This window comes from Raphanus sativus, chromosome 4 (genome assembly GCF_000801105.2).
Source record: "Raphanus sativus cultivar WK10039 chromosome 4, ASM80110v3, whole genome shotgun sequence".
Taxonomy (NCBI): Eukaryota; Viridiplantae; Streptophyta; class Magnoliopsida; order Brassicales; family Brassicaceae; genus Raphanus; species Raphanus sativus.
Window position 1 is genome coordinate 32418756 of NC_079514.1, and position 107461 is coordinate 32526216.

A 107461-nucleotide genomic window follows, 5' to 3' on the forward strand; every position below is an offset into this window, starting at 1 on the left:
TTTTCACTTTTGAATCATACTTAAGATACCATATGTTTCTAACTTGCTTGATTTTTAGTTTTAGTTTTTCAAAAACCACTTTATCATCCAATCAAAATTTTGAAGAAATGGACTTCCTAAATTTTAGGAAAACTAGTTTTTTGTAATAATTATCCAATTGTAAACAAAAATAAAATCTATGTTTTTCAGTTTTTCAGCAACATTTAATGTTGCTTATTTTTCTGATTTTTTTTCTTTTTGGTTATTTTAATATTTAATAGTCATTTTCTCCTCTGTGCTTACTGTTTTCCTTACATAATCATATATTCATGAAATTGTACATTAAAATTCAAATAATTTGTATTAAGAACATTTTGTCTTAAACATATCAATAAAATTAACAATGTATGGCAAAAGTCTACATATTTTGTTAATAATACTTTGGTATATTTATTAAATTTGTGATATATTCTTTTATTAGTTATCATTTTTAAAAAATCTTATAAGTCAAATTTTTTAAAATAATAGACAAATTATAATTAAATAAATCATTGATTAAATGTTAGAAAAAGTAAATCAAAAACAAAAAACTACTTTAAATATATATATAACTGTATTTCAAACACATTATTAATACAGATATACCGACGTACAGATATGCATCTTTGATAAACAAATATTTCTTTTTATTTATAAGAGCAACATTTATTTAACAAAAAGACATGAAAAATCTTATAAATACTAGTCTTCTTAAAAAATAATTTATTTAATTAATAAATTAATAATTATAACTAACAAATTTGGTTAAATTTATATATAAAAATATTAATTAATAAATTATTTTGTATAGCAAAGGTTATGATAAGTATTTATTTATCTACTAAATAAGTATTTATATTTGACTGATTATATATTTTAGTTGAATAATTAATGTATGCTATTAATATTAAAGAGAAAAATACAATAGAATGAAAGTAGTATCATATATTTCTTGAAATATACTAAAATGAAATGCAAAAGTTAAATTGGCGTATTGGTTCTTTGAAAAATTAGAGTAAAAAGGAATTAGAAACGAGATTATAAATACATTTATTTATTTTTAAAAAACTTAAAATATTGTGCGTATTTCCCTGTAAATATAAACTTAAATATTTTTTAAATACAGCCATTAATTATTATAATATCTTGTTATGTTGTATTTATTTTTATTTTAAAATAATTTTGTATTAGATTACTTTTACTGATACTTATGATATTCTTATTTATTTTCCTAAAAAATATTTTATCACTAATTTTTTATTTTAATTTAAAAATAAAAACAAAATCTAATCACCAATCAAGTTTTCCAAAAAATTAAAATCTACCGCAAAATCTAAAACTAAAAACTATAAAAACTAAATCTAAAAACTAAAAGCAAAAATTTTAAAACCAAAAACTAAAATCTAAAAAACCAAATAAAAACCATCATCTTAAATTTTTTTCTTTGAGAATGTTAATGAAGATCGAATGTCGGTATGCCTCAAAGAATCTGAAGAATGGTCCATTCATACTCTGTTCGATACAACCTATCACCTAGAAATAGAATGTTCACAAATACATCATGAAAACTTTGAGCTAAGTGTTGGCTAAACCGCTATTTCTCCTGGATATATTGGACACTTGCTAAGGAGACCACTGCAAAAGCCCTCAACCATAGAGAAGATGAGTACAATAACATATATTGGTAAATCTATAACACTACTAAAAGGAAAATATGAAGCTCCCTTAGAGTGTCCACCTCATTTAATTAAATCAACCAATTAGGACATTCCTTTCTACCATGTCAGATTTAATTAGCCCATTCTAAAATTGTAACTTCTTGCATGTGGGCTGGGAAGTATATCGATGGCCCAGTTTAACACATCTACAGAAACCTAAACATCCCCCCAATATTCATCGATCTCTCTAACACTGTCGTCTCCCTTTCCTCTTAATTTCTGTTACCAAACCTCCTCTGCTATCAATCAATCATGCTCTTCAATCCATCATTAATGAATTCGTTTCAACTCTTCTCTTTCTCCTTCTTTATAAACAGCTTCGTATAAACTAGCTTCAAATCAACCCCTAATTCCTCCTCTCAAGAAGCTGAAGCGATGGTGATGAACCCAACGGCAAATCCCTGACTCAACCGGCAATTCCCCATTCGCTTTGTATTTCTACTTCTCCCCGTCGACACAGTCCCGAAAATCAAATTCTCAGATCTATTAATAGCAACTCAAACAGCGAAATCAACCGGAAAAGCCCCACGGCTCTCTTCTTCAATGACGTCGTTCCTGGTTTTGGACAGTTTGAGATATGGTGACTGTTAATTCATTCTGAGAAGCGAGAAACACAGTTAAAGGTGCCTTTTTAATTGGCCTGGAGCTCCTTCTTTATAACTAAACGACAGGGTTGTGTTGTCTATACTGAAATATGTTCATTTATGTTGATTTAGTTTCCTGTTCTTTTCCACATCAGGAGTTGTGTAAGGGATTGAGTTTGGGATCACTTTTCTTCCAGCGTAGCTTCTTGGCTCCTGTTGAGGTAATGCAAAGTCTTTGCCTGAAAAGAAGGATCAACAAAAGAGCCATATGAATTTGCTAGGTAAGAGCAAGTCTCCAAACCCTAATTATTTGATGGTCTAACTCCTCTAGAAGCGTGTTAATTAGTTTTGTAGAGACTTCAAGCATTTACTATAAGATCTGTTCGTCTAGAGACTAATTAATTGTTTTTTTTTTCTTCCTCTTCTGATTATAGGAACATTGTGGGAGTTTATGCGACATAGCTTCGGATGAGCTTATTATCTCTTCCACGGATGCCTTTTGTCTCAAGGTATTAAATTGGGTTTTCTAAATCTCTTGATTGGTTTCAGATTTCAAGTTTAGTTCTAAATTTGTTGTTTTGGGTTATACTGTTTTTTCAGACAAGAAAGCCTTACACCATCACTAAACAAAGAGAGAAGCGGACAGAAGCAGAGCATGAGAAGTTTGTAGAAGCTTTAAAACTCTGGCAGAGCTTGGAGACGAATCGAATGTGTGTGTGTGATTTAGCTGAATTTAGAGAGTCTTCTGATGCACATTCTAAAATACTACGTTTGAAGAACATATTGGGTTTTATGTTTTAACATTGGTTATCTTCAAGATTGTGGGTCAGAGAGATGTTCCAAAGCTTAAGAAAATAAGGTTGTAAAATGTATTTTACTTAGTTTGCAAATAAGGTTTGCATCAAGTTATCAAAGTTATGGAATCAATTAGAGTTTATTTCTATTTGTTGATCAAGTGATTTTGACGGGAACCTGGTGAGAGAAGTATCTCTTGGTGTGGCCTCTCAAGAGATTTGTTTTTTATTTTGTATTGCTATCCACTTTTATGGTACTTTGTGAACAGGTTCCTCGGTATTGAAGCTTTATCAAGGATGTCTGTGGACTCACGTGATCTACCATTGCGTTTACAACACTGTATTAAGTTCCCTTGAGACTTTTTTTAGTGAAAAAAGTTCCCTTGAGATATGTGAGCTTCATTATAAGATTGGTGTGAGTATGCTGCTCGGTCCTCATATTCATGTCCTTAGTGACTTAGAATTCAGTGATACAACAATTGAGTTAGTGTTAGAGAGGTTTCTGGTTGCAATTCGTTTTCATTTGTTTAGTTGCTGATTAATCTTATTCCAGTTTGTGTTTCATCATCTCCACGCCTTACCAAGCGATCTAAGGTCAAGACCGATGCCGCTATTGAATATGTACGTTAGTTCTTATCTAAACCTAAGCTTCTTTTTTTGGTTTCAAATCTGATTTTTGATTTTTTATAACCTAGGCGGCGGCGGCAGAATCAGCGGGGTCTTTGTCGGCAAGCGAGGTTCCGGTTGAGAATCAAGGACCGGTTTCGGATCGTGGATCGGAATCTGGAGAAGCCTGTTTTAAGTGATGTAGTGATGTGCCTATGATGGAGATCTCTCCTGAAACCAACACAAACCCTAAAGCCGATGTCTTTGCGACACCTATAATAGCAGGTTTGGTGGTCTGTCTCACGATTTTGTCTGATTAATTATCATTTCTAATGTTTTGTGGATTTAGGTTAAGTGGTGTGAGAAGTCGAAGGCGGGGAAGAAGCAAGCTAAGGCTCCATGGGGAAGCTACTTTCTCAGTATTATCAGGTAGGTTAAGTTTCATCACTGATTGTTTTTTTATTGGTTTGATCTAATAGTCTGTGAATTGCGCATTTAGAGTTTAGCAGTGTGCAGTTCGTGTAATATTTTTAGTAAAAGTTTGGCCTTTCAGTTCATGAGGAACTGAGTTTAGTTGTATGCATGTCTGGTTCTTTTATATTTTTTCCCACATAACTCATAAGTATGTTGTTATGTATGTGTCTCTGTGATTTTTTGTGGTCTGTAAGTTGCGCATTGAGGGTTTAGCATTGTGCAGTTTGTGTAATATTTTTTTTGTAAAGGTTTGGTCTTTCAGTTCATGCCCAACCAGTTTAGTTGGCTTCATGTTTGGTTCTTTTATATTTTTCGACAGAACTATGTTATTATGTCTGAGAATTTTCTACTTCTTGACTACGATACTTCTGTTTCTAACTGTCCCAATGCATGTTTCTATGTAATTTCAGAACTCACACCGTATCATGAGGGGCAATGTATTCACTATTGGACGCCGAGGATGTGATTTATCTATCAAAGACCAATCTATGCCCAACACCCTGTGTGAAATCAAGCAGTCTGATGTAAGGACATTTATTTTACCCCTTTTTGATCTCAGTCTCACAAAAGTCTTTTTCTTACGTAATTATTGTGCAGCAAAGAGGTCCGTCGGTTGCAACTCCGGAGATGTTAGTATGTCTCACCACTTTCTCTTCTCTGTTAAACAAATTATATATGATAAGCATTGTCCGAATCATTTAGCCACCCAATTGACTTTACTTAATGCAGGTTTAGAAGGAAGCGATGAGATTCATGAAGAAATCCTTACCTCTGTCACAACCAACCACCAAGGTCAGGTGAGCAATTATAACAATAAAATTAGCATCATCCTCATCGTTTACTTCAACCACCACATTCACATGGTAGCTATCAGCAGGAGCTTAAGAAGCCTTATGAGATGTAAGAAAACCCAAGTGTGCAACAGAAACAGGTCTCATGAAACCCAATGGCCTCCACTTCCAACATCTCAGGAGGAGGGCGAGTTAAAATTAAGCATTTATTAAATTTGTTGATATGGACAAAATCTTAAAATGACAATTAAGGAAGATAACTATATGAAATTAGTTTTATAATTCTTAAAATATAATAATTTCGTTTAAATTTGATTAGATTTGTTTGTCTTAGAAATTTTATTTTTATCTACTAATAGCTTTAATCTAACTTAAATATATGTCTCTGTATGCAAATTCATAATTTAAAAAAAAATATTATAATGAACAATCTATATTTGTTTTATTTGTTTTCCAACGTATATTTATAACCTACTTCACATTAAGAAATTTTCAATTATGTTCTCTACATGAAATGAGGATCCCACAAATTGGTGAGATATATAATAATATGTCGATAGGATGATTATTAATTAGTTAGATACCATCCACAAATATTTGTAAAATAAATAATGTTGTTTAATTAACGATAAATATAATTCACTGAAGCAAACTAAAGTTGTTAATTGGCAACTTTTTTAAAATAATAGATGTTAATTAGCACCTTATCAAGTATGCTATGTACTATTGAAGGTAACTAAAGTTGTTCATGCACGTATAAAATATTTACAAAATAATTAGATCATTTATGTTTCGATTTCATTTGTGTATAAACTCTAAAGCGTTTGGTAATTTGTAAGTAATAGAAGTTTGTAACAAATAGTGGAAATAGTATAAGTTTGTATTAAGTTTGTACACTTTCGGATTGATACATTTATTCATGTTTGGATATATTATATTACATCAATCTTTTCTGAAATAAAACACGTCCATAAACGAAGACCCCCATACATGCAAGCACAAAAATTGAATATAAATAAATACATCACCAACTCAAATATCATTAGAATAAATTATTTTCATATTTTCAGAATATTTAATATATAGTTTTTATCATAGAAAAATTATCTTTATCACGTAAAATACAATTTAAAAATACTCATGCATTTGAAATATTTAGTAAGAAATTAAATATTAATTTTTTACATATCAGTTTTTTAATTATAATAAAAATATCCTTTATCCTGTAAAAATATTTAAAACACCTATGTATAGAATTGTATAGAATATGTATATGGAGAGATGTATCTCTTTTATTTTTTTAAATGTAAAATATTATTTTTGGATAGCACAATATAAACTATTTTTATATAATGATAATTACCAAATAAAAAATAATTTTAATTTATAATATATATATATATATATATATAAACAAATCTAATTATTTATTAAAGATAATAAAGATTTTATAACACAATATAAATTAATTTTAGACAATGATTCATCAAATCAATGAAATTTCTTTTTAATTAATTGTTAATTATATACTAGCAAATCTATTTATTTATTAATGATAATAAATCTTTTACGCTTTAACTTTAAATATGAGAATTCAAAGACGAAAAATCACTTTACAATTATTAATATAAATTATTAAATTAATTAATTAAATAAAAGTTTAACTATACCGAACATTCCGCGCGTAGCGCGGATAAAAACTCTAGTATAATTAAACACACGATATAATCGAGTGAAAGGGAGTTAAAGTTGTGTCAAAAATAATATGATATGTTCACTCAGCATCTGAATTATGTTTTTCAATTGAATTTAGAGTTTTCATTCCTTTTAAAGCTTTCTGATTTATGATTTTTTCTAGCAATTTGATTATATTTATAATTCTTAATCTGATATGAAAACTTTGTAAACAAATTCAATATTTGGCCAAACAAAAAATCCGACTTTGTGGGTATTTTTTGACCTTAGTTTCTTTAATTAACTAATCACAATTATTTATTGCTTTCATGTACATAAGCCTTAACCATTGTCAAGTTCGACACGGTATGAAATAATGAAAACTTCAATTTCTAAAAACGGTTTCATTCTAGTATTTTAGGTGATGTGAATCTTAATAATATTGCAATTTCTTTCTTTCAACAATGATATCATTCAGTAGTTGCATAGAGACAACTTCAATTCACTTATACAAAAGTTAAATTACAGGAATTAAAAATGAACTGACTAAAAGAAAATTAGTGTTCGAACATATTAAATTGTCTTTGTTGGGGTTCAAAAATTAGTGCATGAACATATTAAGTATTAAATGATTGTGAAGCTGCCACAATATTAGCGTTCTAAATTTTAAACGATTATGAGTCTGACATGCCATGTGTCAATTAGTATATGAACATATTTATTACAAATAATTTTCTTTTAATATATAACGAATTTTGATGTAACAATATATGGACCTACTAAATTGAGATCTTGTAACATACATGAGAATATCAAAAATTTTAATTATAAGTTTTTTCTTAATGTTGTATAAGTTTCAAATATTCTGGTATCTATTCGAATTTAGATTAGTTTTTTCAGATTTTCAACCAAATTCTTAAGATATTTTTAAATTCTAGATTCGCTTGGTTCAACTTCCTTTAGAATTACTATCCTAAAGAATTTCTCCTTATAAATATTTTTTTAATTATATATGTTCAAATTATATATTTTCAAATTTAATCATTTTATAATTATGTTTTTCAAAAATTATTTTTTCCAAACTAAATTTTTAGTTTTTTCTGAAATTTGAAAATAAATTTGAAATAATTTATATTTATATTTATATTTTTATTTTTTAATTTTTAGTATTTATTTTTATTTTAAAAACATTTAAACCTCACTTCCAAATCGTCACCAGTTAACTCTAAATTATAAGCCTAGTTAATCGCAATGTATAAATATATATTTATAATTCAATAAAAAAATTTGGTAATTTTATTCCTTAAAAATTAATTTTGTGAATATAAACTAAAACGGTTAAAATTTCTATATAAATTAATAGAGGCATGTTGCACAAAAAGATAAAAATTTAATAGAGGCATATTGAGTTACTGAAAATTTCAAACAGTATGAAAACTAATATTGGTTTTCTGCAGGGCCTAAATTGTCATTAACAATTTCCCCATAAATAAATAAACCCTAAAGAAAACGATCCTCTAAGCAATTTTGTTACCTTGGTCGGTTGTTCTTGGGGAAGCTCAAGACGAAACAATGGATATGCAGGAAGATATCGAGAGATTTATGTTCTTCGAACATGCTCGTAAAGCAGCAGAAGCTACTTACATCAAAAACCCTTTAGATGCCGATGTTCGTAATTCTCTCAACTCTTTTTAGATTCGTTTTTGATTGGTTCTAAACCAAATCGATAAATGTTTCCACCTTTCTTTTCTTTTTTCTTTTTTGAATTTCTGCAGAACTTGTTGAGATGGGGAGGGGCTTTATTAGAACTGTCCCAGTTCCAGAACCCCGCAGCCTCAAAGCAAATGCTTCTAGGTGAGAGATTCATTATTAGCTGTTGATAATTAATTAGTGCTGTTTTTTTTTAATGATAAAATTCGATTGGTTTGGTTTGTGTAGATGCCATATCGAAGCTGGAAGAGGCCTTGTTAATCGATCCAAAGAAGCCCAGTGCGCTTTGGTTCATCGGGAATGCTCACACTTCATACGGCTTTATGATTCCTGATGAAATCGTCGCTACGGATCACTTTCAGAAAGCTTCTCACTACTTTGAACAAGCTCTCGACGAGGTAATAATAATAATAATACAACTATATATTTATCATCGTCTTTATTTCGTGTGGTGTTCTGTAATGTGAGAATATGTATTGTTTTATTTGTTTGCAGGAACCGGAGAACGAACTCTACCGCAAATCTTTGGAGATGACTTCTAAGGTGAGCCGACTACTTTATACAAATATAATATAAGTTGATGTTCCTCTAGTAATAGGGAGTTTGCTAGTGGTTTGGACTCTCATTAGTTTTTGTTCTTTTGACCAACGCGCTTGCAGGCTCCAGAGCTGCATAAAGCGGCACATAGCCATGGTTCAGGCCCACAAGCGCTAGGCGGTGTCGCTGGACCATCATCCACTGCCTCAACTTCCAAGGTCCTTTCTTTTTTACTCAAAAATGCAAATTGGGGGGGAGGGGGTTTTGATGAAATCTAACTAACGTTTTTTTTTTGTGTTTTTTCTTCTCGCTGCAGACTGCGAAGAAAAAGAACAGTGATCTCAAGTATGATTTGCTGGGATGGGTCATCTTAGCCGCTGGAATTGCTACATGGATCAGTTTTGCTAAATCTCAGATGCCTCCTCCACCTAGGCAGTAACATCCACACACACACCAAGAGTCTAAAGATCAGACACTTTTTTTTCCTTCTAATAATCATATTTTCAAACGAGAGAGGGAGAGAGAGAAAGAGAGATTTTTACTGTATAACAACTCTGAAAACAGTTACATGCTTTAGAATGAATCAGTGAAAGACCATAGTTAAGTCACCTAACTCGGAATACTTTTCATGATCATCTGAGATTGGTTCTCCACCGTTAAAGCTTGAATCGCTTGTGGTGCCGAAGTTAAAACTCTATTTGATTTAGGTTTCGATTTTATGTCCTTGCTTTGTTCTTTTAAAGCTTTACTATGTTCTGTTTTGCTTTCGTGTTCTCGGACCTTTATTTCATGCCATTAAAAATAGATGACAAAACTTTTCTCAAGGTTACTATAAAACTTAATTAAAAAAAGATCTGTTCAATCTTCGCAAGAATGGTCCGAGAACTGTCTGGTTTATACCGTTCAGTCGAGCTTTTCGGGTTGGGTGATGTTGGAAAGAGCTGGCCAAAGTCGGATTGTAAATGGAAAAAGAAGAAGAGTCAGGTGGATGTCTGATAGGATCGCACTGGATGAATCCAGGAGGAGATTGGCAGAACAGCAATGGTATGCTTTTTGCATAATGTCTGAAAAATTATTCACAAGCTAAGGGATTGATTGGTGGCCTACAAGTCATGGGACTGACACATGAATGAGAAAGTAGAGGAGTCAGAATCGATCTATCAGCGCATGGCTTACACTAACGGGATGCGTGAACACATAACAAACATTTTGCAGGAGGTGCTGAATTATAAAGATGAGAATCTGCAAGAAGTGATGAAAGAGAGATGGTGAAGAAGTGTGTGACAATATTATAAGTAACGTTTAGTAGATGTGTCGTGCTGTGTAATCACTGTCCTGTCCTCGTTGACAGCTCACTTTATTTGTGAATATATGATCATGGACTTTAAACTAATGTAATACTACTAGGTAGATACCGGCAATTTTGCTGGTTTGAATGTTTTGTAACAATATATTTATTATAAATTTTTAAATTAAAATATGTTTTTATTATAAAAAAATGAATATGTGTTTTCTGTTAATATTTTTCTAAGAAAAAATGTTTTAGAAAAATCATATATGACTATTTTAAATATCATATTTTATATTTAAAATTTGTAAAATGTTATATATAATATTCATAATTCAGTTTTTAATAAAATTACTTAAGTTTTGGAGGTATATAGTTTAAATTTTTTATTTTAAATAATTTGTAGCTAAAGTTATGTCTTTGATAAGACTAAAAATATATTTAGATCTTTTGGATATTGATAGTTATTATAATAATTTATATACAAATATAATAGTTTTAAATAAGAATATAAAATCATTATATTGATTTATATAAATTGTTTGTCATTTATTATTTTATGTATTTTATAAATATAAAAATTGATCAGCATTAATACTTTTTCTATATATAATTTCAAAATTAGTTATCATAAATCATTATTTATAATATTATGTAGATTATTTGGCTAGTGATATTAATTGGTTATAGATTTTTTTTTTCTTTTAGATATAATTAAAATAAATAAAAACTAAAAATCATCGACCAATTAAATCATAACAATTTTTTTAGAATTCACATATTAACATGTAAGCAAATATCAACAATTCGACGTCAAGCACCACAAATCTACTGGAAAATCTGTCTGAGCAATTGCAGAAACATTCTGAAGTGATCTCCGCTGGAGATTCTCAACCTAAGCTGCAAAGTTCTGGGGAGGGGGAAAGGAAGTAATGGAGAAGGAGATTCTAAGGTCAACGGAGATCTCAGAGACATTGTTGTACCCTGAAAAAACCGCAAGGGATGATGTTCCTCACTGGAAGGATCAGATCACGACCCGAGGCTTAGTCGCTAGCGCCTTGTTAGGGATCTTGTTCTGCATCATTACCCATAAGCTTAATCTCACTGTCGGAATCGTTCCTTCGCTAAATGTCGCTGCTGGTCTTCTCGGTTTCTTCTCTGTCAAGTCATGGACTGGTTTCTTGTCCAAACTAGGGTTTTCAGTTAAACCCTTCACCAAGCAAGAGAACACCGTTATTCAGACTTGCGTTGTCGCTTGCTACGGCCTTGCTTATAGCGGTAAATGAAAGTTTAATATCTCCTTTCACACCTAGCCTTGTTCTAAGATATATCCTTATCTTGTTGTCTAATGTTTGTTAGCTTCTTATGATTTTACATGTTAATTATATCTAGCTTGCTCTGTGCTGATGAACAAGGTCTTCTGTACTCATTATGACTATTAGCTATTCAAATGCTGATCTTGTGGATACCTTTTGATTATTTGTATGTGATTTTTATAATAAGCTTCCAAATTTGATATACTATGCGATATAAGGATTATATTGATTGGTCCTCTGATAGAGTTGCTAACTCTTAACTGTGTTTCAAGGAGGATTTGGTTCGTATTTGATTGCTATGGATGAGAGGACATACAAGCTCATTGGTGCTGATCGTCCGGGAAACAATCCTGAAGATGTTATAAATCCTGGATTATGGTGGATGATTGTTTTCTTATTTGCCGTCAGCTTCCTCGGTCTCTTTAGTCTCGTTCCACTTCGCAAGGTCTCGTCTCACTAATCAAGAGAAGAGCTTTCTTGTGGTTTCTTGATCCTTATTCATAAGTGTTATCTCAGGTGATGATTTGGGACTACAAGCTTACGTATCCCAGTGGAACCGCTACAGCCATGCTCATTAACAGTTTTCACGACTACTCCGGAGCCAAGCTTGCTGAGTAATTTTCAGATACATCATCTTCAATATCACTACCTGTTTTTTTTCTTTTTTTTTTCTCTTGAGTATCACTAATGTTTATTGTTTTACTTCAGAAACCAAGTTAAATGTCTTGGGAAGTATCTCAGCCTTAGCTTTGTTTGGAGTTGCTTCAAGTGGTTCTTTAGTGGTATTGGAGATGCATGTGGGTTTGATAACTTTCCCACACTTGGTTTAACGCTATTCAAGAACACGTAAGTTTTCTATTAACACTACACAAGGTTAGCATGTGTGGGACCAAATTTTTTTGTCAAAAAAAATGTGTTGGACCAAATTGTAACTGAGTTATCATGACTGCAGGTTTTACTTTGATTTCAATCCTACTTTTATTGGATGTGGTCTGATATGTCCCCATATAGTGAACTGCTCAGTTCTTCTGGGCGCTATCATTTCCTGGGGTTTTCTCTGGCCGTTCATATCACACCATGCTGGAGACTGGTATCCATCTGACCTTGAGGCCAACGATTTCAAAGGTCTCTACGGATATAAGGTAGGATAATAATAAGTTTCATATGTGTACTTTCATTAATTACCCATGCTTTTTTTCCATGTCATTTACCACATTTATAGGTATTTATCGCCATTGCTATCATCCTTGGTGACGGTCTCTACAACCTTATCAAGATCACTATTGTCACTACCAAGGGACTCTGCAACAAACAACATCTACCTGTCTCTACCGACATTTTAGGTGTGAAAGGACATATGATTCTGACTCATCTATCGCATTTTTTAAAGTAATAGTCTTTCTCAAACAGAGTTTCTTGATTCAGATGAGAGTAGTGAGCCCTCAGAATCACTGCTGGAGAAGAAGAAAAGAGATGAAGTGTTTCTCAAGGACCATATACCACTCGGTTTCGCGGTTGCTGGTTATGTGTGTCTAGCAGCCATTTCGACCGCGACCATCCCACTGATATTCCCACCATTGAAATGGTACTTTGTCCTCTGTTCATACTTGGTTGCACCTGGTCTCGCCTTTTGCAACTCTTATGGAGCAGGCCTCACGGATATGAGCCTGCCTTCGACCTACGGGAAGATTGGTCTTTTCACCATAGCTTCGATCGTAGGAAACAACAGTGGTGGTGTCATTGCCGGTTTATCAGCATGTGGTGTTATGATGGCGATCGTGTCAACCGCAGCAGATCTCATGCAAGACTTTAAAACAGGTTACCTCACGTTATCATCTGCAAAATCCATGTTTGTAACTCAGCTTCTGGGTACAGCCATGGGCTGCGTGATCGCTCCTCTCACGTTTTGGATGTTTTGGACTGCTTTTGAGGTCGGAGATCCTGATGGTCTTTACAAAGCTCCTTACGCTGTTATCTACCGGGAAATGGCTATTCTCGGGATAGAAGGATTTGCCAAACTGCCTAAACACTGTTTGGCTCTTTGTTGTGGATTCTTCGTTGCTGCTCTCGTTGTGAATCTTGCCAGAGACATCACACCACCTAGTATCTCTAAGTTTATACCACTTCCTATGGCTATGGCTGTTCCATTCTATATAGGAGCGTACTTTGCCATAGACATGTTTGTTGGGACCTTGGTTTTGTTCATATGGGAATGGGTAGATAAGAAAGACGCAGATGATTACTCGGGTGCAGTAGCTTCCGGACTGATATGTGGTGATGGAATATGGACAATACCGTCTGCAATTCTTTCCATCTTAAGAATCAATCCACCCATATGTATGTACTTTAGACCGTCCTAGACATTGATGTCTTTGTGCATTATGTTAAAAAAGGGTGTCAAGGCAAAACTTATGAAGTTAATCTTAAGGAGATTTTTATAAATTGGATCATTCTTTTTTACTTGGAGTTTCTTTTCATGAGGAAGGCTTTGCAAAACTGCCTAACAGTAGATTATGGCAACAGTCCAAATGCAAAATCTTAGAATAGTATTCTTAGCAACATTAAATAGAACATAAATGAAACAAAATAAACTCTTTCTAGACTTACTTTAACAATATTCATGATCAGATGATCTGTTGTCAAAATCTTCTCTATCTTTAGCTATATGGCTGAACAATATCTTTTTGAGACAAAACCTCATGTTATTATGTAGCTCCAATTAATTTTTGTGTTTTACCAAGTTAACTCCAATGTAAACTCAGCCAATTAGCTAGGTTCTCGATTGGGAAAAGGGTCATTTTCGACACCTCCTATTCGTACCGTACCTTTTTATACCCAAATAAAAGATAAGTGCTAAATAGACTTAAACTAAAAATTAATTAAAATTATAGATCTGAACGCTGAAGCGTGAATAATTGATGTCAAAAAGCCATTTTCTCGTTCTCGATTATATTCACCAAGTATGAACTGTTTGTTTCAATGCAGCCCGAAGAAATATACATATCTCAAATACTTGACAAGACCAAAAGATGATTTAATATATAAATTTTATTTTCTTAAATATACTGTATAACAAAAAAAATTATCCATAATCTTAAGAATATACATGTATTTATAAATATTTATATTTTTTGAAATCACAGACAGGTACTTAGTACCTATAATATATATTTACTATAGAAAAAAATATTTTCTTACTATAGAAAAATTGATTAAATACTGAATTATTGGTTCCAAATGGTAACTTTCTGAACCGAACTACATTGCAATTAATAGTATATATATATATATATACATTTTTTGAATATTAAAATTGCACTGCATTTGTTTCGTATGTTACTATTCGAAATCATCAAGTGTTTGTTTGTCATATTATCTTTATTTCATATAAGATTTCGTTTTAACTTTTGTTTTATTATAAGTATTATTTCGCATTTCAAATGCATATATTAAAAAAATTCTCCAAACTTTACCTATATTTTTAATTCATTAATTAATAAATCCAAACAAAATTGTATAGAGGCAAAACAGAAAATTTAACAATTTTTAATTCATATGCAAAAAACTTAAAATACTTATTATGACAATTTTCTCAAATAGTCTATTTTAAGTTTTTTGTCACCAAAAGAGCCCAAAAAAAGAAAATACCCAAAATATATTTATTAAAGAGTCAAAAGACAATTTTACTCTTTGTTATAAATATAAACATATATATTTTTTTATAGTTTTGAGTTATATATTTTCAATGCAGATTTAAAAAAAAAAGAATTGAAGTTTGTTTTCAAATTTTGTGTTTGAAATTCAAAAAATATTTTTGAAACTATTTGCAAAATTTTAAATATATATTTTTTTTTTTGTCATCAAACATACAGACTCATATAGACTCTGTACACCAAACTGGTAGCTCTGCATCAATGTGAACAACAAAAGACGATTGTTGTCTGGCACTGCGTGCTAGACGATCCGCCCTTGAATTTGCCGTCCTTGGTACATGAATGAGCTGTGAGCTATGGAAACTACTTTGTAAACTCTTGATATCCTCCAGATAACTTGCGAACGCTGGCCACTCCTCTGGTTCCGAAATATATATTTATTTATTAAAACTTTTAAACTTTACCTTCAAAAACTCTACCCTTAACACTAAATCTCAGATATTTTCTCTCTAATGAAAAAATTTTAATCATTTTTTTCATTGAAGTGAATGGATTTCAACACTTAAAGCGATGAAGTAACGAGAGAGAAGTGACTAGCACTAGAGAGAGAAGAGAGAAGAGAGAGAAGTTTAGATCTAGATCGATTCCGGTGCGCGGCCGGCGCGTGAACGTCCGTATCGGCTCCGGAACCTGATTTGATTGTCTGTTCTTGTGCCTTCAAGCTCCCTTTCCATCGTCCTGCCAACGACCGCCTTGTCGATGCTCTGCCTACGCCTCTATCCCAAGCGGTGGCTCGGTGTTGTGGAGTGAAGACGCGGTCGTATGGAGGCACGGATGTGGGAGTGGTTTGTTTGTGAAGTCTGTTTTTTCCGGGAGGTGGAGGCTACCGTAGATCCGCCGTCGCCGACCCTAGCTTTCGGGATGGGAGTCTCCGTCAGACTTGCCGTTGCCGACTTTTGGTCACGGAGTACGGAGGCTACCAAAGCTCCGGACTGCCGTTTAGTAACCCGGTTATCCTTTTGGGTTTAGGTTTCTAGCTTTGTTTTTTTGTTTTAAGTTTGAAGCGATGGTGTTTAAGGTGGTTTGGTCTCGATGGATGAGGTCTCGTGAGCTTCCAGCTGAGATTAAAAGATCCGAGTGGTTCTCTATGCGCGTGTCAAGGGTGTGAAGTGATTCAAAGGCCAAGGAGATCTCGAGTGTAGATCGTTTTCCAATGGCGTGATGACTAGTTGATGAAGAACGGGGATGAGTTCGGAAGGAGGTTTCGACGGTCTTGAATCTCCGACGAACGAGATTAGGTTGGTGAATCTCCGGCGTTGTTAAGTCGGAAGGGTCGGTTTCAGGTGTCGTGGAAGCTCCGGTTTGAAAGCTCCGGAGGTGTCGATAGAGTCGAGACAGAAGAGGCACGTGTCCAGCTAACGGCCCCGATCACTACACGTGTCCGGACTACACGTGTCCGGTCTCCTCTGTCTCTTTTCTCGCGGATGTCGCCGGTTCGTAGTGGGTCTAGTATTGGGCCTCTAGGGGTAGTATGGCCCGTTTGTGTTTGTTGGGTTCATGTTGTTGGGCTTTGGATGTTTTAGTCCTGAATATGTAACTGGGCTTGGCCCATCTTCTCTTTTATATAAAACTCATTGACGGCAAAAAAAAAAAAGCGATGAAGTATTGTTTGTTAAAAAAAAAAAAAAAAAGCGATGAAGTATTGCAATATTTCTTGGTTTTCCCTCCCATATTATCTTCCAGTCACTGCCCTAATTTCATTTTTTATTTTCTTTTTTAAAAATTAGGAGGGAAGGGAAAGAGGGGAGAGAGAGAGGCGGAGAAGAAGCGTCTGGGACACTGAAATGGCGAGCGACAACAATCTCTCGAGCTTGGTTCACGAACTCCGCGAACGAGTCGCAGCATCGTCGACTAATAACCTTGGTCACGCTTACGGAGAAGACGATGCTCTAGAGATTCGATTTCGGGCTGTCATCCCTAATCTCCTGAACGCATACGTCGTCCCTTCTCTGGGTAAACCAACCAGTCATCCCTAATTCCCTCTTGATGATTTCTCAATTAGGTTTAGCCTCAGATGTGGATGATTGATGTTTTGGTAGGGAACAGGAGGGAAGTGACAGCTGTGCTGAAGCTTGTTAGTCATACAGCGAGGAATCTTCCAGGAGTTTTCTATCACGGAGATCCTGCTGCTGTCTTCCCTGTGATTGCTCATATTATTCCTTTTTTTGCTGAACCTGAATTTGTGTAAGTTTTGATTGGCCTCCCCGTTGGTTCCCTCCCTCCCTGTTTTAATTCTCTTCTTGTTAACCAATTTGCAGGCCTGGGCATGTAGTGATACTTGACACTGTTGGATCTCTCTTAATGTTGCTGCGTTCCAACTCAAGGAAGGCCTACCGTATCTTCTTCCAGGACGCCTTGCAAGCCATTCAAGGTACAAAGACTCATTCTGTGAATGTTAATAATAATACGTCTGTGTGTCAGGGATTAACATGCCTTTTTCTATGTGTCCTCCAGATATGCAACCACTTCTTCATTCCGATGAATCTCATATTCCGTTTAGGTGTTTCTCTATGTCCTTTTCTGGAGGTTGGGGTGATTCCTGTCGTCTCTGTGATCTGCCAGATGCTAATAAGCCAACGGAGGGGGATGGTCTTGTGTTGAGCTTATCGGGAGACAAACGGTGGCAGCCGTTTGCTACTTGTGTTATTAAACTCATCTGTAAATGCCTATCTGAGGGGACACTCTACGTTGAGGGTCTCATCCATACTTCATTTTTAAAGGCTGCTTGTTCTTTAGTATGCTCTGGTGGTGCTGATGTGCAGATGGTGAGTTGATATTTGCTCATTAGCTTTGGTGATTTGGTTACTGGTCCATTTGTTTTCTTTCAAGATCTGACGATTTTTGGGGATACTAATCTGACATCTGTTTTGATATGGAAGGCATGCTTTGAACTTGCTTCTCTCGTTGGATCTATCCTTAGTTTCAACATCCTTCCTCATGTGGGTTTGATACAGTCAATCATCCTCCTTTTAAGTCCAGATGAAGAAGGACTTCCTGTGTACAGGTGTGTTCCCCAACATGTCAATACTCTGCCATGATTGTGAATTAATTTTGAAAAATCCTGTAATATATTACTTTTTCCACTGTTTTGGTTACTCTTTTCCTATGAAGTTTCAGATAAATGACCTACCTACCTTCATTTTAAGACTTCAAATTATGGGTTTGTGATACAGGAATGAGGTTTATGATTCTACCCTTGGACGTTGCCTTGCGACAGTGTATTCCAGTTGTTCTGATGTTACTGTCAAACTAACTGCAGAAAGTATGGTATTGGTCTTCCCTCATGCATTACAGAGAACAAAGAGTGAGGAGCTTAAGGTACATTTGGATCTCATACACACGTCTCAATCTTCATGAATTCTTTTTATTTTCTTTTTGCTGCTGCATTTTCAACAACTTTTTGGGAAATCATGCTGGGTATCTATGTATGTAGGCTTCCCTGTGCAGTGCATATGTTCGGATTGTGAAATCTTCTCCTCCTCATGTTTGGAGGCTACATTGCCTTCTAGAGTTGCTTCATCTTTCAGAACCTTGTTTTCAATTGGTAGAATGTTTTCAAGCAGTTCTTGTAGTTCTTGGGCCTGATTTTGTTACAGCAAAATGTGGTAGTCATACAACAGCAGCAAGTGATAGACCTGTCCAGGGTATTAATGCTGGGCAAAAAAGGCATATGAAGGATGGAAGTATCCACAAAAGGAAGCGCCAGAAAGTTGGTGTTGATACTCAACAAGGGGTTTTCTTTGCTTCTGAAATTATCGATGAGACTGATGGAAAGGATGCTGCCAATCTGCATAGGATACTTATTTCAGCTGTAGAATCTTTAAAGCCTCCACCTGCTGGACCTAGTCTATTACGGCCTGAAATTTCGATAATGGCACTTAGCATTCTCACCAGTGCATTTTGTTTATGTCCCTGGACTAGAATGACTTATCGCTTGTTTCGCCAGATGTATGCATGGATACCCTGGATAGCTGAGCAGGTAACCAGAAACTCCCCAGTCCCTTTTCTTATATTAAAGTTCTCAATTCAGTTTTTGTTTTTTGAAAAAAGATTCGTATGTAGGTTGAGAACAACAATCCTATCATCTTCGATATCTCTCTTTACTTGGAAGGAATATACAATATGCTACTCGTGCTTGGTAACGTTCCTTGTCCATGAAGTCTGATATTTCCTTTGCTTTATACAAGTTCTGGATCCAGCATTTCTTCATGTTTTCTCCTTTCATCAGATTTGGATTTACAACATGAGTATACAAGTAAAGAGAATGATTTGGATGCGATACAAGTCTTGCTGAAGCTTCCTTGGACGCACATTTTACTATTTAAGAGGCCTAGTTCTCTACTAAAGGCTAAGTGCTTATCTGTGGGGATATGGACGAAGCTTGGCATACAATCCGGGAGTGGTTTTGAGATATTCAGTATGGCTCTTTCAGATGATTCTGAACAAGTGCGAGCTGTCGCTGTTATGTCCATGCCACTTAAAGTTCTTTTCACTGGTCTTGATGCCCTTCCTCATATATTCCAAAGGCTAGAGTAAGTTGATGACTTTACTAATCAGAACCATTTTTATTGACGAGCCACAGAAATTTAGCAAGGCAACTAAAAGAATTATTGAAATGAGTTGGAAAAAATGACACTATAATCTAAGTTCATATTGCTCTTTTTGCTCAGGGTTCTTTTAAAACGTAACTTAACTGTTCTTTTGTCTTACATTCGTAGGCATTTGTTGAAAGAAGAGCATTTGATGGTTAAGAAAACCATTCCTCAGTCTCTTGGCTTCTTATCGTGCCTATATGGATCAAGTACTACTGGCCCAGAAAAAACTGCATGCCATTTATTCCTACATGAAGATATGAAGAAAGATGAGACTCTGAACTGTCTACTTCAAGGGTTCCAGTGTTCAAGGTGTGATAAACTTATCGAAAGCAAAGATGAGAAGCATTTCAGAATCATAGAGACTCCGGAGATGGGGAATTTAGAAATGGGTCATCATTGTGATTACTCTAATCTTCAATCCTTATATTTTAACCTTCTATATGATGAGTCTTCTGGAGAGACTCAACTAGCCTGTGTAGAAGTAATACAAAGAGTTCTTGGTCACACAACCCCAGATATTCTGGTCAGAACAAGGTCTCAGTGGATAAGATGCCTTCAATATCTGTTACTTCATGTAAATACAGATATAAGGGAAGCATTCTGTGCGCAGATTGGTATCTTTGTACATCAACCTATTGTGAGCTGTTTGTTTCTTTATGAAGATGCTACGGAAAAAAGTTGCGAAAGGAATTTTTTTGATTTGATTGAGCATTCTCTAGCAACAGCTAAGGATCTGCTTGTCATTCAGACCCTCTTGGAAACGGCAGCTGAAGTTATGGTAGCTGTTGATATTACCAGTGAGCTTTTCTTGTTTTCTTTTTTCCTGCTGATTGATCAGCTTGATCATCCAAACTTAATCGTCCGAATAAATGCGTCAAGGTTAATAAATCGGTCATGCTACATCCATGTGAAAGGGGGATTTGCGATGCTACTTTCCAGAGCTGCACATATTCAAACGAAATTGTTTGATAATCTATCTGCCAGGCTGGCCATCCGTCCAAATGTAGTAAGAGAATTTGCAGAGGCTGTTTTGGGTGTTGAAACTGAAGAACTAGTGAGGAAAATGGTCCCTGTTGTTCTTCCTAAGCTCTTGGTATATTGGCAGGACAATGCTCATGCATCAAAGACCTTGAACGAACTGGCCAAGTTATTAGACACAGATGTGGTACCTCTAATAGTAAATTTGCTACCCAGAGTTCTTGCTTTTGCTCTGAATCAAAAAGAAGAGAAGAATCTCCTCTCAGTTTTGCAGTTGTATCATTCACACATTGGTTCTGACAACAAAGAAATATTTTCTGCTGCATTACCTGCACTCTTAGATGAGCTCGTGTGCTTTGTGGACATTGCTGATACACCCGAGACAGATAGACGGTATGTACTTGTGTAGCTTTTGACTTTTTGAGCAGAAATTGGTAGTTGGAAGTAGCATGAATAAATTTCTAAATCTTTTCTTTTGTTAGAATTCTTCGGTTCATTCATATTTATTGGGGAAGCGTGCCACATGTTTGCTTTTAAAAGTAGAACATCGTGAAGGAAATGTGCTCATTAACGTTGACATGTTAACTGAACTAGGTAGAGGTTGTTTAGAGTCGTGAGAGGAAACTAAATCATTATTTTTACTGGTGTTTGTTTGTTCTTATGACATACTGTTTAATTTCAAAAAAATTCCTTATGCAGGCTACAGAGACTGCCTGAGGCAATAAAGAAAATCTCAAAAGTCTTAACAAATGCTGAAGATCTTCCAGGATTCTTACAAAACCATTTTGTTGGACTCCTTAACAGTATTGACAGAAAAATGCTTCATGCAGATGATATTATCCTTCAAAAACAAGCATTGAAGCGTATTAAGCTGCTCATTGAGATGATGGGTCACTATCTCAGCACATATGTGCCGAAGCTTATGGTTCTCCTTATGCATGCCATTGGTAAAGATGCACTTCAGAGCGAGGGTCTCTTAGTCTTGCATTTTTTCACTAAAAAATTGGCTGCCGTATCGCCATCTAGCATAAAACATGTGATTTCTCAGGTTTTTGCGGCACTTATACCCTTCTTGGAAAGAGAGAAGGAAGTTCCCCATGTATGTCTAGACGAAGTGGTGAAAATTCTAGAAGAACTTGTTTTGAAGAATAGAGATATACTAAAGCAGCACATCTGTGAGTTCCCCCTTTTACCTAGCATACCTTCTTTAGCAGGACTGAACAATGCTATTCAAGAAGCACGCGGATCAATGAGCCTGAAGGATCAGTTACGGGAGATTGTAAATGGTATGAAACATGAGAACCTGAATGTTAGATACATGGTGGCATGTGAGCTAAGCAAATTGTTATATCATAGAAATGAAGATGTTGCTGCACTGATTTCCGGTGAACTTATGTCAGACATGGAGATCTTGAGCTCTTTGATCACATCGTTACTACAGGGATGTTCAGAAGAATCAAGAACTACAGTGGGTCAGAGGTTGAAGTTAGTCTGTGCAGATTGTCTTGGAGCTGTTGGTGCTGTTGATCCCGCCAAAGTGAGAGTTGCTTCGTGCAACCGTTTTAAAATCCAATGCTCAGATGATGATCTTATCTTTGAGCTCATCGACAAACATTTGGCAAGAGCTTTTAGAGCTGCACAGGATACAATCATACAAGACTCAGCTGCTCTTGCTATACAGGAATTACTAAAGATTGCTGGTTGTGAGCCATCGTTAGCTGGGAATGTTGTTGTTCTTACGCCTCAGGAACCTGTGCAAATCAATTTATCTGGTTCTATAAAGTCTGGACGTAGCAGCGAAGTGAATGAAAGGGGACAAAAACTATGGGGCCGGTTCTCAAACTATGTTAAAGAACTAATAGCTCCCTGCTTGACTTCAAGGTTTCAGCTTCCAAATGTGTCTGACCCTGGATCAGCTGGACCAGTTTATCGGCCTTCTATGTCATTCAGAAGATGGCTATCCTACTGGATAAAGAAATTGACAGCACATGCAAATGGATCCCGTGTAAGCATATTTGCTGCTTGCCGGGGCATAGTGCGTCACGATATGCAGACAGCTACTTATCTCTTACCATATTTAGTTTTGGATGTTGTTTGCCATGGGACCGAGGCAGCACGGCTTAGCATTTCAGAAGAGATCCTTTCTGTTCTTGATGCTGCTGCATCAGAAAATAGTGGGGTAAACAGTTTTAGTGTTGGTCAGAGTGAAGTTTGTGTTCAATCTGTTTTCACGCTTCTCGACAACCTTGGGCAATGGGTTGATGATGTGAATCAGGAAGTAGCACTCTCATTGTCTATACAGTCATCAGGCGGTAGACAAGTAGCATCCAAATCGAAAGACCAGGTTTCAGCTTCAACAACAGAACAGGATCAACTTCTTGTACAGTGTAAATACGTGTTGGAGCTTTTGCTTGCTATTCCCAAGGTGACCCTTGCTAGGGCATCATTCAGGTGTCAAGCATATGCTAGGTCGTTAATGTACCTTGAATCCCACGTACGTGAAAAGTCGGGTTCCTTGAATCCGGCAGCTGAGAAGACAGGCTTCTTTGAAAATGCGGATGTTTCTTCTCTGATGGGAATATACAGCTGCCTTGACGAGCCTGATGGTCTTTCTGGCTTTGCAAGTTTAAGCAAATCACTAAGTTTGCAAGACCAATTGTTGATAGATAAGAAATCTGGTAACTGGGCAGAAGTTTTTACTGCATGTGAACAAGCCCTTCAGATGGAACCAACATCAGTTCAAAGACACTCAGATGTTCTTAATTGCTTACTTAACATGTGCCACCACCAGACAATGGTCACTCATGTTGACGGACTAATTTCCAGAGTACCTGAGTACAAGAAAACGTGGTGTACGCAAGGTGTGCAAGCTGCATGGAGACTTGGAAAATGGGACTTGATGGATGAGTATCTTGGTGGAGCAGATGAAGAAGGTCTACTCTTCAGTAGTTCAGACAGTAATGCCTCTTTTGACAGAGATGTTGCAAAGATTCTCGAAGCAATGATGAAGAAGGATCAATACTCTGTAGCTGAGAGAATAGCAATTTCCAAACAAGCTCTCATTGCTCCTCTAGCTGCTGCAGGCATGGACTCCTATACACGAGCTTATCCTTTTGTTGTCAAACTTCACTTGCTAAGAGAGCTAGAGGACTTTCAGGCGCTTCTTAATGGGGAATCATATTTGGAGAAATCATTCAGTACAAGTGATCCAGTGTTTTCAAAAGTAGTAGATAACTGGGAGAACCGGCTCAGGTTTACTCAATCATCATTGTGGACAAGGGAACCCCTTTTAGCTTTCCGAAGGCTTGTCTTTGGTGCCTCTGGGCTTGGCGCTCAAGTTGGGAACTGTTGGCTTCAATATGCAAAGCTTTGCCGTTTGGCTGGACACTATGAGACAGCTCACAGGGCAATTTTGGAAGCTCAGGCTTCTGGTGCACCTAATGTTCACATGGAAAAGGCAAAACTTCTTTGGATCACTAGGCGTTCGGACAGTGCCATTATAGAACTACAACAATCTCTCCTGAATATGCCTGAGGGAGTTGTTGACTCCACTGTAATTTCTTCTATCAATAGCTTATTGATGGCTCCCCCAAATCCAGAGCCAACAGTTCGCAACACACAATCTTTTAGTGACAAAAAAGATGTTGCCAAGACGTTTCTTCTGTATTCCAAATGGATCCACTCCAGTGGGCAGAAACAGAAGAAAGATGTTTTAAATCTTTACACCCAAGTGAAGGACTTGCAGCCCTGGGAGAAGGGATATTTCCACCTGGCTAAGTATTATGATGAACTATATGTTGATGCAAGAAAGTGTCAACAAGAGAGCATTGTATTGAGCTCTGCTGGCAGTAAAAAATGTTCAGTCTCGTCGAACTCAAGCACTGAGAAAGCAGGGTGGGATTATCTATTTAAGGGAATGTATTTCTATGCTAAGGGACTTCACAGTGGGCACAAGAATCTCTTTCAAGCACTTCCGAGATTGTTAACACTATGGTTTGACTTTGGTACTGTCTATCAGATGAGTGGTCCAGCAGGAATTAAGGAAATGAAAAATACTAATCTGAAGGTACGGATTATGTATTCTATTTCTTATAGCTCTTCGGTATCTATTTATTAATACTCTCCTATGTCATAAGTTAACAATATATTTTGTTATTCTCACAGATAATGAGTTTAATGAGGGGCTGCTTAAAGGATCTGCCAACCTATCAATGGTTAACTGTGTTGCCTCAGTTGGTATCTAGAATCTGTCACCAGAATGGGGAAACAGTGCAAATGGTTAAAAATATAATCATCTCTGTTCTACACCGATTTCCTCAGCAAGGGCTCTGGATTATGGCCGCTGTTTCAAAATCAACTGTTCCGGCTAGGAGGGAAGCAGCTGCAGAAATTCTACAAGGTGCGCGGAAAGGTTTTAACCAAAGTGACAGAGGGCACAATATGTTCATTCAGTTTGCTAGCTTGACTGATCATTTCATTAAACTGTGCTTCCATGGGGGACAACCAAAATCCAAGATTATTAATATAGCAACCGAGTTCAGTGCCTTGAAAAGAATGATGCCGCTGGATATCATCATGCCAATTCAACAATCTCTTACAGTCACCCTACCAGCATTCGATATGAAGAATAATGAACGACACCCTGCCAGTGTCTTTTCTGGTTCGGATCTGCCAACTATATCTGGTATAGCTGATGAAGCCGAGATACTTTCATCCCTTCAGCGCCCAAAGAAGGTAAGCTTTTCCCTTTGTTTCCTAATATAAATACATTTCTATCTTCGAGAATCAGTCCCAATAGATTTTATATTTTGTGTATTTAGATTATCCTACTGGGAAATGATGGTATTGAGTATCCATTCCTCTGCAAGCCCAAGGATGATCTCAGGAAAGATGCCCGGATGATGGAATTTAATGCGATGATAAACCGCTTACTATCCAAATATCCCGAAAGCAGGCGAAGGAAGCTATACATCCGCACATTTGCAGTAGTTCCGCTGACTGAGGACTGTGGTATGGTGGAGTGGGTTGCACATACACGTGGACTCCGCCATATTCTACAAGATATATACATTTCTTGTGGGAGGTTTGATCGGCAGAAAACAAATCCTCAGATTAAAAGAATATATGATCAGTGTGCTGTTAAAAAGGAGTGTGAGATGCTCAAGACCAAGATCCTCCCTATGTTCCCTCCACTTTTCCATAAATGGTTCTTGACAACGTTTTCTGAGCCAGCTGCTTGGTTTAGGTCACGTGTAGCTTATGCTCACACCACAGCAGTTTGGTCCATGGTTGGGCACATTGTTGGACTTGGTGACCGTCATGGAGAAAATATACTCTTTGATTCTACGTCAGGTGACTGTGTTCATGTAGACTTCAGTTGCTTATTTGACAAAGGTCTGCAACTGGAGAAGCCTGAGTTGGTGCCATTCAGATTGACTCAGGCAAGCTCTTCAAAATCGTTTTGTGTGTGTTGTTATATTGGTACTTTTTCCCTCTTTGTTATAATAATAATAATGACCATGTACAGAACATGATCGATGGTTTGGGCATCACTGGATATGAGGGAATCTTCATGAGGGTATGTGAAATCACTCTCACAGTGTTGAGGACACATAGGGAGACACTGATGAGCATCCTGGAGACCTTCATCCACGATCCTCTTGTGGAGTGGACAAAATCACACAAATCAAGCGGTGTAGAAGTTCAGAACCCACATGCACAGGTTTGCATAATAAATAGTCTCTGATGCTTCTCGTACATGTCAGTTACTTCTCTTCATACCTTTTGTCTTGTAACTGAACGTGATAACCATATGATCTGGCAAAAACAGCGGGCCATAAGCAGCATTGAAGCCAGGCTTCGGGGGGTGGTTGTTGGTGGTGTTCCCCTACCAGTAGAAGGGCAAGCTCGCCGGTTAATTTCCGATGCAGTCTCACATGAGAATCTTGCGAAGATGTATATCTGGTGGATGCCCTGGTTCTAATTTAAACCTATCAAATATTGCATGGTGCCACTTAATTTAAACATGGAATCAATGATAAATATCCTATGAAATGCCTTATTTGTGCCTCTTAATCACAGCACAAAACAATAGATTTAAGTTGATTGTTCATGGCAATATGGGTGGCTACAAATCTTGCCAAAAGTAATTTGTCTTCATACGAATATTACCACCCAGACGCTGCTTCTATAGTCCGAAGCCAACCATCGATGAACTGGTCAAAGCATTTTTCTTTGCTGAAGGTGGTGCAATCGCCAGAGTATCTTGCATGGTTCACTTGGAACAGTGTCTCCACTATGGAGAGTTTGGGAGGCACATCCTCCGTGTCATCGGATCCTCCAATAAGCGCAATCCCATCTCAAATCATTGCAAATTGCTCATACATGATCAGGTCCTTGCCTAGGAGAGCATTCTCTTCAGACAGATCAAAATCATTCTTCTTACTTCTTTTTTTTTTTTTTTTGAAAAAGGGTTTTCAATAGTCTTCTTACTTCTTATAGATACAAAATTGAAAATACTCGAATAAAAAAATACAACCTTGCGAAATTTTAATATCACCATTCACCAAAGAAGACCACTTGGGCCCTTGGTCTACTTGACGCTTCCAGATCAGTTTTGTGCCACTGTAGTTGGAATTGACATACTTTACTTTTCTATATTGGTTCTTTTGATTAAAAAGGTAACATTTGTCAATTCATGCATCCATACTTTTGATTAACTTTTGTCATTTAGTTAAGTTTCTTGTTGATTTGTAAGTAGTCGGGATTATCACTGGAATTTTATCTACACTGTTGTGTTGTAAAAGTGTGCTGAGTGAGATAAATGACCGAGAATGTAATATTCTCTTCACTGAGCCCATGCTGAGTTCAAAGGGAACAGCTGTACACAAAGGTTCCGTTTGTGTAAACAAATTACTTAGCCGATACTGACAGCAGAAGCCATCAATCAGACAATCACTCATGTCATGTGCCTCCATTGTCTCTAGGAACACTTGATCAAACCAAGAAGCCGTTGACATACTTTACAATCATCCCAATGATGAGAGAATACTCAAACTTCATAGTCTCGCTTTTAGATTATCATAGTACTGTATAAATCTTTAAAAAACTTAGCTCTTTGATTTGGAAGCACAATAGAAACTTCAAGGAATCAAATAACGAAGGTCAAATGTATGGGACACGAGATTCCTGAGTTGTTGTTTAGTTTTAGTTAAGTTTGGGTGTTCTATACAAAATAGATATAAACAGAGAGCGCGTACACATACCAATGTCAAAGAAGTTCTACCCATAAAAGCATAGAGACACCAAGGACTGAGACAAGACTATGAACTCAAAGCAAGAAACGGGACCACATCCATGTAGAGGTGAAATGATTAAATAGAAAAAAGATGAAAAGTAATGATTTACCAAAGCTTGTGGCCAATATAAGGCCTGGGCATAAGAGTCAATGAAGGTCAAGACCATCATTGTACTTATAAACTCTGGCTTGAGTGCTCCTGGATGGGTATATATCCATTGATGGAATGTTGTTGCTCACAACTTTCGGCGTAGGTTAAGGCTCTGCGTCATCAGTAGCTAGCATGTCATATGCAATAGGAGTCATCTGAGAGATGGCGACAAGTACATTTTCATTTGGATCATCTGAAAGAGAATCAAACCAAGAAACAAAAAAAGCTTTGGGAGAGTTCTAACATTTTTAAATCTTTTGATTTCGATATTATTACTGTTGTTTAATGGAGAATGCTCATTTCATAAACTATTTTTTGGGATTTAACAAGCATCAATACATCTCCGAAATTTCTCTTTCAACACACACATCAAACAAAAAAAAAAGAAAAAAGAAACATATGATGAAAATGTTTAATTCAACCGACGATCTTTCTCTGCCTGAGGAATCTAGCTATCGGAGGAGTCAACGCCATCGTGATCGGCACCCTTATCGGAAACAGCGCCTTATTGCACAGAACCGCCAAAGCCAGGGCTCCCCCTGCTGATTTCGCCAGCTGTCGGCTCTTTTCTTCCGCCGAAGCTTTCTCGTCGGACGAGAACCAGGGGATTTGGTACTTGTCCAGGAGCGACTCCACATCCACGTTGTTCTTGATGGCTATGTAGAATCCACTTATCGAGACTCCGGAGACTGAGAAATGCACCCCCAGCGCTACTTTCCCGTACTTCTTCACTATCTCCTTTAGCCGACTCGCCATCGATACCACCAGATCACCGAGAGAAGAAAACGGACAAAGAAGTCTTCAATTTAGGGTTTAATCTCTCAAACCCTCCTCTTGTGGGCCATTTCGGCCTAATCTCTTTGCTTGGTAAGCACTTCTTTTGGCCCATTTAAAAGCCCATTAGTAATAAGTAAATAGTCTGTTTTCTCCCGTTTGTAGTTAATCACAGTTTTAAGATCTATAAATTCTCCACGGTGTCGTGGAACAATTTTCATTTATAAATCATAAAATTATAAAATGTTACTAGATTGTTTACATGAGTCTTGAAGACTTGAACATAATTGATAAATAAGAGTAGTTTATTTACGTTGGTGTAAAATTAGTCTCGTCTTTTATTGGATGACCACTGACACTGCTTGGTACCTCACCATTGCATCCATCCTCCATGGCCAGGTACATTAATTACTGAATGATCTTATTTTGTTTGTTTTCTAATATAATCATATTTGTTAGATATATTCGTTGGTGATGTTGTAGCTTAAAGGGGATTCAAAACACAACAAAACTGTCTTCTTTCTTGTGTTTTTTGGCCTTTCTGTTCTAAAACCCAACGCATTATACATTGGTGTCAGATATGGTTTAAATCAATGCCAAGATTTATACACCATACATTGCTTCTACATAATAATGAATGAGTTTGAGATTTGATAATAATAACAGTGCTGGTATGATAATAATAAAATAACGGTTTTTGGCAAGTAAACAGTTACTAGCCTCCATCTTCAATCAACTTGCGTGCATCTCTTTTCCTCAAAGGCGATCAAACTCTTGGATAATCACTGTACTCTGCTCATGTCTCTTCGTTAATCATCCACTTCTTCAATCACAGTTTATTTGTTCTTGGGTCTTTTTGGGCTATCTAATATTGTTAAAGTTCTTCTAATAGAATGCTTTTTCTCAGAAAAGATAATAATAAAATAAGGAGTGAAGGATTTGAGTTGGGACCAAGCAAGACGGTGTTATACTTCAGTATATGTTACCAGTGCTCCCCGCCAAAGATGGCTTTGACTCCTATGTTCAGTTCAGCCAACCTAACGTTAACCTCACTACGGCCTTTGAATCTTACGCAAGCAACAATCAATCGGTAGAGCAACTAATAACCGTGAAGAGTAGTTTTTTTGGACAAAAACACCGTGAAGAGTCTATCAGCGACAGTTGTCATTACCCACAGAACCACAAAATTTTCAGAGATTTGCGTTCCTTTGTTTAGATGTTCCTTTGTTTAGATCTCAGTAGCAAGGCCACCAGTGTTTTGGGTTCGTATTGCTTGTTATATTTTATCTTACAAGAAAATCTTTACCCAAAAACTTTCATCAAGATCAAACAATCATTAGACAGAATAAAAAAACATTTATCCGTTAGCAGCACACAACTTTTAGACTTCAACTTAATCGTGACCAAACTTTTAACCGGAAAAATTTATGGAACGCTGGGAAATAATTAGCAAGAGCAAGAGTTCGATAAAACATGCAAATATGAAACCAGATTCTTAAACATCACAAGTACCATCATAACCCACAAAGTCCTAACACATCACGACAGAAGATAGATAGATAAATATTATTTTGAGATAGCAGGCGGCGAGATGACTGATTTACCCTTCTACAAGCCGCTTCATAACCTTTTCACTTAGCGACCGCCGCTTGTGCAGTCCCTCGCAAAATGACCAGACTCTCCACAACTGTAGCAGCTCCCTCCGCCTCCTCCTCCGCCACGTCCACCACCACCACCATAACCTCCTCCTCCATATCCTCCACCACCTTGGGAACAGTCTCTCGCCATGTGACCTGGCTCTCCGCACTTGTAACAAGCCCCATCACCACCGCCTCCTCCACGGCCACCACCACCGTAACCTCCTCCTCCGTAACCGCCGCCACCACCATAACCTCCTCCACCTCCGTAACCGTCACCACCGTATCCTCGTCCACCGCCACCACCGCGTCCCCCTCCTCTTCCACCACCACCGAATCCACCACCGCGACCTCCGGACGAACCGCCGCTGTTTCCAAGAACGGGAGCGCCGTCGGGTCCGGAGACTTCGATGGCCTTGGTACGTCCGCTGCTGTCGACCTCGGTCTCGAACTCGACGGATTCCTCGGGAGCGAGGCTGCGGTAACCCTCAGATCTGATGGAGGACTGGTGAACGAAGAGATCCTCACCGTTATCGTCGGGTGTGATGAAGCCGAACCCCTTTTGGGTGTCGAACCACTTCACCGTCCCCTTGCGTCTCCCTCCACCGTTGTTTCCCTCGCCGCCAGACATTCTGATCAAATCTACCAAATAACCGTTCAGATCTCTCTCTCTCTCTTAACACTCTCTACTTTGGCGTGAGGCAGACGCTGTTTATATCTGCAAAGGCCTAAGGGTATCACCGCCACGTATGCATTTTATTATTCCAAAAAAACAAAATATATTCCGCAATTACTTTCTTTTCGTTTTATAATAATCTTTTCGTATTCCCCATTATTTACGTAAGTATTTTTTCATTTTCAATTCATTTTTATATTTACACCATGAATCTCTTCACTTTTTCAAACAGAAATTTTTTTTTTAAATTAGAAAATACGCCAAAATACAAAAGAAGAGAGAGAGAGAGAGAGAGAGAGAGAGAGAGAGAGAGAGAGATGTTGTTCAAAAAAAAAGAGAGAGAGAAGAAATTTACCTTTTCCATATAGAAACAAATTTGTGAATAGTACAAATCAATTGAAATGGATATGGGCCAAGCTAGTGTCCAGATTGTATTATTTTTTCCGTTTTGGGAAACTAAAGGAAGCGCTGGCCCAGCTTCGATCTGGACGGTTGGGGATGCTTTGCAAGATGGCTCTAAGCCGTCAGATTCAGATCTCTTGGTGAATTATTCTGTAGAATATTTTAATTAAGAAAATATATCGGAATCGTTTAAAGCTTATCTTCTTCTCCCGAAACGATCTAACGTAGTGAAAGGTATTGGGGAAGACAAAATATTTAATATTTTTTCAGTTCAGTCAATACTAAAGTTGACGGACGTAACAAGATATTTTGACTAGCCCCACTTTTTGGGAACGTAAACTGCGTGATTTCTTTTATTTTATATTTTTTCTCGTACCAGTAAATTTAAAATTTGCACATTCTCCCAATAGTTTTCTACTATTTTCAGTCAAAGGCAGTGGTCAAAAGTCTAACGTCTTTTTGTACAGTTGACATGACGATGGGACATGTCAGTGCTTCCGTTTAACCGGCGTTTTTAAAACCAGACCGAACCAACTATCCAATCAGGTTGAAGAATGAACCGGACGATAAATTGGGTCCATATCAAAATCCAATCAAAATTGAACCGCTTAAAATTATTAGTACCAAAAGTCAAATGTTCAATAAAAACTTTTCAGTGGAGTTCAGAGTTCTTTTATTTTTTGAAACTAAGTTCAGAGTTCTTTCAAGATGGAAGAATTTTACTCCTATTTGGAAGCAAATCAGTTACATGATCATTACCGATAGTAAACTCCGACGTGAACCCTTTAACAACTGTTGTCTTTGTACCTCTTTTAGATAAAATGTTCCTAGATGATATAAGATATACCCTAACTTTGGTATGATTAAGTCAAAAAAAAAATTGGTATTATTTTGAAATAATTCGAATCTAAGTTGCAAACTGAAGATAATATTTCAAACAAATATATGACCAGAATGACTATGATTTTTTTGGTTAAATGAGAACATTATTAGTCATAGTTTTCATACTACAACAATTCGTTCAGGAAAGAGATTTAGTTTCTATTTAAAATCAGAACGAAAAATGGTTGCAACTAAAGGATGACTAGAACAGATCATCATAGCCCAGTGGTAAAGACCGGACTCCTGTATGTGCCCAGGTAGTAGATTCAAACTCTGCCGGAGGGAACTATCTCACGATGCATCTGTTCACCACACGGATATGAATCCATGCTTTATGACCCATTTGAATATCCGGGAAAGGGTATATCCGTGGGTTGCACCTCCCATCCGGGGGTTAGGTCTGTGTCTTTAATAGATTCGGGTTTAACCATTTTCTTTTTCAAAAAAAAAAACTAAAGGATGACTACAAACTCGACGACCACTGTAGTACAAAAAAACCTCTTGATTGTTTTCTTACTGATTTTACGGTAGGAAATAATACAATTATATGCTTGTGTTTCTGTTTTTGTTTATGTATCGTCGAAATTTAATCTCAGACTGAAGTTTTAGATAGATTATACCATAAGCTCAAGCTTTTCTTTGAAAATAACAGTGGACAACAGCTTTGTTTTATTGCACTTGAATAAATTACAAAATATACACTTTACAAATATATACGAAATTAGCATATATTTCTGATTTGGTATCTAACCTTCAAATACATACATTTCTTAAACATATTTAGGATATAGACATTCAATAACAAAAAAGTAAAAACTAGAAAATGTAATGAAAATATATAGCTACCAAAATCATAATCAAAATCGTAAATTTCAATCCTTATTCAGACCAACGCTCGAATTGAACACAAAAGTTATCAGGTTCCTAATATTGTTATTTGAATCAAACTAAAAATAAAATAACAAAACTCAAATTACACCCAATTTTATAAAATAACCAAACTATTACTATTTTTTAAAACTAAAAACCAAAATCTACGAACTAATCGAAACCAAACCAAAAAAATATAATCTTGACACAAACGAAGTTTATAAATTATCACCAAATGTAATCCTCCTATACATTAAAAGAGAAGTCACTTTAGTGATTTTTGCTTAGGTGGCATTCATAGAGAGCTTCTAAGATTAATTATCTTAATCTTATTGGTTGAATTTTTGATAATTTCTTTTTCATTTATTTTTTATAATCGACCAAATATTACCAAATTTGAATCCATATAATTAATACGGTCTTATTAATATAGTATATTTGATTGACACAAACATTACCAAATTTGAATCCATATAATTAATACGGTCTTAACAATGACATACTTTATGGACAAGGCATTCATATTAGAAATTTGGAAAGCTTCTCAAATATAGAAATTATAGAAAGATTAATAATATTTTATTTCTTACTTTTAATATTTATAAACTATAAAATATAATGAACGAAATTTTATATAAGATAATTATAATAGTTTTATACTCTACTTGATGAATTGTATTCAAATATAATTATATAATAATTATTTTAAATATTAAAAAATCCAAAAATGTTTATTAACATTATTTTTAGATTATTTATCGTTATTTAAAGAATAAATTTATCAGAATTTTAAAATAATTTACAGAATGTTATAAATTATTTATAAAAAATAAATTTACTATATATTGATTGAGAAGTCACATAAGTGATTTTTATTACGTGTCGATCATAAATGAACTCTTAATTATTATAATTTTATTGGCCGATGATTTTTAATTTTATTTATTATAATTCTTCTATATATTAAAAGAAAGTATATTTGCCAGCTGACACTCTCACAGCCTTTCTCATAAGAATTCTATCGATTCTATTGGTTGATTTTTCAGAATTTCTTTTTGATTTATTTTTTCCATCGACACTACTAAAAAGGGAAGCCCTCTAAATACTTACCTTATTTTGTAATTTCGATATATCATTTAATTCATTGATCCCACTATAATAGAAAAGTACCATTGAATACTAATTGCAAGGAAAAAAAATAATTTAATGACCAATTAACATCACTTTTCAAATGACTTACATAATATTATTTATAACTATTTATGGTAACTAATTGTCGAAAGTATGATATAAAGCCATTTTATTAATTCAAATAAATATTTTAGATTCCAAATGGTTTACATAATATTATTAATAACTATTTATGGTAACTAATTGTCGAAAATATGGTATATAAAGTCATTTTATCAATTCAAATAAATATTTTGGTTTATTATTTTATGTAGTCTATAGATATATAAGAATATAAAGTCATTTTATCAAATCAAATAATTTATTTTAATTCATTGATCCTCCTATAAAAGGAAAGTAACATTGAATACTAATTGAAAAGGAAAAAATAATTTAATCCCCCTATTAACATTACTCGCGCAAAAATATTAGTTAGTACATGTAATAATTAGTTTCCTTATTACAAATGGGAAGAATTCTGTTGATCTTATTGATTGATTTTTTAGAATTTACTTTTCGATTTATTTTAATCATCGACATTACTAAAAACGAAATCACTTTAATACTTAACTTTTGTGTTTTCTCGATTCAAAGAACATCTTTTTGCGATCATTTCTCTGTTTAACTCATTAAATACTCACTAAATATTTTAGATCTCAGAGAAACAAAATTAATTGACAAGATATTTTCTCTACTAAAATCATGCATTTCAAACTTAATATTTATGGCGAGACTTGTCAACCAAAATTCTTGTGCAATCTATTCACGAGATATTCTCCTTTAACTTTATCAACAAGATATTCCAAAAATAATATTACGTTATAAATATAAGATTTATTGAGAATTTATTAAAAAATTCTACTTCTTAGCTTATCATGCAAGCTAAATCAATGAGAAACGTCCACCAATTTACTATAAATAAGACATCCACAGTAGAAGAAACGAAATCATCGAACTTTGTATTCTGAACTTTTAATGTTAATAATGTTCTGAATTTTTTTTTCTTCTTATTTTAGAACATTAAGTTTTTATATTTCATGAGAGCTGATTTTTCTTTTGGTTTATATGCAGATACCCTATTATGACGATTTATCCACTGAAGCTATATATCGATTTGATTGTACACCTCTTTGATATATCATTTCGATAACATCTTTGTTCCTCAATCTGGTAAAAAATTACTCAATTTGATAACATCTCTCAGTTATATCATTTCAATAGCATCTTTTTGTGTTGCGAATACTTTTTTTTTTATTAGTAGAATTATATTATTGTTTAGAATTATAAGCTTATATATACACATATTGTTTTTTGGTTTGCTGATTGTGATTTTGTTTTATGTTTTTTCAGAGATGATTTGACGGAAGTGTTCATATTTCAGACCTCTAAGAGTTCACCATTCCGGTCCTGCAAAAGATGTGCACTTAGAATGGTATTTTCTCTATTTTACATCAAAATTGGATAATCACATTATATTTTTAAAATATTAGTAGGATGGTATTTTCTCTACTGAAATAATATCTTATTTCCTAATCTCATGCTTTAATATTTAAACTGTAAGGGTAAAATTTTTTAATTAAATCATTAGTGTAAACTATTCTCGATATATTCTCTTTTTTATTTTTAAAATGTAATTTTAATAGTAGACTAGAGCTTGACCCGTGCGTCCGCACGGATTGTTATTTTCATTTTTATATAAATGAATATTATTTAAATGTTTATTAGTTTATATTTTAAATATTTATCATATTTTAAATATTTTATAAATACAACAAAGAAAATAGTGAGCCGTGCCCGCTACTAAACTTTTGACAAAATATTGACCTATTGATATGTTTGAATAATATTTCTTTTAACATGAAATTATTTTTCAAATGTAATAAAAAATTTAAATATTTTGATCAGATATTACGGTGAGATTTAGATACATTAGAAAAAATATTTGGTTATAAACATTAAACATTGTTATACAAAGATATTTAAATTTTCTTGTTGAAAATAATTTATAGTAACTGAAATGATTAAACGTATATGTTAGAAATTTTTGAAATATATATAATCTTAAGTGAGATTAAATTATATTAAAAATAATATTCACTTACAAATATTTCATATTGTTCTATAAGTTGTTTAAAGATATTTAAATCTTAGCATATATAAATTTTATTGTTCAAAATAATTAATGGTAAGTTAAACATATATTTTAGGAATATTCATAATATTGTTTAATATCTAATTTAAATTTGATTTTTGTTCAAAATAATTAATGGTAACATTATCCAAGTTTTATATAGTTAAAATCGATATTAAATTTGAATATCCCTAAAAATGAGTTAATTGGTTTAAGGAAATATATTAAATACGAAAATTAAGTTAAGTTTGATTTAAAGAAATACTAGGATAGAACCCGCACTTAAAAGTGCAGAATTATTTTTGTTAACAAATTTATTAATATGTCTGTTTGTTCACAGCGTTGTCATTAATTTTTGATTCGGTTTCAAATTTTAAATTTTTGGTTTCCGGTTTGATTTTGATTCGGTTGTGTTTTTTGATTTTCGATTTAAAAATATAGGAAATGTTAGTTATTTATGAATTTTGATAATTGGTTTAGGTTTACTTATATTGGTTTTTGATTGAGTTCAAATAACAGTGTTAAGAACCGGATAAATTTTTTAAGTTTAAATAAATATTAGATAGTTCGCTTATATATTGGTGGTTGTAAAACTAATTAATGATATTCTTAATGTGGTTAGAATATTATGGATAACTATTTTATGTAGATAACTAATAGATATTAAACTAATTGAAATTACAAAATATCTAATCTATTAATAGATATGTGTCCATAATTAGACTTTTTTATCTGTTAGAATGTTTCGTAGTGTCCATAATTTTATCTTTTGTATTGCAGATAGTGATCTAAATAAGAGAAGCAAATACGATCATGTTTACTAACAGTCTAACATGATGTTCAATTAGAATTATTATATTATTTTTAATAGTAAATAACCTGTTGTTTAGTTTCGGTTTAATTTTGGATGATTTTAGTAGATTAAATATTGATTTAGTTTAAGTAATCTGATTCTATTATCTACGTAGGTAGTAACAAATTTGAAATGATCCAAAATTTAAAAACAATTTTCAATAGTAGATGAAAATAGGATTCTAAATTAATAGATTAGATATCTTGATGATAAAAAGAAATTAAGTTGTTAGATGTTATTTTGTTTTATTTTGTTTGCACGGAAAATTAGTTAAGATTAGATTTATCTATTGTTAAAAAGGTTAGAATATTCTATTACATTCGATTATATTTCGATAATTAATAGAAATAAAAATATTTGAAGGTTACAAAATCGATATGAACTGAAGTCTCTCTTTATAATATTTGGCTTACATAAATTTATAAAACACACAAAACATATGTAATGTCAATTATATACAGGATTAAAAATCTATATGATTGAACGTAGTAAAAGGTCAATTTTGTGTTATAATAAAAAATTTAAATTTGTGGTAATGCTTATATGGTTCAAGATGAGCAAAATATTAAACACTTTGATTTCTTTCTACGGGCAGGTGGTGATCTGAGAATATACATGATCGTCAATCAGTGTTATTGTATTACTCTTCTACACTAACATGATGTCAAATTATTAGATTTATTGCAATATTCTTGTATATGGAATTTGGAATATAAAGAAGATCGATCATGTGTGGTGACCCGGAGTCAATTTGAGTTACTATATTGTTATTGTAATATTTAATAACGTACCGGTTTTGTTAGATTTATTTTCGATGGTTATGGTAAATTAGGTTTTTCTTTTTTTTTCAGAAAAGGTAAATTAGGTTTTGGTTACTTTAACTTATCCGAAGACATTATGTAAGAAGCGTGTAAAATTTTATTGTAACAAACTTGTGAATCTCTAAATATATGTAACGTGCTAATAAAAATGAAAGAGTCCAAAATTTAAAAACAACCTTTGAATAGTAGATATAATTTAGGACTCTAAATTAATATAGTAGATATCTGTTTCCGAGGATATAAAAGTTTTATATATACTTTTTAAAAAAGGCAATGCAGAAGAAGATCTAGGGTTTCAATGGTTTCTCGACGATGGGATCCCGGAATTGGCGTGGAGAAATGGATTGGAGCAGACTATCATCAAGGAAAGGGGATGTTTGGGAGTTTAAGGAAATTCAGGGAGATTTTGAATCGGATTTCAATCTCTGTCATTATCAAAACGAAATCAAAGGTTTCCAAAGGCATTATCTCAGATTACTGTGATATTTGGGTTTCTTTATTTTGCAAGGAGATTGAAATAATCAATCATCGTTTTGATCTTACCGAGACATGGAGAGAATGGAATTATTGTGGATTTGGCAATGAAGAGAAAGAAACGGTTGCAGGGGAGATGGCCAAGAAACAGGGGACCCACAAGAGGATGTTCAAGCAAGTCTTCTTATCAGAGAGGCTCAGCAAGCAGGTTTTGTCTTTTGGTCTGGGGTTTTTAATGTTTTTGATAAGCTCTATGAGCATTTGCATTTTATTTGGTTTTAAGAGTATTATGGTTTTGGCTTTCTTTTTGTTCTCATGGTCATCAATCGAGCTTCCTGTTAAAGTTAAGCAATGGAATACTAATAGTGCTTTGTTTTGTTGGTATTGGGTTCTTGTAGAACTGCTCACTATAATTGATTCATTCATCTATTTTGGCTCCCTAATGAATTATGGAAAGTATGGAAGTGAGTTCTGGATTGAAAGTGTCCTCAGGTTTCAGCAATCTCTGAAGCAGGAACAGGACAGAAGTGCAGGGATTACGGATTGGAAAAAATGGTCTTGGACTTATAACATTTTGGTATGGAGCTACGGTTTGGGCGCTACTGTCAATTTCCAGGTTTCAAGTGCAATGTCTAAAGCTCGTGTTTTTACTATGGAGGTTGGACAGAAGAATTTTATGGCTTCTTTAGGCCATAATAGATTCTATTTTGCCACGGAATATCATGGCGATGAAGTCTGGTTTCATTATGCTTATGTATATCATAAAGGTTTATGTGATTGGAGATATAGGGATCAATTTGTACAAGGTTATAGGGTTTTTTGGGTCCCCACGAGATGGTACTTACTATACTTGCTAGGTGAGATGAATAAGACAATTATTGGAGACCTAACAAAAGTTATGGTTACCCCTCTCTTTAAAGTTCGGTGGTGTGAAATTGTGGTTCGCATGGATGGCTTAATTTTTATTTTTTTATACAGATTTGAGAGCATATCTTTATGTCTCCCTGCTGTGGTGCCTAGGCTCTTAGTTGGACTCTTGGTTATTGTAAGACCTTTTGCTTCGATTCAGTTCTGGAAAATAATTGATTCAGTTGGGTGCTATCTTAGTTGCGTAGTGCTTATTTTCAGAATACATATTCAGTGGTTCGTTTGTTTCAATATAAAGATCTCAGTTGGGCCTTTATCTATTAGTTACTATGGGAGTTTTTGGATTCCATTGGTACTACTCCTGCGACTAAAACATTTGAGATTTAATCATGGCGACTGTATTGGTTTGGCAGGACTAATAGATTATTTCGTAGGCGTAGGCCTGATAATAACATATGGTAGAAATGGTTTGGTTCGTGTGGTAACAAGACATGAGGTTCACTGGTTTCTTCGGAAATACTGGAAGAGATGGGTTTTGGTCCCTCAAAGGTCTATTGTGTCATGGTACCAGCGAGTAGGAGGGGGAACTTGTTTGGGATTCTGTGTTTTGGAAAGTGGTTGGCAAGCGATGGATGAAGGGACATGTAAAAGGAATTTTTGGTTTTACTGGAACTATAATTGTGTAATGCATATTTTAATTTTGGAAAGATATTTTAACAATTTAAGATTCGGTTGTGTGTGGTTGATCAGTAGCTCCTCTTGTGAATGCGGGGAATTTTATTTAATACAATTGGAAGGTGCTACGGTGGGTATCAAGGAGAGTACTCTCTGCTCGGATATTGAATTTTTTATTTGGTGGAACTATAAGGTTTTGATATGGCTTACGAGGACTCGGAAGATGGGTTGTTTGGCTTTTATGAGATACCAAGACATCATTGAATCTGTATCTCCCAGCTCAATGGAGCTTCTTTTAAAATTTTATATATGAAAATTTTAAGTTGGAATTGTCGGGGAGTGAGAAGTAAGTGGACTATGAGTTATCTTCGGGAAATATGGCAAAAATATAAACCTGATTTTTTATTTCTCTCGGAAACAAAACAAGATGCAGCTTTTGTACAAGGATTGCAGGTCCATTTTGGTTATGATAATTTGGTTACAGTGGATCCGAATGGGAGGAGTGGTGGTTTAGCACTCTTCTATAATAATGAATTCCAAACTCAGATCCTGTATACGAGTAATAGGATGATAGATGTGGAGGCAGTCATCCTTGGTAAAAAAGTTTTTTTTTAACTTTTGTTTACGGAGATCCGGTACAAAAATTAAGAGACCAAGTATGGGAAAGACTGACACGGTACGGTTTGGCTAGATCTGAACCATGGTTTATAATTGGGGATTTGAACGAAATTACAGGTAATCATGAAAAAGAGGGAGGAGCTTTACGTAGTGCTAATTCTTTTATCCCTTTCAATGATATGATTAGGAACAGTGGACTCCTTGAGTTCCCGGCTAGGGGAAATAAAATGTCTTGGCAAGGTCGACGAGGAAAAGGCATAGGGGCTTTTACAGTCCGATGCCGACTAGATCGGGCACTAGCCAATGAGGAATGGCATACTCTGTTTCCGGCTTCTTATACAGAATATTTGGGAATGGTAGGGTCAGATCATCGACCGGTAGTTGCTATTATTGAGGACAAAGTGCACAGAAGAAAAGGGCAATTTCGGTTTGATAAAAGATGGATTGGACAGGAGGGTCTTTTGGAATCAATTACTTCGGGGTGGAAGGAATCTAATAACGGAATTGGGGAGGACTTTGTCTCGAAAATTAGTAATTGCAGACATGAGATTGCGGCTTGGAGAAAAAACAACCCACCGTACGGGAAGGAAAAAATAGCAGATCTTCAAAAGGCATTGGAAAAGGTTCAAACGGATGATTCTAGGTCTCAAGAGGAGATCATAGAGGTTTCTAAAAAATTACAGGATGCATATAAGGATGAAGAGGAGTACTGGCATCAGAAAAGTCGAAATATGTGGTATTCATCGGGGGATCTAAATACTAATTTCTATCATGCATTGACGAGGCAAAGACGGATACGTAATAGGATCGTGGGTCTTTATGATGAGGCAGAAAATTGGATAACGGATACAAATGGGGTCGAAAAGGTGGCAGTGGACTATTTTGGGAATCTTTTTACTTCTACAGAGCCTTCAGATTTTGATCATTTCCTGGAGGAGGTTACACCATCAATTTCCGTCCAGATGAATCAGCGTCTTTTACGAGTGGCAACGGAGGAGGAGGTGAAACAAGCTTTATTTATGATGCATCCGGAAAAAGCACCAGGACCGGACGGAATGACTGCTTTATTCTTTCAAGTTTCATGGCATATTATTAAGGATGATCTGGTTGAATTGGTGAATCATTTTTTAGCTACAGGAGAGATGGACCCCAGGTTAAATCTTACCAATACTTGTATGATTCCAAAAACGGAAAGACCTACAAGGATGACAGAGTTGAGACCCATTAGTCTCTGTAATGTAGGATATAAGATTATATCAAAAGTGTTATGCGAGAGATTGAAAATATGTCTTCCAAGACTTATTTCGGAAACACAATCGGCATTTGTACCAGGGCGGTTGATTTCAGATAATATTCTGATTGCACAAGAGATGTTTCATGGGTTGAGGACAAATAAATCTTGTCAAAATAAGTATATGGCGATAAAGACGGATATGAATAAAGCATATGATAGGGTGGAATGAGATTTTATACAAGCACTACTCAATAAATTGGGATTTGACCCACATTGGACGAAACTAATGATGGAATGTATATCCTCGGTTCAGTACCGAGTACTACTAAATGGTCAACCAAAGGGTCTTATAACCCCACATCGGGGACTTCGGCAGGGGGATCCACTATCCCCATATCTTTTTATCTTGTGCACTGAGGCTCTGATTGCCAATATTAAGAAAGCGGAGCAAGGAAAACAATTAACGGGAATGAAAGTAGCGAGAGCTTGTCCATCAATATCTCACCTACTGTTCGCGGACGATAGTCTCTTCTTTTGCAAGGCACAAAAAGATGAATGTGAGACTATTCTTAGGGTTTTGAAGGAATACGAGGTGGTGTCAGGTCAGCTAATAAACTTTGAAAAATCGTCCATTCAATTTGGACATAAGATCGAAGAATCTAGGAGACAGGAGATGAGAGATATATTGAGGATACAGAATATAGGAGGAATGGGATCTTATCTGGGGCTCCCGGAAAATTTAGGAGGATCGAAGGTACAAGTATTTAGTTTCGTACAAGATCGACTTGATACTAGGATCAATGGATGGACTTTTAGATTTTTTACTAAAGGAGGAAAAGAGGTGGTTATTAAGTCAGTGGTTACGGCCTTACCAAATCATGTAATGTCGTGTTATAGATTACCGCAAACTACTATAAAGAAGTTTACGAGCACAGTATCAAAGTTTTGGTGGAGTCCTGGGGGAAGCACCAAGGGCATGCACTGGAAATCATGGGACAAAGTGTGTATCCCTAAGGAAGAAGGTGGATTGGGTTTTAAAGATATTAAGAATTTCAATACAGCGATGCTTGGAAAGCAACTCTGGCGGCTAATAAATAAGCCGAATACTCTTTTTTCTAGAGTTTTTAAGGGTCGGTATTTCAGGAATGCTTCACCCCTGGAACCAATCCGTTCTTACTCCCCATCATATGGTTGGAGGAGTATTGTATCTGCTAGATCTCTGGTTAGCAAAGGACTAATCAAAAGGGTGGGAACAGGTTCATCTATCTCAGTATGGAATGATCCCTGGCTCCCAACCACTCGCCCAAGACCAGCAAACAAAAATCAGCACAATCTGTTACCGGAACTTACCGTTGACGCTCTTATTATTCCCGGTTCTAGGACCTGGAATACACAAGTCATTCGGGCTTTGGTGGACCCACTGGATGCGAAGATTATCGAGAGTATACCACTCCGTAGAAATAGCATGGAAGATAAGGATGGTTGGCATTTTACTAACAATGGAAAATATACGGTAAAATCAGGATATGAATTGGAAAGGGTCTATCCAGACAAGGAGAAACAACCAGATTTCCATGGCCCGACAATAGATGCTTTCAAAGCTTTTTGTTGGCAGCTACGGTGTCCACCGAAAATGAAACATTTCCTCTGGCAGATTGTTTCAGGGTGTATGGCGGTTAAGAAGAATTTAAAAGCACGAGGGCTGCAAGGGGAGATTGTTTGTGATAGATGTGGGAATGTAGAGGAATCTCTAAACCATGTCTTTTTTGAATGCCCTCCAGCACGGCAAGTATGGGCTTTATCAAAGATACCAACAAATCCGGATGTCTTTCCTTCGGGATCGTTGTTTGCTAATATAGATCATTTATTCTGGCGAGTTCTACCCAAGATGGATGATCACCATTTTGCATGGATACTATGGTATATTTGGAAAGCAAGGAACAATAAGGTGTTTAGTAATCTGGATATCGATGTCAGTGAAACATTAAAGTTAGCTGAAACGGAGTCTACTATGTGGGCTGCGGCTCAGGAATTGGATCTAAGACATACTATAGCATCTCAGGGGCATCAAACTGTCACAATCCCAGGGCGATGGTGCTTTATCGATAGATCGTGGAAGGATAAAGATTTTTTCTCAGGACAAGTTTGGTATAGTACTTTGGAAGGATTTGAGGGACTAATGGGAGCACGAAATGTGCGGGCAAGTATGTCCCCCCTCCACTCGGAGGTAGAGGCTTTAATTTGGGCAATGGAGTGTATGAGAAATTTACGACAGTTTCAGGTTACGTTTGCAACCGATTGTTCTCAATTGGTGAAGATGGTTTCGGAACCAGAAGAGTGGCCAGCATTCGCAAGTTATCTGGAGGATATTAAGAGTCTACAAAACAGTTTTCATAGTTCACAGCTTATTCATGTACCACGAACGGAGAATTCAAAGGCGGATCGTTTAGCACGCAGTGCCAGGCAGCAATCGTCTTTCGTCGTTCACATGGATGCAGAGCTCCCAGCTTGGTTCGCAGAGTCTATATGAGTCTGTTTGTTTGATGACAAAAAAAAAAGTTAAGTTTGATTTAGGAAATAGTTTAATAAATAGGAAAAAAAATGATTCCTTAAAGATAGATTCATTTAATTATTTCAGTGGCATGTCATTGTAAACAAGTTGGAAAACTTAGGGATATTTTATATTTGTACTTCTGTTTTAATAATATAGATATATTCCATAAATAATCCTAACTTATAGGTAGATAAATTTTAAAGTTAATTTGAGAACATTCTGGTACATAGCTTATTGTGAAAGTTAAATATTTTAGTAAAGTCTAGCATTTTACTTACCTTTTGTGTTTTCTCGATTCAAAGAACATCTTTTTGAGATTCTTTCTGTGTTTAATTCATTAAATACCCACTAAATATTTTAGATGTCAGAGAAACGAAATTAATTGACAAAATATTTTCTCTCCAAAAATCATGCATTTAAAACTTAATATTTATGGTGAGACTTGTCAACCAAAATTCTGGTGCAATCTATTCACGAGATGTTTTCCTTTAGCTTTATCAACAAGATATTCCAAAAATAAAATTACCTTATAAATATAAGATTTATTGAGAATTTATTAAAGAATATTTTAAATAAATCTAACTTGCGCAAGAAGACTAATATTTAATTCAAATCAGCTTATGATATTGTAGATTTAATAACTTTATTTATTCAATTTAAATATTTATTATGAAAAATTAATATTTTCTGCTTTTCCTTCTAAACATGTATTATACTTTATAATTGCTTATTATTTATAGTTACAATAGCATACTAATGAGATGAACATTTTCTTTTGCAGGTCCTGATGTTGCAGTCATTAGGTGATATTTCCTCTGGTTCTTTGATTTTTGAGGAACTCCTTTGTCTAAAAGAAAAAGTCAAGAATATCATGACAATAGTCTTGAAGATCAACACTATGTCATTTAACAATTATATTATTACTTATTTATTATTTAGTTCTCACAATTTGCCTTGAATGAAAAATATGTCCATATTTATCACATTAATGATGATTGCAACATCACGTAACATATATTCATCATATTTAATTCAAAAGATTGATTGATAATAATTAAAAATGATTTATGTTAACACATTAAATTCAAAAAATCTATATAGCAATAAAAAATGTAATAAATTGTACGAATATAATATTTGATACTAACTTATCGTGCAACCATATCTACACTGTTGTATATACATATATATATATATATATCTTACATTTTCTTATGGTCTACATTTTAAGTTGTTATTATTTTCAAAACTTAATCTAATGACGTTTTTTAGGAAAAAATATAACTTCTTCTGTTATCCGGAAGGACGATGATGAAGAAAATATTGAAACTATTAAAGAAGCATGTTATTGGGCATCAGCAAAAAAGATCTACGCAAGTTGTTTTGTGTCCTATTGCTAACACATAGTATCACAAATCCAGAAAACGTTTGCAATTGCTACTTGGGAAAAACTATCACAAGATATATTATGCAACCAAAGAAAAGGTACGGATAAACCAAGTTAGCTCATGTTTTTATCAAAATAAAATGTTAGTAGATCAAATTAATTTTTACATGTTCTTTCAGGCTTGCGTTTATCAGAAGATCAAATTAAGAGTTTATCTTTGGAGGAGATTGAATCAATCATGCGTTTGAACGAAAGCTCATTGACGTTGTTTAAGTTTTGAAACGTGTTATCAATAGTATACTCTTCTATTGGTTAAGCTGTGGCTTTTGTTAGATTTTCTATTAATTAAATTTTTTGTTTTACTTTTGTGGAATTCGCGATATTGTAATGATATAAATCAATAATAAAGATATTTTTCTCACTATTAATAGGTGAGAGAGAGAGAGAGAGAGAGAGGCAGAGAGAGGGAGAGGAGGGAGGGAGGGAGAGAGAGAGGGATGGCGGAGGGAGGAGGGAGGAGGGAGGATGAGAGGGGAGAGAGAGAGGGAGAGAGGGAGAGAAAGGGGGAGAGAGGGGGAGAGAGGGGGAGAGAGGGGGAGAGAGAGGGGGGAGAGAGAGGAGAGGGAGAGAGAGAGAGAGAGAGAGAGAGAGAGAGAGAGAGAGAGAGAGAGAGAGAGAGAGAGAGAGAGAGAGAGAGAGAGAGAGAGAGAGATTAGTGTTTACGGTATATCCAAAAAAATATTGTATAAAAATATTGTATAATATCGAATTATTTTATATTGTACAATTGCTAACAAAATTTGACAATTTTTTGCAGGTTTCTATGGGATTTTTTTAATTTATAATTGTTCTTCTTATTTTATATTACTTATGGATTATATTTAAAATTTTATCACATTTTCTTTTCAGGTTTCTATGGGATTGTGATACCTATGAGATTTTTATCACATTTTTTTAATATATCACTATTTCCTGTATATTTTTCTTACATTTGTTTTTTTTATTAGTTAACTTTTATTAAAAACATACTAATGATGTTGATATCTTTTTTACTTTAGTTAACATTCATTTGTTTTATTCTTATATACTTTTTGTGACTTTTTAAGTTTTTTTCAGTTTTATATTGAATTTAGTTCACATAGTTTATGTGTACATAATTTATGTTTTAAAACATAATTTTTCTTTTAAAAAATTAAGCGACAAAGAGCCTAATTAAACCGATCCAAAAAAAACAAACCGAACCGAATATAAACTAAACTGGACATAAAGCACACCGAACTAGACTAAATATGGTTTACTTCAGTTGAAAAAAATATTAAATCGAACTAAACAAACCAACCGAACCGAAAAAGTAACGAATTTCACCCCTACTGCATCTTGGAGATTTGCGCAAATCATGTCTCAGCATTGAAACTCTCACTTGTTCCACATTCTCTTACATTTGAACTCAATCGATATTATACAATATTTTTATACCCGCACAGGATGCGGATCGGTCACCTAGTTTTAGTTTAAAACATAACTTATTATAAATATAAATATAAATAATTCCGCGCACGCGGATCAGCAGTAATCGAATATAAATTTAGTGATATTTAACTTAGACTAGGCGAAACAAAATATTGGTTAAGAAAGGAAAAGAGCCCACAGTTGTTATACAAAGACCCACTCTAGTCAAACCCAATAGAAGAATAAAAAGCCCATTTGAAGACGAGGGGTGTTGGTTCTTCTCTGCAGTTCCACACACACCTGCTTGATTTTCGTAGCTTGCCGCCTCTGGACTCGATTCTTCTCGTCATCAAATCTGATTCGTACTAAAAAAAAAAAAAAAAAAGCTTTCCAATTCCCTTTGTCGATGAGGCGGAACGGAAGAAGAGAGCAAGGTCCGAGACACCCGGCTCCACCACCAACCCCAGGAACAAATACTCAGACAACCCACCCGATTTCGCCTCCCTCGCCTCCCTCTACCCTTCCTTCAAACCCTTCGTCTCCTTCTCCTCCGCCTCCTCCTCTCGCCCCCGCATCGACTGGACCGACTACAACGCCACACGAGAGCTCACACGCGTCCTCCTCCTCCACGACCACTCCCTCACCTGGTGGATCCCCGACGGACAGCTCTGCCCGACCGTCCCCAACAGATCCAACTACATCCACTGGATCAACGACCTCCTCTCCTCCCCTCACATCCTCCCAACTTCCTCCTCCTCCTCCATAGTAAAGGGCTTTGACATTGGTACTGGCGCCAACTGCATTTACCCTCTCCTCGGCGCTTCCCTTTTCGGTTGGAGTTTTGTCGGATCGGATGTTACTGACGTGGCACTAGAGTGGGCTGAGAAGAATGTTCGTAGCAATCCCCACGTTTCGGACCTCATCGAGATCAGAGACTCTCGTGAAGAAATACTCGTAGGCGTTGTAAAGGAATCGGAAACGTTCGACTTCTGTATGTGCAATCCTCCCTTTTTCGAAACATTCGAGGAAGCTGGACTTAACCCTAAAACCTCGTGCGGTGGAACTCGTGAGGAGATGGTTTGCGACGGTGGGGAGCAAGCTTTCGTCACGCGCATTATACAAGATAGTGCTGTCCTCAAGCAAAGATTCAAGCAAGCTCTTAGATTCTTTTGTTTTGCTTTTATCATCCACTAGGTACTTTACTTACTCTCAATGTGTGATTGATTATTAGGTGGTACACTTCAATGCTTGGAAAGAAGGCTAACCTGAAGCTCTTGATATCAAAGCTTTGGGGAGTTGGCGTTACTGTTGTTAAGACCACTGAGTTTGTTCAAGGACAAACATCCCGTTGGGGCCTCGCTTGGTCTTTCATTCCCCCGGATAGGAAGATTGTAGCAGTACGAACTCCTCATGTATCCTCCAAGAACAGTCTTCTTTCTTTTATGCTTGAGGGCATTAAACGGGAGTACAGTGCTGCGGATGTGCTGCAATCAGTTGAAGGATTCTTCAAGAGCTGTGGCGCGTCGTCCAAATTAAACTCTTCTACCTTTTCTGTTGACGTACGTTTTTGTCTTTTGGAATCTGATATTTGTTTCTGCAGTATCTCAAACTCTTAACGGAGCTTTCGTTTTGTGTTGTTTATGCAGATTGTTGCGTCCAGTGACCAGTGCAACACAATAACCAATAGGGATAGTAGTGTGAGAAGCCAGACACTGGATGATGGCTCCAGTTTGCAACTCCCTCCTCAAGATGACCTATCTTTCCGCATCTTGGTTTGTTTTGGATTTGATTTAGTATTTTACATTAATTAAGGACTGCCTTTGCATTTTTTTATATTGGTGTTTGATGGAGAAATGTCTGGTGCAGGTGTTCCAGCAGATGCCAGGAACGTTGCTTATAAAAGGATCATTGCAGCATAAAGATAGTCCTCTCTCAGGTTAGCCGATTCACTTTGGTTCATGAACCTCTCACCAAAATTATCAAATACCAAAACTTTTGTTGCAAAGCTACTATTGTGAAGTCAACTTAATAGGTCATGTAATTTCGCATTTGCAGGGTTGTTCTCTGTTGTTTTTGGTTCGTTGGAGGAAAGTTTGAAGTCCAAATTTTGTCGGTGACCGGTTACAGAGTACTGTACTCACTTGAAGAATGGCATCTGGTATAAACTATATAAAATTGAATTATAACGCTTCCATCTCAGACACAAGTAACATGTTCTTACTTACAACACAAGCGGTGTTTTGATTCCTTTGTAAAACGTTACATTTCCTCCAAACGGAGACAAGCAGATTTTTTTCAGCGAATCTAGTTGTGGATTAATGGTGTTGCAGAGAAGATGCCAAAAAAAACTATTTCAATATCAATTTTAAAAACTACAAAAAAATTCAAAATCTACTTGTACAAAAAACACGTTAAACTTTTTGTGCTATAAAAAGACATGCCTCTCTCATTATATGAACACACATCCAATACAAACAAAAGACAACATCTCTTACTTTTTTTTTTTTGTGTTTGAAAGTATTTAACATATCCTAGGTTCTACATATTTTGGTTCTCCAGTCCTGTGAAACTGAAGATATATTTTGGTTCGACAAATGGACTATACGCTTCAATTGCTTATATCTTCATTTTACGGCACCTGGAAACCTAAATCTGTCGAATCTAGAATTATGTTACACTCTTAGACACAAAACATAAGTAGGAAATATAGGTTTTTGTTTATATTGGATGTGTGGTCATATAAGATTGCGATTTTTATTCCTTCATAATGATTTACCTACAAACGCCTTGCATCTAACGCTTTTCCTATCTGAACTTACAATCGTTTTATTTTCTGTATTTTACTTGAAGTATATTTTACTTTGTTAAGCTTAATTCAAAGCTAAAATCTATTGAGTGATCTAGAGTCTCTATGAATTCGATTTCAATATGCTACAACTGCATCTCTGAAATTGCAAAGTAGTTCACTAAGGATAATTTGACTATATCAAAGACCATTTATATAAAATGTGTTTGTTGAGGAATAAGCATAAAATTATCAAGAGATCGAAGTTTGTATAACACTCGTAGTTATATATAATTCTTCAGTACATATCTTTCAAGGAGCTATATGCTACATTACATTAAACAGATTAATAAACAGTTTGATGGTCTGGAGTGATCCAATATGGATTCTAACAAAAGCAGAGATGAGACACAAGTAGTCCGAAAAACTAAAAATATTCAGGCTCATAACAATTTACATTCAGTGACAAGGTAAGGATTTTTTTTCAACTGGGTCGCAGCAGACCAATCTATACAGCTCACCGGAGCAACATACTCCAAGATTTTTCGTTTGTATATGCGGGTATTAAGTTGAAAACGGTTGGACGGGTATTTGTTTTTTTTCTTAATTTTTTTGTTTGTATTGAATGATGTTTTTTTGTCATAGTTAGTTGTATTACATTAAATTATTACTTTTTACGGTAGTTAACAGTTTATCGATATTATATAAACAAATCAAACTTCGGAAAAGTGCATCCGCGTGTGTATTTTTTTTACTTTTATAAATAATATTTATTTGTATAAGTGATAATATATATTTTATAATTTACCCTTTAAATAATTGGTTAATATGACATTTCTAAATATAATAATTATATAGTTTATATTGAATAATCTTATTTTATCTTATAAATCATGAACCGTAACATTCATATTTTTAAAATATGACATATATATTTGCACAAATGAATTTTATATTTTTTATGGATTAAAATATTATGATAATGTATGATAAAACTATTGTATATACTATATATTTTATAATTTTCAACATTTGAAAATATATTTATATATTAATCTATCTATTATATAAATGATTCATTTTATATCACTTTTATTTTAGTTATTAATAATAAATAATAAAAATATAATTATATAGAATTCAAAACAATATTGTTCATTAACTATTTAAAGCTAAGTTTATTAATAATTTCCAAACATACATATAATAAAAAAAAAAGACAAAGAATACTAAAATCTAAATTTATTAATTATTGTTGTCGTGATTTTTAGTTAGAATTTGATTCTGGAAATGCATTAGTTAAACATAAAAATACAAAAATTCTAAAAAAATAGGTTAATTGATAACTTTAGTGGCGTAATTTTGTAAATAAATAAAAACAAATTATTTTATTTTTGTATTTTTCTTCTAATAATATAGATAGCTGAGGGACACTATTTATTTCTGGGAAATTTGACACAAAGATGAACCGAAATTCTTATTGTTACCAGAGACAAAGTAAATTTTCAATTTTCTTCTTAAAGTTGTCAATTACATATGGGATTTAACAAGCTAGATTGATAACAATGGAACAAGTGGTGGTTTGGCCTTATATTATAACAATATCAAACTGCCTGCAGAAACGAAAATCTATTCCATTTGCTTCTTTATTAAACAATAAATCTGGAGGAATACAGAAAAAAAAAGAACACTGTAGTTGTTAGCTCTGCTAGACTTACAAAACTTTCGAAGCTAAAAAAATCAAATCATCACAACATGTATAACTCCCCTGCTTTTGCAGGCTTTGACAGTGTACAATTCTCCCTTCTTGTTAGAGAGGATCATGTTCTTGAAGCTTCTCCTTCTTCTTCCATTAGTGCAGCCAAATTCTGCAGAACGGAGTAGATCTCTTCTTTACGAGGATGATGCCACCCGTCTGAGACTGTGAACGTTTCAAATTTCTCCCCGATTCCAATCCAACTACGAGCCTTTTCTTTGTTCACATTTCTCTTCTTCATAATCCCTCTCAGCTCCTCTACTGAATCCCAGTTTCCACGATCTGCGTGAATGCTCGACAGTAATATGTATGGCGCAGACGACTCAGGGTCCAGTCTGATCAGCTCTTCCGCTGCTTTCTTTCCCAATTCCACATTTCCATGGATCCGGGATACCCCTAGGACTGCATTCCAGATATGCTCGTCCGGTTTAAAAGGCATTTTCTCCATCCTACTCATCAACTCTTTAAAACAACCGGCACGACCTAGGAGGTCTATCAGACATGCGTAATGTTCTTGGTCGGGAACGATCCCATAACCAACAGTCATTGAATCAAACCACCTGACTCCTTCCTCCACCAGACCCGAATGACTGCAGGCACTGAGAATCACAACCAGAGTGGTCCGGTTTGGATAAACTCTGATTTTGATCATGTCATCAAGCACGCGCAAGGCCTTGTGGCCAAGCCCGTGATGCGCTAACGCAGATATCATCGTGTTCCACAGAACACAGTCTTGCTTGTCACCGTAACGATTGAAAACCATCTCGCTGGCTTCTAAACTCCCTGATCGGGAGTACATATCGATCAAAGAGCTCACAACAATCACATTGGGTACAACGTTCGTACGGATCATGTATCCGTGAATCTGCTTCCCGTGTCGAAGAGAAGCAGAGGCGCAGAGACAGCTGCTGAAAGTAAACTGCTCAGGTTTAACCCTCAAAGCAATCATTTTTCTAAACAAGTCAAGCGCGTGGTCCCCTGAGCCTTGTCTAACATATCCAGCAATTAATGCGGTCCAAGAGACCGCATTTTTCTCTGGCAATTTAGTGAATAACTCGTTAGCCGATTCCATATCACCTACTTTAGCATATCCAGAGATGAGAGTAGTCCAGATATAATCATCCTTCACCACCATCTCATCGAAACATCTTTTAGCACTCTCCATCTGACCACATTTAGCATAAGCGTCGATGATAGAGCAAGAAAGCACCACATTCGAGAGAAACCCAGCAACAAGAACCTGCCCGTGAGCTTGTCTGCTGAGCTGGATCTCTCTGAACTTCACACAAGCGGTCAAAACCCCCGCGAAGCTGAACTCGTTGCAGTTAATCCCAGATCTCCTCAGCTCTCTATAAAACCACAGAGCCTCGTTCACATCCCCGCTCTTAGCGTAGCCGATGACCATCGTGTTCCACGAGACGACATCCCTCTCAGGCATACCGTCGAACACGTGACGCGCACGAGCCAGCATCCCGGATTTGACGTACCCGGAGATCATATTGTTCCAAGAGTACAAGTTCTTGAAACGCATTTTGTCGAACACTTTGCAGGCGTCGACGTGTTTACCGCATTTCATGTACATTCCGATCAGATGATTGGAGAGAAGCGTGTTGGGGGTTTTGAATCCGGTGATTTTCAAGTGGCGATGGATCCATCTGCCTTGTTTTAAGGAGCCGGTGTCTCCGCAGCGCTGGAGGAGGGACGCGAGGACTTGGAAGGGTAAGCGAATCCCTTGTTTGGTCAGGGACTCGAGACGGGAGACCGCTTGGGAGAGCTCTTCTTTGAGAAACGATTGAGCGATAAAGGTCGGGGGACGTTTCGTAGGGTTACTGATGGGCATTGGAGGGAGAAACCACCATGGGAGGAGGAGATTTGAGTCCTTGAAATCTCCACCGGCGAATACAGGTGTGAAGAAGGGTTTAACGGCGGCGAGATTCGCCGGTACGAAATCATATGACAAAATGTGGATTAGAAAACCGGATCTGGTCGGTTTTCGGTATTGGACCCTTACAAACAAACAAACACTATCCTTTTTTTTTCACTTTGGGCTTCTTTTTAGCCCACGGGCCTCTGCTTTTAAGGTATCTTATTTAGTCAAAATAAAATCAGGTTGAGAAGTGTAAATACTGAAAATGTTGCCTGTTAGTGATTGCTTCCGGGTCTAATGAAATAAAGCCTTTCTAGTGAACAACAGTAACGTTGTAGGCTTGTAGCCATAGCCAGTGATGACATCATCGGTCTTGGGATCGAACAAATTGGTCTAAGTAATCGTATACACCACAGACGATTGTCATTTTGTTGAACTAGAAAAATGAAGATATATATTGGGACAAAAGTCCATATGAGATAAAGAATGTGCGGAATTTCAATTAGACCAAATTTTGTCTGTACAAAGAAGAATACTCACAAAAACAATACAAAACTAACATATCATCATGTCATTCCAGGAGGCACCTTCTTTCTAGTATTCAGGGCTGTACAGGGTTATCAGGTGTTCTTCATTCCTACCCTTTCTTGACTCGTACCATCTTACTGTTTCTGAAGACCCAAATATCAAATCTGCATTGCCCACCACAAGAATCAGATATAATGGATGATATCCAAAAATAAAATCAAGACTTTATTTTTTTTGGTTTTACCTGAAGAAGCTTGCTGTTCCTCTTCCTTGGTCCCATGAAGTATCATTGTGCCTGTGAGCACAGTGATGAATCCACATATCTCAGAGGCTATGCTGGCTGCATCTTGCCCAGACCAGTCCTGTAAAAAAGGCCACGTTTACAAAACACAAAATTTGACACACAATTGCTGATTGAAACCCTGCATAGTTAAACTTAAAACGTACCTTGAACATAATAGCACTAGCAACGATTGTGAGGGTTGTGAACATTACATAGTAAACGGGAGAGACAATTGCTGCATTGAATGTATCCAACGCCTGCCACAAGAAATACATATTAGAACGAATCATAGGCCAAAGAGTTTCAACAAGTCATCGAAAGACGGGGGAGCCTACCTTGTTGAGATAAATTAATTGTGTAACGACACATGTTGCTGCAACCATGAAAAAAACCCATGTCTGCGGATACCAAATCTGGTTTACTCCTTCCATTGTTAACTTTATCGCAATCCCAATGGCCTTTATGCTCATAACCTGTTTCAAAAAGCACATTAAAGACACCAACAGCAAGAAGAAAAAAAAAGACATGAAGATATTCAGATAAAGCAAACTTACAGTGAGAGCACCCATTAATGAACAGATACCAATATAAACCAGAATGTTTGTTTGGCCGCAGAGAGGTTCAAAGTGCAGAATCAAAGCAAGGACAATCGACATTGTTATGGCTACGTAAACTAGAAAAGCTGTTTCATAAACAAACAAACAAAAAAAAGAAAACAATCACACACAAAGGCATCATCATCAATCCATCATCATGTTATGCAAGGCAACCTACCTGGCTGAGTAGCCAGATTCCAAATCTCTTGGACGGAGTCAGGAGTCTGCTCTTTAGGAGCGTGGATGACAATGACAACGGAGCCGACGATGCAAGAAACACATCCAAGAACCCCCATTTTCTTTAGTTTCTCTTTCAACAGGAAATGCGCCAAAACAGCACTGATGATTATACTCAAAGCACCGAGAGGAGTGACAAGTACGGCTGGTGCATAAATGTAGGCAACAAAGTTCGCAGCTTCTCCAACAATCACTAAAACAATTTATTGAGAGAATCTGTGTGTTAGGACTATGTTGTGACATATAGAAAAATCAAATGAGAAGAGAAACACACTCACTAGTGATCATGCCGGCCCACCAAAGAGGCTCGAGTAAGTATGTATAACCTCCATACCCTGCAGCATCAAAAGTGAATCCTAATTACTTAATAACATATGATGAGAGATAGAAGTCGGAATTGAGAAAGAAAAAAAAAGAAATTTAGAAGACCTGCACGGGTGCCATTGGAAGCAGCACGCTTGAGACCTTTCTTCTTCAAGATGAAGCTGGAGCCAATGAAGGCACTTGACGCAACTGCTAGTATCAACCCCTTGCCATTGTCCGACTCCATATATTATTTTTTTCTCCGCCAAATCGGAAGAGAATTCTAGTTCCGTTCAGAATCAATCGCGGATTGGTTATTGGTAATAAAGAGAGAGAGGTAATGGATGACGAAAGATGCTACGCGGCCGTCTCACACGACTTGTGCGATTTGCAGGTGAATTTCAAAATGAGAGAGAAGAGTCGCTTGCTTTGCTTGCTTGGGTCGGGTCACACGTTTTACTCTTTGATTTGTCTACATCTCGCCAACTTCGGTTTATTTGGGTTTAGGATAGTTTTACCAATTTAAACCAAATATATTGATTTGTGCGGTTTGGTCTGATAGTCAACAAATTCGGTTTGATTTATTATTTGTGGTAATTCTTTTTTTTGTTTAATTTCGATTTATTTTAAATAGATCGATCGATTTGATGAGTTTTAGTTATTTCAGTTTATATATTGAAGTTTTAAAACCAATTGGTCTATAAATACCAAACCAAACCGAGTGTCGATTGAAAACAATATGTCACTGATCGGATTTGTGCTATGAACTGATTTGGCTAAACATCGGTTCCATTGGCCGAATCGTTTTGGTTTTGTACCCATGATTTGTCTGCCTTTATTTTTGTTATAAATAAGCACATGCGTATCATGAAGGCTGCAGCATTAGCCGCCGGAACTTCGTGAATTGATTTATTAGTTTTACTAATTTCTAATTAGCCAGCTAATATGATGACTCTGTTGTTCCTAGTGGACTACTGAGAGTATTAAAATACCAAAATAAGACTTTATAAATATTACAGAGCCGACTATACAACATTTGTTACTCTTTCACCACCTATTTCCAAAAAAAAAAAAAATTTGTTGAACTTAGGCAGCGTACCAAATTACAAACGGAAGTATGGAACCAATAACTCAATAAGCCCATCATAACTTCCTTTTTTGTCGGCCTTGATATTAAAAGTTACTAATGAGCCAACAATTACAGATGAAAATCAAGATTAGTGTTGATGAAAGCCCCAGAGAAAAGATGAGGATGGTTGTGCACCAAGCCTGGGCGGGCATCATGTGGCTTGGATTTTCTGTATTTTGGTTTAGGGATTACTACCCCTTAATAATTTTACAAATGGGGTTAAATTTAGATATTTAGACTTTAGGTTATGATTTATTCGAATTAACCGATATAATTAGAGAGCGTATAGTCTTTAGACCGATACAACAAATACAAAATTCATACCAAACTCATTTATCATTAAACACATCACAATTGTTTCTGCTTCCATCAAGCACCCAACTATATAGATTTTGGTTCTGGTTTTTAGTTTTTGGATTATAATTTTTGGTTTACAATTTTTTTATTTTCTGTATCTTTTTTAGTTTTCCATAAATTAATAATAATTTATTTTAAACAAATATAAAATATTATAAAATTATCATTAAAATTTATTAAAATATTGTGATTGTTATTTAAAATAAAAAACTTCTCTTGTTTGTTGATTATATATTGACAAAACATATAGTATACTAAATTTTAAATTATAAAAATCTATAGACTATACAATATAAAAATATGTATACAGTTTTAAAAATAATCATAAAATTTTCTTAATATTCATTGTTTCATTAGATCTTAGAATGTAGAGGATAAATATTTGTTTAAAATATAGGGTTGTAGTAGTTATTTTTTATCAGAATGATTTATTTTTATTTATTTTACTATATTAACGCATAAATAAACTGCGAAAAAATAAAATTGCGAAATGGCAGAATACATTTTATATTAGTTAAAATATTCTCTATGATATTTACTTTCTTATAAGAAACAAACACCAGTAATTAAACTAATTGTTACAAAATGTGAAAAAACTAAAAAAATAAAATACTTTACATCTTATTATAAATATTTAGCTTATTTTCAATACATTATTAATAATAGATTGACATCTTATAATATTTTAAAACAAATTATAATATAATTTTATTTTTTAGCATAACTATTTATCATTATAAAATTACAGCAATTTATTTTAAATTTAAAAATATATTATCATATAATTTAATAATGTGAAAGTGTTGATTTTGTAAATAATCTATTAAAACTCATTTTCCACTTAATGAAAATTTTCATTGTATTTTATCAGCAAAAATACAAACTCACGTTTTTTTCATTCAACTTTTATTGATTGAAAAAGAACTTGTGGAATCACATTTAAAACATCATTTTACCAATCCGCAAGATTACCAATTAAGACCATTCGTCACTATATATTACTAATTCACCATATTTAAAAACCTACATTTTCTTATATTTTAGGGAATACATTTTACAAAATTATGATTTATAAGTCAAATAAATTATAGAAAATTAGAAACAAAAATATAAATCTGTAACAACTAAGAAAGTGTTTTTGAATTCTACAAACAACCAGTCAAGCACCACCAGAATGTCTGTTTTTTTCTTATGAAGTTTTGGTTTTGTTATTTCATATTCAATATCTTTTTAAAAAAGTAAAAAAAAAATATTTCCTAAGTTATATTATGTTTTTAAAATAAAAAATAAATAAAATTTAAAAATAATAGTGGTTGCCAAATTTTTCGTCAACCAAAACACTAAATCCTAAACGCAAAACCCTTGGATAAACCCTAAATCGTAAGCACTAAACACTAATTCTTCAAAATACTAAACCATTAATCCTAAACTTTTGGATAACTCCTAATTAACTTTAAATCCTAAACCCTAAATTCTTGGATAAATCCTAAACTCTAAACCATAAACACTAAACACTAAATATTAAAAACAATAAACTCATTATCCTAAACCTGTAATTTTTAATATTTTTATTTCCGTCAACAAAAGACTAAACCCTAAATCTTAAACACTAAATCTTAGACATTATACTCTAAATCCTTGGGTAAACTATAAACCTTAGGCTTTAGGGTTTATCCAAAGGTTTATGATTTTTTTTGATCAAAGGATTTAGGATTAAGAGTTTAGTATTTTTACGATTTAGTGTTTAGTATTATGATTTAGGGTTCATAATTTATCCAAAGATCTAGGTTTATCCAAGGTTGTAGGGTTTAGTGTTTAAGATTTAAGGTTTAGTATTTTGGATTTAGTGTTTTGGTGATGATGTTAAAAATATTTTTTAAAAGAATTTTGGCAGCTACTACTATTTTTATTTATTTTTAATTTTTTATTTTAAAAACATAATATAAATTGGTAAATATTTTGTTTTTTAAATGATATCGAATATGAAATAAAAAATTTTTATTGGTGAATCTACACAAAAAACTATTGTTATCTCTCTCTCTCTCTTTGTCTTTGTGGAGTAGATACAAGCAATGCTGACTTTGACATAAGGCTGGTAAAAGTCATATTTAGTCGCCCAATTATTGTCTATATTTAGATGGCAATAAATTTCTCAAATTTACAGAGATATAATGGTTGAAGCTAACATTAACTTCTTTGTCTTTGTGGAGTAGATACAAGCAATGCCGACTTTGAGATAAGGCTGGTAAAAGTCATATTTAGGCGCCCAATTATTGTCTATTTAGATGGCAATAAATTTCTCAAATTTACAGAGATATAATGGCTGAAGCTAACATTAACTTCTCACTGGTAAAAGTCATATTTAGGCGCCCAATTATTGTCTATATTTAGATGGCAATAAATTTCTCAAATTTACAGAGATATAATGGCTGAAGCTAACTTCTCACATGGGCATGGTTTCATTATGAAGGTAAGCTTCATGGTTGTTCAATATGGTAAAACCAAACCGTATCGTACCGAACCGAACCGAACCAAAATATAAAATATGGTTTGCTTTTGGTTATATTATATAAACCAAATGGATATAGTTTTATAAAAAATCGTAGGATTTAAATATGGTTTGGTTTATAACCGATTAAACCAAATAAACCGAACAAAACCGATCAAAAGTAAAAACATGTAAATATGTATATATGTTATAACGAAGCATGAAAAATCTATTTGTTATATAATTTAATTTTTTTGTTAATAACTATTATCATATTTTTATAGTAATAAAAATCTCTAATTTGTAAAACACTTAAACTATAATTAAATAACAATACATCAACCGAGACTTCTTATTTTCTTAATACTCTTTTTAATCTTTTTTTTTATTTTAGCATTGACTAAATGGAAATGAAAGTTATAAATTTTATAGACAACAATTAGTGGAAAATTTTCACAACTTTTTTCTTATCTATAAAAGACAAAATTTTGTGTTCAATCGAAGAAACATGACTTTGATGAACACTAAATATGGAAGAATGGAAAAAAAAATTCTTTCATGATTCTGTTTTAAGCTTCTTATTTCTATTTTCTAAATTTGAGCTTTAATTTTAACTCTAGATTTGATTATTTATTTGATGGTAGAAGCGCTTTTACTTTTTTGTTCATTTATTTGAACATATAATATATTTTTAATAAATGACAGCGTTGGCAACATGACTCTAAAATTATATGATCTCAAACTAAATAATTATGTTTTTTTGTATAAAAGCGAATAAACCGAAAAACGACGCTATATAAACTGAACCGAAATACATATAGATTTAGAATGGTAGTTATATTTTACTAACAGAAATACCGAAAACCCAAAAAAATCCGAACCAAAACCGAACTGATATTTGGATTGAACACTCGTAGTAAGCTCTCTAGGCAAAACAAATTTTTATAGTTTTCATATTTTCGAATAATTGGCTCAAAAGTTTCGGGCTTAGAAGCAGAAAGACGACAAACCAAACATAAATATAAGAGTAATTCTTGGATTCACCCCTAGGGTGAACATATAAGTTCACCAACTAATAAGAATTTATTTTTATATTCTTTATCTTTTAAAAACGCAAATAAAATATTCTCAAATTTTATTATGTTTTTAAAATAAAAAACAAAGAAAAAATAATAGTAATCGCAAAAAAAAAAAATCTTTTAAATACCATCAGCAAAACATTAAACCATAAACTTTAGATATTAAACCCTAACCCTTGGTGAACTCTAAACCTTTGGATAAATCATAAATTCTTGGGTTTTAAAAAAAATATTTTTAACACGGTCAGCAAAACACTAAACCTTAAACCCTAAATATTAAACCCTAAACATTGAATAAATCATAAATTCAGGTTTTTAGATTTATCCAAAGGTTTAAATTTACCTAAGAGTTTAGGGTTTAGGATTTAAGATTTAGGATTTGGTGTTTTACTGATGGTACTAAAAATATTTTTTTTTAAGTATTTTTGGTTTGCAACTACTATTCTTTTTATTTATTTTTATTTTTTAGTTTTAAAAATATAATATAATTTGATAATACTTTTTTTTTAAAAAAAAATATTGAATATGAAACAACGAAATCCTATTTGTCAGTGAACTTACGGGTTCACCCAAGAATTTATCTAAATATAACCCAACATATCCAAACCGACAAGATATTCTATACTGAAAATCACAGATATTATTATTGAAGTAATAACATAATATTTAAAGTATGTTTATTTTTCATTTATATAAATTAGAAAAAAGATTAAAAAAATGAAAATATCAATCGTTTGATTTATTTACTTTATAATGCATACTTATGAAGCACAAAAACGTACAAAACAGATATCATTTATAAGTTCGCCTCTGACAACATTTTTTTTTTTTTTTGCAAAGGTCTGACAACAATTTGCTTGGCCAAGTTATGCGTTCAGCACAATTGCACAAAGTATATGATTCAATTGATTTTATTTGGTAGTTTAGAGGTCTATAATTTGCATATATATAAATGGATTATGAGTCTATAACCATTTATGCACATGGAAGAAAAAATTAAGAACTTTTGTATAACCAGAGAAACGTGGTTGCTTTGACGACGTCTAGATCATGAGGGTTTGTGATGATGTTAAAGTCATGAGTCAGTCTTCGTTAACAGTATTAAACGCAACCAGATTAATCTTAGGTTGTCTATAATAATATTCAATTTTTATACATAAAATTATAAAATGACTCAAATCATGTAAATAAATTTAAAATATTTTATTTTATAATATAGTTTTTGTAAAACTTATATATGTGCATGAGCTTTAAATTATTATTTTCATTTATGTAATTTTGAATCAAGTAACATTTTAGCTTATTTTCTAGTTGTTTCTCATAAAAAACAATTAGTATCAAATTATTTTTAAAAAATCAAAATACATGCATACAAATGTATATGTGGATGCATTATGAGTCTATGACCAAATATGCACATGGACGTACAAATAATGATTTTTGTATCAGTATAACTAGATAAATGTGCTGCTTTGATGACGTACATTAGGGGTTGTGATATTGATATTGAAGTCATAAGTCAACTTTCATTACTGTTAATTTAACCACTTATTTTTCTCTCCTAGTTTCCTAATTTATAGAGTATAGAAAATCTACTCCTATAAAGTCCACTAGTAGTTGATATAAAAAATTTAAAATTACTAAAGGGTAGTTTCTAAGGATTACAATAAACCATAATGGTAATGGCCGGTTTCAAGGTAGCACTGATGATGATAGGTTTGATAATGATCTCTCCTTGTGTCCATGGAAAAGATTTCTCCGATCACAAGGAAATCGAAGTAGAAAGACTTTTGAAGCGGCTCAACAAGCATGCTCTTATATCCATTAAGGTTGTATTATACAAATTCCATATTCGTAAACTCTATGCTTTAATTACTTTTCGGGCAAAAACTTTACTGAGCTTGAATGTTTCATATTAATCTTTGTCACAGAGTGAAGATGGAGATATAATAGATTGTATTCCAATACATAGTCAACTAGCTTTTGATCATCCTCTGCTTAAAAACCACAACATCAAGGTTTGACTCCATTAACGATCTATCTTATTGTTTATATATATACATATGCATGATGATAGATGTTGAAACGTCAAGTTTTCAAACGTAGATGAGACCGAGCTTTATTCCGGAAAGTACGTCTTGGTACACCAAGAATTATACAAATGTTACTCAGGCGTGGCACAAGAATGGAATATGCCCAGAAAATGCGGTTTCGATAAGAAGAATAAAGAAAGAAGATATCTTACGATCAAAATCCATTGGGAATTTTGGGAAAAAGATGACGACTCCAGGCATCCTTTTATATGGTTCAAGTAGTGTTCATGAATATATTACGTATGATCCAAGTAAAGGCCACGAGGTACACCTTTTATTTATATAATATGTCCTTGTATTAGACACTAGCTTTATAGTTTCTCTTGTGCTTAATTTACAAATTTTCCCATTCTTTTTGGAGCTGGTTTAGTACGCGGTCATGAATTGCAAGGAAGGAAAGTATTTCGGGACAAAATTTGCAGTGAATATATGGAAACCAAAAGTTCAAGTTCGCGACGAGTTCAGCTTGGCTCAGACTTGGCTTTCTTCTGGAGTTGGCACTCATCTTAACACAATTGAAGCTGGTTTTCAGGTCTTGTACTTCTCTTGTCCTCCATCCTAATTAACTACATCTTTGTTCATATGCAAAACATTTAAATTAGCACCACCTTTGTTTGCCTTAATTTACAGGTTTTTCCAGGACTATATGGTGATAATAATCTAAGATTATTTGTTTACTGGACGGTAAGTTCCCATTTTCTACACATATGTTAAAAAGCTAATCATTTAAAATTTTAAACGGCTCACTAGCTACTGGCTAATAGTAGAATATATAATTTGACTGTTATTTTATAGAGCATAGAACATCTGAAGATTTGATACTATTTATTTAGATAGTTCTTTTTTAGTGGAAAAAAGATCTGTTAGATGAAATTTCTCAAGAAGAAAAAAAAGTATCCATTAGAATCCAAGAACCCTTATTACTACATGTCATTTAATGGATGGTTTTTTTAATCAAAATTTAATTAATTATTTATTCCATACTAAAATAATAAAAATTTATCGTCGAAAAGTTCAGGGTAAAAAACCCTATGGATAAGCCTGTGGGTTATAACCTGGTATTTAGAATTAAATTAAATTTAAAATAGACTATTTTGTCAAAAGGAAAAAAAAATAATAAAAAGTGTTTCTTAGTCATTGTTCTAAAAGCACTTAGAGCATGGTCAATGGTAGATATTATCTAAGTTTCTTAAAAATAAATTATTGGTTTTAAAACATATTAATTAGATTATTATTGTTACTAGAAGGTGTATCCAATAGCCATGTGCCATAGTTTTGATGAGTATGCTAAATTTTATTTTAGAGTATCTTAGTTAGAAACCATTTTCCGCTTTTCATCGGTCTGTCTCTTACTTTTGCTTTTGTTTGGTCTGAAGAAACTCTTAAAAGCATGATTATCGCGGAAAATTAGTGGGTTTCTTAACAAATTTTATGATCTGGATCCCACAAAAAAATTTAAAATCGGTTTCAGAAATCATGAAATAAGGATCGACTTGGTCTATTTTTTGCACTGTTCGCGGACCCCACTGACACGTGACGGTCCACGATTGGTGCATTATTTTAATCAGATAAAAAATATTGAGCCTAAAACCGTGCACTACGGTTATAGCGATAATCATGATCTAAAAACTTCCCGTTAATAGTGTCCTTAGAGCATGATTATTGCAAAGGTTCTTACCAAAAGTCCTTAATACACATATATGTATATGTATATATTATATATGCGTATATACATATACATATACAAACATATATGTGTATTAAGGACTTTTGCTAAAGACTTTTGCAAAATTGCAATAATCATGCTCTTAGTGCTCATATCACACAACAGATGTACTTATAGCGTATAGTGCGTACTTCTGATTAAATGGGACATATACGATATATAATTTTATCTAAAATATAAAATATAATATTAATATACATACATTAATTTTAGAAAACTGAACATAAGCTCTATTTTAGATATTTTTAATGATAGGTATATAGTTTAACATGTATAGATAGTTTTAAATTACAAAAATTAAAAGCATTTTAAATATATATGATAAATTTAGAATGATTTTGCAAACAATTAAACTAACATCTACAATCATATAAATACATAAAATAATTAAGAGTAATATAAATCACAACATTAACAAAATATATAATAATATTAATAATTTAGTTTTTTAAATAATAATGTTTAAAATCCGTTTAAGTGTCCGTGTAGATCGTCTAAATGTCCACCTAAATGCTATTATACGCTCGAATAAAATAAATACACACTATAATATTAAAACGGTACAGCCGTTTACCATATAGCACTTAAAAGCTGTTTAGACGAACGTCTATACCATATTTTAGAACACTGTTATTAGTTTTCATGCGTGCAGATTTAAGAATATGTTGAAAGATGATGATCATAATGGAAAACATATTTATTTTCATGCGTGCAGATTTAAGAATATGTTGAAAGATGATGATCATAATGGAAAACATATTTATTTATTTTGAAAATAGGCCGATAATTATCAAAAGACAGGGTGCTACAACACCAACTGCCCAGGTTTCGTTCAAACGAGCAATCGTATCACTGTAGGTGGAGCCTTCAAAAGCGTCTCAAAGTACGAAGGTATTCAAATCTCGGTCCTTGTAACAATATGGAAGGTACTAACATAGTATATAATTTCTTTTTTTTTATTTTATTGACAATAGGATTTATTTGAGTTCTTATATTTAATACTGCATCTCAACCCAAAATTGATTGTCGATTATATCTAGGATGGTGATTGCTGGTGGCTACAGATTAACCAAGAGCTTGTTGGCTACTGGCCTGCTAAGTTATTCAGTTCTCTAGGAAAGGGAGCTACAGAAGTTGAATGGGGAGGTGAAATAGTTAACGAGAAGACCGGTGGGAAACACACGAGAACGTATATGGGAAGTGGACATTTTGCAAATGAAGGTTATAGAAAAGCGAGCTATTTCAGGAATCTTATGACAGTTGACAAAACCAATACTCTGAGAGAACCACAAGAAGTGTTTCCCATGACTACCAATGATAACTGTTACAGCATTAAGGCAGGACGTAATGGAACTAATTGGGGGCTTAATTTCTACTATGGTGGTCCAGGTCTGAACGCCAAATGCCCTTGATTTGGATATGTGTGCTCAAAGCTTTTGAATAACTTACATACATGTCTGTATTTGAATATGAGCGAGTATGAAAAAAATCCACGTCGTTGAAGTTAATATTATATGTGTCCTTGAATAACATGTGTGTTAAAGCTTTACGAATTCCACATTTCTGTAGTTTGAATAATAATAATAATAACTAGTTTAAGATTTGCGCCTTAAAAAAAAAAAAAAAAAAAAGATTTGCGCCTTACACGAAATCAATATTATATATACAAATTGTTTTTACGTATTTATTAATTATTTAATATTATTTTACATAATATAAAATAACAAAATAATAAATAGATGTTGAATATAAGAAACCATTAATTATTATGTATACAATTAAATTGACGTAAACACATAAATTAAAGTAATCAATCTTGTTTATTTACAATTACTTTATGATAATTAAATCTAAACAATCACTTTTATCTATTTTGTATAGTATATAATTAAATTTAAATGATATTAATATAGACATATAATATATTTTAATATGACTATCTATTAAGTGAAACAACCTAACTATATATTTTTATGATCATTTGTATCTTTTTATAATAAAATTTTTAAATCATTGATAATAAAAAAAAAATTTGTGTGACTTTTAATAGTTTTAAATTATATAAATGTTCTTGAAAATTCACTACAAATTATGAAATTAAAATATTAATTTCTCAATTCTTGTTCAATGCAAGTTTTGAAATTCAAATATTTATGTATTTTGTTATGGCATATAATTTAACATATACGTATATATTTATATATATTATTTTGAATATCTATTAAATGAGACTTTTTACTCATATTGTTTTATGATCATTTGTATCTTGTTTTTATGATAAGCATTTTAAACCACTAAACATAAAAAATAATGTGGGATTTCTAACAGTTTTAGTAATTTATAATTTTTTTAAATTCAAAATATAACATAAATAAAATATATAAATTTTTATCATATGATTAATGTGATTGTTTAAATTAATTTAATAATATAAACTTTAAAAAGAAATGATGAAAAATACACAAATTATTATCAAATATTTATTATGAAAATCATTAGTTTTCATATATATGTTAGTCATATTAGTTAATTTCGTAAATTTTATTTAAGGAAAAATGAAAAATATTAATTATACACTATTAATTAATTTTTATCATATGATTAATGTGATTATTTAAATTAATTTAATAATATAAAATTTAAAAAAGAAATGATGAAGGATACACAAATTATTATCAAATCTTTATTATGAAAATCATTAGTTTCATATTTATATATTAATCATATTATGTAATTTCGTAAGTTTTATCTAAGGAAAGGATGAAAAATATTAATTATACACTATTAATTAATTGTATGAATATTTTAGTGACAAGTGTAATACTCCCTTCGTTTCACAAAGAGTGTCACTCATACACTTTTTACACATATTAAGAAACTCATTAAAATGCATTTATATTTTCATTAATGTCACATATCTAACCAATAGTATTTTAGATAAATAGATTTATTCATAAAATAAATGTATTTTGTAATTAATTTTGAGCTGAAATATTATATTAATAGCATTGGTATTGTAGAATGACATTTTTTATGAAACAAGAAAAATGAGCTAAAGTGACACTTAATATGAAACAGAAAGAGTATATGTTTAGATTGATCAATATGTTTCTGTAGGAATTTTAAGAAACATTTTAGTGATAACACGTGTCTTTGTTAAAATATTGTAATATTACTCAAAAATAATATATATTCACATTAAAAATATACTATATATAAATGTTATTTAAATTTAATTGTATACCATATTAAATAAATAATAATGATCATTTTGATTTATTTACCAATAAAAAGAATTGTTGTTTTGATATATGTGTTTACTCTAATTTAATTAGTGGACTAATGAAAATACTAAAATGTCAAAAAATAATAATACAGAGCCGACTCCACAGCATTTGTAACTCTTTCTCCATCCATAGCAAATTTTACTTTTGTTGAACTTCAAGTGAATTATTCTTTGGCATAGTACTAAATTACAAATGGAACCAACAAGCCCACCATAACTTCCTTTTTTTGTTTTTAATAACTTAAATTTATTAATTAGATTGTAAACATGAAGATATACAAATAATACATAAGGTAATGAGAAAACAACAACTGACAAAATGATGTAAATTGTACCAATTCTTCCAAGGTCTTCTTTTTGCTAGAGTATCAACTCTATTAACTTTTTGCGAACTTTGAATCTTCATCGCAGAAAAAAACACAGGTTTCTTTTGATGTATTATGTTGATCTTATCCAGTTTACGACACTAAACATTTTCCGGTCTTGAATCCAATGTAAAAATATCGCCATACAACAAAGAAACTCCATCTTCTATGCTTTGTTTTTCAATTTCTGTTGGACTATCACAAAAACCTGCTTATATTGATATCAACAATGTTTTTTTACATCATCAACAATGTTATTAAGTGTTGTAATTTAATGGCAATTATTTTATTTTAAATTTTACTCCTCTTGTTTCAAAATAATCCATATATTTTAGAATTTTTATACATATTAATAAAACATATTAAATCTTAGTTATAAATATATAGTTTTTTGTGATTGTCTATTTTTATAGTTCTAAACCATAAAAAAAATTTAAAATTTAATTATTTTTTTGAAGTTTACAATTAATCATTATTAGTTGATAAAAATATACTAAAATAAATAAATAATATAAATTTTAAATATTTGTTTCTAAAACATACATCTTCATAAAACGGAGGAAGTAGAAAATTTCAATGTTTTTTCTTTTTTTTGAAAAAGCAAATTTCAATGTTATTCAATTGTATATTTGATATAAGAATGAACATATATGTATGTATATATATATATATATATATATATATTTAGATTAAGATATGACTTGAAGTAAATTAAAATAGTCTATATCTCAAATGAACCCATATGTATTTTATAATGTTTTGGCCAAAACGAACATCTATGTATGTACAAAAGGTATATGTTAAAACTTCCCAATAAAACGTTATTACATAAGCTATAGCTCAATGGTCGATACAATCATACAAAGGATATACTGGGTTAAAAATGGTCGGCTACAATGGAAGCTTCATACACGTCTCCTAGATTAATCCTACCACATTCTATATTATTACAACAAATTTTAGCGATAAAATTATAAAGAATTGATACTTCTCGTACATTAAAGATTTTTAATAGAAATAAACACAAAGAGATATTACATTTTTTATTAAAACATATAGAGAAAAATAAACGTAAAAATAGAAACATGGAACATCTACGTAGAATTTAACAAAGCAACATGCAACCAAATATTATTTTTCTGGCATCATTCACTTCAAGGATGAGAAGGGAAAGGAGGCCATTTCCCAAACTTAGGGTGTGGAATGTATTTAGGTGGGAAAGGCGGAAGCTTAGGAAGTGGTGGACACGGTTTCTTTGGAATCACCACTGGTGGCTTGTAGATTGGTTTGTATATGGGCACCGGCGGCTTGTAGATTGGCACCTTAGCTTTAGGCGGACACGGCTTCTTTGGAATCACCACCGGTGGCTTGTAGATTGGCACCGGGGGCTTGTAGATCGGCTTGTATTTAGGCAGCGGAGCTTTTGGCGGACACGGCTTCTTTGGAATCACCACCGGTGGCTTGTAGATAGGCACTGGGGGCTTGTAGATCGGCTTGTGAAGTGGCGGACACGGCTTCTTTGGAATCACCACCGGTGGCTTGTAGATAGGTACTGGTGGCTTGTAGATAGGTACTGGTGGCTTGTAGATAGGTACTGGCGGCTTGTAGGTGGGCACTGAAGGCTTGTGTGCGATCTTTGGTGGGAACGGCTTCTTGGGGATCACCACCGGTGGCTTGTAAATAGGGAGCAATGGTGGAAGCTTTATCTTTGGGGGACAAGGCTTTTTGATCTTAGGAAATGGAGGAATTTTAAGCGGTGGTGGCAAAGGGAACTTAGGCATATCCCACAAGAACTTTGAGAAGCAAATCTCCGGTGAGAATTTAAGATTTTGTTTGATCCCCAAAACGTGGTTTTCTCCATCCTTCGATAAAATCACGATCTTAGAGGCCTCGATGCCGTCGTGGGCTGGACAAGGGTTCCCTGAAGCGCTGTGAAGCTGAGCATAGCAAGCTTCTTTTAGGTTTCCGTCTTCTCCAACCATGTCATCATGTGGAATACTGAGACTAAACTTTCCTGTCTCGTCAACTTCTCCGCTTCCTCTTGTAACAAAGTGATCTTTTGTCTCGGCCGCCTTGCATTCTATGGTTACTCGGAGTCCTGTTCACCAGTTCAGTCCAACAAAAAACGTAAGCTGTAGGGCTAAGATTCTTTTTTTCTTTTTGTAGGGTTAAGATTATCAATGCAACGAAAATTCAGATTGAATATAATTAAGAAGAATACCATATTCATTATCAAAAAGATGTGTGTATATGGACTTTTTCATTTTCATGAATAATCAAGCAATTATATATGTGGACCTAGAAGGAACATTTATAGACCCGAATACCAGTAGCATGCACTCTGTACAAAGCAACATATCATCACGTAATAGGCAGCAATCATGTGTTTATAGAGAGACTTAATACAATACCTAAGTATGCATGGGGGCTCTTATTCTTGTTACTTTCGGCGTAGCCAACGACATCGACGTCACGGCCGAGAGAACGAACCGCTGAACAAAGAACAAGCACAAAGAGGAGGCAGAAAGCACCTCCCCCGCGTCCCGATAGTATCCTCATAATCGGATTCGTATCGTAGCTGATAATAGTTATTACTAGAGGAGATAGCAAATGATATGATTCTGTGAGATCGTCTTTTGTCTATTTATAGGTCTTTAGGATTTAGAGCTAATATTTTCTGAACCTAATAACACTGAATTCCATGACTTATTTTTATTTTTTCTTTTACGAGTCAAAAAAATACTTGAGGTGTGACTGGATATACATGTTAGAATAAATATTTTACTCTACATTAATTCAAATTTTACCAATTAGGTGAAATAAGTTTTCCATTACTTTAAAAATGAAAGAAACTATAGTAAATTCTCCCTCCACTTTAACAAGTGGGAAACTTTACTCCATTAATTTCTTAAATTTTTTTTTGTCACTTAATTCTTTAAAATTTATTTCTATCTTTTTCACCATTTTACTCTATTGCTCCTGGTGTGTTACCGTAGGCCGTAGCCACGTGAGTGTACGAGCTTTTTTCTTTATCATTTTCTAATTTGATTCGTACTCGATTTAGGTATTTTATTGATCATACATAAGTAGTAGAGTATAAAAAGTGTCTACGTACTACCTACCCCAAGATAAATCTGATCACATGAGAGGATAATATATTTTTCCCAAAAAAAAACAGATAGGGAGATTCACGCATGTCAACACACTCCTTTTTATTCTCATCACCTTAATGTGTGCATAAATTAAAATGACAAAGTAAAGTTATATAGTTTCTGGTGAGTTAAGATAAATTAAGATTGAGCACCAGGTGTCAGGCAAGGGCAATAATCTAACCCATTTATGAATTTTAAACCGATGGTACTATGAATAACTCGCTAGCTATATACTAGGTCCGTAACTTGTTGATTATCCCAAAAAACGAATTTCTAACTAATATCTATTACTCTCGTAAATATATGAAAAATGTGTAAATTAATATATACAAAGTAGAATTTGAGATGTAACAGTGTGAATAAATGTTGTTGGAAATATTTCCGCACCTCAAATGCTTAAATGAAAGTCATGTATTTACTAAACTATGGCCAAAAGGCCGCCGGCATGTGAGCGCATGATCCAAGTAACAACGGTAACAAATCTTATGCAAAAACAAAAAATATATTGTTTTTAACTTGTTAGAGATGAATTTATGTAATCAATTAATAATATATGGTTATTGGTTAGAAGGTAGAAATGAACAACATTACTTTCTTATTGTCTTTTGGAGCTGGCAAGGCAAGTCCCCTCAGCCACAATTCATGCTAACAGAAAAAGCCAGCTCAAATGCATTGCCTGTTATTCTTCTTCCACCTACATATATATTCTCTCAACTACTTCATATAAGTTGTGTATATACACCATATTTATTATACCCAAATGGATTATCGGTTAATTTCTCTATTGTCGATCAAATTCGGGAAGCATATCTTCTGTTCCAAGTTAAGCTAATTTTTATCTAACTCACAAAGTACTAGTATGTAACCAACTTTATTTGATAAATGTTTCCCCCAAGATCCTTACTTAGCTTCAACATAACGAGCGCCTATAGCCTTTCGGATTGATAATTTTGTAACTAATATGAATTAAAGAATATAACAAACATTTAATAAATAGCATAGTTTTGTAGATGGTGTGTCTAATCACTCGTCTCCTACCATAAATTGTTCATTACTTTTCTAGGGATCCACACATCACACTAAATCTCTACTAAATAGCTTATTTTTATAAGTTTACATTTATAATGTTTGGTAGTGACATAAAAAAGGAGTTTGTGACAACAATTTTCTCTCAACCAGGCCGGATATGGGTCTTGCATGCAGCATGCCCACAATATATAAACCGGGCCAATCATGCGAGGTGTTGTTTTTTTTTGTGCAAACCAGACTTTCATTCATTTAAAACTAAAATGGGTTTATGGCCCATAAACCCTGTTTTTCAGATTGATCAGCCCAAACATTGGCTGATCTTGGAATGAAAGAAAAAGCGATGAAATTAAAAGCGGAGGATAGTTGGTAGATATCATTCAAAGCTCCCACGATCTCTAGATTCATCTCCTTCCTGTTGATGGTGTTGATTAGCTTCAGAGAATCTGACAGTATGGAGACGTTGTCGAGGCCGATGGAGAGAGCAGAGGTTATGGCGGATCAAATCGCCAAGGTTTTCCGCCATTAGAGGCGATGAGACTGAAGTCTCTGTCGCTAAATGTTGTTCTACTAAATGTTTTGACAACATATCAAAAACGAAATCATAATAGGCCTAATAAATATTTATAAGGCCCAAAAGAAAACATTAAAAGCCTAAAACGAGCACAAGCAGTTTTCATAAAATAGCTCTCACTTACGGTCGGAAGTGAGAAGAACTGAGCTCCTAGCGAAGGAGAGAAGGAAGATGTCGGGAATGGGGGACGGGCACGTGGGGACGTCGCAAGATGGGGTGAGGATACGGAGGCTGCAAAAGCAAATAGAAGCTGAATGGCGTAGCAAGAAGAGAAAGATTAAGGGAAGCTCCCGCTTATCACTAAATTAAAACCACTGTCCCATCTTTTTTTTTTTTTTTTTTTGTAAAACAGGCATTCAAACCACTGTCCCATCTTCCGCTGAAACAATGGATCTCATCATGTATTAGGAGACTTTAGTTCTAGAATTGTTTGTTGGAGGGGCTTTTGACATGCAAAAATAGCTTGCTGGCGCATAGCCTCTTGAGTTATATAACATAGTTGGTAACTTCTGTCCCGTGCACTATTTATGCAGAGAGTTCTGGGACAGTGAACTTGCGCTTCGGAAAACTTGGCAAGGACCCCTCAGTGGTAATTAATTTCCTGCCTGACAGGTCTCTCTCTCTCTGTCTTCATTGTCTGCTTATGCAGCAAGCAATTCTTATTAATCTGTGGCTGTTTCAGTGAGCGGGAAGGCAGAGGAACAAGCTGAACGTGAAAGGCTAAAGAAGCAGTGGATTCGTGAACAAGAGCAATTAAAAGTTTGTCCCAGTTTCCAGTAGTAAAACATAAACATAAGGGGGTGTTTATATGCAAAAATGTAGCAACACAGTTTCTACAAGCTGATCATTAACAAGGCCAGGGGGAAGAGTGGACCGGTAATGCCTTGTTGACAATGTTTTCATGAAGTTTTTATTTAGAAAAACTCTCCTCGAGCCCTTCTTCCTAATAGCTTTTCACTTTGATGTGCATGAAGACGTGAGAACAATTGCAGATGCAAAGATCGAGAAAGACGAGGTATGTGACATAAATTGCATGAGAAAACAAAAGTAGTGGTTGTATAAAGAAAGGTTTGTAAACATATGTATGTTTGTGGTTTGAAGTCGCATGCGGGTAAAGTGGTGGAGAGGCATTGGGATGAAAAGAACAAGCATACTTGTTCGTAAAGTAAATGATTTGATATTTGTTTAAGAAGCCTTAATGGAAATCGAGAGGATTATAAAGATTGAGATGAAGAACGAAATCAAATGCTCGTGGTGTGAACGAACGCGAATTAATCCTTATAAGAAATCAAAAGAACAAAACGAATGCACCGTTGTTTTTTTTATTACTGTGTGAATTAATAATCTTATAAACTCTTAAATTCGTATTTATACCAGCTTCAAAACCTAATTTACTTTTTTATAAGAATACATATTTATATAGAAAAATTAATTTTTATAAATCGGTAAAAAAACATACCGTACCAGCGAATACTGGACTTTTACTAGTGCACAGAGATTTAAGACAAATAGATGCAATACTCCGAATAGAATAGTGGGTCATAGCAGATGATCGATACACCTTCTAGCATTAGTTAAAAAATATTCAAAACTCGGGTCACAAAATGTGGTACGCTTTCAGTTAGTCTATTATATCCACGGAACCGACCGGATCAGTCGATATTTATAAAAAAATAAAAAATAGAATAGTGATGATAACGTGTTGACGTGTTGTTATAGAAAAATATTTTTAAATATCTATCTATGCTATTATTTGTGAATTGATTTTTCGTCTCTAAACTTTCGTGTTAAAAGTTAAAAAGTCAAAGCATTAAAATTGTTGTTTTCATTAATAAATAATTAAATTTATTAAAAATTCCAATTTAATATTTTATATCATATTATCCAAAAATATTTTATATCATATTATCCAAAATAATTTATATCATAAAAGTTTCATTGATTTGGTACTCATCATTATTATATAATATACTTTGCATTATAAAATATTAAAATTAAACGAATATTATTGATTTAATAATTATTATAGTCTAAAGTAGTTTATAATGTGTTGTCCAAAAAATATTTTACATCAAACTTTAAAAAATATATAAATTCTTATACATATTATATATAATTTTATCTACATGAGTGTTATCAAATTTATTTTGCATATGGGCGAATACAAATTTTACATAAAAAGACATTTCTATTCTGATGAAAAGCTTTATAATATATAAAATAAATTGTTATTTAATTTTATTATTAAATATTTTAATGCATGAACAATAATTTATTTTAATCATATTTGAATTGATAATAAATCTACTTATAAATATTTATTAAATTATTATGTCTTGCATTCACAGATAATATACCTAATTTATTTTTTGAATAATAAACTATTTATATAAAGGCAAAAAAGAAAAAAAAAATTTTTGTCTAAAGATAAAGAATACCTAAAATATTTTAGAAGATAAATATCTGCTAATTGTAATCATCTATAATAAAAAAGAAGTAATTGTGTGACGTATATAATATTATAGTAAATATTCTAGAAGAAAACGCTGTCGTGTTGCTCGAGTTTCTATGGTTGTGGTTTTTTTTCATTCAGAAATAAAAATTACACTTTATTGTTTGTATTAGCATAAATAGCATCGAGGAAGCGAGTGTTTGTTCTCCTTTGTGAAAAAAATCTCCGTTGACCTGAGGGAAACAAGAAAAAAAAAAAAGAGAGGCGAAGAAGAAGATGAAGATGAACGTTAGGGTTTTGTTTCTGGCTCTCCTTCTCCTCGCATCTCCTCTGCTCCAAGGTCTCTCCTCATTCTCTCTCTCATTGGTTATCTCGTGTTGTGGATCTAGATCCCGATTTTAAAATAAGTCGCATTCTTCTAGTTTCGGGTTTGGTTCCGATCCGATGCTTCTGAACGGATCTAGATCCTGAATCGTAGTTACGGATCCGAGTTCTTTAGCTCGCGATTTATAATTATAACAAATCTGTCGTTTTCTGTGTGTTGCTGTTGCCAATCGCAAGATATTTTCTTATTTAACGAAAGTTTGCTAATTACCTGTAACGTTTTTTGAATTGCAACTTCTTCCATGTGTCAGGATATATCGATAGATTGATGATGCGTTTTTGTTTCTTTTCTTTTGTTCTCAGTTGCTAGATGTCAAGTGGACGATGATCATTCCAGCATTGTTGACGATGTTGTGGGAGAACACAGTGATTCTGGTGCCGAGGAAGATGACCAGGACTTGGATCTCAACTTGACCTCAGCTCCAGGAGTTGAGACTGTCTCTGTTTTCCCCCATAACAGTGGTAGATGTAAGAGATCCCATTTTGAAATTTTGTGATCATTATTGCCATTTTCTTTAAAGATTTTTTTAATTCCCATTTTGTTTTCCCTTGCAGTGGTTATAGCTGGAGAAGATACTGAGCTCATTGTTGCTCTCAGGAATGATGGTACCTGATCTCCTCTTTTGTGTTTTCTTTTAGCTTTGTTAACAAAAACAAATCTTCTAAATATCTCTCCAAAATTGCCTCACAGGGAAATCTAGAGTTGGTGTGATGGGAATTAGGGCCAGCGTTCATCTTCCTTATGATCATAAGTTGTTGGTTCAGAATCTTACCGTCCTGGTAATTTCCCTTTTCCTCTTCTTCCATTTTGTCTCTTCTTGTTTTGTAATATTCAACATCTGGATAGTCATTTTTTTTTTACACTGGATGCATGTTTTCCTATTGCTCTTGGTTTTAGGCCGTTGTCACAAGAAAATATTTGTTTCCTCATCTTCTCATGCTGTCCCCCTCCTTTTATTTTTTGCAGAGAATCAACAATGCCTCCATCCCATATTCAGTTCAAGCAACATTCTCCTACGTCTTTGCTGTCAGCCAGTACCTACAGGTAACAGACACATCCCACAACTAAAACACATCTTAGAAAAAAAATAACAACAACTGTGATCAAACTCCTCCTTGTTGCACAGCCTGGAGCATTTGATCTGGTGGGTTATGTTATCTACGACGTGGAAGGGAAGGCATACCAGAATGTCTTCTACAATGGAACCATTGAGGTGGTTGAATCTGGAGGTCTTCTCAGCGGTGAGTCTGTCTTCCTTATAACACTTGGGATTGCTCTCCTCCTCCTCCTCGGTCTATGGGCATACAGCCAAGTTCAGCGTCTCACTAAGGTATATTCCCATATCATGTTTTGAGCATTTTAAATTGTGTGTGTTTACAGTCCCTATTTTGTGAAATTTTATCTGACAATCTCCCTCTTTTACCAGAAAACCAAAAAGGTGTCAAAGGTGGAAGTAGGAACAAGGTCTGTCGACGCATCACTGGACGAGTGGCTCGAGGTTAGCAACTCTCTTTCTCTATCTCTCTCTTATTTGTAGAGTTTGTTTCCTCTTCGTTGGGATTGAAGTTTGTGTTGTTGTGCCTTCAGGGAACTCATTTGGCCAAGACATTGTCTGGGAAATCAAAGAGCAAGAAGAACTAAAAGAGAGCCTTTTTGGCTCCTTTACAGCTTATAGACTTCAGCTTTTGGCGTTTTTAAAGAGTTTTAAGTTTGTCTTTGAGGAAGTTTTAGGGTTACGTTACCTCTTTTTTGTTCATGCATTGCATACGTTACCTCTTTTTTGGCTCATTCATGCATTTTTTGTTCATGCAAAAGAAAATAGAACAAAACAACATTAACAAGAGGTTTTGAACAAAAAAAAACAACATTAACAAGAGGATTTTGCATACAATTCTTATTCAAAAGGGCATTTAATTACAATGATTCATCACGAATTAGGGGTGGGCATTTTATCCGATACCCGAACCCGTACCCGAATCCGACCGAAAAAACCCGAACCGAAACCGAACCGAAGTAGCAAAATACCCGAACGGGTATTGAATTAGGAGAGATTGGGTATCCGAACCCGAACGGATAATACCCGGATCCGAATGGATATCCGAAGATAACCGAACATATGTATACTTAGGTCTATATTCCTAGTTTACTTCTTTAATTTTATTCAAAATGTTTATTTTTATTATGCACATAGTTTAAAATTAGATAACTTACATATAATTAGAAAAAGGTGAATTTTTACTCACTTAAAATGCATGTCAAGATTTTTATTTCATGCATTAACAAAAGTTACATCCAAAATTTAAAATAATAATCAATTTATTATCTTTTATTTGTAAAATGTTATCTTCAAATTTATTAATAATTCAATTATTAGAAAATAAAAAATCAGTTAAGTGAAATTTATATTTTTTAAATACAAAAAAAACTTGAGAAATGAAAAATTTAAATTTTTTTTCCAAAATCTAAATATCCGAAAACCCGACCCGAAATACCCGAACCCGAACTAAAAATACCCGAACCCGACCCGAAGTAAAGAAATACCCGAACGGGTATTACATTTCTATACCGAAATACCCGAAAATCCGAAATACCCGATCCGAACCCGAACGGGTACCCGAACGGGTACCCGAACGCCCACCCCTGTCACGAATGACTTCAACAATGGCCTCCGTTGAGAAGTAGGCTTATTCACTTTTAAGTGTGTCTTGAGAATTATTTTTAAAGATTATATAGAAAAAGGACTCTTGAATTCACAAGTAAATAGTGTAATCACTTTATAAGTTACAAGAAAGATCTTAAACCAAAGACCCTTTTTCTCGCCGGAAACTAAACTTCCTTCAAACCAGAACTCATGAATCAATTTTTGTTTTTTTCATTATTAGTTCAAGAACAACTAAGAACACAACAACAACAAGCTCGCCAACCTCCCTTTTATTTCATCCTCTCATTCGTTCCATGGAGACGTGCGGAAAGTTGTCAATCAAGCAGCAACTTTCTTTGACGTGACTGAGTTCACAATGGTCGCAAACTCAGGTCCCTATAGTAGTCAACATCAAACGTGGGGTTACATTATATTCAATCAACCAACCTCACTATTCACAATACTAACCTTCAAGGAGGCACCGCCGACAAGAAAACCATCAATGTCTTCTTCTTTGGCAAGCTCAGCACAGTTGCCTCCATTGACAGAACCTGACAGTTTGTAAAGGAAAATAATCACATCATAAAGTTCAACTGCATGAGGGGTGGACAACTAAACAAAAGAAAAACTAAAACGCACCTCCGTATATGATCCTTGTTTTGGAAGCAACTTCTTCAGAGACATTCTTCTTGAGCCAGTCACGGACAGCTACATGGACTTCCTGTGCTTGCTGGGGAGATGCAACTTTGCCAGTTCCAATCGCCCATACTGGCTCGTATGCAACCACTACCTTGTCCCAGCTAGGCACCGCATCTGATGAAAATCACACACAAAATATATAAATTACACTGCTTTTAAATATATGGTTTGAACCATGAAACAGTAAGTTAAAAAAAAAAAGACAAAACATGAGTAATACATGGTTTGAACCATGAAACAGTAAGAAAAAGACAAAACATGAGTAATACATGGTTTGAACCATGAAACAGTAAGAAAAAGACAAAACATGTGTGTGTGTAATACCAGCGAAGGCCTTTAATTGGTCGAAGCAAACATCAAAAGTCTTGCCAGCTTCCCTCTCTTCTAGCTTCTCCCCGATACAAGCTATCACTCCAAGACCCTCGCTCAACGCGTAAGCAGCTTTTTTCCCAATAAACTATTTGATAGAACATTGCCGTTGACAAAAGAAAATGAACAAACTAACTTCCAAGTTGTGAATATTTTATTTATTCAATAACTGACCTCATCCTTTTCTCCGATGACATGCCTCCTTTCGGAATGGCCAAGAATGACCCACTTGCAGCCAATGTCTTTGAGCTGTTCCACGCTGATTTCGCCGGTGAAGGCACCGCCTTTCCCAACCCAAGAGTTCTGACCAGATATTTCGATACGGTCTGTCAAGGATGATTTGACTTGGTCGATGTACACAAACGGAGGCGACACAACAACATCTACACGTATCATTTAAAATAAACAAATTGGTCCCAATTAAAATACATTTACATCAATAGGGAATTGCAATGATTAGGAAATAGGAAGAGTAGAGTTAGAAACTCTCTCTCACCAACATCTGGTTCCAAGGTGGCGGTGTTGAGGTCAGAGACAAGCTTGGTGATGGAGTCCTTAGTACCGTTCTACAACACATGCCACAAGAGACTGTTAGTTTCAGGCAGAGAGAAAAAAAAAGAGATGAAAGATGATGATTCGGATTCCTTAGAACAAATGTACTTACACACTTCCAGTTTCCTCCAACGAAAAACTGCAACATAAGATAGAGAACCAACTGATCAGACAAAACACAAGTACAGTCCAAAGAACACATATTGATCATCTAGGGGGAATCTTTTCAGATTCTTTATAGAGGTTGAAAGCACCTTTCCGGATCCGGCCATGGCGACAACGCCTCTAGGAGACCGGTGCGAGGAGGAAACGAGACGGACAGAGGAGTTGACGCGGTGGGAGAAGGAGACGGCGGCGTCGAGCTTGGGGCAAGTACGGCGGAGGCCAGAGAAAGAAGGGGCAGAGGGCTGAGTGCCAGCGGCAGTGAGAGAGGAAGCCATAGAGAGAGAGAGGAGTCTTTAAGCTTTGGCGTGTAGTCAGTGAGTGAGAGAAAAAAGGCGATAGAGACGAGACTGTGACTATCTCTAAAGCAGAACAGAAGGATAAAAGGCGATGAGGGTTGGTGTGGTGCTCCTGCGTTTCTGATGAAAGGGTACTTTTGTCTTTTTCTTTAGTAACATGAGTTCGAGAGTTTGGTATCCATGTCACATGCGCCTAATGACGTCTGGCGCTCACGCTCTCTTTCAATATTAAGGCCCGATATCAAAATCTTACGTTGGGGCTTGCACGAACCCTTATCTCGCCCTCGTGAACCAAATGAACTGGTTTAACCGTTTTTTTTTAAAACGGTTTAACTGTAATCGTCGATCTCTCTCCTTTAATCTAATTATTAAGAGCTTTTGTCAAGCGTTACGGTTGGATTTTTGGTTAGCGCAACTACTTGTTATGGGGTAAAGTATTGGGCCTTTAATTATCAACAGGCCCATTATAGTTATAGTGTCCACCATTCATTCCTTCACTCTGATCTTATTATCGGTGGAGGCTGTAAAGCGGAAAGAGATGATAGAACCGCCAGACACCGCAGAAAAAAGCTCCTCCAGGCGCCTTCTCTTTGACCGCCGTTACGGCTGGGTGTAAAAGTTCTACACTTTTTTTTTGTATCACTTCTTTTATCAATTTCCCAACTGATTCTTCTGGGTTGGCTTGTAGGGTCGACGAGTGGAAGGACCCATCCGAGGAAGCTCTCGCCGGCGGAAGAGGAATGTAAGTCAAACCATTTTCTTCTTCTTAGAAATCTATAAAACCCCCAAACTGAATTATCGGTGGACACACACAGGTTTTGTGTAGTTCCTTTGGGCAAAACTCTGTTTCAGACAGCTTCACAATCAGTAAGTAATCTTGTCTTGTTCACATTTCGTTTTAACATTGCCAAAGTGTCGAGGTTTTAATCAGCTTTTGATTCCGACCTCTTCTTGCAGATTAACTCGGCCGTGAAAATTATAGATATGAAGCTTCAGAAATGGCAAAATCCTATGCACAACCCAAGTTCTAGTCTTGTAGACACTAATGGAGATTCAGCGTTCCCTGAAAAAAGCAAAACCTGAATCAAAATGTTTTTTTTTTTTGGATTTGACAAAAAGAGTCCATGTGTTTAGTGTTTGTGATTAGTCACTCAGCTAGATGATCTCATCTATGTACTCTTTCTTGTTTGCTTGTTGTGTTCAAGACAGTTCCAAAGACATTGTGTGGTTATAAAAACTTTCCATAGTGACTGACTTCTACAGTTTCGGGTTGCAATGAGTTAGTGGCAGATAGTGTGTAACATAAGTATGTTCAGTACAAGGGATGTCAAGCCACCCATGGGATGATCATATCCCAACTCTTCATCAAACTTTAGCCTGAAATGATGAAGGCTGGTTCAAGAACAAAAAAAAAGCTGGCACCGTATCTCTCTTCTCCACGCTGTCTTCTACATACACCACAAGAAATCCTTTTTGAATCAAAGTTATTTTGTTTGTTGGCAAGCCAATGGACCTCTCAACATAGTAGCCACAATTTCTGTCTCAAAGATTTTACAGACGAATCAAGGAACTAGTGCTCAACCTTTTTACATATAAACCAATGAGATGGACCTTTCGTTGAAGATTGTGCTGTGGCCTACAAGACATGCATGGGTATGAGTTCACATACTGGGACATTGCAGCATGCTAAGGCAAAAAAATCACAAGAACGACGAAAAGAAGATTATTCGGTTCTTAGCAATATTATAATATGAAATCCGGAAAAAATCGGCTCACATTTCAACCACTGCCCCCATGCACGTTCTATTGATTCTTTTGGTTCAACCAGTTTAGTCATACAATTTTTGTGATCAAACCTGGTCCGACTGTGTAGTTAAGATCCTGATAACAAACCGGCAAACCCCATATGCCTAGATAATGCGAGGAAAAAATGGACTACTCTAAACCTTTTTTATGCAGTTTCATTGCCACTCTGCTTCTTTCTCTTCTTTATATGTTCCTGATTTAGGAGGTTGAGCAAGCCGTTGAAAAGCTGATACAAGATGGATTTTACTTATTTCGTAGTTATTGAATTGTGATTGTGATAGGATCATGGAGACATGTTTGTAATTGTCTTGGTTAGTTAATGAACTTGTGTCTTAATTAGTTAATGGTCAGGGATTATGACATAATCAAGTACATGCTTCAGTTTCCTATAGTTTGTTCAAATAACTGAATATTGTACTTTACTGACTTCACCATTGTTTATGCTCCTTTTTAGCATGGACAGACATGCAAAGTCAACATTTATGATCTTAGCAGTGTTCAGTTCAAGAACACTAATCCTTCTGAGTCAGTGTCTGTCTCACTAAAGCTAAACCTGAAACCTAGACATGGAGATACGCCCGTGCGCATATCTACCGTGGAAATTAACACTAATTTATGTTTGAAACTGATGTCAAGGACGAGATGGCTGCAACAGGAGAAACTCTCAAAATAATTCTGCAAGTTCTCCAGCCTCAACTTTCATTCCTACTGTCTCAACCGCACAAGGACGTCATCCTCAGCCTCTAGGTCAAGCTCCATCTCAAACTCAAGATCAGCCTCAAGCTCAATCTCAAGATCAGCCACAAGCTCAAGGTCAATTTCATGTTCAGCCTCACCATCTCATCACCGCTAACCAATCTGAATTAGATAAGGTGGTGTAATAAATAAATGGGTTTGTAGTTTTTACATGTGGTTGTTGCTTGTTTGACAAAAAAAATCAGTTTGTGTAATTTATTTGTTTCTTTTAATATTTAGAATAATGTTTTATTTAAAATTCGATTGTAATATATTATTTGGTTTCTATTTGTAAAAAATATATATTCAAATTGATTTTTGTTTGTACTAATTATTTTTGAAAAAAAAAATCATGACAATATATCTATACTATTAAAGCAGAATCACTAATAGGATTATGCCATTGATTTTCAACTTATTTACCATGATATGCTATTATTATTTTTTCAGAATTTTTAAATTAATTTCACCCATTAAAATTCAGTAAATCGAAATCAAAGATTTTCAAAACCAATCACATTGCAACAGTTTCCATAATTAACTTCATACGTCATAAAATCATAATCAAACAAGGACTAAACGAACTTATTGCATTTGGAAACTTCAACAATTTCCACATATTTTATGTTATCTCCTCCATTAATAAATCAAAATTTCCCATATGGTATAGACTACATATATATAAATTCACGTTACTTTCTTTTCAAATATCTATTGCAATGTATACATCTATATTTTTAAATACATAACTTTGGGCACGAACATATTTAAAATACATCATTTACCAAAAAAAAATTTCCAAGTTAAACCACAACAATGTTATTTATATGTTAGCTCTAAAATGCGGGATTGCATTAACGAATTATTAGTTTTGGAAAAATGATATCAAATTTATCTTTATTTTCAAACTTTTAAATTATAATTATCATTAACAAATTATTTAGTTTTTCTAAAGATTTAATATAGATATCGTAACAACTTCAATGATTTTTAATAAAAAAAAGATTTATTTAATATTTTAACAATAAGTACACGGTATACATATATCTATACGAAATAACATAAATCGATTTATATGTTGTTTCGAATAAAAAAATTATTTATTTTTTTCATAATTAATATATATTAAATTTTTAATTTCCCAATGTATATTGAAACAAATTTTGATTCATATATTATATTTCCTATATTACCTTATGTTATATATGAAAGTAGTTAGGATATTAGGCTTTAATAGATTCTACTAATTAATAAATACAATATCTTCCCAATTTTATAAGATTTGAGAACAACAACAATATAGGAACCTCCTAATCTACACGAGTATGTATTTTGTTCAATGGCTCAACCTAATCATTTCTCTACATGTATATCAGCTAAACCATCCGACTAATCTAACAGCTAACAGTACCCTACCTAAATTATATGGTGTGTCCCTTTTTCTTCTACCTTCTTCACTCTACCGTTTTCGTTAATCTCTATAAAGATATCTGAAAGAGTCTCCTCTGATGGAACGTCTTCGATGGGAACGTTTCCGTCTTGGCTTAAATCTTATGGAACCCTAAAGATCATTAAAGATCTCCTTTTCTGAATAACAATGGTGTAAAGTGTCCTCCTAAAGATCACCATTTCAGAAGCGAGTGATTTTTATTTCTTGTGACTTTAAGAATTACAAGTATTAATAAAATAATTTAAATTAAGCATTTAAAATAGAACACGCGCTTTTAAAAGCGCGGGTTAAAATCTAGTTTCTCCCTATAAAAGAGTCACGGTCTGTTTTGTAGAAAAATAACACACACACTCGTAGCAAAATGGCAATTTTATTTTTAGTTGCCACAATATACGCCTAATCTAGGTGACTTTTAAAATAGAAATATGAGCGAGTAAAAAATAATGAATTTATCTATTTTTATGAGACAAGATTTCCATACATTTTACCACCACCGTTGCCATAACCAGCACCATTCTGATAATGAATTCCATTGTTTTGTATATCTTGCTGAGACACAGTTTTCATATATGTTATCCACTGTGCATCGGATTAGAAGAAATAAAATACCAAAATGAATATGTATGACACCTACTTATGAAAATAGTGGTGCTAAATTATTAACAGTGTATTGAAACTTAGTTATTTCGAACAGTATTATTCCAGTTTAACTACAATCGATAAAACCGGATAGTTGATTTCAATTTGAAATTGGTAAAGGGAACGTGGTATCACCAGGATATTATTATTAAGTTTTTGATGTGCTGTCTAGTCCCTTTTCACCTTCTGATATATCATATTGAAATTCAAGTCTTTTTGATTTAGGTTAAAGTGTGGTTCGTACTTTTCAATGCACCTTTAAAAGTTTCTTTGAAGTTTGATATAGGAATTATATCATTTCTAGTTGATGATTTTATTTTTTGCTAAGCAGACTATAGTGTGTTGAAATCATACGCATTTCAAAGAAGTTGTATGTATTGATGGGATTTATGTGTTGCAAATAGTTCTGAAGAGAAAGTTTTATCATGTACGCTTCCTACGCTCATTTCCATTGAGATTTGTGTTTTCTTTAGTAATCTCAAAGCTTTCTCATTTCTTCAATTGACAATCAACCTCCCCTCCAGTGATTACAATGTTTTCACCAATGGTTTTCATATTCAGAGAAATAATATGTTATATGGTTTATGTCTTAATTTGTCTTATGGATTTTTTCAATAGGATCTTATGTATCAACAATGCTGTCAGTTCTTTTCAAAATTTAGTACTTTTGATCAAATACTAATATGACAATATTGGGTTTAAATACATGAAGAAAACAGTTATAACTCAAATAATGTGAAACAACAATATAAGAAATTCAATCAAACCCGCGTGTATAAGATAAATAAATAAGGTGAGAGTTAGATCACCTTGTCTCAAACCTCTGTAGGATATTATAAGTCCCTTTGGATGATAACTCAATGATAATCGTCATTGGAATGAAGAAATATACTCCATTAGTTTTATACGTCATTGGAATGAAGAAATATTATAAGTCCTTTTGGATGATATCTCAATGATAAATGTCCACTTCACTCTTTTATACGCTTTGTTTGTATCCGTCTTGACTGCTATAAACTTATTTTGGCATTACTTATTAGTTCTTGACCTTTATTAGTTCTTGACCCGTTGAAACATTTTTTGTGCAGTAAGAATATTTTCCGAAATCAATTTTTCTGCCATGATAGCTGATTGTGTTTCCGAAATAAGAGAGGGAAGACAGATTTTCAGTTTCTACCATAATATTTTTGAAATGATTTTATATCATACATTATAAAGACTAATTGGTCTTAGTTCTGTCATTTTTGTTAGTCTCTCCGTTTTTGGAATAAGACAAGTATTTGTAAAGCTTAACCTTGTGTCCATTTTTATTTTCTAGAGGTCAAAAAATTATTGCCCAAATCCAGCAAATCCTTATTTTTAAGAGACCAAAAATGTTGGAAAAAAATGCAGTCGTTTCATCCGGTCTTTGAACTTTTTCTAGATGTATCATAAAAAATGCTTGTCTGAACTCATCCTCTGTCGTAATCCTAAGCAATCTCTGATTCATCTTATAAGTAATGGTCACAGTTATCTAATCCAAAAAGTTTTTGAAGTCTAAGGGCGAAGAATTAGTAAATAGGTCAGCAAAATAATCCACCGCTACAAGAGAAATTGCACTCTATGCACTAAACTTTTATCCTAACTAGGTGATTTTCCCGTGCTCATGCACGGGTATAAATATTTGTATAGTGAATATACTACAATAATTGATTGATATTTAGTTTTAGTTTTAAAGTAGTTTGTAATTTGTATGTAAAATTTATATCAATAATACTACATTAATTTAGTTTAGACATATGATTTTAGATATGTTATCTTCTATCAGTTTAATTGTTTTTACGGTCGATTTAGTTATTATTTGGATATATTGGATTACATATATTTCTATAAATTCAACTACACTATTTTTATTCAAAATATATTTAAATTTTGATTAATTTTCTTATTTGCATTTAAATTGGTTGTTGTCTTAGATATCTAAATATATTTTAGTAAAACTATGTATAACTTAAGATATATTATTCTTAGAATGAAATAATAAAAAATAAACTAAAGTGTCTGATTCCTACTTACATAAATTAATATAACAATAATATTCTCAAGTCTCATGCATATATATAAATTCTACAAAATAACTAAATTTTGACAGTTGATTAATATTTTATTTTCACTTGTTAATATGTTTTGAGTTATCCTATAATTTATATTTATAAAAAAATAAAATGTTATTATAAAGTTATATATTCTTATTGTATTTAAATCTATGATTTTAGATATAAGTTGGATTAATCAAATCACTCATGTTGTGAGTATACTAAGTTAAACATTTTTTTTCAAATGAAAACTGAAGTATAATTATTTTTTTATATAATTAAGTCAAATTTTATTTTATTTTATCGTTTAATTAAATGTGTATGTATTTTGGTAATATTTATCAAATTATATGTTAATTTTTTCAACAAATAATAGAAGATAAAGTGATGAACAATATTAAGTTATAAATATAAGTAATTAATAAATAAAAATATTTTATAAATTTTAAATAATTTTATGCTATGGATATGTTGAATGGTAACTGAAATTTAATTAAATTAAAAAAATATTTTAAATAACCTTGTAAATGATCAGATTTTCTAGGGTATTTTTATTATGGTTATATTAAGTTCCACAAACATAAAACATAAAATTAAAAAGGAAAATAAATGCTAAGAATTTTCTTTTAATTATGATAAAATACAATACCTACCTCGTTAAAAAAATTAGTGTTATTCTATTCTTTGATCAAAAAAATATTTTATCATTATTTGATTAAAATGTGTTTATTGTTGAAATTTATTTTGTATTTTATTCTCTCTTAAAAATAAGCAGTAAAACTATTTGTGATTACTTTTAAGAAATTATATTATATCAATTTATGTTACTTAATTATTTTATATAATCACTTTGAGAATATATATTTGTATTATTCAAAAAAATTTGTCAAAACAAATACAATTTCTTTTTTTTCTAATATCAAGATTATTTATATGTGTGAAATTCATTATTATGAAATCAAATTATATGAAAATATAGTTTTCCAGCAAAGAAAGTATAGATATAAATAATTTATTTTATTACTTCAAAAGTAAATTTTATGTTATTTAAAAAAAAATTTAAATGGAATAACTCTATTTTGTGAACTTTCCTTTTAAATGAAATCATATTATATGTACATATATTTTCGTTTCTAAATTCAGTTTTTAAAATTTTTAGACTTTTCCTTTTTATAATATATTATATTTTGAAAATTTTAAAAATCAAACTAAATTAGATGTAATATTTTTATTTCATTAAGGATATCTCAAAAATTAACTCTCTTAAGAATTAAAATCAAGATTATTTTGTGAACTTTCCTTTTTATGAATTACATTATATATAAAATGTATTTTCGTTTTTTTTTAATTTTTAATTTTTCTTAGATATATAGGTTATTTTTAAAAAAAAGGAAACCTAAATAAAAAAGGAAAAATAAAATAAAACAGGCATATAATAATGATAATTAGATATATATTTGATTTATTAAGGGTATCATTGTAATCAACCACCGTGAGAGTTAACGTGAGCGCGACACATAGGAAACTGACTTCTCAAATAATATTATAGAGATTAAGTCAATGTACTAAATTTCACACTTAGATATTTTTTTTGTAACATCGTAAATATTTTCTTAATTTCATTATTTTTTGTATTTTAAACCAATTCAGTCTACTTTTAAATACAGAAAGTTTGGAAGTGACAATAAATCTTTCGTAAAGATATTAAAACGTATTATAAACGTAAAGATATTACACGTATTATAAACTTTTATAGAAAAAATAACTGACACTCGCGAGAAAGTAAACCTAACCTCAGGGGCTCCTAAAGAAAAGGTTAATTTGTGCGAACAAAAACCAGTTGAACATTCTAGATATTTGGAAAAGAAATTCAGGAAACTATATGTAGGCAAGAATATAATGTGTCTGAAACAAAGGGGTTAAGTTTATACGTAAGAGAGAATCAGTTTCAGTGACACTTTGTCTCAGAGAAGAGGTTCAAAATCCCAAACTCTATAATTATTATAACCAAAACGACTGAAGATCACTCTTTCGAGAAGCAGTTCCTCACTGTAGTTATGTATCTGTTTCTTCAGGATAGACATACTCTTTAAGTCTTTTATATATGTATGTTTCTTTAACAATTTCCAAACACTGTCTCTGCACAAAACATGATTATCATATATCTATGTAACTTGCGGATCACACTTCTTCCTCTTCTTCTTCTTACCCAATTCATTTGATCTGTGCTTTGGAATGCTGCATCTGCTGCTGCTGGCTAATGCTTAGCTGCTGAAACATCTCCGGGCTTAGCGTCGTCTTCGATATGTTAGATTCCCTCCTGCTGCGGCTGCTTGTCTCACCTATCACCAGCTTCAATCGCTGGACTTCTTCATTCAGTTTCTCAGACAGAGCTGCACAAGATAGAAAACAAAATGGTTTTTTTTTTCGTTTATAGCCGTCCGCTCTAAAGCCTAAACAAAAAAAAAATGTAACTTGTCTAGGAGAATTGAGTGATGGACATGCACTTACTACACTCCTAAAAGAAAGACGCTAATCCGGGTATGTTTAGTTTTTTTTTCATACATAGAAACAAAATAAAACATTGTTCCTACTCAACGTTGGGGACATGACAGTGACTAGATTCCATCTGCGTTCGAATATAAAACAACACCTAGAGCAACTCTAATATATACTGTATAGAACACTAGAAAGAAAGAAAAAAACACTGTTCCTACTTAAGGCTGGGGACATTGGTTCCATCTGAGTTCGAATATAAAAAAACCCTAATACGCTGCGTACGTACCATCGCGGAGTTGTGCCTGCTGCTCCATAGCTTGAAGACGGAACTTGAGCTCACTGTTCTGGTTCGTCAACCCCATTGAATCTCTCTAAACCGCCAAACAAAGTAAATATATAAAAGACTAGCGACTTAATTCAAAAGAAAGTAGGACAGTTTGTGGTGGTTGTGTGTGTTTTCTCTCACCTGCAAATGCGTGAGCTGAGCTGATAACGTAGTGGCTTCAGTCTGAAGGGTCTGCACCTTGTGTTCTAACTCTGCCATGTACTGCGTCTTCCGCTCCTTTGAACGTGCAGCAGACACACGGTTCGCCAATATCCTTACAAAAATTATTAAAAACAAACACTCACATCACAACAACACTGTTCGCCAATATCCTTACAATAACAATAATAATTTATATTATTATTACCTTTTAACACGCTTAGGGTCAGACATAACAATCTCGGCGAGTTTCTCATCAGCTGAGATCTTCTTCATCTCAGCCGCAGTAAACTCACCGTTTCCGAATTCGAAACTCGAATTCCCTTCACCAGAACTGGTCAGCGGAAGCTTATTATCATCACCACCACCACCAAAGTCCAGTTTCCCCATGAAACCACTATCCATGGAGACACTCCTGTAGTGTCTACTAGTTGGAGGAGCAATGTCTCCCCCGGCTCTCCTCTTCACACCTGAAGAAACCTTCACATTGTTGCCACAGGCAGCACTGCTCTCTCCTTCGGAGTCACTGCTGGCAGTCTTCCTCGTCCCGCTGCTCTCCATCTCCTCTCCTCCGAAAGAGTTCAAAACATCAATGTTATCAAGATTCATATAAGCCTTGAAGATATCGTCCATAGCTTCACTCTCGGATCTTCTTCCAGGCTCTTCCTTGACCAAGTTGGACCAATTCGAAGCACCACCACCCTCTCCCCCGGAGACGGATCTCTCCAGAGACCTCGATGATGGGATCAAAGGAGGAGACTTCAGACTCGAACTAATAAACCCGAACGTGACATCGCTGTTGGAACGCCGATGAGACTTCCTCGGCGGTAGATTCTCGGGACCATCGCCGATGATCCTAGAGGTGGAATGACACATCGTGAACGGTGACGGAGGCAGAGACGGGCTGAACCCGGCGCCGTTTCTCTCCTCCACCGGCGGAGAAGGGTTTAACGGCGGGAGGGAGTCGAAGGAGAAGAAGGAAGAGGGCTGGGAGGTGGAGCGGGAGTGTTTGAGCTGTAAGGTGGCCGGGATCTGAGAGTAGGGAGGGATCGGAGGCGGAGTTCCGGCGGTGAAAGGCTGTGGGGAGGAGGAGCGGATAAGAGGAGGAGGAGGTTGATTCGAGTGGTGATTAGGGATTAAAGGGAGTTGCTGTTTTGGGATGGAGGAAGGTCTCTGCGTCATACTGGTGTCTGTGCCACTACCACCACCCATTTGATCTTCAATAAAAGTCGCAGCCTTTGAGAAGAAGAAGCTCCAAAAACCCTAAAAGTTGGAAGGAATCTTTCGATGGTGAATAAAAAAAGATCTAACGCACACTAATTGACTTTCCAAATCGAGAGATGAGACTATTGAATGCGAAATCTCTCTTCTTCTTCTTTCTGCTCACCCAAATCAATGGCGCAGGAAGACTTCTCTTGAAACGTTGACCAAACCTCAATCAATCAATCCACTGGTCGGAAAAAGGAACATCCCAGAACAAACAAACACCACTTTCGTCTTTTTTTTTTTTTTTAAGTTTGGATAAATACAAAAGAACCCTGCTTTTACTTTAATTTTGAAAACATGACTCTTTTCTTACTCAACTGGATTAAATTAAACAAAACAAAAAAAGACATCGAAAAGATATCGCATTTGTCTGAAATCTCTTTTTCAAAGACTCTTTTCTTACTCAACTGGATTAAATAAAAAGACACTACAAAGATATCACATTTGTCTGAATCTCTTTTACAAAGCCTTCACCTTTTGTTCAGATATGATAGATTTTTTTTTTAACTTAGACTCTCTTGCACTTATAATACATAAACTGAAACAACTTAATTAAACTATATATATATATATATATATATATGCTACTTCAATCAATCTTTGATACCAAAGCTGCCACTTCCTTGGATCCATGATCATGATATTCATTTCTTCATTCGAAATTATAATTATTTGTCTGCTGCGGCGTCTTTTGAAACTGCTGGTTGATGTTGAGTTGCTCCAACATGTTTGCGTTCGTTCTCTCACTTTCCTTCCTCCGGTATTCACTCACCTCTTCTCTTAGCCTACTCATCTCTTCTCTTTGCCGACTCACCTCTTCTGTTAGCCGATGCACTTCTCCAGTCAAGTAATTGTTCAATTCTGCAACAACAAAAACGTATACGTCTCAGAAGAAATGCAACCACATAGAGATATAATATATAGATTCCACGTTTACACATCATTCAAAAATCTTTATCTTTTACCATATACATCTACCTTTCTTTAGTAATGAAGATTTATGAGAATTTAAGAAAGATCTAGCACTTATAGTTGCTCTCAATGCAAAGTAACCTGTCAACCGCTCGCTTTTAACTCGAGAGAGTAAGATATAACATTTTAAATGGTAACAAAAGTATTAATAAGCCTAGAGTTGTTTCCACATCAAGGTATCAGATCATGCAAGTAACGATCCATGAAATGTCTCGTCAAAACCCTAATTTGCAAAACAAATCACTTGCTGCTAAGTATATAAAAACAATTAATTAAAGATGAGAGTACCATGATCACGAACTTGCGCGTGCTCCTCCCCTCCACCAAGAAGAATCTTCAGTCGCACGCACTCGTCATCCGCCGTCATTCTTTCTCTCTGCTTACAACAACAATACATTACAAGCTTTAATTAACAAAAGGAATCTTCTAATGATAATTAAAATGGCTGCTAATACGTGATTATATATGCGTCACCTTCTCAAGCTCGAGCTCGGCAGTCAATTTAGCAATCTGTTTGTAAAGTGTCTCGACTTGGATTTCCAACTCGGACTGGCGCAGCGCCTTCCTCTCCTTTGAACGTGCAGCTGCTTCCCGGTTCGACAAGATTCTGAAATAATGATATATGATCACATGTATAAATGTCACAAAAAAAAAACAAATATATACAATCTAAGCTAATAAGCTATATAGAAGACTGATTACCTTTTGACACGCTTAGGATCAGTTTTTGCCATCGCTTTGAGATCGTCACAGGCTGCAATCTTACTTAGTTGATATGCAGTAAAAACACCCCCGTAAGCAATATCGTTCCCCACATCAACCGAAACACCCTGAGGATTAGGAGGAGCATAGAGACAACTATCGGCTGAAACACTCCTCCAAATTCTGTTCGGAGGAGCAATCTCGTTGCCTGCTCTTCTCTTATTCCCATTCAAAACATCAACGTTCACATCCTCGTGAGACCACGAATTTTCTCTAACGCTCCTCGCGCCAACGGGCATCTCTATTGGCTTCGGGTAGATTCCTTGATTGTTCTGAGCCGCCAACAGTGATACGAAATTATCACTGCTGCCCCGTTTATGAGCGAGATAACTGCCCGAGGAGGAGTTGAGCATCTGCGTGCATGGGTGAAGAGGGGGTGTCATTTCTTTGTTGGCCACCGTTGCTGACTGAGAATACCGTAACGACGACGGGCTCAACGGTGGCAATGAGAAGAGAGACGACGGGGGCTGCTGAGATAGCAGCGGCTGCTGCTGCGAGGGGCTTGATCCGGGGATGAAATTCGGCGACCAGTACTGGGATGGCTGATCGGTCGTCGGTGGGAACTGATGACACGGCGGAAAGGGTGCGAGTGAGCTTCCGCTAGGCGGCGGCGGCATGGTTGCTGCTCTATTGAAACTCTCGTTACCGCCATCGCCAAAAGGGTTATAAGTCGTCGGGTATTGGCTGAGACCGGAGGAGTGTGAAGGAGGAATATCGGCGTGACCATCCATCGAACGGTGTCTCGAGTGTCTGCATCATATCCAAGTAATTGTCTCTACCACTCATTTTTTTTCTTACGATAACCAAATAAAATAACGAAAGATGAACTGCGGAAAAGGTACATATATATAGACAAATATAACCCTTGAAAGAAACTAGCAGGCTATACATGACTAGAATAGTAGAATCATTATCGAAATGAGTATCATCATCAGTCAGTTAGTTTATAGAGAAAGAAAAAAAAAAATACTGAAACGTTGAGTAAGAGAATATACCAGAGCTAGGGAGAGGAGATTGCACCTGAAATGGTTGATGGCTTTCGAAAATGCTTTTGTTGCATGATACTTGCTTGGACGAGCTACCTATTTATATTTATGGGATATTTACGTTTTCTGTACAATTCCGGAAAGAAGGAAAAAGACAAAAGAGTCTAGTTTGGAGTCTTCTGATGGGGTCTCTCAATCGGTCAAGAGGAAAATATATGTTTTTGTCGTCATCCTCCTCCACATAATTGTACATAGTCAATCAATGATTATTTCCCTTTTCAAGTTTAAACTTAACTTGACCGGGAGACTGTGGTCAAATGATGGAATGTCAACACATATCAATTCGATCTGCCTATTATACGAAATTAAGTCACATTTTCCTATTTATTTTATACGGATATGAGCGACAGTATTTTGTACCCGAGAAAAAGAATTTATCTGTGGATTCTACCTCCCTATTTGAATACTCGGAAGAAAGTTTATCCGTGAATTACACCTCTCACTCGAAGTCAAATACGTGTCTTTAATAGATCCGAGTTTAACCCCTTTTAACTTTCAAAAAAAAGTTTAAACTTAATTTTTTTCACCAGTCAATTTATATTTCGAAGTTATATTTAAATGTTTACAAAACAAGTATACTTTTTCAAATGTTACATGATACATTTATCAATGTTTTTGCTTCCTTTAATGTTAAACATTATGTTTGTTATCCCGTTTAATCCCGACCCGGATTCCAACAGGACTAACCGATTCCAAACCAATTAATTTTAATACTTTATTGGTTTTAAATATCTAAGATCTAAATCGAACCAAACCTGACATGATTCAAATCAAACCTGAACTAACAAATTCTAGTTGTCTTATTGAATCCAAATATCTAAGGCTCGAAAGACTCGGATCCGACAAGATCTGACATGAATCAGACCAAGAGACTCGAATGTCCATTTCTACTTTGATCTATATAACAAATAAAAAACCATTGATTCTTGGTTGTTTTGATAAACTAGCTGATTGATTATTTACGTGAAATTCATCTATTGAATCAAAATAATCCATGGTAATAATTAATTGTTAGTTGTTTTAAGATTTGATAAGGTTTATGCTAGAGATATTTATTTGTAATGATAATATTTTTAAAAATTTACATCTAAATGAAAGTTATATAATAGACTTTAAAAATAATATTATTTGCAGGTAAAAGTTTTCGGAGTTATGTTGAACTAAATTTTATAAATTCGACTATATATTAAAGTAAAATTTTGTATAGTTGCCTAGCGCCAGTTATCCAAAACAAACTAGTGAGAGAGATATGCTACGACCACAACCCTAGTCATTGTAATGACTTTTCGCATTTCATAAGGCTCGTTAGAAACTTTCTCTAGCATCCCCCGGATAGTCGTTCTCCTCCGCTGTTGAAGGTTTGTATTAGACATATTTCTTTTATAATGTTTTGTTATGCACTAAATATGTATATGTTTTGTTGATTTTTCAGGTACTTATGGGGTCAACAGATGAGTCAGTGCTTAACCATTTTAAGACTCGGTTCCCGCAACAGAGGCTGCCAGTTTAACGATTTTTTGTTGTCATGTTGTTTAACTATCAAAATTATAATTTAATTGTTTGATTTTTTATTTTCAATTTATCTAATCCCTTAGACTATATTTGAGAAGTGATTTGTACATGTGTCATCACTATAATTACTCTCAACCAAAAAAAGATGACATGGTTTAAAAAAAATATGACATGGCATCGATTTAATTGTAACATGTTAAATTTTCTATATTAAAATTTATGTTTTTGGTAAGATTTCTTAAAAATAGTAATGACTATTTTCTATATACGAATTCATATTTTTGGCAAAGTTTCGTAATATAGTAATAACTAATAAATTTTATATCAAATTTTTTTTACAAGTATCTATTTTGGTAAAATTTTAGAAATATGGTAATACTAATAAATTTTATATATCTATTAAAATAATATAATTATATATATAGATAATAATTACGAATTTTTTTTCATCAATTTATGAATCATATTTTTATTATCAAAATAAGTATAGTTATATTTATATATTTATCAACTTATATATGTTATTTATATTAATGTATATATTTATTAGAACTAATTTAAAATAAAAGTTAACTGAATAAAATATAATATGAATAAAATAACTGTATAAATTTTTAATTGTTATTTTTACAATTTAAATAAAATAAAATTAAAAAGTTAAAGTAAACTTGAATAAATCAAACTAGAAAAATTACATTATAGTTTTACTTTTTAACTAATAAAATTTAAATTTAAGTACTGAAAATCGAAAATTTGTTTATGTAAAAATGTTTTTAAAATTTTTATATCTGCGCATGGCGCAGGAAAACTCCTAGTTCATGTAGAAAAGTGAAGTAATTTTCATCAAGTCAAACAGCCGAAACAATGTTACACACAATATATAATCTGAAATGGATATGTATTTGTTTCCAAAAAAACTCAATATTAAAAACTACCAAACCAATAAAAATGCTTTTATATCTTTCGTTTACAAATATTTACCACCATAAAAGTAATGTAATATTGAAATTTTTAAATTTTTAAATTTTTTCAAAGAATCTAAATGTTGAAAATATATTTAATTTTATAAATCTAGATATAAAATATAACATTCCAAAATTTTATTTATATCCGCGATTTCACAGATATATACTTAGTACAAAACTGTTTATGTGAATAATGGGTTGTTAACAAGTTTATACGCGTTTTTGTCAAAAAAAAAACAAGTTTATACGTGGCAAAAATAGCGTCACACTATAGTTCTATCAACACAACTAAAGTTTATACGTGGCAAAAATAGATTAATTATTGTTTGATTGATTGCTGTGATTGCTTGACATGAATGTATTGATTGAGCTAGAAAGAATTGAACATAAGTTGATAGATGAGTGTATCGAACATGAATCTGGATAATGTGTTATGCAATTTGAATTGAGTGGGACACCGAAAACGGGTGGTGTCTAAAGTGAGGTCAATTGGTATGACTAGAAATCGATAAAAATGAATGATGATAAGAATTAATCTGGATATGATTGAAAGTTAATAAGATGGTAGAGGGTTATGACGCCCCCAAAGAGAGATGAGGTTGTGTTCTAGTTTGGCGAGTGCCGGTCTGGCATGTCGATTTGGCAAGTGCCCGTTGGGAAAATGCCGGTTGGGTGGAGAGTGGTGAAACACGAGGTGTCCGGGCGGTTGGCTTGGGGGCACTAGTGGATTAGAGGTCTAGAGGTGTAGGTCAGTTAAATATAATTATATGTGTCGTAATGAATAAGTTCATTACATTATGTGATGTTGATAATAACATTGATGACTTGATTGTTAGTGGCTAGTCAATTCTTGTATCGCAGTGAACAATATAGAGAGGTTCATGCGGTGAGACCGGTCTAAAACCGCTTCACTAAACATAATCCATTTACTTATGTTCTTTTTCCCATTTTCCTTGTGTACATGATAATAAGTAAAAGTGAGGATATGGTTGGATTAGTATTTCTAACCAAAAGCATCAAAGACTCCCGAGACCAGGAACGGGACACAACGGTATTAGACACGTGTAGATAACATCCGTTCTAAACCCTGGTTCGGACGACAGGAGAGCGGGTCGTTACATTATTTGAGCTAGGACAAGAGATGGTCATAAAGATACGGAGACCAACCAAGATGAGAAAATGAAGAGATACATCAAGAACAATGAGTAGTAAATGATCCACCCGGATCCCGTGTGGCTCCTGCCGTGAAACAAACAAAACAACCATTCAGCTACCAAGGCAATTCCAGATGTGAACGTAGCTGAGACTGCTTATGACTAAAACTTTCACAATCGCTGGATTCGGAATTTCCAGGAATGCTCTCCTTGTTTTGGCGAACCACCCCACCCTACAGTCTCCAGCACTTTGTTCATCTTTATTTTTCAGAAATGATTTTTTGTTTTGTTTTATTTTCTCTCCTCTCCTCGGTATAAAAGGACAGACTAGTATAGTGAACGTTAAAGTTATGTATGAAAAATAAGATTTTGTAATCTGAAAACAGTTAAGATTTGTTTTTAAAACCGAAACAGATTCTAAACATATTTTTTAAACATATTTGTTTTTTACCATACACAAAAACAAAGACCACCTAAACTTAATAATAAGAACTAAGAGCTGCAGACCGTTGAGGCTAGTTACTTGATAGTGATGTAGCGGTTGGTCCCGTGCCTAGCCCAATAGTCTTTTAGGTCAACATGAGACGAGAGATCATATCCTTCTGCTGCTAAATGGCTTAGTAATCTGGAGAAAACATTCCCGCTCATTTTCCTACCGCCCACCCGAGAATGCCTCTTGTTTGGCATCTGTGGTAACGGATACTGCGACAAGGTGGTCGTGCAGCAAGACGATTGCCAACCACCGTTCCCCCATTTGTAACACTGATGCGCAGAGCCTGTGCACGTGCAAACCGGCACGGGCATAGTCTTCTCATCAAAGGTGACCAAGTTTAAACCGAAATGGTTAGTGTCCCAATCTTTTTTACATTTCTTTCCAGGAGAAGCAACCAGAAGGTTCAGATCTTCACCCACTTTCTTTCCTTTTTTCCTTTTGATTGCCTTGGTCGTGTTAGTTGATGTAGTAGTAGTAGTAGGGCAGACATCATCAAGAGTGAAACCATCATCATTATCACCATCCCCTTGATAGCGCTTACCACCACCGGACATAGCAAAGTTGAGACTGTTTTCATGGTGCTGAAGGGCAGCAAGAGCATTGTCCCTCTCGATCAAAGCTTTATCTCTTTCGGCAAGGGCTTTGTCCCGTTGCTGAAGGGCTTGGTCTCGAGCTGCGACGGCTTCCAATTTGGCGGAGACAGCTTGGTTGCGTTCGTGAACAGCGGCGTCTCTTTCGGCGAGGATGGACATGATCTTTTTGTTCATGACCAAGGCATTGTGTTGCTCTTTGATCTGATGGTGAGGTAGCATATTCCACTGTACAACACACATTGGTTGAGTTAAGTAAAGATTTGAAGACAAAAAGCACAAATAGATTTGTTTTTTGTACCATAGAGTTTGCTCCTTTTAAGTAATCAGACCCATTTGCATACTGCCCACCATTCTCCATTCTTCAACAAAAAAAAGAAGATGAAAGCTTCTTCTGTCTTTCTCTGAAACAAGTGTAATAATTAGAAGAAGCAGAGACATAATCAATCTAATAATTTCTCAGCTAGGGTTCCGTCCGTCGTCAGAGCATAATAATCTAAATTCCCAGGAAACATGTCACAAAGGATACGAATAGTGTAGAATTGATCTATCTAAAAAAAAGCCTTTGCGCCCTAAAACAAACAGATATTGGAAAAATACAAAAAAAAAATCGAAACACTTTCAATAATACCCCCAGACCAGACATATTAGAAAACATAAAAGGCGCGAACGCTTACGAGCTTGTAGAAGAAACAGGCAAATGGATATATTGATTGAGAAAGAGATCTTAAGGCAGGCAGGCAAGGCAAGCAGGGAGAAGAAAGATGAGTGTCAGAATGACGAACGACGAGAAGAAGCAGAAAGGAAAAAGAAGAGAGGGAGAGGGAGAGGGAGAGAGAGAGAGAACTCTACTTGTCATTTTACTAACATGCCCTCATCTCTAATACTACCAAGCTCGAACCCTTATAAAGGACAACCTCGTCTTTTCCTTCCGATCTTTCCTTAGTGGAAAATTAGAATCTGTTAAAAAGAGTTATATGCTATGGTTTCTTCTCTTAGAAAGACAAGAGCGTCTGATCATCATTTTTTAGCGTAGAGATCAATGCCCCCCAAAACTTGGCCGGTTGTACTTGCTGTCCATGCTTTTCATCACCTCTTTCCTCAATTCCAAGTCCAAAAGCCTTCTCTTCCGGCTTCAACGTCTCTGATGGTATAACCACTGTGTTGTCCACCTAAGCACTACCTGTGCCACTGTCTATTTGTATCTCTCCTCCGCCACTTCCTGTATTTGGTTCATATCAACAACCAGAAGGCTGGTTCAGTCCTTTTATTTTAAACGTCAGTCAAATTAAGGTTCAGCTACTAAATAAGATATTTTTTTTTTTTTTGTGAAAACTTGAACGCCATTATCCCCATCAGTAATCATATATTCTATATCCTATAGGTAATAACCAAATATTTAGATGATTGATAGCCTCCTATACCTGATACCAATATTTGATTATTACCTATAGGCTATAGGATATTAGTTAGATCAAAATAAGGATATATAAGTCATTTGTTTATTAAACTCATACAAATGGACATAGAGATGTGTAAAATTTGTTCCATCTGGATAGAAAAACAAACATATTCAAACTATATCAAAATAGATCATTTGGATGGAAAAGACTCATAAAACTCCCAACAAAAAAGAATCAAACAGAAATCAAGACATAGAACAAAGCTAATCCCATGAATTAAAACGAAATTTACTACTCTGTTAATTTTGTGTATAAACAGTAAAATAAAAATAAAGACTTTCATTCTAGGAATCCAAAAATCAAAATACACTTTTAATTGGAAAAAATGCCAAGATCTACAGGGAGGAATTAATAAACTGAGCTAACAAGCTCAACAGAAAAACCCCAAATCTAATACAATTTTCCCAATAAAATTTTACAGCTCTCAACAAACCCTCACGACAAAACCCGAAGCAACAGTCGAGATGGCGGTAAGAGATTTGAGAGAGTAAAGAGAAGTAAGTTACAGTGAGTTGACAGTTAGGCCCGATGGGCCAACCATTGAGTAATCCCTGATGGGCTAAATAATATGCAGACTTGGACCAATACGCACCGTAGTATAAGGTATGGTTCATATAAAAGGAACGTGATCACCGTTTCTTTAACTTTTAAGTTTTGCTTCGGTGGTTGGGAAATATCAATTCCGTTGTCGCTCACACAGGTAATAATAATATCCTCTAATGGTCGGGCTAGCTCAATCGATTCGATTCGATTGATATCCTCCCTCCTAGTTTTGTGACTTTTGGTTTTTTTTTTCTAAGGATCTTTATCTTCGAATTCTAGGTTTTGTTGATATTCGAATCTGAGCTAGAAAAAGTCACCCACTTTTGATTTTCCGGCTGGATAGAAATTGCTTTTCTTTTTTTTAGATTTATGATTGCCCCTTCTCTTAATCCCATTCTGATTTCTACCACTCTCTAAATTGATCTTTTCTTTAAGGTAGGTTGGCTTTAGCTTAGCTCTGTACCAAGCAGCATCTAAAACTATGGTAAGTGTGTGTTTTTGTCCGCAAAGGTTTAATCTTTCAAATCTATTTAGCTTTTAAACAAATCACTCAAAAAACCTTTTGGGACATTTTGCAGTTTTTCGATGCATACCATTATCATGGAACCACCTTTGAGCAGAGTTACCGCTGCTACCCTGCTTCTTTTATCGACAAGGTGTTCCTCTCTCTATACCATTCAATCTGACATTGCTGATTTTATTTGGTCTTGGCTTTGCCCATTTCTTAGTTTCTAATTTCTAATTTCTATTTTCCTTGCAGCCACAACTTGAAAGTGGTGACAAGAGTAAGACCCTCTCCTCTTTTTTTTTTTTTTTTTTTCTGATCTCTGTTTTATATTGTTCAAGTCTCAGTTATGTTGTTTAAATCTATTTCAGTTATAATGCCACCATCAGCCCTTGATCGTCTCGGTACGCCACTACTTGCTTCTCGAATGTGTTAAAACAATTTTGAGAGTGCCTAATAATTGTGGAAACTTTTGCAGCATCTTTGCATATTGACTATCCTATGCTGTTTGAGCTTCGTAATGCTGGAAGTGAACGTGTTTCTCACTGTGGCGTCCTTGAGTTCATTGCTGAAGAAGGCATGATTTACATGCCTTATTGGGTATGTTCTCATTTTCCTTTGGGATTCTCCGTCTTGGGGGGGGGGATCATGCTGCTACTGATTATTTGCTACTTTTGATCTTAATCCAGATGATGCAGAATCTGCTCCTGCAAGAAGGAGACATTGTGAGAGTTAAAAATGTCACTCTTCCTAAGGGAACTTATGTTAAACTACAGCCCCACACTACTGACTTCCTCGATATCTCCAACCCTAAAGCCATGTGAGTAGTTCTCCTCATGCACCTTTCTCTCTTTAATTTTGTTCATTATTGCTTTTCTAGAAAGGCATTTCCAATGTATATATATGGGAACCTTGCAGCTTGGAGACAGCTTTGAGAAACTACTCATGCCTAACCACTGGGGATAGCATTATGGTTCCATACAACAATAAGAAGTACTTCATAGATATAGTTGAAACAAAGCCTGCTAATGGTATCAGCATCATTGAAACTGACTGTGAGGTTGATTTTGCACCTCCCCTTGATTACAAAGAGCCTGAACGTCCTAAAGCACCTGCTGCTGCTGCTGCTAAGGCTCTGGCAAAAGGTATGTAAAAGTAAAGTCATATTATTATGTAGTTTCTATTAGGTTTCAAGTTTTCTAATGGAGTTTTCTTCCTTCCCAAACTTCACAGCTGAGGAGGTTGAGGCTGAACCGGAACCAAAGTTTAATCCTTTCACGGGATCTGGAAGACGGTTAGATGGGAGACCTCTTTCCTACGAACCACCGCCTGCTACTGCTTCTTCTTCTTCCTCCTCCTCTAGCTCAAAGGACAAGCAGCCTGCTGTTGGTAATGGTAATGGACAGTCAACTGTAGCAGAGAGAGCTGCGAGACAAGCTCAAGGAAAGCTTGTGTTTGGGGCCAACGCAAACCGTGCTCCAAAAGAAGCTCCAAAAGTACTCAATTCAAACTTTATTGTTAAATGAGAAACTGCAATGTAATTAAGAGATGGATTACTTATGATTGTTCTTTTTGTTTCAGGTTGGAGCTGGAAAGGAGGAAGAAGAGAAGAAAGAAGAGTCAAAGTTCCAAGCTTTCACTGGAAAGAAGTATTCATTGAGGGGTTGATCAACTCAGAGTCTGCCAGTCTATTTATGCTCCTCCTCTCATGTTGTGTGTATTATATAACTACTAGTGCCTCGAGTTAAAATAAGGAAACAAAATGATTTAATAAAGCTCTCTCTGGTTTTTATCCTCTGGTTTGATGGGTGAGAGATGGTAGAATCACTTGTTTTCTATTGTCAGATACATACATCGCCTCTGAGTTTTTGCTCAAAAATAACAAATAGCAAAAGAATCTCAATTGTTTTTCTGTGACCAAATCTGATGCTGGAAGATGATCTGTGTTGTCGTCACCTTACTGCATAATGGCTCTGAGTGCATCTTTCACGTATTTGTATTTGAATTCAAAGCCAAGCTCTTTGGCTCTTACAGGTAAAACCTTCTGTCCTTCGAGAACCACAGTGGCACCTTCTCCGAGCAAAGCTTTGAGTGCAAAGTCAGGAACTGGTAGCCACGACGGTCGACCAAGAACGCTGCCTAGCTGCTGACACATCTCCCCAAGCCTAACTGGGTTTGGCGCTGTCCCATTTATAACTCCTGCCACGACCAACAAACCGAGAACACTCTGCTTTAGCCTTTTGGACCTATCCTAGTCTAGCAACACTTAAAAAGCTAACATAGAGCAACTTGTTATGTACGTGTTGTTACCTTGATAGGATGGTTTAGTGAGGGCCTCATAGATTAGACTCACCAAGTCATCCACGTGGATCCAAGAGAACCTACTCAGTGAATTGTGCAAAAAAAAAAAAATGGTCATTAGATTCGCAGAGAGGCGACAAGATGAAATGTTGGACTTTACCATTGTTGTCCTGAACCGAGAGGTCCTCCAGCAAACATTTGGAAAAAGGGTATCATCATGGCTAATACGAATAAAAACATCATCAGCACACACAATCACGAACAAGTTTCATTAGGGAGAGAGAGAAGACAGAGCACGCACCTAAAGCCCCACCATCTTTACCTAGAACAACACCAATGCGGATAAGTGCAACTCTTACATCCTTATTCGCTTTCAGCGCTGTTCCTTCCCATTCTCTGCAAACCTAAGCACACATGAATGTACGTATATTAATCAAAGGAGCAAAACTGTTTGCACATAAGAGTAAGATTTGACATTCATGAAGAAAAGTGTGTTCCAGGATTAGTACCTCTGAAAGATAATCATTTCCTGATGGGCTCTTTTCATCAAATACTCCCGTCTCACTAGTACCTGACAATTTAAATCTCATTAGTACTCTTGTTGGCAAAGATCAGATTTCACAGAGTGTGAAAAAACTTTGGTGACAGACCATAGTAACCAACAGCTGTGGCGCTAACTAGAACGGTAGGTCGAGCATCCAAAGGTGAATTATTAATCAACTCAACAACCTTGATGAAGTTTCCACACAAAAGAAAAAAAAAAGAGTTATGAATCAAAATAACTAATCAATAAGAGCTACAATCAAAGGAGTAATGAGTACTAACTTTAGAGGTGACGCGGACTCGGCTGTCCTTGATCTCTTTCTTGATCTGCAAGAAGCAAGCAAAAGATATGAGAGCAGGATAAAAAGGAAGAAGCAACAAAAGTTTAGAGAAGAAACTGACCTCGGGAGACCATCTTGTACTAATAGGCAGACCAGCCAAGTTGACAACAGCAGTAGAGCCTTGAATGCAGTCTCGCCACTCCCGTTCTTCAGCAATCACGATACCTGGGAAGTCCTTGGCTGCCATCAATTCAAGAAGTAGATGAATCAGAACACAAGAAGATAAGTTTTTTTTTTAATCGCATACAAAACACAGTGTTTATGATCCTAGCAGAATAGTGATTACCTTCTTCTTACCAGGAAAAATAAGCTCAGCTTTGGATTTAGAGCGAGTTAAGACACGGACAGAGTGATTATCTGCGTGATGAGTACAAACGTTAAAAACGTTTGCTGATGTTAAAAAAACGTCACTATAATAAACAAAAGAAGAAGAAGAGTAAAATACCAGAACGAAGTCTGTGAACCAACCGTCTCCCTACAAATCCAGTTGCTCCAGTTACTGAAACTGTCATCTGGTCTTCCTGTAGAAACAAAAGAAAGAAACCATTGAACTGTGAAAGTAAGAAACTCGAGAGTTTGGTCTTTTTGGGTCAAAGGGAGTGTTTCTGTTCAAATGTATATAATTCAATGCAAATGGAATGGGGTGTAGGTAAGAAATGGAGAATTTTGAATGAAAAATACCTTTTGGGATTTCTGAGAGCTACACAAAACCATGAACCTCTTTGTCCCTCCCATTTAATGTAAACCAAATATCAAACATTGATCATCATTATTCCACACAAGGAGAATGTTTTACACAAAAAAAAAAGAAAGAAATCAAAATAATTCGTACGGAGAAGGACGGAGGAACTGAAAGAGAAGATGAGAGAGCGAAGGAGGAGGAAAGAGACGCTGGTGAGCAGAGAAGCTCCATCGTGTTGCTGCTGATTTGATCGTTAAACACTGAGTGGTGGAGAGGAGGGGACACGTACATATTGAAAGAGGAAGCTAACTTAACGGGCACTTAATGGGCTTTCCCTGATTAAATCGAATAAAATCACGTAGGCCCATTTATCTCTATTTGGGCCCATAAGTGATTTTAATACTTTGAAATGTTTCTCTGTCTAGAAACGTAGAGGAAGGAAGAGGGAGAGGGAGAGAGAGAGAGAGAGAGAGAGAGAGAGAGAGAGAGAGAGATGGCGACGGCTATGCAGTGGTGCGGCGCGATGACGCGACGGATTATGATGACGCAGCGTACGTCTGCACAAGTGACGGCGGCGGCGGCGGCGGGGATGGAAGAGTGCGGGAGAGGGGATAGTAAGACGAAGAAAGGGAAAAGGTTCAAAGGATCGTACGGGAACTCGAGAGGGAAGAAGCAGAAGATGATTGAGAGAATCAAAGACAAGCTCGAACTCCCCAGATCCACTCCTTGGCCTCTCCCTTTCAAGCTCATCTGATCAATCATATCATTCTCTTATTCTATTCTATTCTTAGGGCTTTTCTCCTTTGCTACAAGTTATAAAACTGTCTGTATACTTTTACTTCTTCTTTATGAATCATTGATCTGTGTTTTTGTTTAAACTCATCAAATTTTCAATCTCCCAGTGCCAATTTGTGCACAAAGGTTGTTGAGTTTCATTGAGCTATTTGGTTTCCAGAACCTAGAGAGTCCTTTTTTTTTTAAGTCGTCTGCTTTAGATACCCATTAGGTGTGAATTGTCTGAATTCTTACTTGTTAAATTTAATCTGTCCTCTTTCCCTGTGATTAGAGATGATTCACTCACACCCTTTAACTGCTTGTCTAATTTACTTTATTGTATGAAGATTGTAGGACCAAAGCATAATCTCATTGATTGTGTATCATTTTCGAATGATTGTATGTTAGTAAGATCTGGCTTCAGTGACTCTTTCATTTGGAGTTTTTTCTATAACCTTTTTCACAACACGGGCAGGACTATCTAATGCCCGTATCTCAGTTCATCGGATAGGAGAGGGCAGAAAGTTTCCTGCTCTGAGCTTATTGTTCCCAGATATCATAATTTAGTTTCATCCATGACTATGATCAGAGATTGCTCTCTAGAAATTTTAGAGATATATAGTTGGGTTGCCTTGGCTAGCACTTGATGATCGTAGATTTGCCCAACATCTTTGTTTTCTTGAGTTTAACTCTTCTTTTTATTTCCAGGCAGTATTTGGACTTTGGATTCCATGTCTTCTCTAGCTTCTCTCTATTAATATGCATTTGGCCGTGTGTTTAGGCTAATCTTTAAATGTAAACGGAAACCTAGAATTTTTTTGCTTATAAATGTAGAATGATGGAAGCAAACAAGTTTTGTATGGTTTGTTGACTTGTGTTTATTATGCATGATCGAAAGACGAAAATAATTGCAATGATGCTCTTAGAAGATTCACGGAGATTTTGGAATTACTA

The 107461-nt window shown here is 34.6% G+C and overlaps 20 protein-coding genes and 1 long non-coding RNA gene across 26 annotated transcripts; 11 read left to right on the forward strand and 10 right to left on the reverse strand.

The window, feature by feature from the left end:
* The first annotated feature begins 8158 nt into the window (after positions 1 to 8158).
* Positions 8159 to 9414, forward strand: LOC108851871 (mitochondrial import receptor subunit TOM20-like). The gene is made up of 6 exons (XM_018625345.2): positions 8159 to 8327; positions 8435 to 8513; positions 8598 to 8767; positions 8865 to 8912; positions 9029 to 9124; positions 9223 to 9414. Exons 1-6 carry the CDS (start codon positions 8232 to 8234, stop codon positions 9343 to 9345), a joined length of 612 nt encoding a protein of 203 aa, XP_018480847.1. The 5' UTR covers positions 8159 to 8231; the 3' UTR covers positions 9346 to 9414.
* A 1578-nt stretch (positions 9415 to 10992) lies between these two features.
* On the forward strand, positions 10993 to 13952 carry LOC108849315 (probable metal-nicotianamine transporter YSL4). Its single transcript, XM_018622862.2, has 7 exons — positions 10993 to 11472; positions 11783 to 11955; positions 12027 to 12124; positions 12219 to 12356; positions 12463 to 12652; positions 12733 to 12853; positions 12936 to 13952. The coding sequence occupies exons 1-7, from the start codon at positions 11127 to 11129 to the stop codon at positions 13868 to 13870; spliced, it is 2001 nt and encodes a 666-aa protein (XP_018478364.2). The 5' UTR covers positions 10993 to 11126; the 3' UTR covers positions 13871 to 13952.
* Positions 13953 to 16924: 2972 nt separating this feature from the next.
* On the forward strand, positions 16925 to 26911 carry LOC108855088 (serine/threonine-protein kinase ATR). Its single transcript, XM_018628797.2, has 15 exons — positions 16925 to 17176; positions 17263 to 17407; positions 17482 to 17594; positions 17678 to 17988; positions 18103 to 18227; positions 18397 to 18541; positions 18657 to 19202; positions 19286 to 19361; positions 19452 to 19755; positions 19942 to 21189; positions 21496 to 24862; positions 24961 to 25530; positions 25617 to 26237; positions 26324 to 26518; positions 26627 to 26911. The coding sequence occupies exons 1-15, from the start codon at positions 17008 to 17010 to the stop codon at positions 26777 to 26779; spliced, it is 8088 nt and encodes a 2695-aa protein (XP_018484299.2). The 5' UTR covers positions 16925 to 17007; the 3' UTR covers positions 26780 to 26911.
* Positions 26912 to 28543: 1632 nt separating this feature from the next.
* On the reverse strand, positions 28544 to 29595 carry LOC108851663 (uncharacterized). The gene has a single exon (XM_018625122.2). The coding sequence runs from the start codon at positions 28998 to 29000 to the stop codon at positions 28662 to 28664; it is 339 nt and encodes a 112-aa protein (XP_018480624.1). The 5' UTR covers positions 29001 to 29595; the 3' UTR covers positions 28544 to 28661.
* An 866-nt stretch (positions 29596 to 30461) lies between these two features.
* LOC108849387 (cold shock domain-containing protein 4) lies at positions 30462 to 31370 on the reverse strand. Its single transcript, XM_018622936.2, has one exon. It carries the CDS (start codon positions 31284 to 31286, stop codon positions 30654 to 30656), a length of 633 nt encoding a protein of 210 aa, XP_018478438.1. The 5' UTR covers positions 31287 to 31370; the 3' UTR covers positions 30462 to 30653.
* Positions 31371 to 38696: 7326 nt separating this feature from the next.
* Positions 38697 to 40586, forward strand: LOC108854141 (uncharacterized). 3 transcript variants are annotated; one of them, XM_057007678.1, is made up of 2 exons: positions 38697 to 39979; positions 40215 to 40586. In XM_057007678.1, exons 1-2 carry the CDS (start codon positions 38759 to 38761, stop codon positions 40218 to 40220), a joined length of 1227 nt encoding a protein of 408 aa, XP_056863658.1. In that variant the 5' UTR covers positions 38697 to 38758; the 3' UTR covers positions 40221 to 40586. The 3 variants fall into 3 exon arrangements, with proteins under 3 accessions (XP_056863658.1, XP_018483153.1, XP_018483152.1); XM_018627651.2 differs by lacking the exon at positions 40215 to 40586 and having other exon boundaries at positions 38699 to 39142; positions 39333 to 39923; XM_018627650.2 differs by lacking the exon at positions 40215 to 40586 and having other exon boundaries at positions 38703 to 39142; positions 39427 to 39923.
* A 7504-nt stretch (positions 40587 to 48090) lies between these two features.
* On the forward strand, positions 48091 to 50021 carry LOC108849697 (uncharacterized; the record flags this gene model as incomplete). Its single annotated transcript, XM_018623287.2, has 5 exons — positions 48091 to 48869; positions 48950 to 49277; positions 49365 to 49490; positions 49585 to 49654; positions 49774 to 50021. Coding segments are annotated over 5 exons (1365 nt in total), but the record flags the coding sequence as incomplete, so codon positions are not given.
* Positions 50022 to 52133: 2112 nt separating this feature from the next.
* On the reverse strand, positions 52134 to 54443 carry LOC108855621 (pentatricopeptide repeat-containing protein At2g21090-like). The gene has a single exon (XM_018629484.2). It carries the CDS (start codon positions 54097 to 54099, stop codon positions 52324 to 52326), a length of 1776 nt encoding a protein of 591 aa, XP_018484986.2. The 5' UTR covers positions 54100 to 54443; the 3' UTR covers positions 52134 to 52323.
* Positions 54444 to 54606: 163 nt separating this feature from the next.
* On the reverse strand, positions 54607 to 56558 carry LOC108849399 (probable magnesium transporter NIPA6). The gene is made up of 8 exons (XM_018622950.2): positions 56200 to 56558; positions 56049 to 56105; positions 55712 to 55963; positions 55492 to 55619; positions 55273 to 55410; positions 55102 to 55194; positions 54899 to 55016; positions 54607 to 54818 (listed from the first exon to the last, which is right to left on the reverse strand). The coding sequence occupies exons 1-8, from the start codon at positions 56318 to 56320 to the stop codon at positions 54721 to 54723; spliced, it is 1005 nt and encodes a 334-aa protein (XP_018478452.2). The 5' UTR covers positions 56321 to 56558; the 3' UTR covers positions 54607 to 54720.
* A 6221-nt stretch (positions 56559 to 62779) lies between these two features.
* Positions 62780 to 66528, forward strand: LOC108853180 (uncharacterized). Its single transcript, XM_018626630.2, has 7 exons — positions 62780 to 62955; positions 63058 to 63144; positions 63233 to 63484; positions 63590 to 63751; positions 63850 to 63903; positions 65725 to 65871; positions 65986 to 66528. Exons 1-7 carry the CDS (start codon positions 62803 to 62805, stop codon positions 66355 to 66357), a joined length of 1227 nt encoding a protein of 408 aa, XP_018482132.2. The 5' UTR covers positions 62780 to 62802; the 3' UTR covers positions 66358 to 66528.
* A 3062-nt stretch (positions 66529 to 69590) lies between these two features.
* On the reverse strand, positions 69591 to 71219 carry LOC108832921 (proline-rich protein 2). Its single transcript, XM_018606371.2, has 2 exons — positions 71008 to 71219; positions 69591 to 70694 (listed from the first exon to the last, which is right to left on the reverse strand). The coding sequence occupies exons 1-2, from the start codon at positions 71153 to 71155 to the stop codon at positions 69751 to 69753; spliced, it is 1092 nt and encodes a 363-aa protein (XP_018461873.2). The 5' UTR covers positions 71156 to 71219; the 3' UTR covers positions 69591 to 69750.
* Positions 71220 to 73249: 2030 nt separating this feature from the next.
* Positions 73250 to 75149, forward strand: LOC108854822 (uncharacterized). Of its 2 annotated transcripts, none has more exons than XR_001949959.2 (4): positions 73250 to 73960; positions 74031 to 74224; positions 74323 to 74363; positions 74450 to 75149. It is a non-coding gene; the product is annotated as an uncharacterized LOC108854822 (long non-coding RNA). The 2 variants fall into 2 exon arrangements; XR_008944753.1 differs by having other exon boundaries at positions 73251 to 73937.
* Positions 75150 to 75979: 830 nt separating this feature from the next.
* Positions 75980 to 77973, forward strand: LOC108854821 (translocon-associated protein subunit alpha). Its single transcript, XM_018628489.2, has 8 exons — positions 75980 to 76140; positions 76488 to 76652; positions 76740 to 76790; positions 76876 to 76964; positions 77152 to 77229; positions 77312 to 77515; positions 77612 to 77683; positions 77773 to 77973. The coding sequence occupies exons 1-8, from the start codon at positions 76077 to 76079 to the stop codon at positions 77824 to 77826; spliced, it is 777 nt and encodes a 258-aa protein (XP_018483991.2). The 5' UTR covers positions 75980 to 76076; the 3' UTR covers positions 77827 to 77973.
* Positions 77974 to 78886: 913 nt separating this feature from the next.
* On the reverse strand, positions 78887 to 81019 carry LOC108854823 (triosephosphate isomerase, chloroplastic). Its single transcript, XM_018628490.2, has 8 exons — positions 80701 to 81019; positions 80559 to 80585; positions 80391 to 80460; positions 80069 to 80277; positions 79850 to 79982; positions 79466 to 79639; positions 79295 to 79377; positions 78887 to 79222 (listed from the first exon to the last, which is right to left on the reverse strand). Exons 1-8 carry the CDS (start codon positions 80884 to 80886, stop codon positions 79166 to 79168), a joined length of 939 nt encoding a protein of 312 aa, XP_018483992.1. The 5' UTR covers positions 80887 to 81019; the 3' UTR covers positions 78887 to 79165.
* A 351-nt stretch (positions 81020 to 81370) lies between these two features.
* On the forward strand, positions 81371 to 82161 carry LOC108852275 (uncharacterized). Its single transcript, XM_018625783.2, has 4 exons — positions 81371 to 81519; positions 81596 to 81649; positions 81723 to 81774; positions 81865 to 82161. The coding sequence occupies exons 1-4, from the start codon at positions 81446 to 81448 to the stop codon at positions 81988 to 81990; spliced, it is 306 nt and encodes a 101-aa protein (XP_018481285.2). The 5' UTR covers positions 81371 to 81445; the 3' UTR covers positions 81991 to 82161.
* A 7434-nt stretch (positions 82162 to 89595) lies between these two features.
* Positions 89596 to 92100, reverse strand: LOC108848413 (bZIP transcription factor 30). The gene is made up of 4 exons (XM_018621776.2): positions 90804 to 92100; positions 90578 to 90710; positions 90398 to 90482; positions 89596 to 90005 (listed from the first exon to the last, which is right to left on the reverse strand). The coding sequence occupies exons 1-4, from the start codon at positions 91805 to 91807 to the stop codon at positions 89827 to 89829; spliced, it is 1401 nt and encodes a 466-aa protein (XP_018477278.1). The 5' UTR covers positions 91808 to 92100; the 3' UTR covers positions 89596 to 89826.
* Positions 92101 to 92507: 407 nt separating this feature from the next.
* Positions 92508 to 94400, reverse strand: LOC108850748 (bZIP transcription factor 29-like). Its single transcript, XM_018624226.2, has 4 exons — positions 93536 to 94400; positions 93308 to 93440; positions 93122 to 93209; positions 92508 to 92722 (listed from the first exon to the last, which is right to left on the reverse strand). The coding sequence occupies exons 1-4, from the start codon at positions 94324 to 94326 to the stop codon at positions 92514 to 92516; spliced, it is 1221 nt and encodes a 406-aa protein (XP_018479728.1). The 5' UTR covers positions 94327 to 94400; the 3' UTR covers positions 92508 to 92513.
* Positions 94401 to 98664: 4264 nt separating this feature from the next.
* LOC108849541 (protein BASIC PENTACYSTEINE4) lies at positions 98665 to 100234 on the reverse strand. The gene is made up of 3 exons (XM_018623098.2): positions 100033 to 100234; positions 99657 to 99759; positions 98665 to 99583 (listed from the first exon to the last, which is right to left on the reverse strand). Exons 2-3 carry the CDS (start codon positions 99714 to 99716, stop codon positions 98792 to 98794), a joined length of 852 nt encoding a protein of 283 aa, XP_018478600.1. The 5' UTR covers positions 99717 to 99759; positions 100033 to 100234; the 3' UTR covers positions 98665 to 98791.
* A 1137-nt stretch (positions 100235 to 101371) lies between these two features.
* LOC108855558 (uncharacterized) lies at positions 101372 to 103658 on the forward strand. 2 transcript variants are annotated; one of them, XM_018629408.2, is made up of 10 exons: positions 101372 to 101518; positions 101801 to 101845; positions 101940 to 102017; positions 102122 to 102146; positions 102238 to 102270; positions 102345 to 102466; positions 102556 to 102686; positions 102785 to 103011; positions 103100 to 103362; positions 103448 to 103658. In XM_018629408.2, exons 1-10 carry the CDS (start codon positions 101387 to 101389, stop codon positions 103532 to 103534), a joined length of 1143 nt encoding a protein of 380 aa, XP_018484910.2. In that variant the 5' UTR covers positions 101372 to 101386; the 3' UTR covers positions 103535 to 103658. The 2 variants fall into 2 exon arrangements, with proteins under 2 accessions (XP_018484910.2, XP_018484909.1); XM_018629407.2 differs by having other exon boundaries at positions 101433 to 101518; positions 101797 to 101845.
* On the reverse strand, positions 103617 to 106029 carry LOC108855557 (epimerase family protein SDR39U1 homolog, chloroplastic). 2 transcript variants are annotated; one of them, XM_018629405.2, is made up of 12 exons: positions 105884 to 106029; positions 105733 to 105786; positions 105497 to 105572; positions 105349 to 105408; positions 105113 to 105231; positions 104993 to 105037; positions 104818 to 104896; positions 104677 to 104738; positions 104469 to 104571; positions 104328 to 104388; positions 104177 to 104247; positions 103617 to 104065 (listed from the first exon to the last, which is right to left on the reverse strand). In XM_018629405.2, exons 1-12 carry the CDS (start codon positions 106022 to 106024, stop codon positions 103824 to 103826), a joined length of 1113 nt encoding a protein of 370 aa, XP_018484907.2. In that variant the 5' UTR covers positions 106025 to 106029; the 3' UTR covers positions 103617 to 103823. The 2 variants fall into 2 exon arrangements, with proteins under 2 accessions (XP_018484907.2, XP_056864847.1); XM_057008867.1 differs by having other exon boundaries at positions 105733 to 105771; positions 105884 to 106000.
* A 138-nt stretch (positions 106030 to 106167) lies between these two features.
* On the forward strand, positions 106168 to 106690 carry LOC108851637 (30S ribosomal protein S31, mitochondrial). Its single transcript, XM_018625095.2, has one exon. The coding sequence runs from the start codon at positions 106227 to 106229 to the stop codon at positions 106485 to 106487; it is 261 nt and encodes an 86-aa protein (XP_018480597.2). The 5' UTR covers positions 106168 to 106226; the 3' UTR covers positions 106488 to 106690.
* The last annotated feature ends 771 nt before the right edge of the window (positions 106691 to 107461 follow it).

What these genes read in the sequence shown, in the direction of transcription:
- LOC108851871 (XM_018625345.2), top strand. Translation starts at nt 8,232, where the DNA reads ATGGATATGCAGGAAGATATCGAGAGATTTATGTTCTTCGAACATGCT. An exon ending in AAAACCCTTTAGATGCCGAT is followed by an intron (nt 8,328 to 8,434) that starts GTTCGTAATTCT and finishes GAATTTCTGCAG; the next exon opens with AACTTGTTGAGATGGGGAGG. An exon ending in CCACTGCCTCAACTTCCAAG is followed by an intron (nt 9,125 to 9,222) that starts GTCCTTTCTTTT and finishes TTCTCGCTGCAG; the next exon opens with ACTGCGAAGAAAAAGAACAG.
- LOC108849315 (XM_018622862.2), top strand. Translation starts at nt 11,127, where the DNA reads ATGGAGAAGGAGATTCTAAGGTCAACGGAGATCTCAGAGACATTGTTG. An exon ending in AAGGTCTCTACGGATATAAG is followed by an intron (nt 12,653 to 12,732) that starts GTAGGATAATAA and finishes CCACATTTATAG; the next exon opens with GTATTTATCGCCATTGCTAT. An exon ending in TGTCTCTACCGACATTTTAG is followed by an intron (nt 12,854 to 12,935) that starts GTGTGAAAGGAC and finishes TTCTTGATTCAG; the next exon opens with ATGAGAGTAGTGAGCCCTCA.
- LOC108855088 (XM_018628797.2), top strand. Translation starts at nt 17,008, where the DNA reads ATGGCGAGCGACAACAATCTCTCGAGCTTGGTTCACGAACTCCGCGAA. An exon ending in TGAAAAATACTAATCTGAAG is followed by an intron (nt 24,863 to 24,960) that starts GTACGGATTATG and finishes TTATTCTCACAG; the next exon opens with ATAATGAGTTTAATGAGGGG. An exon ending in CCCTTCAGCGCCCAAAGAAG is followed by an intron (nt 25,531 to 25,616) that starts GTAAGCTTTTCC and finishes TTGTGTATTTAG; the next exon opens with ATTATCCTACTGGGAAATGA.
- LOC108851663 (XM_018625122.2), bottom strand. Translation starts at nt 29,000, where the DNA reads ATGGCGAGTCGGCTAAAGGAGATAGTGAAGAAGTACGGGAAAGTAGCG.
- LOC108849387 (XM_018622936.2), bottom strand. Translation starts at nt 31,286, where the DNA reads ATGTCTGGCGGCGAGGGAAACAACGGTGGAGGGAGACGCAAGGGGACG.
- LOC108854141 (XM_057007678.1), top strand. Translation starts at nt 38,759, where the DNA reads ATGGTTTCTCGACGATGGGATCCCGGAATTGGCGTGGAGAAATGGATT.
- LOC108855621 (XM_018629484.2), bottom strand. Translation starts at nt 54,099, where the DNA reads ATGCCCATCAGTAACCCTACGAAACGTCCCCCGACCTTTATCGCTCAA.
- LOC108849399 (XM_018622950.2), bottom strand. Translation starts at nt 56,320, where the DNA reads ATGGAGTCGGACAATGGCAAGGGGTTGATACTAGCAGTTGCGTCAAGT. An exon ending in CATTAATGGGTGCTCTCACT is followed by an intron (nt 55,411 to 55,491) that starts GTAAGTTTGCTT and finishes TTTTTGAAACAG; the next exon opens with GTTATGAGCATAAAGGCCAT. An exon ending in AATTAATTTATCTCAACAAG is followed by an intron (nt 55,195 to 55,272) that starts GTAGGCTCCCCC and finishes TTCTTGTGGCAG; the next exon opens with GCGTTGGATACATTCAATGC.
- LOC108853180 (XM_018626630.2), top strand. Translation starts at nt 62,803, where the DNA reads ATGGTAATGGCCGGTTTCAAGGTAGCACTGATGATGATAGGTTTGATA. An exon ending in CAATTGAAGCTGGTTTTCAG is followed by an intron (nt 63,752 to 63,849) that starts GTCTTGTACTTC and finishes CTTAATTTACAG; the next exon opens with GTTTTTCCAGGACTATATGG. An exon ending in GATTATTTGTTTACTGGACG is followed by an intron (nt 63,904 to 65,724) that starts GTAAGTTCCCAT and finishes TTTTGAAAATAG; the next exon opens with GCCGATAATTATCAAAAGAC.
- LOC108832921 (XM_018606371.2), bottom strand. Translation starts at nt 71,155, where the DNA reads ATGAGGATACTATCGGGACGCGGGGGAGGTGCTTTCTGCCTCCTCTTT. An exon ending in GAGCCCCCATGCATACTTAG is followed by an intron (nt 70,695 to 71,007) that starts GTATTGTATTAA and finishes ACTGGTGAACAG; the next exon opens with GACTCCGAGTAACCATAGAA.
- LOC108854821 (XM_018628489.2), top strand. Translation starts at nt 76,077, where the DNA reads ATGAAGATGAACGTTAGGGTTTTGTTTCTGGCTCTCCTTCTCCTCGCA. An exon ending in TGTTGCTCTCAGGAATGATG is followed by an intron (nt 76,791 to 76,875) that starts GTACCTGATCTC and finishes ATTGCCTCACAG; the next exon opens with GGAAATCTAGAGTTGGTGTG. An exon ending in CACTGGACGAGTGGCTCGAG is followed by an intron (nt 77,684 to 77,772) that starts GTTAGCAACTCT and finishes TTGTGCCTTCAG; the next exon opens with GGAACTCATTTGGCCAAGAC.
- LOC108854823 (XM_018628490.2), bottom strand. Translation starts at nt 80,886, where the DNA reads ATGGCTTCCTCTCTCACTGCCGCTGGCACTCAGCCCTCTGCCCCTTCT. An exon ending in TTGGAGGAAACTGGAAGTGT is followed by an intron (nt 80,461 to 80,558) that starts GTAAGTACATTT and finishes CATGTGTTGTAG; the next exon opens with AACGGTACTAAGGACTCCAT. An exon ending in CACCTTGGAACCAGATGTTG is followed by an intron (nt 80,278 to 80,390) that starts GTGAGAGAGAGT and finishes TGATACGTGTAG; the next exon opens with ATGTTGTTGTGTCGCCTCCG.
- LOC108852275 (XM_018625783.2), top strand. Translation starts at nt 81,446, where the DNA reads ATGATAGAACCGCCAGACACCGCAGAAAAAAGCTCCTCCAGGCGCCTT. An exon ending in GACCGCCGTTACGGCTGGGT is followed by an intron (nt 81,520 to 81,595) that starts GTAAAAGTTCTA and finishes GTTGGCTTGTAG; the next exon opens with GGTCGACGAGTGGAAGGACC. An exon ending in TTCAGACAGCTTCACAATCA is followed by an intron (nt 81,775 to 81,864) that starts GTAAGTAATCTT and finishes CTCTTCTTGCAG; the next exon opens with ATTAACTCGGCCGTGAAAAT.
- LOC108848413 (XM_018621776.2), bottom strand. Translation starts at nt 91,807, where the DNA reads ATGGGTGGTGGTAGTGGCACAGACACCAGTATGACGCAGAGACCTTCC. An exon ending in CTCAGCTCACGCATTTGCAG is followed by an intron (nt 90,483 to 90,577) that starts GTGAGAGAAAAC and finishes TTGGCGGTTTAG; the next exon opens with AGAGATTCAATGGGGTTGAC. An exon ending in GCAGGCACAACTCCGCGATG is followed by an intron (nt 90,006 to 90,397) that starts GTACGTACGCAG and finishes TATCTTGTGCAG; the next exon opens with CTCTGTCTGAGAAACTGAAT.
- LOC108850748 (XM_018624226.2), bottom strand. Translation starts at nt 94,326, where the DNA reads ATGGATGGTCACGCCGATATTCCTCCTTCACACTCCTCCGGTCTCAGC. An exon ending in GATCCTAAGCGTGTCAAAAG is followed by an intron (nt 93,441 to 93,535) that starts GTAATCAGTCTT and finishes TCATTATTTCAG; the next exon opens with AATCTTGTCGAACCGGGAAG. An exon ending in CCGAGCTCGAGCTTGAGAAG is followed by an intron (nt 93,210 to 93,307) that starts GTGACGCATATA and finishes TGTTGTAAGCAG; the next exon opens with AGAGAAAGAATGACGGCGGA.
- LOC108849541 (XM_018623098.2), bottom strand. Translation starts at nt 99,716, where the DNA reads ATGGAGAATGGTGGGCAGTATGCAAATGGGTCTGATTACTTAAAAGGA. An exon ending in TAAAAGGAGCAAACTCTATG is followed by an intron (nt 99,584 to 99,656) that starts GTACAAAAAACA and finishes TGTGTTGTACAG; the next exon opens with TGGAATATGCTACCTCACCA.
- LOC108855558 (XM_018629408.2), top strand. Translation starts at nt 101,387, where the DNA reads ATGCAGACTTGGACCAATACGCACCGTAGTATAAGGTATGGTTCATAT. An exon ending in TTCCGTTGTCGCTCACACAG is followed by an intron (nt 101,519 to 101,800) that starts GTAATAATAATA and finishes TCTTTAAGGTAG; the next exon opens with GTTGGCTTTAGCTTAGCTCT. An exon ending in TGCTAAGGCTCTGGCAAAAG is followed by an intron (nt 103,012 to 103,099) that starts GTATGTAAAAGT and finishes CAAACTTCACAG; the next exon opens with CTGAGGAGGTTGAGGCTGAA.
- LOC108855557 (XM_018629405.2), bottom strand. Translation starts at nt 106,024, where the DNA reads ATGTACGTGTCCCCTCCTCTCCACCACTCAGTGTTTAACGATCAAATC. An exon ending in GCTCTCAGAAATCCCAAAAG is followed by an intron (nt 105,573 to 105,732) that starts GTATTTTTCATT and finishes TTGTTTCTACAG; the next exon opens with GAAGACCAGATGACAGTTTC. An exon ending in GTACAAGATGGTCTCCCGAG is followed by an intron (nt 105,038 to 105,112) that starts GTCAGTTTCTTC and finishes TGCTTCTTGCAG; the next exon opens with ATCAAGAAAGAGATCAAGGA.
- LOC108851637 (XM_018625095.2), top strand. Translation starts at nt 106,227, where the DNA reads ATGGCGACGGCTATGCAGTGGTGCGGCGCGATGACGCGACGGATTATG.